Source organism: Narcine bancroftii, chromosome 3 (assembly GCF_036971445.1).
Source record: "Narcine bancroftii isolate sNarBan1 chromosome 3, sNarBan1.hap1, whole genome shotgun sequence".
NCBI classification, from domain to species: Eukaryota; Metazoa; Chordata; class Chondrichthyes; order Torpediniformes; family Narcinidae; genus Narcine; species Narcine bancroftii.
In genome coordinates, this window is record NC_091471.1 from 266,215,221 (window position 1) to 266,323,567 (window position 108,347).

The 108,347-nt window shown below is 44.0% G+C and overlaps 3 protein-coding genes across 3 annotated transcripts; all 3 read right to left on the reverse strand.

Annotated features, from left to right (window-relative positions):
* Positions 1-4,639: 4,639 nt before the first annotated feature.
* use1 (unconventional SNARE in the ER 1 homolog (S. cerevisiae)) lies at positions 4,640-42,292 on the reverse strand. The gene is made up of 8 exons (XM_069928033.1): positions 42,124-42,292; positions 20,856-20,905; positions 19,083-19,161; positions 16,981-17,133; positions 12,388-12,406; positions 8,880-8,910; positions 8,276-8,435; positions 4,640-5,433 (listed from the first exon to the last, which is right to left on the reverse strand). Exons 1-8 carry the CDS (start codon positions 42,265-42,267, stop codon positions 5,251-5,253), a joined length of 819 nt encoding a protein of 272 aa, XP_069784134.1. The 5' UTR covers positions 42,268-42,292; the 3' UTR covers positions 4,640-5,250.
* A 2,593-nt stretch (positions 42,293-44,885) lies between these two features.
* On the reverse strand, positions 44,886-85,181 carry cers1 (ceramide synthase 1). Its single transcript, XM_069928034.1, has 7 exons — positions 84,952-85,181; positions 72,926-73,085; positions 64,482-64,662; positions 60,240-60,401; positions 57,956-58,103; positions 52,811-52,950; positions 44,886-49,672 (listed from the first exon to the last, which is right to left on the reverse strand). Exons 1-7 carry the CDS (start codon positions 85,171-85,173, stop codon positions 49,630-49,632), a joined length of 1,056 nt encoding a protein of 351 aa, XP_069784135.1. The 5' UTR covers positions 85,174-85,181; the 3' UTR covers positions 44,886-49,629.
* A 2,497-nt stretch (positions 85,182-87,678) lies between these two features.
* On the reverse strand, positions 87,679-105,916 carry LOC138756480 (CTD small phosphatase-like protein 2-B). Its single transcript, XM_069922967.1, has 7 exons — positions 105,848-105,916; positions 101,727-101,838; positions 94,948-95,010; positions 92,521-92,600; positions 91,680-91,806; positions 88,565-88,660; positions 87,679-88,011 (listed from the first exon to the last, which is right to left on the reverse strand). The coding sequence occupies exons 1-7, from the start codon at positions 105,889-105,891 to the stop codon at positions 87,892-87,894; spliced, it is 642 nt and encodes a 213-aa protein (XP_069779068.1). The 5' UTR covers positions 105,892-105,916; the 3' UTR covers positions 87,679-87,891.
* Positions 105,917-108,347: the final 2,431 nt, after the last annotated feature.

Sequence of the window (108,347 nt, forward strand, 5' to 3'; positions counted from 1 at the left end):
CAAACGTCAGGACAAGAAAAATTTTTAATTCAGCCAGCGGCATCACAGGCACCAGTCTCTACTCATTTGAGGACATCTACAAGATGAGATGCCTTAAGAAAGCAGCCTCTTTCCTCAAAAGACCCACCCCCCCCCACCCCACCCTCCCCAGTGCCCAGGCCAAGCCCTCTTCACTCTACTACTGTCCGGAAAAAAGGTACAGAAGCCTGAAGACGAGCACTCAGTAGCACAAGGTCGGCTTCTTCCCTGCTGCCATCAGATTCCTGAATGAACAAAGAACCAATCACTGCCTTACTTTGTCCTTTTGCTCTTCTTGCACTATTTTGTCATGAGGTTCTTGCACTGTGAACAAATTTCGTGACATGTTGATGACAATAAATTTTGATTCTGGGGCTGTTGCAAGGGAGAAGTGGGAACTTCCTAAGGTGCCAATGGATTTTTACATACATTTCTATCCATGGGATTTATGCTAGCTTTATTTCCAGTGCTGATCCATTATTAGCCTCCGTTATCTGAATACAAAAGATGCTTGCTGGGAGAGAGACTTGCATTTCACCTCTTAAGTTATCTAGAAATGCCTCGAACCAACGAAAAGTTCAGAAAATACAGCACAAAGTTTTTGGCTGGCAAATGCAATCCCTTTTAAATGATGACCATCCATCTCCTCAAGCCTGCCCTGCCTTTCAAGTAGGTCTTGACTGATTTTAAATCATAGCCTGATTTCCCCCCCCCACCCCCCCCAGGTCTGCCCTAGGCATACTGTAACATGGGTCACGGGGATAAGCAACTTCAACAACTCCTATTTCTCCGAGGTAAGAAATGCTTCTCTTAAAATCAGTCTGCAACGGGCAACAGAGACAACCCTTTTATTCAAAGCAGTGTCCTTTGATCTTTTGTCCGTACAAGAGCAGACGAACCCTCAATCCAACAGGCAGCAACTGTAGCCGCGGAGCACAGTTTCAACAGCACACGAAGAACATTAGATTTTGTTGCCCCATTCCTTTGAAGTAAGAGTCAAACCCACAACCCAGAGGTGAGAGTGCTAAACACCAAACCACAAGTGCCAACAAAGTTGGCCACCATAACAGCGTGGGTTATAGTGAGACAATGATTTGTCTATACACACGGGGACAGTTGCAATCCACTTCATTTGTTAAAGGTTTCAGAATGGATTAATCCAGGACATTAATCTGCAAATTTTAGAATTTTTGGAACATTAAATTGCTTAACACCATTTTGATTCAATCCTTCTTCCAAACTTTAAAAAGAATGAAACCTGTAGGACTTTTCCATGAGTGCCTCAGGAAGTTTTTGGTGATAGAAGCGAACATACAAACATCTGCAGACGCTGTGATTGTAGTAAAACCACAGAAACGCTGGAGGGACTCGGCAGGTCTCGCAGCATCCATAGGAGGTAAAGATGTATGACCGTTGTAAACCTGCCGGGTTCCTCCAGCATTTCTGTGCTTCTAATACTGACAAAGGGTCCGGATCTGAAACATGGGCTGACCACGGATGCTGCTTGGCCCACTGAATTCTTCCAGCAGATCCTTGTTTGCTCAAGGTTCCATCATCTGCCATCTGTGTTTCTTCATACTAACAAAGGCTGGCAGAATTTTACTTAAAATTGAAGGAGAAAAATATTTTGATTCGTTTTGAAACAAAAAGAACATTTCCAGAATTCCCTGTATTCTTCTCCAGGGCTTTGCTGACAAATGCTGGAATCTATTAAATGGTAATGGGGCACTTAGTAATAGAGTTAATATTGATTTATGGAAGGGAAAATGTTTGACAAATCCATTAAGAGTTCTTTGAGGTTTAACACACAGAATATTAATAGCGCTGCAGAAAAGGTATTAAATGATATTAGAGCCCATGGTTTTGGGACTAATAGATCAGCATTAGATTGACAATTGGTTTACGAGCAGGAATAAACAGGTGACGTGGGGTCCTAGCTGTTCACATCTAAGTTCAATGATTTGAATGCAAGGCTCAAGCCCAATATAAGCCAGTTTTGCTGGTGATGCGAAGCTGGACGCTTCAGATAAACTGGAGGAGGGATGGACTTAGAATGAGGAGTACGCAAAAATGTGAAACCATGCATTTCGGTGCATTAAAACCGAAATGTGGAGATGGCTTTTAATTGGTGAGAGTTTGAAAGGAGTCGGTGTTCGGGGTCTCTTGTTCACAAAGTTAACATGGAGGTGCGGCAAGCAATTAGAAAGGCAAACAATATTCGGTCGTTTATTTCAGTAGGATCTGGGTACAAGGACAGAGGCAATCGTGCTCCAATTGAAAAAGGCCTATTGGTGAAAGCAGTTGGGGGGGATATTGTGTTTGGATTGGGTCTCTCCGTGCAAGGAAGTGACTGAGAAAGTACAGTAAAGATTCACAAGAAGGGCCTAATGGCCTGTTTCCGTGCTGTAAATTGTTATTATGTTATGTTAAGATCGATTCCATGGACTTTTTTTTGGAATTAGAAGAATGAGCAATCTCATTTAAATCCTCCAAATTAATTTAATTTACACATACAGCCCTTCCAGCCCGTGCCTCCCAAATACACCCAATTAACCTAGGACCCTGGTACATTTTGAAGGGTGGGAGGAAACCCATGCAGACACGAGGAGAACATACAAACTCCTTACAAGCAGTGTGGAATTCGAACCTGGGTTGCTGGCGCTGGAACAGCATTGCGCTAACCCCTATACTAACCATGCCACCCTATTCTGATTGCAATGAACATAGAATAGATGATGTTTCCCATGGCAAGGATGTCTTGGACCAGTAGTTACATCTCAAGTCACCCATTCAGGACGGATGAGAATACATTTCTTCACCCAGGGGAGAATGGAATTCTCTATCTAAGTGACGTGGTCAGTTACCCCTTGTATTCAATCAACAGATTTTTAAGTATCGTGGAAATCTAACACATGGCGTTGGTGTAGGAAAGTGGCACTAAAGTAAGAGATCAGTCATGATGTTACTGAATGCAGGGCAAGGCCAGGTGGAGAAGTCACCCACTCCTGCTGCTTGCTCTTTAGTTATTAGTTGCACCTCTGCTGGCACCAAGTGGCAGGTTCACTGTACTACAGCGTGGCATCTCCAACCGCCTCAGAACCCGCAACAGACATTTAGAACATTTTTCTCCAGCAATTGGCCAAGACGAGAACTCGGTGCAAAAGTGAAAGCAAAGTGGCTACAAATTAATAACACTTGTGTTCATCAGTTCTGAAGATACACAATTAGGTTTATTATCAAATTAAGATTAAATTCCCTAACACAGCACCTAACAGCCTGAAGACGCCTGTGGATTGTCAGATCTCGGAAACTAGAAGCTAAGCAGGCTCATGCCTGGTCAGTATTGGAGGGGAGACCGCCTAGGGACACCAGGTGCTGTAGGTTTCTGTGAGGGGCACAGGACAAAGTGGTGGTTCGGTCTACGTTACGGTAAACAAAAATTAAAGAATTTCAGGTTGGGTACATTCTAAATGTAGTGTTACATGACAATAATAGAATCTTTACATCAGCACTATTGGATATGCTTTTTTTTTGTAAAGAAATTTCAAACAAGATTATAACATTCGACGAATGACACCACAGAACTATCCAAATACTATTTAAAAACTGCAAAATATTTTACCCAAGGCCTTTTAGAAATTCAGAGAACAGTTTACAGGTGCAGTATTCTAACAGTTATATAATTTCACAATTGCCAAAGCAATTGGTTCTGGCCCTCTTTTTAATGGACAATTTTCTCTCCTGAAGATGCACAACTCCAAACCCTCGTGCATTAAAGCCATAGATGCCATCATGCACTCGTGTAATTATTTAACGTGTCCAGGCAAACAAGTCACGGTGGCCAAATCCAAAACATTCCACCAAAACACAAAATAGGTAGAGTGAACTACAGGAAATATTTTCCATTATTAGCGGTAATGAAAACTAGAAGCAAAATTGCTGACAAGAAATAATTAGAAGAAAACTTAAAACATCTCGGCATAGAAAACTGAGCTTCAGGTGTTAGAAAATAGGATGCCTACTGGTCAGGGCTAAATAGCTTGTCACTCTGTTTTATGACTCAGATGCTCGACAACTTTCCAGATCATAGGATCCCAATTGGAACCCTGTTGACTTTCCTCATTCAGGGTGAGAGTGCAACGGTGCCTGGGCATGAACCTCCATGGAATCAATCTCCTGAGCATGAACCTCTATTGTGTTGGGGACTGGAAGACCCCCAACCTCCTCCTTCCCCATCCCACCCTCAAAAAAAAGTGGCTTAGTAACCCTTGGCTGCATTGAGAGACCGCTTCATATAAGGTTTTGAAATAACCCCCAGGTGACATCCCTTTACCTCTCAACATGCTCCCCATTCCTAAACATTGAGACACTACAGCAGCCAGCTGCACATCTCCCATTTATGTGGCTAGTAACCCCAGCTGCCTGGCTTCCAAACTCCTTCCCTCAGTCCACCCCCCTCCTCCCTTCATCCCACCCACCCCTCGAGAGGTGAGAATCTACTGTCGGTTTTGGCCCACTGCGTCACTCTGCCTCTCACCTTGTTCCCCAACACTTCTGTGGGCACCCAAATACCACAGCTAGAAATCATGAAAACAGACGAACTCAAAACGCATCTGACTGATCATTTGCTGCAGCCATTTCAAAAGTGTTTTAATTATTTTTAAAAATGTGTCAGCAAATACTCGAATGTGAGCAAAGTGAAAGTCATTGAGGAGGCGCAGGAGAACTTTTGTTCTTCGGCCACCTTGCAAATATGTCATAAAACACAACCCTGGAAAAACTCGGCAGGTAAAACAGTGCTCTTAATATAGCAAGATTAAAGATACATAACAACATTTTGGGCTTGACCCTTCAACAAGGTATGAGCAAAATGTAGACATCTACACGAAGGACTCAAGTGAGGTACCTACCTACATTTTGCTCATACCTCGATGACAGTCTCAAGCCAGAAACATTCCTTATCTTTGCTGTATAAAGTGCACTGCTTTACCTCCTGAGTTTCTCCAGCATTGTGTTTTTACTTCAGTTGTGTTGTCAGCTGGTTTCAATAATTCTTGGGTTAAAGTACTCTCAGAGCATGGGGCTGAAAGGTTGCAGGGAAGATCATAGCACCCTTGGTGCTTGGGTTCTGCAAAGTCACACTCGGAGGTGAGAGAGGATGAAAACAATTCTGCTCCAGCCCCGGAATTCTAGTGCACTGCGTGGTCCACGGGAAACACGGCAACACCCTGGTCACCTCAGCTTGGGAAAGATGCGAATGAACAGGATCATACTGATGAAGATGAAGCAGACCACAACCAGCATCAACCAAAGCAGCCAGTTCACCGATTTCTTCGTGTGCTGCTCCAGCCGCTCGGATTCCACTTTCAGCTTCTCAAAGTTCTGATCGGCCATCCGCAGTGAGTAAGACAGGGTCTGCACACAAACACATGCTCAACCAGTGAATTTCACTCACCAAAATCAGTTCCTCTCCCGATCCTAACCCCAGGCCAAGAGGCTCCTCTCCCTGCCTGAGAAGTGTGGTACAAATGGGGGCAGCTGTTTCACGACTATGCCGGTAGAGGCCAATTACTTTCTGCAGAGTTGGGGAATTGCAGCCAAGAGCATTTTGGTCTTATCCAAAACTCCTTGAAAAAGAATCCCGCGGGGGGGAGGGGGGGGGGAGGAGGAGCAGGCGAGCGGGGGGGGAGGAGCAGGCGAGCGGGGGGGAGGAGCAGGCGAGCGGGGGGGAGGAGCAGGCGAGCGGGGGGGAGGAGCAGGCGAGCGGGGGGGAGGAGCAGGCGAGCGGGGGGGAGGAGCAGGCGAGCGGGGGGGAGGAGCAGGCGAGCGGGGGGGAGGAGCAGGCGAGCGGGGGGGAGGAGCAGGCGAGCGGGGGGGAGGAGCAGGCGAGCCGGGGGGAGGAGCAGGCGAGCGGGGGGGAGGAGCAGGCGAGCGGGGGGGAGGAGCAGGCGAGCGGGGGGGAGGAGCAGGCGAGCGGGGGGGAGGAGCAGGCGAGCGGGGGGGAGGAGCAGGCGAGCGGGGGGGAGGAGCAGGCGAGCGGGGGGGAGGAGCAGGCGAGCGGGGGGGAGGAGCAGGCGAGCGGGGGGGAGGAGCAGGCGAGCGGGGGGGAGGAGCAGGCGAGCGGGGGGGAGGAGCAGGCGAGCGGGGGGGAGGAGCAGGCGAGCGGGGGGGAGGAGCAGGCGAGCGGGGGGGAGGAGCAGGCGAGCGGGGGGGAGGAGCAGGCGAGCGGGGGGGAGGAGCAGGCGAGCGGGGGGGAGGAGCAGGCGAGCGGGGGGGAGGAGCAGGCGAGCGGGGGGGAGGAGCAGGCGAGCGGGGGGGAGGAGCAGGCGAGCGGGGGGGAGGAGCAGGCGAGCGGGGGGGAGGAGCAGGCGAGCGGGGGGGAGGAGCAGGCGAGCGGGGGGGAGGAGCAGGCGAGCGGGGGGGAGGAGCAGGCGAGCGGGGGGGAGGAGCAGGCGAGCGGGGGGGAGGAGCAGGCGAGCGGGGGGGAGGAGCAGGCGAGCGGGGGGGAGGAGCAGGCGAGCGGGGGGGAGGAGCAGGCGAGCGGGGGGGAGGAGCAGGCGAGCGGGGGGGAGGAGCAGGCGAGCGGGGGGGAGGAGCAGGCGAGCGGGGGGGAGGAGCAGGCGAGCGGGGGGGAGGAGCAGGCGAGCGGGGGGGAGGAGCAGGCGAGCGGGGGGGAGGAGCAGGCGAGCGGGGGGGAGGAGCAGGCGAGCGGGGGGGAGGAGCAGGCGAGCGGGGGGGAGGAGCAGGCGAGCGGGGGGGAGGAGCAGGCGAGCGGGGGGGAGGAGCAGGCGAGCGGGGGGGAGGAGCAGGCGAGCGGGGGGAGGAGCAGGCGAGCGGGGGGAGGAGCAGGCGAGCGGGGGGGAGGAGCAGGCGAGCGGGGGGAGGAGCAGGCGAGCGGGGGGAGGAGCAGGCGAGCGGGGGGAGGAGCAGGCGAGCGGGGGGAGGAGCAGGCGAGCGGGGGGAGGAGCAGGCGAGCGGGGGGAGGAGCAGGCGAGCGGGGGGAGGAGCAGGCGAGCGGGGGGAGGAGCAGGCGAGCGGGGGGAGGAGCAGGCGAGCGGGGGGAGGAGCAGGCGAGCGGGGGGAGGAGCAGGCGAGCGGGGGGAGGAGCAGGCGAGCGGGGGGAGGAGCAGGCGAGCGGGGGGAGGAGCAGGCGAGCGGGGGGAGGAGCAGGCGAGCGGGGGGAGGAGCAGGCGAGCGGGGGGAGGAGCAGGCGAGCGGGGGGAGGAGCAGGCGAGCGGGGGGAGGAGCAGGCGAGCGGGGGGAGGAGCAGGCGAGCGGGGGGAGGAGCAGGCGAGCGGGGGGAGGAGCAGGCGAGCGGGGGGAGGAGCAGGCGAGCGGGGGGAGGAGCAGGCGAGCGGGGGGAGGAGCAGGCGAGCGGGGGGAGGAGCAGGCGAGCGGGGGAGGGGGGATTGCAGAAATTGCTACTGTCCCCATTAGCACTCAGAGAACCTCCATCACAAGGGAAGCTGAAGAACACACGGAAGGAAAATATAGGGCGTAGGGATGGTGGGGTCTCATGCATCTGTAGCTACAGCCCCACGGTCCGATGATCCTCTTCACTGAAATTAGTCCAGAGTTAGGAGTTGCTAGAATGTGTACAGCCTGCCTATTTCTGGATGCAGTTCAGCACAAGCTTCACTTTCTCTGCTTGACTCGATTGTGATGTTGGCCTAGTTACTTTAACAACCCCAATTCGCGTGACGTACAAACCCCTATTTTGCTCAGGGTTGTACCTCACGTGGAAGGTCCAGTTTCAGGTATGGAAGCAGAGACGAGAACTATGTGTAATGATGTCGAATATGCAGAACCTGTCAAGAAAACAGCAGAGTCACACTCAAAGCCATTGGGCCAACATCACAATGGGGTCGAGCAGATTAAAATAGAGAGTGAATCTTGTGCAGAACTGCAACCAGAAACAGGCAGGCTGCGCACTTTCCAGTTTCTTGGTTCTACTGATTGTCATTGACAAACAAGAGAATCAGACTCCTGGTGGCCCCTCTCCCCACAATCCTCTATCCTCAACAAGGTGAAACTCCAGTTCCTGTGCATTCTACCCGAATGATCCACGAGGAGTTAACACCTCACACAAACTTCTCCTAATCGTGTACTCCCATTCCTTGTTCCTTCATCCATCAAGGTTTCCTTTCGTTAGCCTATAGTCACAGGGGAAATGGACTGGGGAACACCCCCCGTCCCATCCCCCACAGCATGCTGGGCTTGTTGCTGATACTGGGGCACTCTCAGGCATGACCCCTACCTGGTTGTCCTGCTTGATGACAGTCTGTGCCGCCAGAGTGTTGTTCTTCAGGTTGCGGGCCAGGTTCAGCATCTCCTCAGCAAGGCGCTCCTGCATGTTGTGGTGATGGTGGAGGACAGCGTCCATTTCAGAGGTAGAATGTTTCTCATCCCCCATTCCACTGCAAGTAGGTGAGACAAGAATTCAAGACGAACACAAGAATGCTTCTGCATACGAACCACAGCGGACATTTGAATGGACTTTGGGATTCCCACCCTCAGGAAATCCCCAAAGTTCCATGGACTGTAAACCCACCAGCCAATGTGCACAAAATCCCAGAGGGAAAATTGTGAAAATAGACAGGTAACATTACAGGGAAACATTAAAGCCACAGACATTGGAATTGAGATCAAATTGAGATTACTGGGGGAACTCAGCAGGTCAGTGTTCATGGTTCGAAAAGATAAGTCAACACTCAAAACATTGATCATTTCTACCCATGGATGTTGTCTGACCCACTGAATGCCTCAACAGGCCTTTCTTTGGCATAGACCATCTGACAATTGGGCGGGAACATCAGATCCAAACTAACAAATAACTGCAAATCCCATACAAACAAACCAACCTTCGTCTTCTCAATTCAGTGATGTCTGAACCTAAAAATGAACAGAAACAGACTGAGTCCACCACCTTCTGATTCGTAAATTATTTTCAGTTGATTTCCATTCTTTAACATCTTCATCAAGTTTACAAAATACACTACAAATCTGATTATCCAAAATGGTTGGGACCGGGCCCAAGTCGGATAAAAAAAACAGCCCAGTAGCAATAGCAAATCTCTTGTATCAATGTTTAAACAAAACAAACAACAAGGTTTTTTAAGCATTAAAATAATGTTTAATTCTCAGCAAACAATGTTGGCTGCCGAGTCATTGAGACCTCCCAAACACCACCGCTGATCACCGACACAAACCTAACCACCACCACCAATCCATCCAACACATCTCCACTGATCCCCAGGGGAGTTTCCTGGGCCGGTGGAACACTTACTGGAGAGTCAGTGGGCCCCTATCTCCCTGCTCACCAGAGCTCCTGACTCCAGAGTCCCAATTCTGAATCCTCCCCTAGGCCTACCACACACTAAGGTAGTAGGGTAGGGGAGGGCTCAGAGTCAGTATCCGGTGTGCTGAGGAAGGTGGGAGGGAGGAGAGGGAAGGGAAGGGTAGGGAATACCACTGAGCCTGAGGACTTGCTCCTGCTGGGAGGCTGCTCTCCTTTATGATACCAGGACAAGGGATATTTCTGACCACTTGCAGCTGGGACACAGCGACGTGCAGTTTGAGAGGGTGAGTTGGAGAGAAAAATCCATAAGAGAAGGTAAAGAAGAAATGGAACAAGAGAGGAGAGGGAGTTACCTGAAATGAGGACAATCGACGTTCTAATTTCAAGTCGAGTGAATTTTTTTCCCCAGCCTAAGGTTAGTTCGGCTCCGATAAATGAAGATTATCCGGAAAAAAATTTTTTTTTTTTTTTTTTAAATGAAGATTTTGGAGAATCCAATTTTGGATAATCGGAGTTGCATTGTAACTCAAAAAAGTAGTGCAAAAATGCATTAGTAATTTTGTAGAAGATTCCCCCACACTATTAAAGATGATCAATAAATTAATCTCACATTTCTTTTCCAAGATAGGAGGCTATTTGTTCACTCTCAGGGTGATGCCCGACAATCCCATTCCCCTACTTATTTTCTTGCAATTTAAACTCTGTCACAACCCTCCCCACTCCAATTCTTACCCCCACTCACCTGCACACTCAACCTCCTTCTGGCTACGGCCCCCTTAGAACTGCTCAAAGTTTAAAGGCCCCCTTCCCTGTGAAGCAGTCAAGTTTGGTTGATTTCTTCCAGACTCCTCCCGCTACTTAAAAAAATTTTTATGATTTCAGTGCATGCCCCCCCCCACCAAATGTGCTGTAACTCTTCCCCCCTCCCTCCCATTGAGAATAGCTGCACTAGGGCAACTTAGAGGCTAATTAACCCACCAACCAGCATGACATTGGGATGCCAGAGGAAACCACAATAACCTTGGTCATGGGGAGAACAGATAAACTTCAAAGTGACCAAGATTTAATCCCAATGGGTAGCAGAGCTGTTGTTATTGCAGTGGAAACAGAAAAGGCTGATATCCTTGAGACTGAAACAACATTAATAAGGTTTCAAGTCAACTGCTTTGCATTCTAAATAAGAGGTTAGATCAATAGGCATAAAGCAGAAACAAGGAGAAGGGTGGAAAGGAACAAATAAAAAGGATGTGGTGATGGGGTGGGAGATATAACAAACAAGACTGCAGCCAACAGTTGGGGGGTGGAGGGGTGGGAGTGAGAATCAGGATACCAGGGGAGATGAAGCAGCACATGACTGTCTGAAGGGCAACTGAGAATGGATAATTACGGCCCTCCAACACACACCTTATCTGCACAAATTTATAATACAAAAGCAGAATCAGCAGATGCTGTCTGGGAATCCATGCAATCCCTTTGAACTGCAGGATGAGGAACTTCTACCTCATCCTGCAGTTCAACACCACTCAGTTCACCCCTGAAAACGCTAAGATGCACACAGCCTCTGGTAATCAACTCCAGCTGGGACTGAACTGATCTTTGAGGGGAGTTAGCAACCAGACTGACAATTATGTTTCTGGATCAATCTAATAAATTCATTCTCTGAGTCTCATGGGAATGTGCTGAACATGATCGCATGAACCAAAACTGTCCTGTGTGGCTCAAGTGAATAAAAACACAAAATGCTGGAGAAACTGAGCAGGTCAAATAGTGTCCTTTATGTAGCAAAGGCTCAGGGGAATGTAGGAATTTTTAGGATGCTGTCTTTCATGTTGAGAGTTTGAACTGCCCTTGTTCATGTTGACATACAATTAACCTCAGGGGAATTGTGGCAACTTGAACTCCACTTGTAGATGAGCCTATAACCATCCCTCACTGCCTGCAAAACTATTCATTCATTGTTGGTGGAACCTTGCTTTGCTCAGGTCAGATACACTTGACTGTGTTTGTCAAGCAATTCATTGCAACATGAAGCCCAATACCTTGCTTAGAGATGCAAGGTACCTTAATCTGTTGCAAGCTTCCACCAAAAACGAATGAATGGCCAGTTAAATCAGTCCAAGCAGGGGCACACTAAAGAAGATGCCCTCTGTGATATGCCTACTGCATTGTTAGCCGATCAGTTTAAAGTTCACTTGGCAATGACCTACTGTCTAATCAACCCATCCCATTACCATTCCGTCCAATCAATTAATCACTAGAGTTGAAGAAGAAAGGCAAATTGATAACAGCAGGGATGCTCAACTAAATATTTTCAGTTACCAACAGACCTATTGAATTAATCTCCTCTCTCGAAGGATGTTGGTGTTGCTGGAAAAGCTGCCATTTATTGCCCACCCCCAGTTACTTTTGTAACTCCAGCAGCCTTTTCAGGTTAATTGGAGACCTGAACCTCACAGTCCACACAGTTCCAGCCACCTGGGTTCGATCCCAGCCTCTGGTGCGGTCTGAATAGAATCTGCATGTTCCCGACGTGACTGTGAGGGTTTCCTCCCACTTCCCAATAAGCTGCCTTTTTTGTAGCTTATTTCTAGCATGGGAGGTGGCAGACAAGTCAAGAGGCATGTTGAAGGGCATGTAATAAAACAGATCAGGGAAATTGCAGCAGGAGCTGGCATTATCTCGACAGGACAACTGCCCCTCTCTGTAGTAAGGAAGTATGAAAAATAAAACAAAGATTATGGCATCAGGAAAGAAAACCTCCCCTGCTTTGGCCAACAACCACTGCGTTTTAAAAATATCCATCGTCAACCTGTCCCATTATCAGATTCTCAAAATATATTAACCAAGGCTCACCAAAATGGAAACTTTGATGGTGCAAGTTCTTCAGAATAATTAGCCCCAAACCTCTCTCTGATTCCATTTCATTATCCCCAACAGTGACTCAAACTGTCGTGAAACCTGCATTATTTATTTCTCATTTAAAAGCTAAAACTCCTACAAAGTCCCCTTGCCAATGTGACAGCAAGACCTTGAAGTCAGAGCAGAAGGTCATGCGACAATTGTTCACTCACCGTCAGCAGAGAGCGATGGCTGAAAAGCAACAAAGAAAAAGAATTACAACTAAGCAAACCCACTTGTTTTTTTTAAAAAAAACAAAATAAATTCTGCAACAGTCAGAAGTAGGAAAAATCTTCAGAAATCAAACCACTCGAATGTCTCTACTTTTTTGGAAGACTAGGGAAGCTCAGCATGTCCCTCAGCACCATTACAAGTGGACATTCGCTCGGTGCATCGCGGAGCTGCTCTGCTCAAGACCAGAAGAAGCCACAGAAGGTAGAGAATGCAGCTCGGCACATCACGCAAACCTCTCCACCACACATGATTCCATATACACCTCTCATTACCCATGAAAGGGAGCCAACATTCTCAAAGAACTATCACATCCCAGACATGCACCCTCTCGCCATCGGGGAGAAGGTCCTAGAGTGTAGCAGCACACACCGAGACAATTTATTCCCTGCAGCCATCAGTATCCAGAAACAGTGCTATCATGTTACCCTTTCTTGATGCTAAATGATCTTCCTTTACATTGCAACTCTGTAAAGTTATGCTCTATATATGGCTGTATGAATAACAGATAAATTGTTAGGCTGCTTGCAGAAGAACCCTCTCATGGAACAAGGTATTTTGTGACAAATAAAACTTAGTAGGGGAAAAGGGTTGGTCAATCATCTCATGACGTGCAGGACCTTCAAAATGGCTGCATCAGGCACTACCCAATGAAGGAACAAAAGGGGAATTGGGCAGCAAGCAATGGTCAGTGGACCAATGTATCGTCACCTGAAATAACATCCATCCTTAGGTCTCTATGCACCAGAAGGGTGATTGAGCTTGGTTCACCTGCTCCTGAACAATAGTGGTTGGGGGGGAGGGGGGGGCATCCCTGTACATGGAGCGGCCTTGCAAAACTGTGCAGAATACATTTCAGGAAAATCAAATCCATTTGTTGATGGGAAACCTTATTTACAAACCAGAAGGATCGAAGGGTTCCAAAAGGATTCAAACACCTCCACTAATTCACAATTCCTGGTAAATGGTTGGAATAACAAAGTGTTGCACACAGTGAACAGATTCAGCTGTAATGAAAACAATCAGTGCTAGGGGACTCAACGGTTAGCGCTGCACACAGTGGTGGTGACCCAAGTTCAAATCCGACTCTGTCTGGAAGGAGTTAGTACCTTCTCTCCGGGTTTCCTCCGGGAGCTCCTGTTTCCTCCCACCCTCCAAAACAGGGGTTGTAGGTTAATTGGGGTGTACTTGGGCAGAATGAGTTTAAAGAGCTGGAAATGGCTTCAACTGCATTGCAAATAATTTAAAAAAAAAAAAATCCTTTTCACAATTTTGAAATACTCAGCAGATCAAGCTGCATTGGTGGAAGGAGAAACAAAGTTGACATTTTGCACCAAAGACCATTAATCAGATCCAAACAAAAGTGGATTTAAACTGCAGGCAAATCGGGGGAGAGAAGACAAAAGAGCCAAGTGCTAATTGAACTCTATGGCTGGTTATTAAGGGGACAGTCAGACACTAACAGGGATTAAAAACAAAAAGGATAAGCAAGCTGTGAAATGCAGGCCAGAGCTGATACTGGGGTCTGAAACAAAATGGAGAACATTAGAAGTGCACTTTTGTTCAGTCTGCAGAGACAAACTGATCTTCCTATTGCCCTTCACTTTTAGTTTTCCAGCCCACAACCACTCTGACCTATCTGCATGTGACCTCCGCAACGTTAGCCCGAGGAACAGTGTCTCATCCTCTGTGGGGAACATTATAATCGGGATTCAAAAATCAAGTTCAACAATTTCAGAAAACGTGTTTTCTACCAGATTTGGCCCATACCATTGTAAAATTATCCATCTGTAATAATTCCCTGGTCTTAACCTTTCCAGACATTGTTTGATTCTCTGAGCATTTCCAGCATTCTCTTCCCCATCTTTCTGCCCTTGTTTTCATTAATCTATTAGTCAGAGGGTTCAGTAAACTGCAGAACCACTGCAACCCAGATGATTCCTTTTGATCCTTCTCTCTTTTTGCAATTACACTAAATTTGTTTTCTCATGTTCCCAGTTCTCAACCGTCTCAGAGTTGAAGCATTAACCACTTCTCTTTCCACAGATGCTGTCAGAGCTGCTCAGTGGTTGCAGGATTTCCTGTTTTCTTTCCTATTACCAGCATCTGCAAGTCTTCAATTTCCTGCATGTGCAAAGTTTTGGAACAGGCACAGGCCATTCAGCCCTTCAAACCTGTGCCTGTATCATAGCTCCATTCATTCACCATCGCTTCAACAGACATTTGAGTTCTTGTGAGCAGTGATTCACATGTAAACATCAGTTGGCATCCAACCTGAAAGGAGACCCATTAAAAAGAATTGGTCAATAGTCACCAACTCTCCAGACACGTCATGGTGTGCCCAGGAACAAGAGTCAATCTTCTGTTGCTTCAAAGGTCATTAAATAAAACTGTGCCTTTGTTTTTGCTGTACTCTTTTATTGGGTGAGGTGATAGGTTCAACAGCATCTCCCAGGGACCTACCATTCACTATGTACATCCTGATGCAGTTGTAGTCTCCTCTGCATCAGAGAGAACCAGAGGTAGACTGGGAAATCGCTTCATTGAGCACCTTGGCTCCGTCTGCAGCAATAGAGGGGATCTCCAAGTGGCCACCCATTTCAATTCCCTTGCTGATATATCTGTCCGTGATCTCATGCACTGCAGACTGAGAAACACCTCATCTTCTGCCTGGGCACCATCCAACCAGATGGCACAAACATCGACTTCTCCAGTTTCGGTTAAGGCATCACCTCTTCCCCCCCCCTCCCCACCCCCAATCTTCATCCCCTGTCTCCTTTCCTCCAGTTCTCTCTTTTCCCTCTGCCCTTCACAGAGCCAAAATTAATTTTCACCTTTCCTCTTATTATATCCAATTAACATCTTTGTTTGTTGGTCTGGACTTCTCCCGCTCCCATTCTTCCCCCTTCTTCTCCCAGTCTTTATTCAGACACCTCCCTGCTATTTGCTTACACCTTGAAGAAGGGCCCAGGCCCGAAATGTCAGTATACCTCTTAACTCCTATGGACGCCACGAGACGGACTGAGTTCCTCTAATATTTCTGAGTGTTTTTACTATGTATGATCTACCTGGTTTACCTTCTCAAAATGCATCACATTGCAAATGTCCAAGTTAAATTCCATCTCCCATTTCCTTGGCCATTTTCCCAGTTGATCTGTGTCCTCTTGTAAACTTCAACAACCTGCTTCACTGTACCACCAATCAAGATCATTATCATCAGCTTGTACATACACAAACTGACCATATTTTTCCACACATACATACTACATACATGTAGCACACAATAATCACATATATACATAAAGACAACAATTAAATAAACACATATATAAAGATTTTGGAATGATTTTACTCGGTTACAGGATACTGTTCATCAGTCTCATGGCATACAGGAAAAGGTTCATATTTATTATCATCCTGATGTACAAGGGCAACCCAACAATACAGTGTTCTCCAGCCCTTGGTCCAAAACACACAGACTCAACACACATACGAACAATACATACGCAGGACAAATACAGTAAAATCCCGGTTATCCGGAATTCAAGCAACTGGCAGTCTCAAGCAGGTGGCAAAAAAGTGTAAAAAAATACACAAGTTTAAAATTGCCCCCCCACCCCACCCCCACTTTGGTTAGTTTTCCATTCACACAACGTGCAACTGGCAACTACACTTATCTGCCATCTACCAATCCCCATAGGTGCTGGATACCGGGGGTTTTACTGTACACATTTACAATAAATAAATAAGTATTGATTAGTAAATGTGAGAGACTCGGAGGGTCAGTGTGAGCAGTTCCTTTGGTCGTTCAGCATTCTCGCTGCCCGTGGGAAAAAGCTGCTCCTTAGCCTGGTGGTGCTGGCACTGAAAGCTGCCGTGTGTGGGTTGGAAGGGCTCCTCAATGATTTTGTTATTTCCCAGCCTGGTTGACCTGATTTTGTTGCTCCTGTGGCCTCCTCTTGATGGGATTGGATCAAAGATACTGGATGGAAAAGGTCTCCTACAATCCTTTGTACTGGTCACTTTGAGTTCAGGGACACATTTTGCTTCCAGATCGGGGAGGATAGCCGTGGTGGGGTGTTCCTGGCACCTGCGAGCATATGCATGGCGGAGTGGGAGGAGATGGTCTTTCGGGGTGCCGTGGATTACCCATGAAATATTTTTGGAGAGCACTTACAATTGTTACTATGAAGTGCTAATGTGGGCTCGCTTTTAACATTTAAGAAAAATTTGGACTGGTACTTGGTGGGTGGAGGGTCATGGACTGGGTCCAGGTCAGTGAGATGAGGCAGAATAACAGTTTGGTCCAGACTAGAAGGGCCGATGAGCTTGTTTTCTGGGCCGCAATTTTCGATATTTTCTTGAGCCCAACCTAAACGACTCTTCCAATAAATGTAATTTGGTGTCAACTGGAGGAGTGCACACATGCGCACACACCTATAGAGGACAACAACAGAGGTTTCAGTGCTAATCCTCCACCACCACCCACTGCACGCTGTAGGATTACAGAAACCCTTGAAAACAGGAGCACTCACCCCACCAAGGAGCTCACTCCTCATCTCTCCCGTGTATCTGGCTTTTGCCTGCAGGTGGACAGTTTTGGTGGCAGATACCCGTTCCTTACCAGTCGTTGAAGTCCACCCAGGAGCTAAAAACTGATTGGCCAGGGCCTTTTCAGCAGGGTGAGGCTGGAAACCAAAAGGAGAATGATTAGTTGTTAGAATCTAACGCTGACGAATCACTAGAGATGGAAGTGTTCATAAGGGTGTCTCTTTATGCCGATAACCTTTTGCTGTATGTAATCGAATCCTGACAGATCAATTCCATCTATTTTATCATTTATCAATCTTCAGGTTATACATTAAATTTACAGAAAAGCTAGACGTTCGTTTTGAACTCTTCAGATTCCACTATTCCTTTTAAAAGAGTTAAAAATCAATTTAACTATCAAGGTATCACCATTTTACTATTCATTTTTTTTAAATTTTATTTTATTTATTTTTTTAAACAATGGCCAAACTATTCATTTGTTTAAAGAAAACTTTCTTACCTTAATGAATAATGTGAAAAAGTCCTTGACACAGTGGTCCCCTCTTTAGAGGACATTAATTGGATGTGTCAACATTATAAAGATGAATATCCTACCTAAATGTTTATATATTTTTCAAGCTGTACCTGTTTTTGTTACCAAAACCTATTTTAATTCACTGGACTCTCTCATCTCTCTCTTTTTTTTATATAATCTGGAAAAAATGCCCCTGTCTTAAAAAAGTTTTACTTCAAAATATTAAAAAGAATGCATTACCCAACTTTAGGTTTTATTACTGGGCAGCCAATATTAGATAGGTCACTTTTTTGGATTCACCATCAGGAACATTTAGGTGCTCCAAGATGGATTAATCTAGAAATGAAATCTACTAAAAAGTATTCTCTCCTTTCGAGACTTGGAGCACCTTTACCTTTTACGGCATCCAAATTAATTGATAATTTTGTTGTCAGATGTACATTGAGAATTTGTTTTAGATTCTTATTAATTAGTCCTATTTTAAAGAATTTCTTCTTTTTACCCTTTGGTCAAATTTAGGTATCCAATCCTTTTTAGATTTCTTTATTGATGAAAATCATGCATCTTTTGAACAATTATCCACAAAATTTATAATACCTAAAGCATCACTTTTTTTTTCAATTATTTACAGGTTTGGAGCTTCTTGAATTCTTTAATTTTGAGGCTCCCTCAAGATCTGGAACATAAATACGATATGGGAGATAAATAATTTTAAACCTGATGACAAACAGACGTCATCAGTGCTTTATGAACTACTTTCGAGATCTAGGGATAGGTCCCTGGGCAGAATTTTTAAAAAACTATGGGAACAAGATTTTCAACAGCTATTTTCTGAAACTACATGGGATTCTATTCTGAAGTGAGTGCATTCATCCTCTCTTTGTGCTCGACACTCATTATTACAATTCAAGGTCGTACACCAAGCCCACTTTTCCAAGGTCCAATTGGCTAAATTCTATTCTAATCTCTCTTTTCTAAAAGAGACAAATGTATATCTGAAGAAGGTTCACTGTATCATGTGTTCTGGTTATGTCCTTCTCTTTCCAATTTTTGAAAAGGGGAATTTTGTACTTTGTCTTTAGACAGCTTCACAATCCCTTGTCATTGCCCTTATCGCTAGAAGGGCCATTTTAAAGAGATGGAAAGATGCTGTCCCTCCCACTCACACTCAATGGGCATCCGATATGATGGCATGTCTGACTTAGGAAAAAAATTTAGATGTTCCATGACTGAAATGAATTTCAACTCTGTTTCCTTATGGGGTTCTTTTCTTAATTAAGCTGTGAAAACAACTTGGCTCAGTTCAAAAACCTGCATCCTCTACCACCTGTCAAGGTTGCTTCTTGCAATCTCTCTTGCTTGATTAACAGTTAGGTCTAACTTTCAGACCATTAAATAGCAGCCTGTGACAGAAAGACTTATTGCGTTACACAAGAAGTTTGTGCCGTTCTCTCAAGCTGTGATCACCGAGCCACGCTGAGTTAACAGAATAATCGGAATTTTTTTTTTTTTTTTTGCAGGCCATGGGAGAATAATTTAAAACTATATAAAAAGCCAACAAATTATCCATACCAGTTTCTCTGCCTCCAAAAGGCCTTTCAGAAACTCCACTTTGCGACTGTATTCATTCATAACTTCGGGAACAGGTTTACTGCCGGCGACAAAGAAACATCATCAGTCTCAGAGGCGACAGGTTCCACTTACACAAGTGAAATGTGCTGCTTCACAAAGGCGCTAGCAAGAAAAATCTGGCGAGGACCTCAATATTAGGGCAGGTAACAAAAATCTTGGTCAAAGAGGCAAATAAAATGTCTCAGTGAAGGAGATGGAAATACAGAGAGGAGGGAATGAAACCTCAGGGTTACAGCAGCTAAAGGCGCAGCCTTCAAGAGTCGATAAACAATAAAACAGACTTGAAAGAACACATACATTGCAAATTGTTGAGGTTAGGAGTCAGGCAACCAAGAAGAGATTAGAAAATAAGTAAAAGTAAAAAAAAAAAAATCACTGTTGGAGGGATGAGCAGCATTGGTGGGAGAAAAAGAATTGTCGACATTTTGCATCGGATTCCTCCCTCAAGATTGTTCAGGGGAGATAACTGGTAATAGGGGATTGGAAAAGTTGAATAGGGGATTGGAAAAACAGGAAGGGATGAAGGATGACGTACAGACTGGGAGGTGGAGGATTTGATTGAATGGTCCTAAAGGAAGAGAGAAACAAGAAATTAAGTGGGGGGGAAGGGGGTCAAGGGAAGGAAGAGGAGTTTTGTGCATGGTGGAATTGGAGATGGCTGGATGGGGAAGGGGGGGGGCAAGGGTGCCATGGAGACAAAGGCAACAAGTGCAGGAACCTAAAGTAAAGATGACAATGGTGATATAGTGGAAGTTAACTATTTATAATTTTTTTCTGGTTATTATTATTTTTTTTAATTTAGACATACAGCATGGCAACAGGCCTTTTGATCCATGAGCCCATTCCCTCAAATACATCAATTGACCTACAACCCCTGTGCATTTTGAAAGGTGGTATGAAACTGGATCATCCTGGAGGAAACCCATGCAGACACAGGGAGAAAGTACAAACCCCTTACAAACAATGCGGGCTTCAAGCTTGCACTAGAATAGCTTTGCACTAACCATGGTGCCCTTAGATGTACAGCATGGAAACAGGTCCTGCCGGCCCTCGTCCATGTCCCCCAAAATCTGGGAGAGGTGAAAGACAAATGGGACGAGATGAGGAGTGGGGGAAGGCAGCAGAAAATGACATGGATGGAAGAGGATAGAACCAGAGGGGAGGGGCATGAGAATGGGCAGCAGGGTTGGATGAGGGTGTGTGCGAAGGATACAAAAAAATGGAGAGAGGGGAAATAGGGGAGAGCAGAAATAACATGGAAGAAGAGAGAGGGGATTCATCATACTGACTGTAGACTGCCCAGGTAGAGTAGGTGTTGTTCCTTTAATTTGCATTGGGCCTCACTCTGGCAGTGAAGGCAGCCCTGGACAGATAGGTTGGAGTGAGAATGGGAAAGGAAGTTGAAATGGCATCAAACCAGGGATGACCATTCTGCACAGAGCATACATGCTCTGCAAAACGTTACCCAAGTTTGCACCTGGTCTCGCCAATGTAGAGAAGGCCACATAGGGAGCACCGAATGCTGTAGATGAGGTTAGAGGAGGAGACAGTCTGCAGTCTCTTGTGCGTCACCTGTAAAATCAAGGTCTTCTGCAAACAAGAGCCAATGTCAGCTAACACGAGCACTTTAATCAGGTTCTCATCCCAACAAGGACACGAAAAGTCAAGTTATTTCTGGATCAAGAAAGGCTAGAAATGAAACAGACCTCTTACCTTATGTGCTTCTTTAATTCGGTCAACATTTCTTGGAGAGCATCGACATACTAGAGGAAATTACAAAGAGCAGCCATTAGCAACATTCAACTTTATTAACAAGTATCATTTCAAGTACTTTCCTGAAAAGATTTGACTCCTCTTAAACTAAATATAGCTCAGCATTCACAAAGAGGACTAGCTCCAAATAATTGATGCATAAAAATATCCTGGCATCTGTGAAGAGGATGTTAATGCTGACTGATTTAAACAGCATTATACAATTTTCAGGGAGCCCCAAAGTATTTCACAATCTTTGAAGATGAAATCCTGTCAAACTACAGTAATTTGACCATAGAAAACATTAGAACATAAGAACTATGAGAAGGAGTTGGTCATCTGGACTGTTGAGCCTGCTCCACCATTCAATAAGGTCATGGTCGATCAGAAAATGAACTCGGCTCCACCAACCTGCCTTTTCCTCAGAACCCTCAATTCCCCATGATGCAAACATCAATCTTACAGTGTCTTAAATATATTTAATGAGGTAGCCTCTACTGCATTCCTGGGCAGAGAATTCCAGATTCACTACTCTCTGGGAAAAGCAGTTCCTCCTAATCTACCACCCTGAACCTTGAGATTATGTCCCCTAGTTCTTGTCTCACCTTTGGTAGAGACAACTTTCCTGCCTCTATGTTATCTATCCCTTTCATAATTTATGTATTTTATGATCCCATCATTCTCTGAATTCCAGTGATTCTTGTTCCAGTCAATTCAATCTCTGCGCATAACCTAAGCCCCCTCAGGTCTGGAATTAACCTGGTGAACCTACTCTACAATGCCTTCAGAGCCAGGTATCTCTTCTTAAGGAGAATGGATCTGCACACATTACTCCAGGTGCAGCCTCACCAGTATCCTGGACAGTTGCAGCAGAACCTCCCTACTCTTGTGCAATCCCTCAAATAGTGAAGGCCAACATTCCATTTGCCTGCTTGATTACCTATTGCATCTGCAAACCAACCTTTAGCAATTCAAGCACAAGCACTCTCGAGGCTCCTCTCATCTTTCACCATTCAAATTGTAAGTGGATCTTCTATTTTTCCTTCCCACAGAGAGCAAAGAAGATGAACATCCTCTTACTGATGATGGATGAAGGATGAGAATTGATCAGGATGTCAAAAGACATAGTTCCATCTCGCGATCTATCATTCAATCTAAAAGATTGCAGCACTCCTTCAGTTCCAGATTTAACCATCAGATCTTCCTGCATACAAAAGGCTTGAACTTGAACTACAACCCTTTTATTAAGACACATCAGCTCCATTTATCAGGGTTATTATTAAGAAGCTGTTCATTTATCTAGTCTGGGTGAAATACCAATTGTTCCCATCCTTCAACAGCACAACATGCAACCCATGTAACAGATCTTCGAGAGAAGCATAAGGGAAGGAATCGAGAATTAATGTGATCACAATATGTTATAAACACCACTCTATTCTAGCATCCTGGTGAGCACTGGCCACAGAGTCATACAGTATGAAAACAGGCACTGTCCATTGAGCTTGCAGTGACCACTGAGTATCCAATTGCAACAATCCTATAATAGATCCCACTTTATTCACCCCACATCCCCATCAACTCCACCTTGGATTCCACTGTTTGCTTGCAGCCTCGAGGCAACTTATAGTTGCCAATTAACCTACCAACCTACACATTTGTAGAACATGGGAGGAAACCAATATTGGAGATTGTGCAAACTCCACATAGGCAGCACAAGATGTCAGCATTGAATCTGGGCTGCTGGAGCTCAGAAGTAGCAACTCTACTCTACTGTGCCACACAATTATTGTTCAGAACCACTAAGAGTTAATCCCAGCAAGCATAAATGAAAGTAAAGTAATGCACTGTATATTTAAATTGCACTTATAATTAATTATACTTTTTTTGTAAAAAAAAAAATCACAAGAAGCATTCCAATAAGCAAAATCTAATCAAAAATTACTGTCAAGCCTTACTCTGTGACACTCTGGCAGATGTTTTAAAAAATAGATGTTACAATGTTAAAGAAAAATAAAGAGATGGAAAAGCTGGAGAAATTTAGAGGGGAATTCCAGAACCTGGTGACATGGCCACCAACTAGAACAAAGATTGAGACATTCATCCACGTTAAAGGAATAGAATGTTTTAGAGAAAGACAATCTGTCTCACACACTTATGCAATAACATTAGCTCTTCATTTATAAAACAAATTTTAGAAAATTAACCACAATCTCTAGCCCACTATCCCACTCATCCACCTGCCAGGCTTGGATTTTCTAGGAGAAAGGAACCTCAGACACACTTTCCTTGGAGACAAATGGTGATTCAGAGCTTGCAATTACATAGTTTAAGTTTATCATCCAATTGTACATTTACAACGCAACAAAACAGCATTCTCCAGTCCTCGGATCAAAATCATGCAAGCAGATATAATGCACATACATGACAATGCACAAATGATACATATGCAGTATGTATATACGTACACAAAACTAAATAAATATTGTGAAAATTGACATGAAAAATCTCAATTTATTTCTAACAATGGTTTCAACATCTCTAAGCCTCTGTTGTCTGGCCACAAAGACATGGTTTTGGGTTTTTTTTGGAAGGAATCATATTGAACTTCTGCCGGAGCACTGGCAACATCTTAAAGTGAAACAAGAGAGTCTGCAGTCGCTGAAATTGTAGTAAAAACACACAGAAAGGCTGGAGGAACTTCGCTGGTCTCGCACATGTTACCGACGGTTCGGACCTGAGCCTTTCTTCAGGATGCAAGCAAAAATTAGGCAGTCGTCTGAATTAAAATTAAAAAACGGGGAAAGAATAGCGGGGTGGCGGGGCGTGCAGATCAAGTCCAGGCCAACAGACAAAAGGTGTTAATTGGATAAGAGGAAAGGTTGTGAGAGATGGGAAAATTGATCTAAAATTATGAACATGGAAGAAACTAAAATTCATCAGTTAATGGCTGTAACCAGTACAAACAGGATGAGCTTGGGGATTAGGATGCAGGAAAGCAGAGTCAGCACGATTAACATAAGAATCTTCTTTGTGACAAGAGCCACCATAAGACTAAGAAAAGGAATGGTAAGGTACAATAGAATGTAGGAAGTTGAGGTAGTCTGGATCAGATAAAGGTCTCCTAGCCCTAGATAGAAGTACCAAGTCCTACATATTTAATTAGCTAACCTTACACAGATTTATACATATTAAATTAGCCAACCCTAGACAGGATGAGCCAACTCTGCATACCAAGAGACTATAGCCCCGAGAATCAGGAAGGTGTGAATAAGGACAATGACATGATGGGACACCCACAGGATACCTCCTGGTCCTCCAAGTGTACTGAAACTGCACGTAGGCAGGAAGGATTGCCTATGCCAAACCCATCCAGGGGGCAGAAGAATGTAAGGGGGAGGGCACTTTGATACTGAAATTGACTGTATAAAAGTTGGGTGAGCCCCAGTATGTGTGTGTATTCCCAGGGTAAGGGGAAGCACCCAACTTTGCATTGTTGTAAAATAAATGTTCTTTGTTCTCAATTTTTGTCTCGAGCAATTTCTTTAAAGGTACTTCTGTTTCTAACAAATGGGGGATCGTCCGGGATCACACTCCCTCCACTGACAGAGTACCCCGACGACGAGAGTAGGTGCACCCCAGCTGATTCAGCTGGACTCACGGATAACGGGTGGCTGGTCAGTAGAAGAAGCATGTGATATCCGAGAAGAGGCATTGAGAACAAATGACGGGAGGAAGCGCGCTAGAGCATTGCTACTGGAACTCGGTAAGAGGAATTTTACTTGCCTATCAGTATGGGAATTATGAGTAGCAAGGAAGAGAGTCCTGGTTCAGGATGTGAACACCAGATAGCTACGTACAGCCCGCTTGGGTTGATGTTATCTGAGTGGGGCACGGGAAGGACCCGTGGGAAAGACAAACTGACAATGGTCAGGTATTGTTGTATTGAATGGGTTAAAAGCCCGGTTAAAGGGAGCTCCGTGTACTGGCCAAATTTCGGATCCGAGGATGAATGGATGTGTCAAGCTTTGAACATCTGGCTCAATCAAAACCAGAGAGAGACAATGTTGAGAGCAGGGAATATGCAGCCTGCTGGCTCAAGGGACCCATTAAACAACTGGTTTTGAGTGAGAAAGAACTCAGGGATAAGAGAGAGGAGGAACCTTTTGTCCCTGAATCACAGGGGTGGGATGTGCTACATTCCCTCCCTCCACCTTATGTTCCTATGCCGGCTCCTATCTTTCCTTCCCCTCCTATGACCTTCTGCACCTTCCCCTCCTCCCCCACAGCTAGAGAAAAGAGAAGAGAATAGGAGTGGTATGATAACTCGCTCACAAAGTGCTCGATTACCATCTCCGTTGACAGGAGAGAGAGATTGTTGTAATTTAGAACAGAGTGAGAACCTACTGGAAGAAAGGGCAGGTAAATGTGCCCTTGACCAGTACGGAGGTACGTAACCTACTGGAAGAAAGGGCAGGGTCAGAAATAATAAGCTAGAAGTTAGCTGGATGAGAGCCCTGCAGGAGGTTCCCGTGGGAGGGGGACTCGGTTTTGTAAATGTGACTGAAGTGCGTAACTTTAAGAAAGAACTGACCTCCCTGATAGAAGATCCCCAGGGATGTGCCGAACAGTTAGACCAATTTTTGGGACCAAATATATATACAATGTGGGGGTCTCGACATGGAATCCCCAGCAGGGGAACAATTGGTACTAACAGGTTTTGTTACCAACTCAGCCCCAGACATTAGAAGAAAATTACAAAAGACAGAAAATTGGCATGAGCAGGGAATAACCCAGCTTCTACAGATCACACAAAAAAGCATTTGTCCAGACATCTGAGGATAAGCAGAAAGCAAAGGCTAACATTTTGATGCAAGCAGTTAAAGGAATAGTAGATGAGTAACATGAAAAAGGCAGGGACTGTGTGCCAGCTCCTGGACGTTGGGAGAAGCGTCGGGAGTGGGAGAGTAGAGACCAGAGATAATTTCATAAATCACGACTTACCACTTCAGTCACTGACCAATATTGATTAAAATTCATGCTAAAAATTAAATGTCATAAATGATCGTTTTTCAATATTGTAGAATTAGCGAATTTAACTACCAGTTAATTCCAATTTATGAAATAAATTGTATTCAAATGTGATTTTGCACAGGGAGTACCTAAGAGTTGAGTGATGTTATAACATTTGCAGGGAGAAATGTTTGCGCAAATAGGGTGAGTTCTACACGTCTTATTTTAAGTGTATGTAAGATAAAGAAAGGATCTGATGTGTAAAGTGGCTGGATCAGCCAGTTGAAGGGGGAGTGTGCATGTCCCTTTAAGTGCACTGTGGCACTTGAAATTGAGGCTTCAGGCTCTTGTCTTGCAGTTAGAGGTATGGAGCCCTATCAATAGATTTAGTACATTTCTTCTACACATTCAGCAGTCAAGGTCCGTGAGCTTAAAGATCACCCACCTCTGGAGAATAAAGATACCTCTGGGGATTCCTATAAGTTTAATCATTCATTTCTCTGGTGCACTTTCCTCCGGAGTGAAATTAATGCCTCAGCACAATTTCTCTGTATTGCCGCTGTTATTTAATTCATGATAACTCTCCCCCTCCATTCATCAGGTTTATATTTAAATCCGGTAGTGCAGAAGTTACATTGTAAATAATCACGGAGGTAAACCCTGCGCGACTGGATTCAGCTTAATGGAGAAATAAACCTGCGAACTGGTCTATGGTGGTGTGTGAGTACTGCAATAGGTGGAATATGATTTAAATTGGTGGCATCGTTCAGAACAATTGGGCGCATAGGAATAATAATAGCATTAATTACTCATGGATCTTGTACCAGATATTATTCACTACGTCCCGGCTTCAGGACTGGGAAATTGGCATGGTACAGAGAAATTGGCATGGCACCAATATTTCTTGATTCACTAATGACTCCATAAGCTCCAGGATTCATGCAGCTAAACTTTAAGTGCAATATTATAGAAACTAGCCAGTACTTAAATGATTGTGTGTGCAATCAACATTGCAAAAATATGAAAGGTAATACAGGTGCTCCCCTACTTATGATCTTACGATGACACAATAGCATGACTGTCATTTACTTTCATATAATGTGTTAAAGGTCATCACAAGCATCGTTGATTTTTCCAATAAACTTTGATAATTCCTCTAAGGTGAATTTTTTGTAGCCTCATTGGTTAATCACATTTTCGGAAAGCTTACAGGGACTGTTGGGAGAGAGCAGGGTAGTGAGATCCGTATGGGGACTGATACAGCGCTGTCGTTAGAGAGTGGGGCAGCGGGATCAGTATGAGGACTGATACAGCGCTGTCGTTAGAGAGTGGGGCAGCGGGATCAGTATGAGGACTGATACAGTGCTGTCAATGTTAGAGAAGGTACGTCTCCAATTAAGATTTTTTTTCAACTTACGCTGGGTCTGCTGGAACGCAACCCTATCGTAAATTGAGGAGCACCTGTGATGTTCTTCTATCTAAAGCCAGCTTTAGATAAACTCTTATCATTCTGACAAATCCAGGTCTAAGTCTAATTTTCCTCCAGCCTTTGAGCAAGCGCTTCCACTGCTGCATCTTACTGATCACCTCCTCACCAATGAATCAGAAGACCATGGTGTATGGCACTCACTGCACAAGCAGTCTGAAAATGTGTACAAGCCTGTTCAACTTCATTTTACAAAATCAACAATCAGTTCCAGGCTCCCCAATGCTCTCTGTGGAGAGAAAATTGCCAGATTTTTACCCTTTTAATGCCCTTGGTTATGTTTGCCTCTTCTCAAAGATTACATGGCTGCACAGAGGAGCAAGGCTGAAAGTGCCTTGAAGTAGTCTGTTGGCTGCACTTGTGACCTTTAGTCAGAAAATGCATGGGCTCTTGTCTCACTTTGGGTAGTGTAGCGGTTAGTTCAACTATATTACAGTGGCACTGATGAGTACATCGATGTGAGGGGGTTGGAAGGTTATGGGCAGGGAGTAGGTAGGTGGAACTAGTTGGAGTTTCATGTAAATCGGTGCTGACTAGAAGGGCCAATATGGCCTGTTTCCATACTGTTATTGTTATATGGTTATTATATGGAATATGGTTGTGAGCTGTGGCACAAGGCATTTAATTTTACAATTACAATAGCGATGTTAAATAATCGTCAAATTCATTGCCGTCGGCAGTAAAAAAAGACATGTCTTATTCCCACTCGGCTATTTTAAAATAAATTCAGTTACAATACAGTTAATATCACTCGCTGAATCATTATGGCTAATTGTGTTCTTAAGGCAGAACTAAAGGTTGAATATGTTTCAAGTTCTCTTGCAGGGGCTCTTGTGCTGCAATGTCTGTTATGTACTCACTCTAACAAATTGGAGGGTTGTGCCCCATACAGACAAGCAGCTCCAACAGCTCTAACATATTCAAAACCCATGGAAATATGGTTTGTGTTTCATTTTACAATTTTTACACTAACACAAAGGAAAGTCAGATTGTTATTCATTTTATTAAAATCTAGTGATTGGTTATATGTAAAAGCATGGCAAGAGGATCAACTAAAACCTGCCTGGGATGGTCCCTACTGTGTACTTTTAATTACAGACACCGCAGTAAGAACAAGAGAGAAAGGCTGGACCCACATTCAAAGAATCAAACCAGCTTCCGAACCACAACATCACGACACACAGACTCAACCCTGGCGTGCAGTTCCTCATCCTTCAGACCTGAAACTTACACTGCGCCGTGACAAAGTGCCGTAATGTTACATTTATTGTTGTATTTTTAACTGTTTATACATTTATTGTTGTATTTTTAACTGTTTATACATTTATTGTTGTATTTTTAACTGTTTATACATTTATTGTTGTATTTTTAACTGTTTATACATTTATTGTTGTATTTTTAACTGTTTATACATTTATTGTTGTATTTTTAACTGTTTATACATTTATTGTTGTATTTTTAACTTTATACATTTATTGTTGTATTTTTAACTGTTTATACATTTATTGTTGTATTTTTAACTGTTTATACATTTATTGTTGTATTTTTAACTGTTTATACATTTATTGTTGTATTTTTAACTGTTTATACATTTATTGTTGTATTTTTAACTTTATACATTTATTGTTGTATTTTTAACTTTATACATTTATTGTTGTATTTTTAACTGTTTATACATTTATTGTTGTATTTTTAACTGTTTATACATTTATTGTTGTATTTTTAACTGTTTATACATTTATTGTTGTATTTTTAACTGTTTATACATTTATTGTTGTATTTTTAACTGTTTATACATTTATTGTTGTATTTTTAACTGTTTATACATTTATTGTTGTATTTTTAACTGTTTATACATTTATTGTTGTATTTTTAACTGTTTATACATTTATTGTTGTATTTTTAACTGTTTATACATTTATTGTTGTATTTTTAACTGTTTATACATTTATTGTTGTATTTTTAACTGTTTATTCATTTATTGGGGTATTGTTTTGTTAACTGTTTATGTCATTTCATGTTTTAAGTCCTCCTGGGATAGTGTAAGGTAAAACATCATGAGATGGGAATGTGTAGGGAGTTACCCTGTACAGGGCAGTAACAAGAAGGGGAGGTGTCCTTGTACTCCTGTTAGGTAAAACATCATGAGATGGGAATGTACAGGGCTGTAACAAGATGTAAATGCATCCTTGTACTTACAAGATAAGAGAGACATTGATGGATTGAGAGGCAGGAAGCTAGCAGGGAAAGGATAGCAACAGTTTTAGTCATTGGACAAGTAATGATATGATGATGTTCTAAGCATGTATCCAAGGGTATAAAAAAATCACCATTTTGCTGATAACGGCAGAATGCATTCTCCGACTAACTTTGTTAGTCGCAAGTGTTACAATCCGGTAATAAAGAACAAAGAACCCTGATTTCGACTCAGCCTGGTGTTTGTCTCACTCATTCATGAACAAAGCAGACCTAACAATAGGGGCAGCAGAGGTTACAATTGTGCTACTTTACAGTGTAGACAGGGCATAGATTTAAGGCATTTTCAATACGGACCAGGGGGAACACAGTAGCGATAGTCAGTTAACAGCCTACATAGTGATTAATCAATGTACATTTCGCACACAGGGAGAGACTCACAGGCAAGCTGCAAAACACAATTAAATCACGAGAAACAATCCCCCCCCAGCTTGGTCTCTTTTCATCACCCCGTGAAAGGGAGCACCAGTTACCAACAACGTGAGCTGCTTGGCACCTCAATATCAGACTCCAGACAGCCTTCGGAGATCGGTGGCCCTAGGGTTCGGGGCTGAAGAGGACATCAGATACTAGCCACAATTCAACGGAACCGCCTGACTACTGCTACTCGTTCGCTGCTGAAGGCAGCGTTTCTCACATACTTCGTCAGGACAATGCTTACAAAAGTTGGGCAGTTAAAGACACTGCTTCAAGATTTCGACGTGAATCTGCCCATGTTCAGACGTGGCAACTTCGGACTGATGTGGGATGGACTAGACTCTTTACTGAGAACTGGAATATAGGGAATCTAGGGTCAACGAGCGCTGTCACAGAGAGACATCCCCAGACCCCAAGGCATGTATTTGTCCCTACTGCCCTCTCAAGAGTGTAATGATTACAAGGGATCAGAAATGCCAACCCTGGCATGTAACCCGGATTCCTCTATCTAATAAGTTAACTGGTGGTTGGTCTCATTTTCATGAGACCAAAAGGGGGACTGTTGGAATCTAGGGGTTAAAACAGTATGAAATAAATGATTAATCAATAAGTTTATTTGGACTGCATGAGTCAGGAAAAGAGGAATGTGGCTAAGTGGCTGTCACAGCATGGAGCAAAGTTGGCTGAACAAAATTGGCTGCTCCCAAGATACAGGGAGAGGATATGCATAAAACGATTTAGGAGGAATGCTCAACTGAAGGAGGTGGGAAGTAGCACAGGAGACACAGGCCAGATCAGAACAAAGAATGGCCCGCAAGAATCAAAGGGAATGGAAAACCAGTCTAGGAGGAAGATTAAGGCACGAGGAGGTGTTAAAGAGAACAGCAGAAATTGGCCAGACAGGGACCAAATGGTGATTAGAAATATCTGGGGATGAATTAATTTCAGATCTAAACAACAGGATAGTCTGGCCTGGAGGATTAACATGGGAAGGCTACACCCCAGAAATCTGCAAAACAGGAGATGACTTGTGATAACCCTTATGCAAAAAGATCTAGCAGGGAAAACAACTTTTGTTCTGTGTGATAAGATTGACCTATATAAACTGTGCCAACTGGACAATAGGGGTCAGTCTCGGGGAGTAGCTCACTGGCAGGTGACCTATGAACTAACAGACTGACCCAGAGCTCTGTTAAGTTTTATTCTTGTGCTGTGCTGTGCTGTGTGGTGTAATAAACTGACTGTTGAACCGAATACCTTCTCCTATCACTTCATTCAACGAACGCGCTGGACTCAGCTCACACATAGACTAAATTAAGAGTAAATAAATTAAAGCCAGAGTCCAACAATTTGGTGACCCCGACGTGATGAAGATGGAGAAGTGACGGAAGAAAAGATACGAAACACCGGTCGATTGTGGGGTGATGATAACAACAAGTGACCATTCAACAGAGTGAGGTAAGCAGACGCCTGTTCAAACGAAGTTCTGCGATTGGCAAAGATAAAATTGTGTGTTGTCACTACTCTGCAAAAGACCTAGTTAAAGACAAGAATAAAACAAAAGGAGGTTGGAATCCCTCTACGGAGGTTGAGGTCCCTCTAGGAAAAGGAGGTTGGAATCCCTCTACGGAGGTTGAGGTCCCTCTAGGACAAAGGAGGTTGGAATCCCTCTACGGAGGTTGAGGTCCCTCTAGGAAAAGGAGGTTGGAATCCCTCTACGGAGGTTGAGGTCCCTCTAGGTAAAGGAGGTTGGAATCCCTCTACGGAGGTTGAGGTCCCTCTAGGAAAAGGAGGTTGGAATCCCTCTACGGAGGTTGAGGTCCCTCTAGGAAAAGGTTGGAATCCCTCTAAGGAGGTTGAGGTCCGGTTGGAATCCCTCTAAGGAGGTTGAGGTCCCTGTAGGAAAAGGAGGTTGGAATCCCTCTACGGAGGTTGAGGTCCCTCTAGGAAAAGGTTGGAATCCCTCTAAGGAGGTTGAGGTCCGGTTGGAATCCCTCTAAGGAGGTTGAGGTCCCTCTAGTAGAACGGGGTTGGAGCCCCTTGTATCAATCTCGAGAGGTAGATTTAGACACTTGGCCAAGTAGTATAAGGTGTATTGTGTTATAGTTATTTGTTTCTTTAGTGTGTAATAAGTATTTGTTTAAGAATCGTGTACCATAGTAGTGTATAATAAGTATCTGTATAAGGTGTATTGTGTTATAGTTATTTGTTTCTATAGTGTGTAATAAGTATTTGTTTAAGAATCGTGTACCATAGTAGTGTATAATAAGGATCTGTATAAGGTGTATTGTGTTATAGTTATTTGTTTCTATAGTGTGTAATAAGTATTTGTTTAAGAATCGTGTACCATAGTAGTGTATAATAAGGATCTGTATAAGGTGTATTGTGTTATAGTTATTTGTTTCTATAGTGTGTAATAAGTATTTGTTTAAGAATAGTGTACCATAGTAGTGTATAATAAGTATTTGTTTAAGAATCGTGTACCATAATAGTAATAAGTATCTGTATAAGGTGTTCGGCATTTAACTGTTTTTTCATGCACGCTGGTATTGTTGCTGTGTATATCACTGTATTACTCTCGATGTTTTAAGTACTTCTGAAAAAGGGGTAGCAGAGGTTACAGATTGTACTGTTTTACAGGGTAGAGAGGGCATAGAGGCAAGGTATTTAGAATACGGATCAGGGAAACACAGTGGGGATAGGCAGTCACACAGTGAGGCACCTGTGTACACAGACTAACCGCAAAACAAACAATGTACATTTCACACAAAGGGGGAAACTAACAAGCTAACCGCAAAACAAACAATAGACACTTCACACAACCACGAGACACATAATCCCCCACCTGGCTCTCTCTCTCTGATCATCCCTGAAGGGGAACACCTGTTTTCAGGGAGCTGCTGGTCATCTGGTGGTTATATAACGTGGAAAGGAGCGAAGTAGAGTGCAGGGTGTCAAAATCCTACCAGGAGAGAGAGCCAGGGAGTACGAGGTCTAAAGGGATAAAAAATCGGAACAGAGATGGAAGGAGTAATAAGGGAGGTAGGGCAAGAGTTCGGGGAAGACAGAGGAGTTCCCCCATCTGTAGACAGACAGTGGGAAAATACAAGGAATCAATTACTGGGAGGATTACCGAAGGGAGAGGAGGTACAGGCTATGGCACGGTACGAACAGATTTGGAAAGAGCTGCAGAGTCAGGGGAAGGTACCACGAGGGTTTGAAAAAATCCGGCTGTTACTGTACTTAGGAGAAGCAGAGAGGGAAGCAGCCAAGGAGGTACAGGAACATGAGGCAAAGAGACAAGGGTCTTTATGGAATAAAAGAAGGCTCAAACAACAGAAAGGAGTGAAGGAACAGAGAAGGGCAGATTTACACAATATGACATTGGCTTGCATGGCTGTGGAACTGAACCTTCTACATGATATTAAAAAAGGATCCCATATCACTAAGGAGAATACGGGGGAGGTTAAGCCGTCAGCCCCGCTATATCCAAAGTTACCAGAGATATGGCCACCACCTTATCCTATTTCCCAAATGCCCGTGATGCAGATAAATGAGGGAATAGTGGAGGTCACTGAATTAGCAGGTCACGAACTCCAGGAGGCGAAGGAGAGACTTAAAAGAGTTATGCAGGAAAGGGTGGAGGACATGAAGGAGTTAACAAAGGAAATACAGAATGATGTATGTAAAGTAAGGGAGACTAGTATGCGATGGGAAAAAACAAATGGGAGAGAGCAAGTACACGAAGGACAGAATGAGATAGCTGCAGTAAGGGAACATAGTAGGTGCTTAGGAAACACAGCGGGGAGAGAGCTGGGACAAGAAGAGGAGAATAGGAAGGGATATGACCCAGCGAGTGTCAGATGGGAGCGGGAGAGAGAGCAGAACGAGGAAACTGAAATAGCTAGTGTGAGTGTTGAGAGTGAAGAGGAGGAACAGCCAGTCACGATCAGGGGAAGCATGATCACACACAGAAGACAGGGTCAGGAGAACCCTTGCTCCCCTTTGGGATATGCGTTGCGGGAAAGGGGGGAAGTACGGCTTCCAGAAAGATATAGACAGATGCCGCTAATTTATGAGGGTCCGCAAATTGGGGAAAGGTATCAACCCTTCTCATTCACTGACATGAATTGTATTTTGGACAAAATGCCACCTCCGACTGAGGGAGGGGGAGCGTGGATGGGAAAGTTCTGCCAACTTACGATGGGACATAAGATAGCCATAGGGGATTGGAGAGCATTATTGGGGAAACAGCTTGGGCTGTGGGAGATTCAGCAGGTAGAAATGATCGCAGGAATCACTAGGTGCCTCGATGCTGAGCCATTTGCCAACCATGCTACGGCAATAGGAGGGGCAATGCGGGATAAGTTTCCTGTTCCCCCCGGTGTCATGCAGTCCCTGACCTTTTCCATAAAGGAGGATGAGGAGATCTCTACTTTTTTGAGTCAGTGTAAGGAGTATTGGACCAATAAAGCAGGAGTACACCCGGCCGCAGATCCCTTGCAGACTACTCTCTTTAGGGCGGCAGTAACAAGCGGACTGCCAGCTGTTGTGAGGGAGACGTTAGATAATAACCCTGATATTCCTGGCTGCTCGAATGAGCAATGGGAAAAACATTTGACCCATCACCTGAAACGTTACAGGGCTAAGCAAAAGGAGGACAAACAAACTACGGAGTCGGCACAAGTGCAACTCCTTAAGCTTCAATTAGCAGAGGCTAGGCAAAAGGCGAATGAGGAAAAAAAGATTTCCTCAAAGGGTGCGAACCAGATGATTCAGCAGCCACCGCAGCCACCACAAGGGAATGATACAAATTGGCACCCGGCCCCATATTGGGCACCGGGTCCCACCGATGGGGGCAGAATGGGAGGTCCAATGGGGGGATTCCGAGTAAGAGGGAGAGTTCGGAGTGCTCCACGAAGGCAGCCAGCCGTATGTTTTGGATGCGGTCAGCCAGGACACTTGAAGAGAGACTGTCCCCTAGTTTGGGAGCCTCGGGACCCGGGGGCAAGGGGCTATGGACCACCACAACAGGAGCCTTGGGTCCAGCCCCAGAGATCGTCAGTGCCACCCCCGGTACATCAGGCACCCTATGCGGCTCTAGCTCCGAGGAGACAATTCCCTTTGCTGACAGAGGAGGAGCAATATTGCCCACAGTGACGGAGCCCGAGTACCCACGAGCAGGCTAGGTTGGCAGACCCTTTCCTGCAGATGAAAGTCATGGACATGAAAGTATCGTTTTTAGTGGATACAGGAGCCAGGTTTTCAACACTCACTGGCGCTGAGTTTCAAGATAAAACATCATCCTCTAGCGTCCAGCTGATAGGGTTCTCGGGTACACCAGAAAATCTGCCGTTTTCTACACCACTAGTCACTTCTGTGGCAGGACAGACTTTTACACATCAGTACATTTTGTCAGCCAGGTGCCCTACCAATCTTTTGGGCAGAGACTTGTTGTTCAAGTGCGGAGCATCCATCCTTTGTGGACCCGACGGAATAGAGGTCACCTTTCCAAATGGATTTTCTATGAACTGTTCAGTAACTACACTTCATTCCGGTTCTCAAATGTTGTTGGCAGCAGCTGGAGGATCCGTGTCTGAGGGACAATGGGCTGACATTTACTGGGGGCTGCTGGAAACAGAGGACCCACAGAAGGTAGGGCTGCTAAAGTTGTATAATCAATGGAAGCCGTGGATTCAGACGTTACACCCGTATACCCCTCCCTCGGACCCTCCCCATATGACCCTCTTTTACGATAGGGATGGGGATGAAATGTATCAGCATGCCTTTTATGAAGAGGTAGAGGGCAGGCAATGGGAAATTAATTCGGACTACATAGTGATAGGAAAGGAGGGGGTGGCCGCTACGGTGGCACTGACATCTGAACAGCTGGAATGGTATGAGATGGCAGGGGAGGCCATTCCTCATGTCACCCTTGCAATTGGCACTACGCACCAGGCAAAAGATTTGGGACCGATGTGTCGGAACTTGAGGTCCCTGGGTGACTGGTCTGACACTCAAATACCGACAGTGCAGTTCTCCTCATCTGCTCAGGCATACAGAATTTGGTCCATTACATATGATCAAGTCCTCCTTGAGCATAGACAGATTGAACGATTTCATGGTAGGGAGAAGATGGATCACCCCGACTCAGCCCCTATGCTAGACTCTCTCCCTGAGAACCTGTGGTCAGTGGGATCAGCAGATGTGGGTTTTTGTCAGCAGGTTGATCCCATAACCTTCGAACTGTCAGATTACACCCCAATTTGGCAGAGGCAGTATCCCCACAAACCTGACGCTGAGGAAGGTTTGGCAAGTACCATTGATGGCCTTATACATGCAGGGGTGTTGGAACATTCGGGTTCCAGTTGGAATACACCCATCTTACCTGTTCCTAAACAAGACATGGGCAAATATCGGATGGCCCATGACTTAAGGCGCATCAATGGTATTGTGCGAACACCCACAGTTTCAGTACCTAACCCATATACTGCCATGACTGCTTTAACCCCTAACCACAAGTGGTTCTCTTGCATTGATTTAGCGAATGCTTTCTTTTGCTTGCCGCTGGCAGAACCATTAAGAGATGTGTTTTCATTCACGTATAGAGGAAGAAAGTTGCGGTATACTAGGCTTCCGCAGGGCTTTATCTTATCTCCAGGAATTTTTAATCAGGTATTGAAAGAACAGCTGGGGGGGCTAGCACTGCCAGGTGGGGTTGTTCTGATCCAGTATGTAGATGACATCCTATTAGCTGCACCTGATCCCACTTCCTCTTTGGAGGCCACCTGCCTCCTGCTGGCGCAGCTGTTCAAGGCAGGCTTTAAAGTCTCTCGCTCAAAGCTGCAATGCTGCAGACAGGTGGTCACTTTTTTAGGCAGAATGGTCTCAGCGAAAGGCACAGGGATCTCCCCGGCACATCAAACACTAATACTACATCATCCACGACCAAAGACAGTTAAGGAAATGCTTTCCTTTTTGGGTTTGTCAGGGTATAGTAGGCAGTTTATCCCATCGTATGGTGAGTTAACACATCCACTGCGAACCTTGGTGAATGAGCAGGGGATGAGAAATCTGGGAGCTACTCTTGAGTGGACTGCACAGGCTGAGAGGAATTTTATTCTATTGAAGCAAGCTCTTACAACAGCTATAGATTTGGCTATTCCAAATTATAAACTACCTTTCTTTTTGGATGTTTCTGAAAAAGCACACACAATTGATGGTGTTCTTTTTCAGAAAAAAGGGGGTGGAAGATGTGTGCTCATGTATGTGAGTATCACACTAGACCCAACGGAAGACAGACACCCACCATGTACAAGACATGCAGCAGGAGTAGCAAAGATTCTACAAAAGGTGGCACACATAGTAATGGGACATGGCCTGACAGTATTAACAACACATAGTATTGTAGCATTTGTGAGCTCCACAGCATTTACAATGACTTCGTTAAGGCAGACGAGACTAGAAAAGATCCTGAATGCTCCAAATGTTACGTTTACCCATGAAGGCATTAACATGGCAGAAAATATGGGAGAGGGAGAACCACACTGTTGTGAGAAGAGGGTAGTAAAGGATATTAAAATAAGACCTGACTTACAGGCTACACCCTTAAGAGAACCAGATGATACCTTGTTTACCGATGGGTGTTGTTACAGACACCCCACGGATGGATTGAAAGCTGCATATGCGGTGGTACGAAAAACTACAGGAGGATTTGAAGAAATCATTACAGGGACAGTGAGAGGAAAGGAGTCAGCACAACTCGCAGAACTACAGGGAATGATAGCAGCATTAGAATGGGCAGAAGGGAAGGAGGTCAATATATATACAGACTCGGCATATGTGGTAGGGACCATACAGGTTGAACTTAGTCAATGGATCAGAAGTGGGTTTTTAACAGCAGCAAGGACCCCAATTAAACACGAGAAGGACGTTAGGAAACTAGCTGAGGCCCTCCTGAAACCAAGGGCATTAGCCGTTCTTAAGTGTAAAGGACATGATAAAACAGATTCAATGGTGGCTCGGGGAAATCAGGAAGCAGACCTGGCTGCTAAAAGGGCAGCAGGATACGGCCCTCAGTTTATTATGATACTGGCAGAAAAAACAGCACATGACTTATTACCACCGTGTAGGGTAGAAGTAATAATACAGGAACAAGCAAAGGCATCACCTCAGGAAAGGATGATATGGGAAGAAAGGGGGGCACACAAGGATCAAGGACTATGGAGATCAATAGACGGAAGGCCAGTTTTACCATCTGGACTCATTAAACCCCTCCTAGAGGAGGCGCATGGGCTAACACACTGTGGGAAGAAGCAGATGATGAGATATTTGATACATTGGTGGCACCCCTTCCTGCCGGCGATGGTGGAGAACCATATTAGAGAGTGTGAGGTATGTATAACTTTTAATGTCAAGGCAACTGTAAAGCCACATGAAGGACAGTTCCCGTTACCAAAGTTACCAGGGCAGGAAATCGTACTGGATTATACGGACATGATTGAGAGGGTAAGTGGCTATCGATACCTCTTAGTAGCAGTAGATGTGTTCACAGGGTGGCCAGAGGCAATCCCTGCCAAAAGAGAAGATGCAAGAACGGTTTGTAAATTCCTGATCAACCAGTATATTCCGAGACACGGATTTCCTAGAAAAATTAGGTCCGATAATGGAAGTCACTTTAAGAATAGCGATCTACAGGAGGTAGAAGCAATGTTGGGATTGAAGCATGCCTTTGGAACGGTGTACCATCCACAATCGCAAGGAAAAGTGGAGAGGATGAACCAAACAATAAAAGGTAAGATCGGGAAAGTACAGGCACGGACCAAACTAAATTGGGTGGATGCGTTGCCTCTGGCATTAATGTCAATTAGGAGTTCGGTAAGTTCTGTGACAGGATTCACTCCATATGAACTACGAACGGGGCACCAGTTCCCGGGACCGGGAGCCGGAATTCAGACTACGAAGAATGAGGTAAGTTCAATGGGATGCAAGCTGTATTATGATAAACTAACGGCTCTGGTATCAGATTTTTCACAACAGGTCACAAGTCCCAACAGAGAAGGGGAAACACCGATACCTTCAGTCGCGGAGTGGATTCTGCTAAAGGTCATCAAGAGAAAGTGGTCGGAGCCCAGGTGGACAGGACCCTACCGAGTGGTGGAGAGGACGTCCCACGCGGTTCGACTACAGGGAAAAGGCGAGACGTGGTATCATTGGAGTCAGTGTGCAGCCACGGACCCACCAGCACGGACACTGGAACAGATTCGTACGGCGGCGACTGAGAACCTGTGAGCAACTACGGACTAAGAACTTTCTGAACGGGTCCCTTTAAAGAACATATTGGACTCCGGGGACTGTTGATGGTAGAATCTATTGTTGTTTAAAAATCGATGACAATGGGCAAGCAGTAAAGGAGATTTCTTCAGGTATTCGCAAATTAGCTCACGTCCCGGTTCAGACCTGGCGACCCTTGGGCAGCGCATGGCTGGGAAATTTGTTCTCTGGAGACTGGGGATGGATACATACTATAGTGCTAGTTGCTGGATTTGTGGTTTTGGCGTTGATTCTGATCCCATGCATCCTTCCCTGCCTCCAGTGCCTCATTCAACGAGCGCTGTCACAGAGAGACATCCCCAGACCCCAAGGCATGTATTTGTCCCTACTGCCCTCTCAAGAGTGTAATGATTACAAGGGATCAGAAATGCCAACCCTGGCATGTAACCCGGATTCCTCTATCTAATAAGTTAACTGGTGGTTGGTCTCATTTTCATGAGACCAAAAGGGGGACTGTTGGAATCTAGGGGTTAAAACAGTATGAAATAAATGATTAATCAATAAGTTTATTTGGACTGCATGAGTCAGGAAAAGAAGAATGTGGCTAAGTGGCTGTCACAGCATGGAGCAAAGTTGGCTGAACAAAATTGGCTGCTCCCAAGATACAGGGAGAGGATATGCATAAAACGATTTAGGAGGAATGCTCAACTGAAGGAGGTGGGAAGTAGCACAGGAGACACAGGCCAGATCAGAACAAAGAATGGCCCGCAAGAATCAAAGGGAATGGAAAACCAGTCTAGGAGGAAGATTAAGGCACGAGGAGGTGTTAAAGAGAACAGCAGAAATTGGCCAGACAGGGACCAAATGGTGATTAGAAATATCTGGGGATGAATTAATTTCAGATCTAAACAACAGGATAGTCTGGCCTGGAGGATTAACATGGGAAGGCTACACCCCAGAAATCTGCAAAACAGGAGATGACTTGTGATAACCCTTATGCAAAAAGATCTAGCAGGGAAAACAACTTTTGTTCTGTGTGATAAGATTGACCTATATAAACTGTGCCAACTGGACAATAGGGGTCAGTCTCGGGGAGTAGCTCACTGGCAGGTGACCTATGAACTAACAGACTGACCCAGAGCTCTGTTAAGTTTTATTCTTGTGCTGTGCTGTGCTGTGTGGTGTAATAAACTGACTGTTGAACCGAATACCTTCTCCTATCACTTCATTCAACGAACGCGCTGGACTCAGCTCACACATAGACTAAATTAAGAGTAAATAAATTAAAGCCAGAGTCCAACAATACTCGCAACCCTAATAAGCAGCTGGACTCGCTACTCTGACCTTCATGGTGCTCCCCTACCTAAAGACTTTACACAGGTATTACAATTCGGTTATTGACCAGCTGGGTAAAACAACACCTTACACTTGAAAGATCAGTATTACTGATCTAAAAGAAAAGTGAGGATGGGGGGGGATCAGTCACACTGACACCAGTAACCAAAGATCAGTAACACATCATCGTGAAAGATCAGTATTACTGATCTAAAAGAAAAGTGAGGATTGTGAGAGATGGGAAAATTGATCTAAAATTATGAACATGGAAGAAACTAAAATTCATCAGTTAATGGCTGTAACCAGTACAAACAGGATGAGCTTGGATGCAGGAAAGCAGAGTCAGCACGATTAACATAAGAATCTTCTTTGTGACAAGAGCCACCATAAGACTAAGAAAAGGAATGGTAAGGTACAATAGAATGTAGGAAGTTGAGGTAGTCTGGATCAGATAAAGGTCTCCTAGCCCTAGATAGAAGAACCAAGTCCTACATATCTAATTAGCTAACCTTACACAGATTTATACATATTAAATTAGCCAACCCTAGACAGGATGAGCCAACTCTGCATACCAAGAGACTATAGCCCCGAGAATCAGGAAGGTGTGAATAAGGACAATGACATGATGGGACACCCACAGGATACCCCCTGGTCCTCCAAGTGTACTGAAACTGCACGTAGGCAGGAAGGATTGCCTATGCCAAACCCATCCAGGGGGCAGAAGAATGTAAGGGGGAGGGCACTTTGATACTGAAATTGACTGTAGAAAAGTTGGGTTAGCCCCAGTATGTGTGTGTATTCCCAGGGTAAGGGGAAGCACCCAACTTTGCATTGTTGTAAAATAAATGTTCTTTGTTCTCAATTTTTGTCTTGAGCAATTTCTTTAAAGGTACTTCAATTTCTAACAAGGTGAATGTTAATTTTGTTTTTGTGAAAGGAGAAAGAGAGAGCTGGGGTAAAGGCGACAGGGGGAAGTTTAATGGAAACCAGATAAGTAGATGTTGACGCCGCGTGGACGGAGGTTACGGATATCGGAGAAGTTGATGTTGACGCCGCGCGGACGGAGGTTACGGATATCGGAGAAGTTGATGTTGACGCCGCGCGGTCGGAGGTTACGGATATCGGAGAAGTTGATGTTGACGCCGCGCGGTCGAAGGTTACGAATATCAGAGAAGTCGACGCCACGCGGACGGAGGGCGCCCAAGTCGGATGATGAGGGGCTATTCCTCCAACTTGCAGGTGGTGTCGGGGCATGAGACCATGGACAGACATGTCTGCCCCAGGGACTGGGACTGTTGCCATTTCATTGTTGCCGCTTTAAAGGCTCGGGGCAGGAAACTGGACCACGGTACCGGAGTGCGGGCAGCCACCCCCGGTGACGCGGCCTACACCCCGGCCCGTCCATACGCCCACCTTCCCACCGCGCACCTCCTCGCCCGCGCCCCCAGCTACCTTCTCCAAGCGCCAGTCCTTTTCATCCCTCTTCTCCGCGGCCATCGACTCGCACCTCACCAACAGCCGCAAAAAGTTCTTCTCCAGCCTGGAGGACGCCATGTTTGCGCCAACACCGGTTCGTCGCTCGCTAAAGAACATCATTTCCGGCTGGCTGTGCCGCCATATTTTATGCTGGCGAACCGATCACCGAAAGCTCCAGAAGGGTCAGAATCGGCCCTCATTTTTTTCGGCAGACAGCGCCGCCTGGAGGCCAGATGCTGCTGGTACTTGGAGATTCCAAGAAGATGCATCTGAAATGAAAATCAATATACTGAACATAATATGTTAAATTTAATATATTTTAATACATTTAAAATACATAAATGTAATATTCTGGATCTGATTAGCTGAGAACCAGTTATCAGAATCAGAATTTATTGTCATGAATAAGTCAGGAAATTCGGTTTGCAGCAGCTTTATAGACCTAACCTTCATCTTATGACGTTACTATTAAAATAAATAAATAACATTACAATAAGAATAATAATGTATGAAAAGTAAGGCAGCATCTTTGGTTCATTGATTATTCAGGAATCTGATGGCCAAGGGGAAGAAGCTGTCCTTGTGCCGCTGAGTGCTCGTTTTTAGACAACCGTGTAGCAGTATGCTTGGAGGGAGTGGGCAGAACTGGCGCTAACAGCTCCCGTCTTGTGACTGCTAGACACAACAGCCTCCTATCTACTGGAAACTACCCCCTACAGCCACGAGGCATAGTGACTCAGCAGCACGCATAGGTCCACTGAGAAGCCATGGCCTACTCAATGGAGCTACATCATGAGGTCGTTAGCACTTCAGATGTCATGACACCAGGTCACATGTTGCGTGTCTATATCAAGTCTGATAACTCTGTAATAAATGCTTCTCTCTTCGCTGGCTGACAACTTCAGGTGTGGTCTCGTTATTTCAACATGATGGCGTATGAGCACAAACATCATCCGCCACATTGGTGACCCCAACAGCATGACATCTGAAGTGCTAATGACCTCATGACATAGCTAAGTTGAGTAGGCCAGGGCTTCTCAGTAGACCTACGGGTGCTGCTGAGTCACTATGCCTCGTGGCGTTTGTGGCTAGTTGCCAGTAGATAGGAGGCTGTTGTGTCTGCCCACTCCCTCCAAGCGTACCGCTACATCTGTACCTTTTTCCCGATGGCAGCAGAGTGAAGAGGGCATTGCCTGGGTGGTGGGGGGTCTTTGAGGTTTGAGGCTGCTTTTTTAAGATGCCACGTCATGTAGATGTCCTCGATGGAGTTAAGTCTGGTCCCTGTGGTGTTTCAGGCCAAGTTAACAACACTCTTGAGTTTTTTTTTGTCTTGAGTTGATGCCTCCATACTAGACAGTAAACCAGCCAAAATGCTCTCCATGGTATCCACTTGCTTCTGTACTCATCACCTCTCTGTATAAAATGCAGAATCCCATCTACTTTTTATTAATTTTCACTACCTATTTGAAGTGCACAACTGCCTTTAGCCTTTATTGTCAGAGTACAACCCTGAGATTCTTTTTCCTGCGAGCACAGCAGAATTACCACTTATTGGTAGTGCAAATGCAAAAAAAATGGTACTCAAGAAGATATGTATACATGTAAATAAATAATGTCAACAAACTGCTGTCCAGTACAGAAAGAATAAAGATCAATAAAGTGCAAAAGTAAGAGTCCTAAATGAGTCCCTGATTGAGTTTATTGTTGAGGAGTCTGATGGTGGAGTTGGGGGAGGGGGGCAGCTGTCCTGAACCTGGTGGTGTGAGTCTTGTAGCACTTACGCCTCTTTCCTGATGGCAGCAGGGAGAACAAAGCGTGTGCTGGGTGGTGAAGACCCTTGATCATTGCTGCTGCTCTCTTAACGCCAGTGTTCCCTATAGACTTTCTTGATGATGGGTAGGGTATTGGTGTCCCCATATTGACCATGATGCAGCCAATCAGCACACTTTCACCGAAGTGAATGGAAACATGGGTCCTTGGGGTGGTACACATTTGAGAACGAACAGGGGTAGATTACAAGCCCAGACACTGCCTGTATGATATGGTCTTTTTCAGTCTTATGCAATTACAAATAGATTTTCCTCCTGGTGCACTATGATCACCATTTCCAAAACATGTTGTTTCACTCCAGAACTTTGATTGGACATTCCTGAGGCCAAGTCACTTGTGCCCTGACTTGACTTTTCCATCTCCTGATCTGCAACTCCACACTCTCCTGATCGCTCCTCAATTCCACAATCCCAGAGGCTCAAAATCCGAGACCATCCATCACCATGGACTCCTGATGTCTCTGTGCCAACACTGTCCCCCACCCCCACGCTCAACCAGTTATTGTCAGGCTCCAATGCACCCACAACCCATCCACTGATAGTTTCAATGACAACCACAGCCACAGCGCAGTGTGATTGGGAAGACATTTGCTGGCTTTCTGGGCCTTGGGAAAGGAGAACCGGGAAGGACATTTTCAAAGAGTACAATCTGTGACACACACTGTTGCCAAACAGTTTGACGCAAAGGGCCAACAACCATAATGGTCATCGGTTCCCCATCATCCAACAGATCCAAGTGAGCACTAAAGCATAGGAGCAGGCCCTTTGGTCCATCTAGTCTGTGCCAAACTTATTTTATGGCTTCCAAGAGCCAATTTCTTCGTGATTTATATTTAATTTTATTAAATGTGCATACTAAAAGACAACAATTATACAAAAATGCACAACATATGGTAACATTTCCTATTTTATTTTTAAAAACAAATTATTTACGCCCCGATAGCATACAACTTCAAGTGGTCTACTGTGGATCAGGAAGACATGCAGAAACAGGCAACACAATTGGCACACAAGTCATCTCAGTCAAGGATTTACACCCATTCTTGATGACACAGTTGCAGAGAGATTAACTGTAGGAATACACAAATTAAGAATGACCATCAACTGGTCGGCTGCCTCAGAGAGAATTTGGTCACCTTCCTGAGGATTATTGGAAATGTACCCAGTGCATGCGTGTCTCCTGGTTACTACCCACATTGTGAACATAGCTGAGGAGCATCTGCTGGATTTTCTTGGCTTGCATCTAAGGATCGAGAAAGGCCACAGCTTTAAGAGTTGTTTTGTTGGCTTGGATGATTTGACCTTGCGTAGATTTTAGGTTGCTTCAATCAGCTTCAAGACATCGAGGAGATAAAGGTGATGAGGCAAGGTAGGGAGTGAAGAAAGTCAAGATCCTTGATTGATCAGGTTCTTTGAATGAGAGGTCATCACTGAGGCCAGAGAATAAAACCCCTGGTATCCGGCACCTATGGGGACCAGTCGATGCCAGGTAAGTGAATTTGCTTGAGATTGTGTGCTGCGTGATTGGCGAACTAACAGTGAGGCGCACCGACTTTAAACTTCTGTATTTTTTGCCTATTTATTTTCCAAATATTTTCTGCTGGTTGTTAGAATTCTGGATAACAGGGGTTTTATTGTACATTTATCTTAAGAGGATTGTGAATCCTTGGAATTCTCTGCCCAAGAGACTGAGAGAAGCAGAATCAATTAATTTATTCAAGGTTGATTCAGATAAATGTTTGGATTTTAAGGGAAACAATTGTAATTAATGGTGGTCATCAGAGATTACAGCTGAAGCCAATGCTTAATGAGCCAAAGGACCTCCATCTGCTCCTATTTTTCTTGTTTCTTTATTTGGATGGTTTTTGAGAACCTTCTCATTGATTTCTACTGGTTTGTTGAAGCCCTTGGATGCATGAGAATTTTCCTCCTATTTCCTCCTCCTGGAAAATGACAAGCAACCGAATTTCCCGATGTGGATCCCAATGCTCAAACACACCATCCCAGCAGGCTGGGCCCAGCCTGTTTCGAAATGGACCGGCGGCCCATCGTGGGAAACCGGATGTACTTCACGTGGCTGAGACCTACAGTGGGGAATGGACTTCCTGAATAACCCTGGGAGCTGCTGGAAGTTCTCTATTGGTAATTAGTAGGATGAGGTGGGGGGGGGGGGGGGGGAGGGGAGGCTGACTAGTCATCTAGCTCCCATTTCTATATTAAAATTGTCTAAAGTCAAAACTAAACTCTAACAGCGCCAATTAATTCCTTGCCTTTCAAGGAGCTCTGTTTGGTGTCAATTGCTTCTCCAGCAAAAGCAGGTTTCCCCAGATGAACAAAGGCTGGGTTTGGTCAAAGGAGACTGAAGGTTCAGTGTTTTCATGTCCCAACATAGAGTTTATCACTAACTTACAGTGCCAAGGTTCCCAGCCCTTCCAATAACACACCTTCCTTGGGAAACCTAAATACTGACTTTTTGAAAGTTGGAGGCAGCATAATTAATCATATTCCTCCATGGTACCTGTGCATATATGCTAGCAACATTTGTCCTGTATACGTATTGTTTGTCTGTATGTGTGTCATGTCTGGCTGTGTGTCTGTGTGTTTTGCACAGAGGACCGGAGAACGCTGTTTTGTCTGGTTGTACGATCAGATGACAATAAATTTGACTCGAAATGAACGGGCCTCAGGTATACCTCTAACTTAGAAGCACAGATAGAAATCATAGCTGCTAATTCCCTTTACGGAGAAGCGAAAATCTGTAACCATCTTCCCGAGAAAGATGAAAGGTCAATTGAAACCTGCGATGGGCAGATTTTTGATGGGGTGGTATACTGACAATCACTGAAACAAGGTCGGGGTCAAGATCATGCAGGTCAACTGTGATTTATTAGAGCAGCTGAATGTGTTGGGAGCCGAATGGCCTCATCCTGCTTTCTGTGACAGCTGGTTTAAGTTCAGCTCGTGCTTTGAGGATAAACTGGCTCAGCACCTTCAAAGAGGGTGAAGGATGGGGGGAGGGAAATGAGGAAGTGGCAATGAATGTCACCTCTGGTCAGTGGAGATCATGAATCAAGAACAAAGTTGACCATCTCTCCATTCCCCTACCCCACCTTTTTATTCACGCACCTGTCTGCCTTTTGCTCAGTCCTTGATGAAGGGCTCAGGCCTGAAACATTGGTTATATTCCTTTGCTTCCTATAGATGTTCTGTGCCCTGCTGCGTTTCTCCAGCACTTTTGTGAATGGCAATCCAACCACAGTGTCCGCAGACTTTCCTGTTCAACAATGGAATTTGACATTGGATGGGAATATAACTTATGTTCACTTTCACAGACGTTCCCCCCCACCATGGCTTCCATCGTCTAGCTCATTACAAGCCACCTGTGTTGATTTGAGACTGGTATGATTGGGAAGAACTCTCAATTGCCTTTCCTCTTTAATGCAAAGGTGCTATGGCTTATTTGAACTCGTGTCCCATTTTCCCCAAGTGGTGTTACCCACAGGCCCTGCATTGATGGGGTCTTGTCAAGTATGGAGCTCTCCCCGGATCAGGTGAGGGGCAGGAGGAAGAGATTCATTTAACCATTGTAACAAGATTTGCTTTATAATATCCTGTGTAAGTCCGGCCCTCACTTTGGAATTGGAGATGCATCATAGAGATAAACTTACACTTAGTCCCCTTTCGAATTAGAATCTCCATGTCTCTGCACATGGACAGGGCCATAGTCGGTTATCCCTTAAGAAAGATCTTAGATGGAGATAGCAAAAGAAAGTTTTATTGGACAAATTATATATTTTTTTAGTTGTTTGAATGACATAAGCTTCCCTTGCTCATAACAAGCCACGATACACCTTCCAGCACCAGGTGTGCAGGATTTTATTATCCAGAGTCATGGGTATTAATTTTTTCTGGGTCAAAATATATATGATGTACTATCTCGGAAGATCTTTCCTGGAATCAACACACCAATGGCATCATGAAGAAAGCCTCTACTTCCTCAGGAGTTTGCGGAGGAGCTAGTGGAGTTGTTCAAGTGAACCGGTACGGACTTGAAGGGCCGACATGGCCTGTTTTCGTGCTGTAAACGGTTATATGGTTAACACTGGACAACAAAGATTTTGCTTCCTGAACACATTTAGGTGTATTTTCTGGATTTTGGGCTGCTGATCACAAAAATCACTTTAAAATGTTCATATCACGTGCCATTTTTTTTAGATATAAAGTATCACAGAAAGTCTCCTTCAAGCAGACAAAACCATGAAGTGTCACATGTCATCAAAAATTCATTTTCTGCATTCGCACTTGGATGTCTTCCCTGCTGACCTTGGTGCAGTCAGTGATGAGCACGGTGAAAGGTTTCACCAGGACATCGTAACCAGTATCAGGGCATAAACATTCCACTGAGCTTTGCGTGTAGCATACTGAAGATTTGAGATGGGTGTTCAGTGAGAAGGGGGAGAAGGATTGAGCGACAGCTGCAGAAATCCCATGTTGGTTCCAGGGCAATGTTCCACCCAAGACTTCTGAATCTGACAGGAAACCTTTGCTCAGGGAAAGAGAAGGGCAGACATTTAAAGGGCCACATTCTCAACAGGAGTGCTTGGCAAATGGAGGCAGTTCACGTTCTGAGTGACCTCTAGACCCATAATGACCATGGGAATTTGCAGGATTGGTGGGGAGCATTAAGTACAAAGACTGGGGTGACTGATGGAAAACAGGCCTTAGCAAATGGAGTAATAACAATGCTGGCAAAACACAGCAGGTCAAACAGTATACCGTATAGAACAGTGGTTCTCAACCTTTCTCTTTCCACTCACATCCCACTTTAAGTAATCCCTATGCCATCTGTGCTCTGTGATTAGTAAGGGATTACTTAAGGTGGGATATGAGTGGGAAGGGAAGGTTGAGAATCACTGCTCTAGACCCAATTATTAATGAAATATTTTGCTTGAGAAAAATTGTCTCTGGCCCATTTCCTTTGGAGTTATGAAAACGTGCACATAATGAGTCAATTAGGTACAATTAAAGTGGTTTTCAAACTTTTTATTTTCACCCACCTACCACCTTAAGCAATCCCTTACGAAACACAGAGCACCGATGGCATAGGGATTACTCAAAGTGGGATGTGAGTGGAAAGAAAAAGGTTGAGAACCACTGTTATAGAGCAAACCTGGATAAGCCTTCATCCAGGTATGGGCAAAATGTAGACAGGCGCCTGGCCTTACATTTTGCTGATACCTCGATGAAGGTCTCAAGCCTGAAACTTCAGTTATATATCTTTATTTTTGTTATATAAAGGACGCTGCTTGACCTGCTGAGTTTCTCCCGCATCGTGTCTTTACTTCAACCACGATGTCTGCAGACTTTAATGTTTTACTTCTGTCTCCAGCAAATGAAGAAATGGTTCACAGTATTTAAAGAAAAATCAAGACGTGGGAGAGCGTTGGTATTTTGAATGAGGTTGAGGGCAACCAGCAATGAAAACAGATGCTGGCTCAGCAGAACCTTGCCCCCCCCACACCCTCACCCCAGCTTCCAATCTCAATTGAGGAAACACCACAGACAAATCAGCCCTTCATTCTGACCAAATCTGGATTCAGAAGTCCTTGTAAACGTGGCGAAGGCTATGATGTCCAGTAGTCCCTGTGCTTCATTATAACCACTTGTCCTTGATGATCCCATTTCTCTGGTGCCATCTAAAGAGTAAACAAATCAAGAGGTCGATCAGTTGCAACCAGATGCCCAAAATTCTTTGCAAAGGTGTGGACTCAGGAAGGGGTTGGAAAAATCTTCATTGTCACCAGGACACAGAGTTTTCAGAAATAAATTGCTAACAGAAATAAATTAAGTTTACAGAAACATCTTAAATACAGTAAAATCCCTGGTATCCGGCACCTATGGGGATTGGTAAATGTAGGATAAGTGAATTTCCTGGTTGCTCTAAACTGTGTGTTGCACCAATGGAGAATTAACAGTGAGGAGTGCCAATTTTATCTTCCATATTTTTTACCCATTTACTTTCCACGATTTCCTTTTGCCGACTGCTTAAGGCTGCCAGTTGCTTGAATTCCTGATAATAGTGATTTTACTGTATCTCACAGAATGTGACATGCTCCCATTTTTCAGTTCATTTTCATTTGTGTGGGACTGCTACTTTAAGAGAACAGATTTAACAAAGCCTGCAGATTTTGGAAAGTGTCTGTGAACTGGCAGCAGGCTTTGAAGGCAGCATGTTCCAAGATAGATACATTTGCAGAGTTAGGAGAAGAGCCCTGGAAATCCCAGGTGCAGAGACCATGTGTCCAGCATATTGAAGAAGCAGTGCACAGCTTTGCTCGGGGGCCATTTTAAGGAGACTGCACAGGAGAAAATAGCTCTCTGAAGAAGAGTGCTGGATTGGCCTCATTCTTGGTCCTAGACCATCTGCCTGATTTCCTCCTGTTAGTTATAAAGGAATGAGTATACGGGTAGTCCCGAACTTACAACTGTAATAGGACAGAAGGATTTGATTGGAACTCAGGTTTGATCATAAGTCAGGGAACAGGGAAAGGGGACCTTGGGCTGCTGATGAGGAACAGGGACTTTGGGGTGTTGTAGGGAACAGGGAGGAGGGACTTTGGGCTGCCATGAGGAGCAGGAACCACTGTATACAGTACTTTTAATACAAATTATGTACTTGTTCAGTAGTTTTAATAAAGATTTTTTAAAAATTTTGGTCATATGTGCAGGTGGACTTAACTCAAGTCGGAAGTCAAGGACTTCCCGTGTAAGGAATCTGTCTGATTTCCTCCTGTTAGTTATAGAGGAATGAGAAGACCACTCCGTGACCAAAAAGAGTGAAGGTCACTTTTGATCAACTGATCCATGAAAAGGGTTGTACTTGAAGAAGAAGTATTGCGCTTGGATGGTGACCAGAGTGAAAGTCACTTGAGTTCGGCTGACCCACGAGAAGTGTTCTGGAAGCTTTGTGAGCATCACTTGCTTTATGTCCCCCTATGCCAGAGAATAGGGGAGTTTTGGTTGGCACTCGTCAAAAAGGACATTTCGTTGGAAGCACCTCAACAAGGGTTTCATGAGTTAATCAATATTCTGTCACCCCCAGTCTCTTTCATCCATTTCATGAACTGCTAATTTCATCTAAAGCCTGCGTATAGCATCTATTTCAAGCCTATGTGTCAACACTGGGATTTTCTGAAACTGAATTTGGAACTGCTTTTCAAAAATTGGGCCTTGAGCTGTAGCGGCACACCATTATATTCGTGCATAGTTTAGGGCTGTTAGATATGTTTAGTTAAGTTTAAATAACTGTAAATAAATTAGATTATGTGTAATATAATTGTAAATTAATAATTAAAAATATTATTTGCAATATAACACCATCTGGGCTAATTTCTATAGCTGCTGTCTTGGACCTAACACAGGAGAACAGAGAAACATTTATTGACCACAAACAAAATAAGCCTATATTCAAATTTTTAATGTAAAACATAACTGAGTAAATCGGCACTGGAGTCAACCCATTCAGCGTAGCAGGCCTGCTCCCTCGTGGACAACTCTACCTTTCTCCCTGCTACCCTCAAACTTTGACATCCCTATCATCTGATAATAAAATGTCACCTTTAAATTCACACAGCGACCCTGTCCACAATGATTTCCAGGGTATTTAGTTTGAACAATTTGAAGACCTCTCATGGAAGGAATTCCTCCTTTTAGGTTTTAGGTTCAGGGTAACACCCACTCTGTATCTCTCCTATTATGCCCTCTATATTGAAATATATGATGCCTTCCCACAATGCACCAGTTTGTGAAAAACAGGTAGCCCTATGGGCTCCAGAGTTAAACAGGAAAATTTGCAGATGCTGTGCTTGCCCAGCATTTTCGTGCAAGCTTATGACGGGTAGACTAAGTTGATCAGTCCGACCTTTCCCCGATCCTCATGACTGAACTCACACTCCCTTCCTTCTTCAGTCTATTCTTTCTCCCATTAAATCCCATGATTGCATCCTTGACTACTTCCGTTAGCCGTGGTCTAATGGGTAACTGGAACTGTGGGCTGTAACTACTAGCTGATTTCAGAATCACAGAATGGTCACAGCAGATGAAACACCTCAATCCAAGCTCACACTAGACTTTTCCAAGATCAGTCTGAATCCATCCACTCCCTCACTCATTTCCCAGAGTTTTATTTCCTTTTAAAGTGCTCCTTCTAACAGCACAGATGAACCTGCCTCCATGAACATCTCCATCAATGCATTTCAAATTAAAACTTCTTGCTGCATCAAATTCAACAATGACATCATCACCCCTATCTGACCATTCTGCCAATTGGAACTGTTTTTCTCGATCTACCATTTGGGGTTTTAAACCGGTCCCTCCATCCAGTAAGTCCCTCATCCCTGTGACAATGTCAATAAGTCACTTCCAAGAAAGCATTGCAGTGGGGCGCCACGGCCGGTGTAGCGGTTTGCACAATGCCTTTACAACGCCGGCGATCGGGACGGGGGTTTCAATCCCATGCTGTCTGTCAGGAGTTTGTACATACTCCCCGTGTCTAGGTGTGTTTTCTCTGGGGGCTCCAGTTTCCTCCCACCATTTGAAACGTACAGTGAGGGAGTGATGTAGGTTAATTGTGCGGCACAGACTCATGGACCGAAATGGCCTGTTACCATGGTGTATGTGAAAAAAATTTAAAAATTAACAAAATATTCCAATATCCATTCAGACTTCATAGAGTTTTATTTTAGCCTATCCTTAAGATTCTGTACACAATGGCTCTATGATTATATTTCCCTTCAGTTCAGTAGCACCATCCCATATATCAATTATGCTCTTACCCATCTTTGGAGGGGCTTCTCGGGTGCTCGCATTCCTTGTGCACGAATGGCTTGTGCCTGTCCTCAATGTCGTACTCTCGAACATCGTTCACCTCCATCACCTGGCCGGTCAAGACCTTCACCACAAGTAGCACGATGTACTGAAATTGGACAAATCACAGACTATGGGGCGGGGTGACTGGGTTTCTGAAATATGACGACTCTCAGCCTTTCCTTCTGTATTATTCCCATAGGATGAACATAAAAGAAATAGGAGCAGGAGTCGGCCATCCGGCCCATTGAGCCTTCTCCGCCATTCAATGAGATCACGGCTGACCTGACGCTAGGCTCATCTCCACCTACCTGCCTTTTCCCCATATCGCTTAATTCCCTAACTATTTAAAAATCTATCCAACCTTGTTTTAAAAAGAAGTATTTAAATGAGGTAGCCCCACTGCTTCAATGGGCAGCAAATTCAACAAATTGCTCACCCTCTGGGAAAAGCAGTTCCTCCTCACCTCCATCCTAAATCTACTCCCCTGGATCTTGAGGCTACATCCCCTAGTTCTGGTCTACCCCACCAATGGAAACAACTCTATCTGTCTATCTTATCTATGTCTTTCCTCCCATAACCATTGAAAGTGAAGCAAGGTCAGTGGATTGTAACAGGCCCTTCAGCCCATGATGTTGTGCTAGCTTATATATACATTTCCCCCCCTTATTGTTCCTTCATCCATGTGCCTGTCTAAAAGTCTCTTAAATGCCCCTACTGTTCCAGCCTCCACCACCATCCCTGAAAAGGCATTCCAAGCACCCACAACTCTCTGTCCATTAAAAAAAAACACCCCTTGATGTCTCCCCTAAACTTTCCTCCCCGTAGTAGGCATTCTCTGACGTCCTGCACCTTTTATTTTGCAGAAGAGACAAACTCCCCTCAAGAGACCTGCCCTCTCCTAAGGCCCTTACAGTCAGTTGGTGCCCTTTGGGTCTCTCCTCTGCTCAACCTGATTCACGTCCAGGAGGTGAAGCTGGTATTGAGGGCCGGTGTCTCACCTTTACCTTCCACTTTTGTTGTGGGAATGCGCATACACAGGTGTCACCAGGTAGGCAGTGCGTTGTGAGGAGAGATTCAGTTCTCTGGGTGGGGGGGAGGGGGGATGAAGATGGAGAAAGACACCCTCTAAGAGTCTATGTGCAGTGACTTAAAGACTTTATTCGGTACATTTCAAATGTACTATGGGGAGCAGCTAAAGACTTTGTATATTTCCAGTACTGCAGTTACCATGATTACTGTTAACCTAGTTAAATTCTCTTAGTATTAACATCATTACATTCTATGTAGTGTCAGCATCGTTAGTTTTAACTTTATACTTATTTACCAGTAAGTACAAAATATTTCTTTGGGGCGGGAAAGAGTGTTATGGGAAAGCATATGCTCCCGTGACATCAGGTACGCGGAGTGCTGTGGGAACGCAAATCCACGGATGACGTCAGGTACGTGGTGCATTGAGGGGAGAGTTTCAGTTTCGGGCCATCATTGAGATGAATTAAGACAAGTAAGGCCTCTCTCTCTCTCTCTCTCTCTCTCTCTCTCTCGTGATGCTATTTTCAAAGGGAAAATACACAACATTCACCCTTCAAACCCCTCACTTTTTGTCCTCTCCATGGCAGTGTGATGGTCCCCTCTGGGTCAGTGAGAAGGGACATTGGGACTGCCCATGACTGTGGAGCAGTGGTCGTGGGACACGTGCTGGGGCATAAACAATCCTTCACCCTCATGTGGTGACTTCAGATCAAAATTACTACTCCATTAACACCAACTTCAGGACAAAATTACCACCCCATTAACACCAACCAGGTCAAAATTTCCACCCCATTAACATCAACTTCAGGTCAAAATTACTACCCCATAACATGAACTTCAGATCAAAATTACTTCCCATTAAAACCAACTTCAGATCAAAATTACCACCCCATTAACACCAACTTCAGGTCAAAATTACTACCCCATAACATGAACTTCAGATCAAAATTACCTCCCATTAACAACAATTTCAGGTCAAGATTACCAGCCCATTAACACCAATTTCAGGTCAAGATTACCACCCCATTAACATCAATTTCAGGGCAAAATTACCACTCCATTAACACCAGCTTCGGGTCAAAATTACCACCCATTAACAACTTCAGGTCAAGTTTACCACCCCATTAACACCAACTTCAGGTTAAAATTACCACCCAATTAACACCAACTTCAGGTTAAAATTACCACCCCATTAACACCAACTTCAGGTCAAAATTACTACCCCATTAACACCAACTTCAAGTCAAAATTACCATCCCATTAACACCAATTTCAGGTCAAGATTACCACCCCATTAACACCAACCAGGTCAAAATTACCACCCCATTAACACCAACCAGGTCAAAATTACCACCCCATTAACATCAACTTCAAGTCAAAATTACCACCCCATTAACATCAACTTCAAGTCAAAATTACCATCCCATTAACACCAACTTCAGGTCAAAATTACTACCCCATTAACACCAACTTCAAGTCAAAATTACCATCCCATTAACACCAATTTCAGGTCAAAATTACCACCCCATTAACACCAACTTCAGGTTAAAATTACCACCCCATTAACACCAACCAGGTCAAAATTACCACCCCATTAACACCAACCAGGTCAAAATTACCACCCCATTAACACCAATTTCAGGTCAAAATTACCACCCCATTAACACCAACTTCAGGTTAAAATTACCACCCCATTAACACCAACCAGGTCAAAATTACCATCCCATTAACACCAATTTCAGGTCAAAATTACCACCCCATTAACACCAACTTCAGGTTAAAATTGCCACCCCATTAACACCAATTTCAGGTCAAAATTACCACCCCAATAACACCAACTTCAGGTCAAGATTACCACCCCATTAACACCAACTTCAGGTTAAAATTACCACCCCATTAACACCAACCAGGTCAAAATTACCACCCCATTAACACCAACTTCAGGTCAAGATTACCACCCCATTAACACCAACTTCAGGTTAAAATTACCACCCCATTAACACCAACCAGGTCAAAATTACCACCCCATTAACACCAATTTGAGGTCAAGATTACCACCCCATTAACACCAACTTCAGGTTAAAATTACCACCCCATTAACACCAACCAGGTCAAAATTACCACCCCATTAACACCAATTTCAGGTCAAGATTACCACCCCATTAACACCAACTTCAGGTTAAAATTACCACCCCATTAACACCAACCAGGTCAAAATTACCACCCCATTAACACCAACTTCAGGTCAAAATTATCACCCCATTAACACCAACCAGGTCAAAATTACCACCCCATTAACACCAATTTCAGATCAAAATTACCACCCCATTAACACCAACTTCAGGTCAATATTACTACCCCATAACATGAACTTCAGATCAAAATTACTTCCCATTAAAACCAACTTCAGATCAAAATTACCACCCCATTAACACCAACTTCAGGTCAAGTTTACCAGCCCATTAACACCAATTTCAGGTCAAGATTACCAGCCCATTAACACCAATTTCAGGGCAAAATTACCACCCCATTAACACCAACTTCAGGTCAAAATTACCACCCCATTAACACCAACCAGGTCAAAATTATCACCCCATTAACACCAACTTCAGGTTAAAATTACCACCCCATTAACACCAATTTCAGGTCAAGATTACCACCCCATTAACACCAACTTCGGGTCAAAATTACCACCCATTAACACCAACTTCGGGTTAAAATTACCACCCATTAACACCAACTTCAGGTCAAAACTACCACCCATTAACACCAATTTCAGGGCAAAATTACCACCCCATTAACACCAACTTCGGGTCAAAATTACCACCCCATTAACACCAATTTCAGATCAAAATTACCACCCCATTAACACCAACTTCGGGTCAAAATTACCACCCATTAACACCAACTTCAGGTCAAAATTACCACCCATTAACACCAACTTCAGGTCAAAATTACCACCCATTAACACCAATATCAGGGCAAAATTACCACCCCATTAACACCAACTTCGGGTCAAAATTACCACCCCATTAACACCAACCAGGTCAAAATTATCACCCCATTAACACCAATTTCAGATCAAAATTACCACCCATTAACAACAACTTCAGGTCAAGATTACCAGCCCATTAACACCAACCAGGTCAAGATTACCACCCCATTAACACCAATTTCAGATCAAAATTACCACCCCATTAACACCAACTTCGGGTCAAAATTACCACCCCATTAACACCAACTTCGGGTCAAAATTACCACCCCATTAACACCAACCAGGTCAAAATTACCACCCCATTCGCACAATAGCCCCAACATTTGACCTCCTCCTGTGAATAAAATGGTGCGGAAGTTTTTTAAGGGAAGCTACATATGTGAATAGAACAACCTTAGTTGCAGATTATAGAGACTAGTGTAACCATGATAAATTGAATCGACAAGCAATTGACAATTAAGAGTGATGATTTCAACTGTGCGGGTGATTCAGTTAATGTAGTGGTTTAATGCAACACCTACTACAGAACCAGTGACCAGGGTTCGAATCCAACGCTGCCTGTAAGAAGTTTGGATGCTCTCCCCATCTCTGCGTGGGCTTTCTCCGGGTGTTCCGGTTTCCTCCCACCCTTCAAAAACGCACTGGATTCATAGGTTAATTGGGGTATTTGGGCGGCATAGACTCATGGTCGAGGATGGCCTGTTACCATGCTGTATGTCTAAATTATAAGGTTAGGATGGCCACCAAGGGCTTGGAAGAAGGTGAACAGCTAAATAAAAGAGGAATAGATTCTGGCAGGATGAGAAGATGGAAGAGTTGTGTGCAAACACCAGGATTGGCAAAAAATCACTTGGGTCCAGATTGCAGCTGTAACGTTGATATAATTTCTAGGATTATCAGTACTGGTGATGCAAATCTACTCCTCCCCTCTTGCTTTTATCATCATGCCCCACTCCCTCTCCCAACCAGCAAGAACGAACCCTTTCCTCCCGCCACGGTTCTTTCCTCCCGCAGTCAACAGGGTGGGGTGAGAGAGGTCCAGGTGGAAGGTGGGCAGAGACCCACCCCCCTCAACAGAATTACTCACCAGAAACCAATAAATATTCATCAAAGTGAGGACAAGCAGCAAAATGTTGAAGAAAAAGTAAAAGGGGATATTGGGAACAGACTGAAGGCTGGAGTAACAGGTGGCGTACAGCACTTTCAGGGGAAACCAGTAAAGTCGAAACCAGAACCTATGAGAAAAAGAGAGAGAGGGTTGCAGAGAAGGAACTTCACTATCAACATCCAGCCATCTCACTGTCCCAAGACACAACACCCAGTTGTAGGTCTGAAAATATCACTGAAATGCATCAGAGAGAGACATTAAGGAGGTTGTCTATCCATAGCCTGATGTCGTTTAAAGAGCTTACAGACAGTGAAGTGATTTTTCGCAAGTGACATAGCAAAGGAGGGGTTGGGAAGCAATCTGTGCATGAGATTCCCCACCCCCCCCAAAACTATCACTGAAAGTTGCTCCAGAGTTGAACTTTGCCAGCTATTGAACACAGCACCACAGAAACAGGCCCTTTGGCCCATCGAGTCAGTGCCAAACTATTATTCTGCCTGGTCCCATTGACCTGCACCTGGACTACAGACCTCCATACCCCTCCTATCCAAATCAAGCCTGCATTCACCATTTCAGCTGGTGGCTTGTTCCACATGCTGTGTGAAGAAGTTCCTTCCACATTGCAGTGCGATCTTTTACATCGATCTGTGACAGAGCTGATGGGTCATCATGAGGCCAATTTTTAACTGTTAAACACCCTGGAATACTTCATGTGAAATGTGCAACATAAATATAGATCCTTTCTTTCCTGTAAAACAATACTCACATATTTCTCCACTTGGAACACACAAACACACAACTCCCAAGTACTTCATTTTATGAATAGCCCTTAGATTGTAACGGCTATGCACATATTAAGGAATGTTGGGTTGGATGCGTGTAATCTCAGCCAGAGAGGATAAAAAGGGGAAAGCATTTCAAAAAGGGGGCCGTGGATGTTAAAGCTGGTATATGGGCTGCTAACGCAGTGAGCCACTTTGTCCTGCATGGTGTTTGGCATTGTTCAAGTTGCACTAGCAGAATACCCAGCCTCTGACCTGCTCTTCTAGCCAGAATATTTACATGAATGGTCTGGTCGAACTTCTGGTTGATAGCTAAGATCTCTGGGATGCTGTTATGGCCAGGACCTGACCATGGTCATGTTCAGAGTGGCAGATGGGATTCTGATCGTGAGCTGGTTTATTTAGGGTGGCATGGTTAAAACAGAGGTCAGTGCAACGCTGTAACAGCGCCAATGACTCAGTTCGAATCCAGCTCTGTCTGTGTGGATTTCCTCCGGGTGCTCTGGTTTTCTCCCACCCTTTAAAAATGTACCAGCGTTGTACGTCAATTGGGTGTATTTGGGCTGGAAAGGATTGCAACCGTGCTGTATGTCTGAATTAAAAATTAAAAATTTTCTGTTATATTTCATACCATTTGAGATGCAAACCAACATCCCATTAGTCTGATTCAAGGTTCAAGGCTCCTTTAATTGTCACGTAATAATACATTAAAAATATGATACACTTTTAAACTTTTTTCTAGCGTAAGGTAAACAAAGAGTCGCCATGAGCATTGCCTGATGCCCCTAATAATTGGAGAAAGATAAGCAAAAAAGGAGAGGCTGAGTGCCCCTGGATTTGCCTCCAGCGCTCCCACGGCCTCTGCAGCCGCAGCCCAAACCTCCGACACAATTAGGAAGCCAGCGCCCGAGGCCCTTCTTGCAAGGTGCGTAAAAATCAGCCTTATGACAGAACTGCTAAATGATGACCCGTTGGCTCGGTCACAGGGTGATGTAAAAGATCACACTGCACAGTGGGAAGGCACATCTTCACCCAGAGAGTGGAGACTGTTGCTATCCATTAGCTTTCAGGTCCCTAAACATGAACACCTTCTGCTCCTTCACACCTCTCAGTCCCTCGCTGTCTTGTAAGTACAGAAGACCCCTTATACAGTACAATAAAACCCCTGGAATCCGGCACCTTTGGGGAATGATAGATGCCAGAAAAGTGTATTTTCTCGTTGCGTGTTGCGTGATTGGCGAACTAACAGTGAGGTGTGCCAATTTTAAACCTGTATTTTTAACCTATTTATTCTCCGATCTTTTTTGCCGGTTGTTTGAATTCTGGATAATATGGGTTTTACCGTATGAAATATCATGAGCAATGGTAGGAGGATTGGTCCAAAACTTTGTCCAAGGGACAAGGTGGCTCACGATCGGCAGTACCGGTTGGGGGCTACGCTGGGATCCATTTACGAGCTTCACCCAAGAACAGTAACTTACCAGCTCACTGCAAAGGCACAGCATCCAATATTGGAAGCCACGTCATTCAGTTGGTGGTGGACCCCAGCTCTGTTTTTGAAGTAAACGTTGAGCTTCGTGAACTCGAGCAAAATGTCATTGATATCATGCAGAAAGAGAACCAAGATTCCAATGTTGTGATACCTGCATCAAAAATAAATGGTTACTTTGTCCAAGTGGTTAACACATCAGCTGGAACATGTTTGAAAATAAAGGGCATGGTGCCAATTTTTCCAACAGATTACAGAGTGATAGAGAAAGGAACCACACAGAAACAGACCCTTCAGCCCATTGAATCTGCACTGACCATCAAGCACCTATTTACTCTATTCCCACATGAATCCCATTTTTAAAATTTCTCCCTACATCTCCCCAGGTTCTAACACTCATCCACATGAGGAGCAATTTACAGTGGCCAATGAACCTACCAATCGGCATATCTTTTTGGCATGGGAGGAAACCCATGCAGTCACAGGGAGAATGTACAAACTCCACACAAACTGCGCCTAAAGTCAGGATTGAACCCAGGACTCTGGTGCTGTGGCACCCCTAACAAAACAACGTTGTTCACCATGTTTAGACAACTGCGGTGACTGCACCGCCACCTTGATGAAGGGCTCAAGCCTGAAGCATTGGCGATGTATCTTTACCTTTGCTACAAAAAGGCACTGTTTGACCTGCTGAGTTTCTCCGGCATTTGTGTTTTTTTCTCACTTAACCAGTGTCAACAGAATCATGTGTTTTATGACGGCACCCTCTCCATCACTCACAGCACCACTCCATTGGCTCACGCTCTCCTGTCTCAACTACCTTGTTGCTGAAATGTTCACCCAAGCTACTCCTAATTGTTCCAATGCTCCATTGTCAGAACCTTCCATCTTTAAACCTACCCAAACAACGAGTTCATCTAAAACCCTGCTTCTTGTATCTCAACTCCTGTGTCCCAATTACCCACCACCTTTGTACTTCACTTACAATGGTTCCAATAATAGCTCAATTTCAAAATCTTTCTCTTGGTGGTCTCATCCTCCAAGTTTTCCAGCCCATAATACCTTCTGGGTCTCTGCTCTCCTCTACCCCCTGGCTCGGTTTTAGATCACAGAATTGCTGTATTTTTTTTAATTCCACTCATTTTAATCTATCAATGATTTTCCCATAGGCACTGGGGAAATATTACAAAATTATGTGCAGGATGTAACCATTGCTGACAAGACCAGTGTTGATTGCACAGTGTTAATTGCCCTTGAGAAGGGGATGGTGGAGAGGAGTCACGTGATGGAGTAGTGGCCGGACGGTGAACTCCAGCCCTCTCCAGAAAAGTCGGGAAAAACAAGAGAAAACACAAAGGCACAGAAATAAAAGTTACAGAAAAGTGAGTATAAAGGTGGAAAGAAGATGGCGACAAAAAAAGAAAAGTCGAAAGCAACGGTAAGAAGAGAGGAAGAGAAGACAAAGGAGGAAAAAGGTGAAGGCCTTACCTGTCCGAAGAGGCCCGCTGCGGAGAGAGAAACCCGCTCCCTCAGGTCGGTAAATAATGGACTACAAAAATGGCTCGCAGAGCCGAGCAAAAGTGCGCAACCGCGCATGCGCGATACTTCGCGCATGCGCGATGCGAATGAAAAAAAACACACCGACGGGAGGGGGGACCAGCTGGGGAGTCGATCTCCACAGCCGGCAACGACAGCTGCAGAACACCTGCAGCAAGAAGAGACCACAGAAGACAATAGAAACAAGAAAGAAGAGGAGGAAAGGGCAACAAAGAAACAACAGATGGTCAACCCAGAGGAAGAAGAAGAGGAAGAGTATGGTGAAATAGAAGAAGAAAAGATAGGCAAGGTAAAGGATATACTTGCTCTTATTAAAGGATACATGGAGTCATTTAAAGAATGGCAAACACAGGAATTTAAGGATTTAAGAAAAAGAATAAACAACACAGAAGAGAAAATAATTAAAATGGAGATGACCTTAACAGAAATGGGAAAAAAAATGGACAAGATGGAAGAGCGGGCAGTAGCAGCAGAAATGGAGGTAGAAGACTTAAAAAAGAAATTGGAGGAATCTAATAAAAAAACTAAAGAGACACAAGAACTACTAGCTCAAAAAATAGATACAATGGAAAACCATAACAGAAGAAATAACATAAAGATAGTGGGCCTTAAGGAAGATGAAGAAGGCAAGAATATGAGGGAGTTTATAAAAGAGTGGATCCCTAAGACCCTAGGATGTCCAGAACTACAACATGAAATGGAAATAGAAAGGGCACATAGAGTATTGGCCTCTAAACCACAACCACAACAAAAACCAAGATCTATTGTAGTAAAATTCCTAAGATATACTACAAGAGAAAAGGTACTGGAGAAGACAATGGAAAAAGTAAGAGAGGGCAACAAACCACTGGAGTATAAAGGGCAAAAAATCTTCATTTATCCAGATATAAGTTTTGAACTCCTAAAGAAGAGAAAAGAGTTCAATACAGCAAAGGCGATTTTATGGAAGAAAGGGTATAAATTTATACTAAAGCATCCAGCGGTATTGAAAATATTTATTCCAGGACAACAAAACAGACTATTCTCGGATCCAGAAGAAGCACGAAAATTTGCAGAACAATTACAAAAATAGACTGAGGGAGGAAGACGGGTAATGAGAGTTAAAATGATCACGACTGATATGTATGTGGGTAAAGACAAAAATAGACTGAGGGATGAAGACGGGTAATGAGAGTAAAAATGATCACGATTGATATGTATGCAGGTAAAGAGGTATAAGAGTGAATAGAGACAATGAGCATACATGAATGTATCTGTACTTAGAGGAAAATATAGATAGTATAGACAAGAATTAATAAGGGAAGGTAATGGAATAGAGAGAATAAGGAGGGAATTAAAAGAGGGACCTTTGTGACATATGAAAAGTGAAATCTTTTCTGGGGGAGGCGGGGTGGGGGGAAATAGCGGTCACTGCAAAATCAGTTGACGCTTGCGAGTGGATTCGCAAATCCAAATGGAGAGGGGAGATGTGGTTGTCCGACAAGGGATAAAGGACAACTCAGGAGGTGAAGGGGAGATTGGGGATAAATAAGATAGAAATAGGAGAATAAGGAAAATGTTAGATGTTGTAGGAATGTTGTCTTATAAAGAGTTGAAAATAAGAAAACAGAAATGGAAAAGGAGGAAAGGTAATGATGGAAAAACGGAAAGAGAAGATAAACAAAATATAAAAGGGCTACGCTGAACTATATGTCTTTAAATATTAATGGAATACATAACCAAATTAAAAGGAAGAAACTACCAAATTTAAATGAATAAATGTATTCCATTAGAAAAAATAACATATTGGTTAAGAAATAATATTGAAATATTCGAACAAGTATAGGAGCCTTACATTAAATACAATAGCGAAAACCTACCGGGGACAAACATTACCTAAGTTGATGGAAGGAGAAGGAAAGAAAAGAATGGACTCAGTAGAATTTCTGGTGTAATTTTGTTGAATGACAACATTGTCTGACTGGCTTAATGCAACCTAGATTGTATACCTAAAATGGATGAGAGGGGGGGGTGGGGGGGTGGTTTGGGAGGAAAGGGGGGGGGGAGAAAAAGTCACTGTATATGTGTGAAAAAGAAATAGTGTATATCATGGCTAATGTGATTTATGGTGTGAAAAATAAAAAAATTAAAAAAAAAAAAAATAAAAAAAAAAAGAGAAGGGGATGGTGAGCCACTTTCTTGAACCGTTGCAGTCCTTCAGCTGAAGGCACAGTCACAGTGCTGTTAGGGACAGACTTCCAGAGCTGTACCAAGAACCTTGATGCACTTCCAAGGGCAGGGTATTCCATCACTTTCCTGTCTCGGTAAAAAACCTTGGAAGATTAACAGGCAAAGGTTAAAAACACCGAAACATCATTCACTCACAATCAGAGGGCCATGTTAAGGGGTGAGGATTGGCATTCACTCTAATAAGAAAAACAGACTTTCTAGTTACATCCTAAGATCAGGAGTCCTGTTGCACAGTGATTCCCTCTCTTGGCATTTTTTACAGTTGACACTTGTCCAGGATTGTCCAGGAATTGAAGATTAATCCCTTAGAAGAAAAATGTACATATTTTTTAACATTACAACATTAAAAATGGGGGACAAATGATGGTTGATCAGAAGCAGGAAGTCATGAGATGAACCCTTCAGGAATCGACCAGAGTTGACAACCTCAGCGCACAACCACACCCACCTGAAGGCATAGGAGAAGGTAATCAGAGCCAGTGTGATCACATGATGGATCAGCATCACCACGGAGTCCTTTCTCCAGGCATCCATGTAGACCGTGGCATAGATGGCATGTCCGTAGAAACTGCACTGGATCAAGTAAGCAATTGCTATGTCTTTTGGGACATCGTTAGCCGCTCTCCACTCTGAAAAATTAGCACAACGGCGACTCCTTTAGTTCATATCAGGCACTCTCCATTTGAACCATTGAAGCTTCACAGCAGAGGAAGGATTTAGCACTTCGTTCTCTGGGATGATACCAGACCTCATGAAGATGGGCCCACATGGGGCAAAGCAGAATTGTAATAACAATGATTACAGAATAACAACGTTTAATCACAGGAGAAAAACAATTGGCTCCATCAGCTTCTTTGGAAAAGCTGTTCCCAGCCCCCTCTCCCCTTGGTTAGTGCTCTTTTGGAACATGTCCAATTGGCTTTTGAAAGTTCCTGTTGGATCTGATTCTTAGTATTTCAGATTGTGCATTCCTTGGGTGAAGGAACTTCCCCTCATTTCTTACCTGGTTCTTTTGCCAGTCAGTTTATGTTGACATGCTCTTGTTGAGGTCCTTCCTTTTTAATCAGAACCTTCTCTCCACTGTGTCCCCCCTCCCCACCCCATGATTTTCAACTCCTCTATGAAATCTCTTCTCGTCCTTCTCTGACCGAGGGAGGAAAATATCAGCACTTGCCTGTTACTTAAGGCTCCCAATCCTGGTAACATCCGGGATTAATGTCAACCCACATACACATTAACAACACATTGCATGAACTTCACTGACTGTCAAGCACAGAGCACAGCAGGACTGCTTTAAGCGGAGCTGATCACTTTTTTAACGGGTTGATCCCAAGTTCATATAAATGTCACATGAGTTTTTCTGGAAGTCAAGCAGAAAATGGAAATGTAGAAGGGAACCAATCAACATCTGTGGACAAAATGGCCAAGTTAAGGGGTTGTCACGGCTGGAGAAGGTTAAGAATTTGCATAGGATCAGAGCAAAGGCAGAATTTGGTCGACGGGGAGGGGAGGAGAGGGGGAAGGGGTGCCACATTGAAGATGGGAACACATCAATTAGCCACCCAGAAACATGGTCCTCAGTGCCTGGCATTCATTTCATTTTCTAATCCCAAACTGATTTATCCTCCATCTCTATTCTGCTCACTACTTTGAATTTATAATACTTCATCTTACATCATTTTACATTTCATTTCACTTACATCTCACCTATTGATTGGTTTTTCCTTTTGTTTCAATAATTCTCCAAACCCTCGGGAGGAAAAAGAGTGCAGGAAAAAGTAAATCAAGGGTGAATCCTTTGGCAGTCGGACTGCCTTTTCCTCTGGATGCTCCCGGCAATGTATAAATGGCCAGATCATGGTTTCTCAGTGGTGTTTGAGAGACTTCTCGAACGACACAGTGTGGAGAAAATGTTCCCTTTGGCAGTTTTCATCTGGCATCAGTGAAAGAACAAGGAGATATTCCCAAGCGTGAGACTTGACAGGACACCAACAGGTTGTGGTGTTACCCTTGTGTCTCTTGCCCTTACTATTCTAGAAGATACTGGTCATGGATTTGAGTGGAGACATCATGGAAGCCTTGGGATTATTGATCCATGAAAGAGTGATTAGAATAATTTTATGATCTCCAGTTTGGAAGGTGAAGCAATTACTTCAAAATGTATTAAAAAATATTGGTGGGCTTGACAGAATAGGCGCCAGCGACTTGTTTCCACGATCAGAAGGGTATGAAACGAAGAGTAACAGACTTAAAATGGGATCTGACCGCACAGCTGACGACGAGGCCCAGGCTCGAAACGTTGGCTTACCCTCGACTTCCTACAGATGCTGTGTGACCTGTTGAGTTTCTCCAGCATGGTTGTGCATTGCACCTGTGTAATGCGCGTCGAAAGAACCAAAGACTTGTTGATCCAAACCAAGGCTTTTATTAACTAAAAGACTGGAGCATATCACAAGTAGGTCGAACAGTCCAGAATGACCTGGTCTGGCTAGGAGCAATCCTTTAAGACCTGTCAGTAGGTGTGGCTACACTCTCAGCCAATCACAGTCATCCTACACTACCATCTGTACATATGTGCATATACACATTAGTGATAGAATCTGTACTATCACAACCTGACCATTTAGGCCTGAGGAGAAGTTGCTTCAACTCAAGATGAGCTGTGAATTCAGCAACCTTGGAATCTTTGCTCAGTAATTGTGTGCATTCAAGGCAGGGTCTGAACCATAAGCCCCTTTCACACTGTCGATTACACGTGAATTAACCCTCTAATTTGGTAGGTCAAATCACGTGAATCACCTGGTGTGAAATGACGTAACCAGTCAGGGCAAGTCAATGGGGGCATGTATCAAAGCCCAGTTGAGTTAACTCACCAATCACTGTGGTGCACTGTCGGTAGAAGCAAACATACAAAACTAAAAGACTGTACAACAGGCTTTATTCGACGTAAAACTCCACAGAGCCAGCTGTGAGATTGTGCTGCTGTGAGCTCTGAGAGAGACTTCGAAGAGTCGGCTCAGGCTGATATCCCGGAGGGTGAATGACACCCGACAGAGTGGGGCTTAGTCCATGCAGGTCAGCTGAATGATAGCTGGCCAGGTGTTGTCTTGTCCCCATGCTCTTCTGCAGGTACAGAGGTTTCCCCCTGTGGTGTACCACCATAATGGTCTACTCGACTTACCGGGTACCATTAATGACGTGCTTGTGTCAGTCTGGCAGTTATATTTCACAGCGCAGCCAGCCACAGTCTGACAGCTCTGGTGGCCGCGCTCTGACATCCCCACTGCCTGAGCCCCGCGGCCTGACAGGCCCACCACTTCACTCTCTTCCTCCTCCATTCTCCTCCCTCCTGCTTCCATTCCCTCTTCCTCTTGCCCCATTTCCCCCCATCAGTACCACACCGATTCCACCGCCTCGCACCATCCTGACAGCCCCATCGTCTCACTGCGTAGTTCTTCACCAAAACCCGGGAACTTTTTTAGTTGTATTGCTATTCCTGTTGCCACCATTAATACATTAATCTATACATTAATGACTGTATAGATAACCATATAATAACCATACAGCACAGAACAGGCCAGTTCGGCCCTACTAGTCCATGCCGTAACAAATCCCCACCCTCCTAGTCCCACTGACCAGCACCCGGTCCATACCCCTCCAGTCCTCTCCACTCCATGTAACGATCCAGTCTTTCCTTAAATGTAACCAATGATCCCGCCTCGACCACGTCTGCCGGAAGCTCATTCCACATCCCCACCACCCTTTGCATAAAGAAATTTCCCCTCATGTTCCCCTTATAATTTTCCCCCTTCAATCTTAAACCATGCCCTCTAGTTTGAATCTCCCCCTTTCTTAATTGAAAAAGCCTATCCACGTTTACTCTGTCTGTCTCTTTTAAAATCTTAAACCCCTCTACCAAGTCCCCCCTCAATCTAGTGACTGTAGAATTCTTGGAATTGGGACCACAGCTGCATAACAAGGGACACTACTGCACAGACAGGACCCCAGCCTGCTGAGGGAACACATGGTTAAAACAGCCCCCATCTTTCCCACCCTATCCAAGCATGACCTGAGCTCCCCTCCACGGTTTAAGTCCCCCAAAAGCAGCCACCACTTTCTCTTCGAATAACAGTCATGTTACCGGGATGGGCGTTCCTTGGCCACTCTCTCTGCTCTGGACCCACTCTTTTTGCACCCTTTCAGGTCGAACTGAACAAATGTAGAACTACATGGAGTTCGGTTTCAAAATGAAAGCGACCGTCTCCTAGACCACACTGTGGCAAAGTTGGGCATCTCTGAAAGATTGTTTCTTGCCCTTGAAAAGTGTTAAGTGAGGTGCTATTATCCAGTGGCCAAACAAAAAACAACATAACGGGCTCTAACTCAGTGCAGCTCCCAGCTGATTTACACGCAAATGGGGGAAAAAAACCTATGTTGTCGGTCTAATTATGGAAGGCTCAATTACATCAATTAGAAGATACAGAGGCCTACAACGTTATGGCAACACGTTAGCGAAAGAAAAGCGAATGTTCTCACTGGAGAGGGAATCGAAGGGGTGTTTATCGTTTTATACTAATCTGGGAAGGGGATTTACACTTTGGTGTTGATTTGGTGTTTGAAAAAAAATTATTAATGGCCATGAATCCATTGGCGGGGCTGTCAGAGTGCGGCTGGCTGCCCTCTGACTACTGTGAAATGTGCCATCAGCTGGGCTATCAGAGCTTTGTACGTAATACGTCACTTGTGACATCATCGCTGGAGGCTGAACCCCCCCCCCCACCCTTAAAATCCCGAGTTGCAGAATTACCTGCAAATTATGGTGCAGTGTGAAAGGCTCCCGGGTTCAGCTTGCCTGCAATTTTTCCCATTTCCTAGGAGGGGTGGCATTTTGAAAGGTGTTCTAGATGTAGGGGTGGGACAGAACCTGGGGAAAGAGGCAACCGGTCAGCTGCAACATTGAAAAGCAGAGCAAGCCGGAAGGGTCCAGATAGACGGATGGCAGGAAAAGCAACACATCTTTCCTGCTATCTGTTGGTGTGGGTTTCTCTGTAGGCCCTTTCAAACTGCCGTGTAGAACAGGCAATTTGCCCGATTAGCACCCCAGTTACACGTCAGTTTGAAAGGGTCTGACCCAGTCAACCCTGTCAGAACCCAACCGGGCCCCTGACCCACCTCAGAGGTAGTCAGAGAACCCAGTTAAACTTACCTAGGTCATGTCCACAGGGCATTTGAACAGGAAAATGGCCGACCCGCTTATTCCGGTGACGTCAGCGCTTGCATGCGTGCGTCACCGGGCAGCCAGCATCTGAACATCCGGCGGTACTTGCGGGGGTGGGCGGGATCTCCCCATTAAATCGCCGGGTTGACGATTTAATGGGTCGATCCCCCTGCGATTTAAAAGGTGCTTCCAGCACCTTTTCCCCAGTAATCGGAATGGAAGCAGGAAGCCCCCTTGACAAGGAGCTCCTTCTGCCGGGGACTGACTCATGTCGCAGTACCGTTGCAGTATCAGACAGACCCTGCAACCAAAGACCTGGGTTTTGGCCCTTGGTTAAAAGTACAAACTTTTGATACCCAAGCCACAAACAGCAATTTGTTATACTCTGTGTTTGCAACTTAATCCTTCGTAAGCAGGCACCTTCCCAAAAATATCAGGAATGTTTTTACCAAAATATTGAACAGGTAGAGAGGGACAGCGACAAAATAAATGAGTTCCTACCAGCAGGAGAGTCAATGACCATAAGACACACACTTGTGATCATTGGTTAAAAAAAATAAAATACTGGCAATTTGTTGCTTATCTGATCAAGATAAGTTTTTGTACTGGCCTGACTTCAAATATATCACTGTTCCTTCATCGCCAGTGTCTCTAAAGTAAAATGAATAATTTTAATTAAATTACAGCAGGTTCATTGTGCCCTGCTGAAATTTGGAATCAAATCAAATTCAACAACTCCTTTCAAAAATGGCTCAACAGATATTTTCAGGGGAGGGAAGTTTGCCAAAATTGGATAGCAATGAACAAATGTGCTGGAGAAACTCAGCACAGCATGTACAGGAAGCCAAAGGTATCCATCACTTCGGGCCTGAGCCCCTTCACCAAGGTCTCCTCTTGATGCTGAGCTCTTCTGGCCTTTTTGTGCTTTGCACTCGCTGGACATAGGAAGAAGAGGGGGAGGCCTCGTAGAGACATTTTGAATGCTGAAAGGCCTAGATGTTTCCCAGGGTAGGGGAGTCTGGAACGAGTGGCCACAACTTCAGGAGAAAAGGTCAATTTAAAGTAGAGAGGCAGAATTTTTTCTTTAGCCAGTGGGTCTGTGGAAGCGAGGCTGTTGGGTGAATTTAAGGCAGAGATTGACAGGTATTTGATTGGACAGGGCATCGAGGGGGAAGGCCGGGGAGTGGGGTTGAGCGGGAGGATGGATCAGCTCACGATAGAATGGCAGAGCAGGCTCGACAGTCGACTTCTGCTCCTATACACAGAAAGATCTTCCACAAGACAGTAAAGTGAACACCAAGTTCATCTGCCCTTCCTTTTGTTAGCGGTATTGTTTCTGGGAGGACTGCTGATCAGGACACTGGTGTAAGTCTTCATTCACATCTTTAATGGGACAGTCATAGTTCAGCATTCCATCTGAATCTTCAGAAATTTTGTGTCAACCTCATGTGTCAGCCTGGATCCCCAACCCCACGGACTTCTGACTCACAGCTAAATATATTATCATAAGAAATAGGAGCAGGAGTCGGCCATCCGGCCTGTCGAGCCCACTCCGCCATTCCATGAGATTGGGGCTGATCTGATAATCGGCTCATCTCCACCCACCTGCCTTTTCCACTTATCCCTTAATTCCCCTCCTTTGTACAATCTATCCAATCTATTCAGTAAATATATTTACTGAAGTCCCCTCCACTGCTTCAATGGGCAGTGAATTCCACAGATTAACCACCCTCTGGGAAAAGCAGTTCCTCCTCATCTTCCTAAACATACCACCCTGAATTTTGAGGTTATGTCCCCTAGTTCTGGTCTCCCCCACCAATGGAATCAACTTACCTACCTCCATCATATCCATGCCTTTCATAATTTTATATGTTTCTATAAGATCCCCTCTCATTCTTCTAAATTCCAGAGAGTACAATCCCAGACAACTCAATCTCCTCATAAGCTAACCGCTTCATCTCTGGAATGAACCTGGTGAAACTCCTCTGTACCGCCTTCAAAGCCAGTCCATCCATCCTTCTGGTAAGGAGACCAGAACTGCACACTGTGCTCCAGATGTGGCCTCACCAGTACCTTGTACAGTTGCCATATAACCTCCCTGCTCCTACATTCAATTCCTCCAGCAATGGAGGGCCAACATTCTATTTGACACCTGTAAACCAACCTTTAGCAATTCAGCACATGTACTCCCAAGTCCTTCTGCGTGGCAGCATGCTGCAATCACTTGCTATTTAAATAATATTCTGATCTTCCACTTTTTCTTCCAAAGTGGATAACCTCACATTTGCCAACATCGTACCCCACCTCCCAGACTCTTGCCCACTCATTTGGCTCCGTATCAGTGGAGTCAGCTGATTTTCAAGCTACCAGAAAATGAAAAGCATCATGCCCACTCTAACTAATTTTCCCCCCCTTTCTTCTGTGCACCTCACATGTAACGAGAGTCCAAGATGCTTCCCAGAAGTATTATGCAACAGGAATGTGATACCCAACCACAAAATGAGGAACTGGAACTGGTGTCAGTTAAGTAGCTTTTAAGAAGACTTTAATGAGAGGTGAAAGGGTTTAGGCAGGGTCGTGCTGAGGCACTGAGAGTGCAGTGGTGTGAGGCATTAAGTCCTATCTTCAGATTTTTCATTGTCGACATACAGCATGGTAACAGGTCCTTCCAGCCCACAAGACTGTGCCACCCAAATTTGCCAATTAACCTACGTCCCCATATGCTTTGAAGGGTGAAAGGAAACAAACCCATCCTGATGTGTACGCACTTGTGTATTTTATATTGTTTGTTGATTCAGAATAAAGAGACTGGGCTACACAAAACCAAGCAGTTTCTGGCAGTAGATTCTACTCCTTTGCCCCAAATTCACAGCACAGAATATGTTAATGTAAACCAGACACAATCCACCAAATATACACGTGTAATAGTCACATTTTGTGGAATCAATTTTTTGAGTAAAATTTAGGGAGTCAACTATTACATGTGATAGTTTTGACTGTGGTAAGTGCCTGCATCATTTGAGGCATCAGGAGCTCAGATCAGCAGGCGAGCCTAGTTGAGAGTCTGCAAACGGGGTGCTTGGAGCTTGAATGGGCATGGGGCCAGGGCCTAGGCGAGAGTCCACAGTCGGGCTGATGGGAGCTTGGACAGGCGAGGGGCCAGGGCCTAGGTGAGAGTCCGCAGTCGGGCTGATTGGAGCCTGAATGGACATGGGTTCAGGGCCTAGGCGAGAGTCTGAAGTTAGGGTAAATGGAAGCTTGAATGGGCATGGGGCCAGGGCCTAGGTGAGAGTCCACAGTCGGAGTGATGGGGGCTTGGATGGGCGTGGGACCAGGGTCTAGGCAAGAGTCCGCAGTCTGGGTCATAAGAGCTTGGAAGGACGTGGGGCTAGGGCCGAAGCAAGAGTCCACAGTCAAGGCATCGAGAGCTCGGATGGGTGGGCGGCTGAGGCAAGGGTCTGTGGTTGGAGCGTCAGGAGCTTGGATGGGTGGGCAGCCGGAGGCTAGGCGAGAGTCTAGTGGACAGGTGGTAGGGGTCAAAAATAGGGGAGGGGATCAACTTTTACATGGTATAAACTATTATTCACATATATACAGGGATCAATTTTCATAAACTGGGGATAACTCAGAATACCTCTTCTGTCATGGATGAAACAAGTTATTGTATTGCTTACCATAAAAGACAGATGGTGGGTCATGGAAGAAGGGATAGTCTGTGAGGAAGAGCAGGTAGGTGCTGTAAGACCAGGAGGCAGTGTAGAACATCAGCTTCCATGCACTCTCTGGCATCTTGGCTGCATCCCTGGGGTGTAGATCACACCAGTGAGCTAGTGGCTGGAAAAGAAGGAAAGAGAGAGAAAGGAATAAGGGCAATTGTCATCATTCCAGGCCAGAAACACTTTCAAAAACTGGTTAAAAAAGACTTGGCTTTTTATAGCACCTTTTTCCTCCTTTTCTGAGTCTACAGGTAAAGCAGAACTTTGAAAACAGACCTAAAGAAACACCAGCCAAGTTATGCCGAGCGAAGTCCCACACACATCAGTCACGACCAAGTAATCTGCTTTACAAATGTGGTTTGAAGGAACGATATTAACCAAGACGTCAGGAGGACCTTCCCGTTCAGATATTGCCCTTGGAAATTTCCCACCCACTTGTAAGCGGTGACAACGCCAATCACACAACGGTCCCTCAACACTACTCAAGAGGATCAGCTTTCATTCTCGAGCTTCCAGAATGCTCACTGATAATGAATAATGTGGAAATGGGCAGTATGTGGTTCATAGAGACCTTATTTTGTCAATTTTGTCGGAAAATGGTCAATTTTAAAAAGAGAAAGTGACTGCGTCGTCTTCCAATAAAAGCATGATTTCTCCAGGGAGAAAATTTTGAGCAGGGGATTGCTAAAAATAAGTTCTGGATAAATCGTCAGCCTTTTAGCAGCATGAAGGACAGAATCATCTACCAGTCGGTAGTCCCAAATTTATGTTTAATTTATTGATTTTTTTTTGTATGACGCAGTCATCGTTAGCAAGGCCACCCTTTATCGGTCATTCCTGATTACTCTGGAGAAAGTGGGATGAGCCACTAACTTGCTTTGCTGCAGACCTATTCGAGTACCAGCATGAGCCTGCATGGCTACAAAGGAACGCTGACATGCATTGGAATCAATCAGGCCTACACATCAGAAGGGAGCCTGCCTGCAGGTGGTGGAACCATCTGCTGCTTTGTTTGGGAAATAGAGTTCATTAGGCCAGCTAAGTAACTCTAAAATGCATTTTTTAGTCACAGCACCCTGGAGCTGAAAGGGATGGTGGATGAGATGTCAATCCTGGATGGCGCCAGGATTCACAAGTGTTGTTTGCACTGATCCAGGCCACAGGAAGTCTTCGCCTTCTGATGGGCAAGTAATTTGGGAGTTTCCATGAAGTATCAGAACATGAACATCGACAGAGAGTTTACCCGGCCCTTTGATCACATTAAGGAGCCATCAATGACGAGCCTGGTTCTCAATTAACTGGAAGTGTACATGAACCTTCTTTCTGAATAGAGAGAAAATCCCAGCACACCTTCCCCAAGCATGGCCCAGCACACTGAATTCCATCCACTGAGATCAAGCATGAAGGAAGCCATGCCTTTTCTTTTCATCATTATTATCTGGAACCCCCTGCTTCCAGCACTGACACGTTTCCCTTGGAGAGAGGCCATTTAAGCCCTCCTGCGTGTCTGCTCATCAGATGAGTTCGCATCCCAGCTTTCTTTCTATAGATGTACTACTTCTCTTCCATGTGTTCATTTTGAAGAAATTGTTTGTAGGATTTACTTTGTAAACCCGATGGATCTCAGTCGAATTTTAACAAAATTTTAAAAAAAATACAAGATTACAAGTGAAATAATTTGGCAAAAGTTCAAGTAGCTTTTATTTGTCTTTCTTAAACCAAACTGCAAATGCAATGCACAGTTAAAAAAAAAATTTCTCCAAACCATGATGCTACATTAAATAACAGGAGACTACATAAAAAGTGTAAAACAACATGATCTTATGGGCCCAGAGGACCCCAAAATCAAGCAGCAATAAAAATTCACCAAGACAAATGGTTACTTAAATAAAAGTTGCTTTTAATTATCTTTAAACATAAAAAGAGGAACAATCTTTAAAACTTATTACTATTAACTTAATCCCCTTCTAATTCTAAGTGCACATGTATGTAATGTGTATTTAAGTTCAGAAAAGTTATTTGATTCACAGTCCAATCTCACTGCTCACTCCTCCAAGTTCACTAGTATCGGGCAATTCTTGTACTGTGCACAGAATTTAACATTTATGAATCTTGAAAGGTAAATGGTTACCATTCAGGAAGGTTCTTGTCAGTTTTCAGAGAGAGATTTGTTGCTTGTTGGACACCCACAACTGATCCCTTTCGATCAGCCACTTCAGTGCTTGCTGAAGAAACTTGTCACATCAGGGTTTTCCAGATGATAACCTCTTTCTTTCAGGTCACCACAGAATTCCTTTTTGTTTCCCTTATTTGAAATGAAACATTATGCAGCCAGTCCTCTCCTCTTGTATGGACCACAAGGGCTTTGACCAGGCTGAACTAAGAACTCACGACCTGTATTGAAAATGGGTTTTTTCCACAAGCTTGCCACACACACACACACACACACACGCACACACACACTCATCTTTTACTTTCCAAAACAATTATCCATCACTCCACAGCATGTCCAATTAAAACCTACTTGTGAAGTCCTTATAGGGATCCTTCAAAGATTTTGCAAAGGCACCTGGAGCCTGGACTGTCTGGCTTGAGCAGAGCTCTGGCATTTTAAATGAGATCTGTTTTGAAGAATTTGTATGTGACCAACACTAAAAAAACTACCACAATTTATCTCCTTTAAAACATATCTATATACAATATAAAATATAATCTGTCACAACAAGTCTACTCCATTACGATGCAAGAAAAAAACAAAAAACTACACTAGACCACAACCTACACAAAGCAACATAAAGTGAGTGAGAAGGGAAGGTTGAGAACCACTGCTCTCGACCCAATTGTTACTGAAATATTTTGCTTGAGAAAAATTGTCATTGACCCATTTCCTTTGGAGTTCTGAAACCATGAACATAACGAGTCAATGAGGTACGATTAAAACAGTGGTTTTCAAACATTTTTTTTCCACCTACCTACCACCTTAAACAAACCCTTACTAATCACAGAGCACCGATGGCACAGGGAATACTTAAAGTGGTATGTGAATGGAAAGAAAAAGGTTGAGGACCACTGCGCTAAACACTCATTATTCCAGTTTAAGGTAGTACACTGGACCCACTGTTCCAAATTTCAATTGGCCAAATGTTATTCTAATCTCTCTTCTAAATGAATAACTGAAGAAGGTTTGACTGTATCATATGTTCTGGTTGTGTCCTTCTCTTTCCAATTGTTTGGGAAGGAGTATTTCGTTCCTTGTTGTTAATTCTTAACATTACTTTGACTCCAAATCCTTTTCTTACTCTCTTTGGAATAAGTGGGCCATCGGGTTTAATTCTGACTGCTTCACAATCCAACGTAGTTGCCCCCTCCTCCCTCGTCGCTGAGATGGAAAGATGCTGTCCCTTCACCTCGTATACAATGGTTGTCTGATATGATGGCATGTCTGATTTTGGGGAAAAAAAATTAGACATTCTACTACTGAAATGAATCTTAACTTTGTTTCTTCATGGGGTTCTTAATTATTTTTAAAATTTGTAAGATTAACTAGTTTTTGGTTTTTGAACCCAATATTTACTTTCCTTTTTTTATTATTAGCAGTGGACTGTTTGTGTTAGACGCTCATCTCCGAAGGGAAGGGATTGAATTAAGATGTTTAGTATAGTGTTTCTCCTTTTATCTTTCTTTTTAATGTAACATAGGGTTCAGTACTATTTGTATTGTTGTACGAGATTTGCTAATACTTTATTTTATTGTTATATAGCTATGGAACATTTATTTGATAAAATCAATAAAAAATATTGAAGAAGAAAAAAATGTTTTCACCCAGTCTTTGAATTCTCCATGCAATGGTCATGGAAGCTCAGTTGCAGAGTTTCTTCAAGGCAAAAAAATCAACATTTACGTTGAGTGAATAAATGGATAGAGAGTTAGTGCAGCAATGTAATTCTGCGCCAAGTGGTTAGTCGTGATCTCCTTGAATGGTAGAACAGGCATGAGGGGCCAAATGGCCTAATCTGCTTCTATTTCTATTGTTGTTAACCATATAACCACTTACAGCATAAAACAGGCCAGTTCGGCCTTACTAGTCCATGCCATAACAAATTCCCACCCTCCTAGTCCCACTGACCAGCACCCGGTCCATACCCCTCCAGTCCTTTCCTATCCATGTAACTATCCAGTCTTTCCTTAAATGTAACCAATGATCCCGCCTCAACCATGTCTACCGGAAGTTCATTCCACATCCCGACCACCCTTTGGGTAAAGAAATTTCCCCTCATGTTCCCCTTATAATTTTCCCCCTTCATTCTTAAACCATGCCCTCTAGTTTGAATCTCCCCCACTCTTAATTGAAAAAGCCTATCCACATTTACTCTGTCTGTCCCTTTTAAAATCTTAAACACCTCTATCAAGTCCCCCCTCAATCTTCTACGCTCCAGAGAAAAAAGCCCTAGTCTGCACAACCGTTCCCTGTAACTCAAACCTTGAAATCCTGTCAACATTCTCGTGAACCTTCTCTGTACTCTCTCTATTTTGTTTATATCTTTCCTATAATTTGATGATCAAAACTGTACACAGTACTCCAAATTTGGCCTCACCAATGCCTTGTACAATTTCATCATAACCTCCCTACTCTTGAATTCAATACTCTGATTTATGAAGGCCAACATTCCAAATGCCTTCTTCACCACACCATCTACCTGAATATCAGCCTTGAGGGTACTATTTACCATCACTCCTAAATCCCTTTGTTGCTCTGCACATCTCAATAGCATTTAATGCATATGACCTATTTAGATTTGCCTTTCCAAAATGTAACACCTCACACTTATCTGTATTAAATTCCATCAGCCATTTCTCAGCCCACACCTCCAGCCTTCCCAAATCACCTTTTAATCTACAGTAATCTTCCTCATTGTCCACAACACCACCAATCTTGGTATCATCCGCAAACTTGCTTATCCAATTCTCCACCCCTACTTCCAGATCGTTAATATATATATGTTTTATGAGAACTTAAACCTCAGCAAAACAATGACCCAAATAGCAAATGAAAATGAGAATAGATAGGAACAAAGAATTAAGGAAGTGCGTGGCTCAAATGCTGGTGCACAAGACACATGGGATATTGTCTCTTGTGAAAGGGAACTAATGTGTTGGAGAAAGGTTCAACAAAAACTAGGATGGGACCAGTGTCCTAACCAATTATATGCCTCGGATCGTCAATATAGAGTTTTAAGCTAAGAGAGAAGGGTGTACAGTCAAGTGACAATTCTAAATCCAAGAAGAAACCTCAAATCCATAATTGTAAATTAGGAATGTGGGTTATTATAATCAGACCGTGGTAGAGAGCAACACCAAGTTCAAAGGCAAAAAAATCAAAACTGGCAATAAATTCAGAACTTTATAACCAGATAGATGAATTAATGATGCGTTAGAGATAAGTGGGTTTTGATCTGTGAATGATTAAAAAGATGGCTTGGGTTGGAAATCAAATATTCCAAAGTATCGATGTTTACAGATGGTGAACTAAGAACCAGAGGATTGGAGTGCACCTGAGAATAAAGGAGAACAAACCAATAGCCATAATGAATGATCCCCGTGCAGAAGGTCATGCAGTCAGGCAGCATAGAGGAGGTCCTTCAGCCCATCACATCCATGCTAACCATCTCGTACCCATCAACACAACTCCCCAGGGCTCACCATGTCTTTCTCTTTCAAATGCTTGTCCAGTAAATGTTATGAGGCAATCCCCAAGCATTGGGGATTGGGGGGGAATGTATTAGACCAATTTTGAAGAGGATTGGGCCCAGGCAGGTCATGTAAAAATGATGTAAACAAAGTTTGGGCAAGATAATTAGCCTCAGAACAAGTAATAGCATGTTTTTTGGACATAAACAGACTCTGACTTACATAAACTCGAACTTAACTTTACAGTGCATCTGTGTAAATGCAAAAAGTGTATTCAAAATGGCAGGTAAATTAACCACAAGATTATGCTGCTGTGGCAAAAACAAAGACCTGGCTGAAGAAAAGGTAGGAATTGGTTGTAAATATTCATGTGCACAAGAATTGGAAAGCAAAGAAAGACAGAGGAGTGCGGTATCGATGAAAAAGAATATTGCAGTGTTGGAGGCAGAAAATCACCTGGAATGATCAAGGTCAGAATCCATCTGTTTGGCAGAAAGAAAAAGAGGCTCCATTAGACCACACAAATGAGACTAATATAGTCGCCATCAATTACTCAGAAGGACACTGGAAAGCATACTTGCAAGAAATTGCAGAACTGTGCAAAATCCATGGAGTAATTTAGAATGAGAAACTTTTAACTCTCCAGATATCGACCAGGATATCAATCACACAAGGGCAAAAGAAGGGTAGGAGTTTCATGACATAATTCAGCTGTCAATATGGGAAATACTGATTGATAAATCCAATCAGCATTTTTTGAGGAGGTGATAAGCAATGTAGACCAAAAGGTTTGGGAGGGGGTGGTGGGGGAATAAAATTGATGGGGATGCAGTCTGTTTTGATTCTTAAATGCCACATAAAACATTGGTAATGGATTCACAAGGTTGGGGGTAACATTATGGTTTGAGTCAAGGATTAATTAAAGTACAGAAAATAGTTAAGGAGAATATACTGATCATTTTACAATGAGCAGGTTACTTCTTTCCAAATACAGTATACAGGATCACAACACAAATTAAGAGTGGTTGTGGATAAAGATGGGGATATCTCCTAAAGTGCCCTGACCCAGAAAAAATTAATACCCATGACTCTGGATAATAAAATCCTGGACACCTGGTGCTGGAAGGTGTATCGTGGCTTGTTATGAGCAAGGGAAGCTTATGTCATTCAAACAACTAAAAAAAATATAATTTGTCCAATAAAACTTTCTTTTGCTATCTCCAGCTAAGATCTTTCTTAAGGGATAACCGACTATGGCCCTGTCCATATGCAGAGACGTGGAGATTCTAATTCGAAAGGGGACTAAGTGTAAGTTTATCTCTATGATGTATCTCCAATTCCAAAGTGAGGGCCCAAAGCCGAACTTACACAGGATAGGGAAAGGTGGGAGTTGGACTTGGGCACAACAATCCATGAGCGTGCTGGTCGGACCGGTGTCTGGGCAGCATGACAGCAGTTATTAATGCCAGGTCCACATTGGTGCAATACTGCATCCACTGTACCTCACACTGCAAAAATTACATAAATCTAAACCAGAAATCTCGGAAATGTGCTTTAGGTATGGTGTGGAGATTGGAACCTTTAACCACTCAATCTGGCTGTGTACAAAGGTGAGATCCTTCAGGCAGGAAAGGTTTTAGGGGGTTTTCGAGATCAGCAAATCCACAAAATATACCCAAACGTGTTTAGGAATCAAAATCTTCGTGCCTAGTGTATGGCTCCTCTATGTTTTTAGCTCTGCTGCTCACGATTGATTGTGGCAAAAACAACTTCTTCAGTGATGCCACAACTCTGATCTGCCCTCAGGAGTGGCATGCTGTTTGAAAGTTTGCTTTGGAATCAGTGCGGCTTCAAGGCTTACTTCAGACCGAAGCAGGAACCTTGGTCAGCCTCTCAGTTGGAGCACTGAGGGCAAACTGCAGTTTAAATTGCCTACAAATTTATCAGGAGACCCAAAAAAATAGCCACAGAAATCCCAAAGGTCAGGAAAGCTCTCACCATTGTCTTGAGAGAACATTTGGCCTTTGATATGCATTGGCATAAATTATGGGACCTTTATCACATTATTGTTTGTGGGAAATTTCTGAGCACTTATTTGGCTGCCACATTCCCTACATTAATGACATCAAAAGGCACTTCATTGGAATTAAAGCAATATGGAAATCCATAAAGCTGAAGATATGAAAATAACTTCTAAGGTTACATTTAGCTTCCTGTGATTTGAGAATGTGGTTTAGCAGCTTGTCATCTTCTTCACCCCATCACTGCCAAGTTTTCACAAGGTGGAAAAAATCCATCTCACTGATCTAAGCGAGAGAGAACTGAAGACACTAAACAGAGAGTTAGAACCATGTGTTACCGCAAGTGGAGGTGATGGTGAAAAATATTAGTTAATCTTATTCTGTGAAGAGGCTGTCACAAGAAGTCACCTTGGTAACTAACGACACTGTACTCTCAAGATCACACATACCATAACCACAGTACATGGCTGATGCTACTTCCATACCCCAAGAACATTTACAAAGAAAATTGTGTCTGTAGCTTCTTGTCTGTTCCAATTATCTCACATCTTATTTTCCTTCCCCAATACCTTTATCTTTCTCACATTCAACAATTTAAAAATATTTTTTCCATTGCTGATTCTGGCTGTACTCCAAATGCACTCGGTAAAAACAAAATCTTTGCCCGCCCTCACCCTTTGACCTTTATTCCTTCTCATTGCATGCTCTAGCAATCAACCACCCTGCAACCAATACAATTATTGAGAATCCAGATGAAGCTTGTGTTTGCACATGCTCTGATGCCAAACTTCAAATTTTTCAGTGAAGCGCGGCCAACATCTGCCAGAGGAAAGGAGAACATGTGGTGATGCAGACAGGTTGAGTCAATGGAGGGGGTTGCTGTAGAACAGCTGAGCCCAATGACTGATCATTTTACAACAGCAAAATGTCGAAAATGCTCAGCAGGGCAGTCTGCATCTGTGGGAAGAGAAGCAAAGCCGAATGTTCAGGTCAAAGGCAAAAGAAGCTGGTTAAGCTGTCTCAAGGGTGGAGTGGTGGGGGGGGGGGGGGGGGGGGTGTTCGTCATTCACCCTGGTATAACCTTGCCAGGCACATCTACCTGTCTGTATTTCACAACTCCTACATCCTTTTGTCTATGTTCTTATTCTTTAAATGTCCCCGTTCATTCATTGTCTGGATAACTCTCCCTACAACTTGAAGCTTCCTTTCTCTTCTTCCGGTCTTGACTGTGATCTTTAATTTTTAAGATTTTAAATTTAGACATACCTGGATGATTAATGAAAGGGAATCAAGGAAATGCGTGTCTACCAAGGTGATAATGCATGAGGCCAAGACATTAGAAGAACAAAAGCATCGGGATTTTGCTGGAATAGAAGGTTAGTGTTACTGGTTCATGAAATGGCATCAATGTATACAAAAACTTCCATTACGCAGCAAATGCCAGCGGATTCTGAAGACAAATGATTAGAATTTCATAAGTTTGTAACAAATGCATGAAAAGCAACTTGTTTTGAGCCGAGCCAAATAGGGAACATGGATGAAGTCTCAGTAAAATTTGATGTACCATCCAACAAAACTGTGAGTGTTAAAGGAGCTAAAACCATTGTAGTTAAAATCACTGGTCATGAAAAGGCACACTCTACAGTCATTCTGGCCTTGTTGTGCTGATGGCACAAAATATTTAAAAGAAAGACTCACCCCAAAGAAAAAAAAGTGTTCATTCACATTCATCCAAAAGGATGGATGGACAAAGCTGGAATCAATTTATGATGGCAGAAAATACGGCGAAGACGTCCTGCTGGACTCTTTTAAAAAACCCTGCACTTCCGGTCTGGGATCAGTTCAAGGCACACAGAACTGAAGCCATTAAAAAAAAGTGCGAGATCTGAAAACCCAGACGGCTGTTATTCCTGGTGGTCTGAACAGCCGATTGCAGCCTTTATAAACAAGCCATTTAAAAACAGCATGAGGGTTCGCGGGAACAAATGGATGGGGGAACAAGGACATGCACCTAACACGAGCATGAAGAGTGAAACGTCCCAGGTGTGTGAGTGGGTGAAGACTTCTTGGGAAACTGGAAGAGCTGGAATTATTGTTAAAGCTTTTAAGAAGTGTGGAATTAGTAATGCCCTTGATGGCACTGAGGACGGGCACTATTTGAAGGTTTAGATAGTGGATACTGCTCAGGTATTGAAGATGATTGAAGGTTTTGTTACCCAACACTGATGTTTTATTGTGTATTTGTTGATGATTGTTTTAACCTTATAAAAGGTTTTCTCTTGTTAATTACAGCAGTATTATTATTATTAAAATGATTTTTACCATTCCCCTAGTGGCAAGTTCTACTTGTAAAAAAACAAAAACTAAATTTTCCCAGTTTCCTGCTAAAATGAGGTGGGGGGGGGGAGTGGATCCTTTATGCCATCAAACACAGGCCCTTTTAGCCCACAAGCCTGTGCCACCCAATACCCCCAATTGACCTACAACCCCGGTTACGTTTTTGAACAGTGGGAGGAGACCAGGGCCCCTGGGGGAAGACCACTCAGACACAGGGAGAGCATATGCACTCCTTATGGACAACGTGGGATTTGGACCCCAGTCCCAATTGCTGGCACTGCTACAGCATTGAATTAACTGTGCCACCCCTGATGTTTCTCTTCCCGCAGATGTGATCTTACCTGTGGTGGAAAATGGCAACATGCTGTTGTGCAGAGAGGTCTCGGAATGCTTGTGCATGAATCTTAAAGTTTCAGTTTGCAGGTGCAACAGATAATCAAGGTGGCAAAAAGGAGAGAGCGGGATTGAATTTAAGAGGGAGGCTCAGCTGAGAGAGTAAATTGAATAACCTTGATTCTGGAGTGCAGTCACTGTTGGCTTAATAGCATTTGTTAAACTTGGCCTATTTAAGATTTATATTGTCATAGATATCTTGTGTACTTCAATTTTTTTTTCTCAAATCTCAGCCATCATCTGGCTGCAGATGAAGCTTGTGTTTCCACACTCTCAGACACCAAACTTCAAGCCATTATCAAAATTTTCAGTAAAGCATACAAGTCTCACGGCCAACATCTGCCAGCAATAGTCCTCTACCACACTGCTCTTGCTGCACTCCCCTGTTTCCAACCCTACTGCTGCACAGCAAGGCACTGGGAAAAATGTGACCCAGTGCCCACACCTCGGTAGCCACACCAGGTTTTTTTTTAATGCCTTCCTTATTAGGTTACAAATGTTGATTTATTTCCCATCCTTATTTGCCCTGAACTGAGGAAGCCCTGGTTCTGGATTTGCAAATTAACCAGACTGGGTAGGAAAGATTTCTTTCCCTCAAGGCCAGACTGGTTTTGACAACAATTCAATCGATTTGTATTACTGTCACTGAAGCTCCATACATTTGCAGATATATTTAATTACTAGAATTTAAATCTCCCAGGGGTGAAACATGAAAGTCTGCAGATGCTGGGATTGTTTTCGTTTATGCCTTGAAGAAGGGATCAGACATGAAACGTTGGGAATACATCTCTCCCTCCTGTGGACTCTGCGAGGCCGGCTGAATTCCTCTGTCTGATTTGAAATCTCCCAGGTACCATGGTGGGATTTGAAGCCAGCAGACAATTGTCCTGGACTCTGGCCGAGAGTCCACTATACTTAATGCTGGAAGATAGTTCCGTGAAAGTTGTGATTTCATAGATGTAGTCATTGTGAAAGGGAGGCAGGTACAATCCCAATGTAACTCATGGACCTTGGGACAAAGGGTGTTTTTACTTGCTAAAAGGAAGTGAAGGAATATCATTCCTTTAGGGCATCCTAACCCAATAGACTGGATCTTCAGCCTCTGTGATGACAAGCAGTCCACTGTTCATTAACAGACCATCAAAATCACTCAAACGCTGGCCTGTTATAATAATTAGTCTAGTGATTATAAGGAGTTGGAAATATTTTGATGCGATGATGCAAGTTTTCTACATATCAGACGCACAAAAAAAAAGATCAGAACCCGCATCTCTTTCTCCACTCGCTGCCAAATTTCAGGGAGAAATGAATAAACTGGCCTTAAAACAAAAGAAACATCGTGAAATAAAAGAGAAACGGTTGTAAATGCTCAGTGAGAAATAACATTTTAGGACGTAATCCCCCCCCCCCCCACAACTGTACTTTCGACCCGCAGTTTTCGCTTTATTTCTGAACTAGACTATTTTTCTTTAGTGTGTTTTAAAATCCGTTCTCCTTGGTACCGGTCTCACATCAGAGCCACGAAGTGCTCCTTCCCTCACCGACCTGGAAAAGATAGCGAGTGGCTGCCTTCCGCAGGAGGGTCCATCCCACCGCACAGACCAGGAACAAGACCCCCTCGGCCGGCCAGAGGGAAGCGTTTTCCACCAGAGTCCGCCTGGAAAGCTCCAAGCCGCAGTCCGTGCACTCTGCAATCGCGGTCTTCATGCAAGAGAAGCTTCTCAGCAGCATCTCGCCGTAACTCGGCATCGGCTCCACCGTTCTCATCGTCCGCTCTCGGGGGCCCCCCTCCTCCCGCTTCCGTTTAGCGATCAATGACAAACGAGCCAGGAACCCGGAGAGTGAGGCTTGTCCCTGTATATTCTTTATTCGCTACAAATTCGTCCCCGGGGACGCTTCCGTCCGGGCCCCTCGTTAACTGTCCCGGGAATCAGGTCCTCCCGACGATCTGAACCCTCATCCTGACGAGCTTCAACCAGGGCCGAGAAGTCATCCGGGGGGTGGGGTATCGCTGGGGTGGATGTGCAGCGCCGAGTTCGGAGCCGCCCTCCTTTGCCGGGATCACCTGCTCCTCGGGCTCCGGTTCTGCCCGATCTCCCCTCCTGCAACTCCCTGGCTGCAGGGTCGAGGGGAACGGGCGGAAACCTCGTGTTGACAGGCTGGTCACGATTTTTGGTGAATGAAAAGACAACAGATCCACTCGTCTCTGCAGTCTGGTCACGTTCAGACCCTCCCACAGTGGGAAGGAGCGATCCATGTGATGGGAGCCATCAGTATACAGCCTTTGTCCTGCCGACCCCTGCACGGGATACAGACCATGATCTGGGGATCTGGCCATGGCGAGGCCATCTCCGGTTTGCATGGACCGAGGCAATGCACCGTTCACGGAAGCCCTGAACGCATGGGGAGTCTGGAAACTGCCCAGGGAGCTCCTGCGCCGCCGGCGAAGACGCGCAGGCGCCCGACCCTGCGGCAACTGCGGCGGGGAGATCGGAGGGCCGGGACCAGCAAAGAGCTCCCCAGCTTTGCGGTTGAAATAAAGATATTGTAATTCTTCCGGCAGCCACCGGCACTCTGCAGCTTGCGAGCCGAAAGAGCGCAGACGCCAGCTTGCCCCTTGACCCGCTCCTTTCAAGGACCAGCACCCCATCGTCAGAATGGGCGCTTCACCACCTTCCAGCGTCAACAATACATTCAACAACCCCGATATCTGGCCGCTGCAGCCTCTCTCTCTCTCTCTCACATGCCCAGTATTCCAGCTTTACCCCCTTATTCCAGATTGCGTTTCTTCGGATTTCACCCCCTCCTTGCTCTTCGCTTTAATTCAGCGAACTCCACCCTATCACGTATGATTCTGTTGATGCACCCCGCTTATCTGGATTGATTTCTTGCTTTTTCCAGTAAGATCAACAGGAATTGTTTTTTTCTCCACAGATGATAACCTGTTCTTAAATATTCTGATAATGCTATTAAATACAGTTGAAAACAGAACACTACAGAACACCCCTCAAAGTTGTGCTGACAAAATACTTGACCCTCTATTTTTCTTTCATCCATGTGCCTGTCTAAGTCTCTTAAATCCCCCTGATGTTTTAGCCTCCACAGCCATGCATGGCAACTGTCTGCGTAAAAAAATACCCCTGATGTCTCAGAGTCCTCATCTTGAAACATTGACCATTTCCAGCTTCACAGATGCTGCATGTTCTGCCCATCATTTCTGTTTTTAAACTGCATTATTCAACTTGGTCTAGACCTTGGGCATCCTTTGTGCCCTTCAACCAATCTAATTAATTCCTCATAATACAAAATGACTGAAAACATTAGATACAGCCAAGGCTAAAACCCCCAGCCCTGATCCAGCAGAGTTGAAAAATTGTTATCTATCTGCCAATGTGGAAAATTGCCCAGATGTATCCTTTCCATACACAAGGCAAATTCAAGTTAAATTTCTTGATTAGCCAGGACATAAGGGAGGAGGGTTGGGCAGTGGAGCAGAGTGGGAAAATGGTCAGCTCATGAGTAAATAGCAACATCGATGGGCTGAAACCTCTATTTTGCTCCCAAGTCTTATGGTCTTAAATAATTACTCCCCTAACAGTGTACTCTCAATCAACTTCAACATTGTTTTCAGTTCTATAGCCCTCGCTCACCAAACATGCATTTCCCAGAACTGAAAAAAAAAGGTTGGTTACAAAGATACATTTGTTGGGAATTGAATTCTTTTTCTCAGAAGTCCTGACTGTGGCAAATACCAGTTTCCAGGTCAGTCAGAATTGACTCCTTGTCGTTTTTGGTCCTTTTTCTTTTGGCCAGAGCTTAAACCAACTTCAAATTCCACCAGTCTTTACTCCATGAAGAACATCTACAACAGTGTCTTAAGGACCCCCATCACCCAGGCCACTCTGCTCCCATCAGGAAAAAGATACAGGAGCCTGAAAACAAGCACTCAGTGGCACAAGGACAGCTTCTTCCCCTCCGCCATCAGATTCCTGAATGAACCACAGATACTGGCTCACTTTGACTTTTTCTTGCACTGTTATTAATTATTTTGCAAGGTGACGTACAAATGTTTACACTGTGAGGCTGCCACAAAACAAGGAATTTCAAGACAATAAATTCTGATTCTGATTTGCCTGCAAAGTAGTTCTGAGGGTCAATTCTAATCCACCGTGTGGGGCAAATAGAAAGTTATCAGCAACTTAAAGTTTCACTTCATCTAAACCGAACTACTTTCAGATTCAAACTGACCATTTAACAATCTAGTAAGAAACATTCTTTTGTGATATCTTTTATTTGTAAATTATGGAACAGCCAATTGTGATTTGGCATTTACAGTTTTTTAAAAAAGCAAAGTTTCTCCAACAATCAGAAAGAAAAACAAGGCATTGTAATTTGCAGCTTTTAAGTATGCATAATGTTCCAGGTGGAGGATTTTAAATCGGCATTCTAAAATGAGGCACAGTTTTTGGTGCTCATTATGCATCTTCAGTTGAGGGGCACAAGGCCACTGGTTTTATTTGAGTCCACCTTCCCTTCAAAGGCAAGCCCTCCTGTTTTGGCCTCTCTGGGTTGACAAGTCCTCTGAATCACAGGCCTGACATCATCCTCCAAAAACAAAAGTAGTTCATAGTTAGCACATCACCCAAAACAGAGGGCAAATTTGACAAATTCAATGGGAGAAAAAAAAAATCTTTCAGTAGCCCAATTCATTAGCTAAGGGTCTGTAAATATATTTATGTCAAGGATGGATAGATTTTTACATAGTTGGGGAAAAAAGGCAGGTAGTTGATGAGTCTCTCATCAATTCTTGTTGAATTTTGGAACAGGCTCGATGGGCAGGATGGCCAACTCCTGCTCCTATCTCTTATGTTCTTTTGATTAATGGAGAAAACTATTTGCACTCAGTTTGTTCCTTCGACACAGTAAGATGACCCACAATTGTTTATCATACGCATTAGAAAAAAAATGACTTCAAGCTATAGAAATACCAGGGCAGAATGAATCAAAGACATTGGTTTAAAAAGGGATTTAGAAGAGAATCCCAGAGAGTGGGGCATTGCAGTGAAGACAGCCATCTGCAGTGCAGCAATTACATTTTCGGGCACACCAAAGGCTAACAAAGCAGAGCTGTCGATCTTGGATTCTCATCCACACTTACCAATTCTGCCAGCTTTTTCAGAAACGGGACGAGTTTGCACAGCTCCTGGTCTCTTGGATTTTTGAACCAGCTTTTGATCAGAATTGCATTTGCATTCTTGGAGGAGAAAATAGAAATGTTTCTAAAAGCACACCCTTATATTGAGAAGCTTACTTCAAGAGTAGAATTACTCCAAAGTGTGGAGACTGCACCACTAAGTTAGATGACAGGACCCACCATGGTCCCTGCTTCAATATTGTGCATACCACATATTGCCCGAGATTTTCATGGACCACATAATAATTTCAGTTGGTTCGCAGAAACACACCCAATTCTTTGAAAATGTGTGTCCAGTTTCATCCTTAAAGTTCCTTTCTTTCCCTTGTCCCACCCACCCTATTCCCAGTCCCTAACCTGTAGTTCAGATCCAGCACAACTTCTAATGCAATGTTACTCATCTCGGATCAATGGAGCAATACTTCAACCGGCCAAGAGTGGAAGGATTTCATGAATCAAAAAAATATCAGAATAATCAGGAAATCACTTTAATGATTAAACCAGAATTAAGCTTAGATTCTAATTCAATTAGGTAGGAATGCATTAACATGGCACAATATGAAGAAGCAAAGATGGTCAGTGTTAAAAGACCAATGTCAATTGTAGAGAATGACTGAGATGGAATTGTATTGAAAACTTACACATTCTGAAGGTCTGGACATGTTCAGACAGGTCATATATTGAAAGCAGCCAGGATTAGAACATATACCTTATATCTACCAGGGATACACTAATGAGGACTGGGGCACAAACCAAAACCCCAATTAAAAAAAAAATACTATTCCTGAACTCAATCATGGGCAGAGATTACCAAGTCGATAAAAAAAAGATTCAAAGTTGTTTCCAAAGCCTCCTTGAAGAAATGCAGCATCGTTGAACTCCAGGGAAGCTCTTTCTCAAAAGAATCGGCGTGGATTTGAGAAGTTTCGAGTTCACACATTGGAAACAAAGAGACTGAAGAAGGAATGTACCCCCTCAACCTAATCTCTTGATGACCCAGCAGCCACTTCTACCCCATCTGTGGAAATGCCCTCATTTTACCCTTACTGGTAACTTCAGAACCCACAAAATCAGGACAGAATTGATCCTTGATCCTCAGGGTCTGCACTAGAAGAGCAAAAAATAACCAAAGAAGGGATTTAAATAGCCAAAGGACCATGTCTCTGAAATGACAGGATGTGATACAATTAATGCGAGGGTCCTAGTCAAGGAGCAGTTCAATCTGCAAAGCAAGCAAGGCTGAGGAATCTGCAAAAGCCACATAGCTGGTAACAAGGAATTAAAAAAAAAGATCAGGTGCAAGTTACATTGGAATTCAAGATCAAAAAGAAAACATGCACACACAAGCATAACCACAAGGAAAAGCCAACAGGACAGGTAAAGAGGCCTATGCCAAGTCACAAAGAGGTCAAGCCTCCAAGATATTAAGAGGTTAGGACAATAGTTGTGACATAAGACACTAAAACCCCAGAGGATGAAACCCTGCAAAAGGTAGTGGACACAGCCCACAGGCAAAACCCTCCCCACCACAGCTATAGGGAACGCTGCTGTTGGAGAGCAGTAGCAATCACCAAGGATCCACACCACCCAGCACATACTCTGTTCTCGTTGTTACTCAGGGATGGCACCGGGAGGATGAGGGAATCCTCAGGTATTGCTCCCCCCCCCCCCCAATGGTCACAGTCATCCCTAGCCATCAGACCCATCCCACTCCCTCCTGTGTCATTGGCGTATAGGTTGATGTATGCTAGTGACTCTCCACCCGCCCCCGGCTGCACGACTAGCATGTGTCAAGCATCAGCAGCGTCTAGTGATGCTTCATACAATAAAAAAACAGTGCCCTCCTGTCCCATGTTGGAAGGATGGTCTCAAGGAGAGGTAGGCTCCTGCCAGCACCCCCCCCCCCATCCCTATCGAAACCTGCCAGCAAACCCCCCCCCCCCCCCATTCACTGGAGTCAGTCTTTCCTCACCAACTCATTAATGCCCCTCTCTAACATACGTTCTGACACCGACACCGTAGATACCATCAGGAAAGAGGTACAGGTGCCACAAGACACACACCACCAGGTTCAGGTTCACCATCAGACTCGTTATCAACAAACTCTATCAGGGATTTATTTAAGGACACTTATTTTTGCACTTTATTGAGATTTTTTTCTCTCTGTATTGCAGTTTATTCACATTTCTTTATTTCTTTACATGTGTCTGTTGTGCACAGTATGTTTTGAACTACCAATAAGTGGTAATTCTGTTGAGCCCACAGGAAAAAGAATCTCAGGGTTGTATGCGAGGTCATGAATCTACTCTAACATAAATCTGAATCCATTAGAGCAGTGGTTCTCAACCTTCTCTCTCACATCCCACCTTAAGCAATCCCTTACAATCACAGAGCCCCGACAGCATAGGGATTACTTAAAGTGGGATGTGAGTGGAAAGTAAAAGGTTGGGAGTCACTGCATTAGAGAAACTCAGCAGGTCACGCAGCATTTATAGGAAGTAAATGGTAATCAACATTTTGGACCTGAGCCCTTCATCAAGGTATGGTCAAAAAAATAGGCAGGAACCGGAATAAATAGGAGGAGGGGGATAGGAGAACAGGGTTAACAGGTTAGAGGTTATAGGTGAGAGGGTAGAAGAGGAAAAAAAAGCTACAGTGATAGGGAGGGGCTAGCTTTCTGAATGGAGAGGGAAGGGAAGAGTGTAGGCATCGGAAGAGAGGAAGACAGTGGCAACTGTAAATGGTGATATCTTCAGTGTGCCTACTGCCAGTTTATGATTCAGCGCAACACCAGGAAGACAGAACTTGCTGTTGCTCTCCCCTAAGTGGGCTTCAGAAATGGCCCAGGGTTAACTTTCACACCCACGGCTGGATCAATTTTATGAATGTCTCGAAATCAACTAATTTGTGATGCCTCTCATTTTTGAAGCCAAACTTGCCAATTTAAAAATATGAAAATCCATCTTGTGCATCATCAACACGGACCCCCTACAGTGCTCAACACAGCAAATAATTGGCAATTTTTAAAATCAAGCCCCCAATAGATCATGATCAAAAAGTAACAAATTCTCTATCGCACCTGGTCTGCAAAACCTTCAGAAGAACGGTCTACAAAAACCGTCCTTGCCAGATTCCTTCCTAAGACCCTCAGTTCCCTGATGTAGTTCCCCTTGACACAGGTGCAGTGTTTCCGATACAGTCGATGCCTGGAACAAATTCAATTTCACGGATTAGGGATTTAGTCTAAAAAGGAAAGCAGTGGTGAGGGAGGGGGGAGGAGAAGAGGGAAGGAAACACTTCTAAATAATTTTTCTCCTAAAACACTTTGAACCCAACTTGTAAAGCAGTCAGATTTGAGGGCAGAAATAAAGCTGCCAATTTGTCCAAATTATGGCGTGGGAGTGCCCACGTAATCCGACTCTACGATACTGAGCAAGAGAACACTGTCGGGAGTGGGGGTGGGGGGGCTTCCTTCTTTCTGCCCTTTCAGGGAATATTTCCATTTCCATGGGCCCTTTTACATCCATCTGCAATGCAGGCAATGACAAGGTTGAAGCCCTAAACGGGAGCCAAATCATTCATTACGTATGTTCTGTATACAACAGTCTATGCCAAGCTATTATTCTGCCGAGTCCCACTGATCCATAAGCATCCTGTAGCCCTCTATACCCATCCCATCCACGTATCTGTCCAAATCTTTCTTAAATGTTAAAATTGAGCCTGCATTCAGTACTTTAGCTGACAGCTCGTTCCACACTCCCACCACTCTCTGTGTGAAGAAATTCCCCCTCCAATTCTCTGGCTCCACACCTGTGGATATTTTAAATATTTCTCCTCAAATACACAAGCACTCAAGATTGCAAGTAGCTCAATTCAGCAAGAGTTAGCCAAGGTTTCCTGTACAAATAAAAGCAACTTGCTTGATGATCTGCCTTTGTGGGTCCAATATGTCCATCAATTTGTCAGTGTAATCCTTGGTAGCAGAGGAGAAGAGGATAACCTAAAAGCAAAAGCAGCATTTGATTAAGATGGATACAGAGTATTGGCCAACAAGAATTCCACCAATAATCAAGAGTTGTTCAAAATCCTGAGCTCACACCCTTACCTCTGGAATTGTTCTTTATTATGGTGTAGCAGAGGCAGAAAGATTGGTGTTGTGGTTAGCGCAATGCCTTTAAAGCGCCAACGATCTGGACCGGACTGGGATTCAAAACCTGCATTGTCTGCAAGGAGTTTTCACGTTATCCCAGTGTCTGAGTGGTGTTTCAAAACTACCAGGCGTGCAGGTTAATGGGGTGTAAATTGGGTGGCACGGACTCGTGAGCCAAAATGGCCCATTACCATGCTGTATGTCTAAAAAATTTAAATCTATTACGAGGAGAACAAAAGCATTAGTCATCAGAAAGGGGGTGCAAGGCCAGAGTTGGAACCCAATGTTATTTTTGACTTCTTCATTCCCAGTAATGTAGTGAACTGGGCAAATGAGCAAGGTGCCAAGTTAAATCTGCTTCATTCTTTCAGCCTCACTCCTACCCTGATGGATCCGCAAGTGAAGATCATTTACATTCTCCACATCTTTATCCAGTACAAAGCACATAAACATCAGCACCCAATGGGATAAAGTTGAGCTGGGAAGCCATTGGTCACTGGTGAAGTATAACACAGCCTCACGTCAAAAGGCAAATAACCCTGCTCCAAAGAGACGGTCACTCACTAGCTTAATGAATAGAAGCAAAATAGATCCTTAGGGTAAATTTAAAAAGATAACAGTCAACCTCTTACATCCTCCACTGGTCTAATCTTTCCTCAACAAATGGTGCTAATGTGACTCTTGACAGGTTTGCAGAATTGAGTGCTCTGGACTTCATAATTATAAGGCACCCATTCCACCTCGATGTACCAAATAACTAAGGACATTTCAGAAATTTCTGCAAGAGGCCCTTCAACTTCTACACTAACCCCCCCCCCCACTCAAGGTCTGAAGGAATATATTACCAGGCCCTGGGGATTTATCCACCCTTATTTGCTTTAAGACAGCAAGCACTTCCTCCTCTTCAATCTGTGTAGGTTCCATATCCTCACTAATGGTTTTCTTTACTTCCCAAAACTCCTGAGTGAATACTGATGAAAGTGAAACCATTTAAGGTCTTCCCATCTCCTTTGGCTCCATACAAAGCCAACCAATCTGACAACAAATCTAACTTAGAACTTTTTCCCCCTCCCACAAGTGTTTTTAAAATTAAAATTTTTAGATTTTACATTTAAAATTTAAATTAAAAAAAAAAATTTCAGCCCATGACCCTGTGCTGCTCAATTACTGTACAACCCCCAGTACATTATGAACATAGGAGGAAACCAGAGGCCCTGGATTAACCCCACGCAGAGACGGGGAGCACGTACAAACTCCTTATCGGGATTCGAACCAGAGTCCAGGTAGCTGGCACTGTAACAGCGCTGGGCTAACCACTACGCTAACTGTTTCTGCCCTTTTTAATTTGTCAATTAAACAAAATGTAACTGAGGGAATGTAATGGTATCACTTCTGGTTATCCCTATATCCTTAACAAAAGTTGCCCCATTGTACCATGGAGAGCATTCTGGCTGGTATGGAGACACCAACAATCAGGCAAGAAAAACTCCAGACTGTTAACTCAGCCTGCGACATCACAGACAGCAGACTTCACTCCCTCGAGGACATTGACATAAGGCGGTGTTAAAAGAGCAGCCTCTATCCTCAAAGACCCCCACCACCCAGGCCATGCCCTCTTCACTCTGCTACCATCGGGGAAAAGGTACAAGACCCTAAAGATGAGCACTCAACGGCACAAGGTCAGCTTCTTCCCCGCTGCCATCAGATTCCTGAATAATCAATGAACCAAAGACACTGCCTTACTTTTCGTGCACTATTATTATTATTATTTTTTTAATCGTATTATCGAAAGAACAGGACTTGCTCACGTCAATAAATTCTGATTCTGAAAACGAGCACATCCCCTTAGAAACATGAATAAAGTAAGAGCTCAAATTCAAAAATAAAATCAAGGCAAGTAAAATAAAATTGTATGTTACTTAAATGAGAAGGAATTGCAGAGCCATGGAATAGATTAGATAGGTCATTGACATGGCCAGCATCATGTGAATGAGCTGATGGGCCTGTCTTAATGTTGTATTGTTCCATGCTATTAACTCACTTGTTTGGATTCGTGCAAAATCTGTGGCCACAAGATTACAAACCACCTTAAAAGCATAATGCAAGTTAAGAAGCTACAGGGCATCAGGCTGACAACTAATGGAATCCCAACTCTGGGGCATTGCAAGATGAGGCAGGTTCTGTTCAGAATTTTTACCTCATAGAACTGGGAGACGCTTTCAAGGAATTCTCTGCAGTAAGGCCTCAGCCTCACATGGACCTGAAAAACAGAAAGAAAAGCAGTGAGAATGCTGAACGACCAAAGGAACTGCTCATGCTAACCATTGGACACTCTCATATGTACAAAACAATATTGTAGAGCGCATTGAAAGAATCAAAAGGCTTGTTGATCCAAACCAAGGGTCTTATTAACTAGAAGATTGGAGCATATCATATGTAGGACGACCAGTCCAGAATGACCTGGTCTGGCAAGGAGCAACCCTTTAAGACCTGCCAGTAGGCGTGGCTACGCTCTCAGCCAATCACAGTCATCCCACACTACAATCTGTACATTTACACATTGGTGATAGAATCTGTATTATCACAAATATTTATTAATTTGTATAGATGAAATACTTGTCCTGTATATGTATTATTTGTCTGCATGTGTGTTATGACTGGTTGAGTGTGTGTGTTTTGCACCAAGGACATTGTTTTGTTGGGTTGTATTTGTACAATCAGATGACAATAAATTTGACTTGATAGTCATTAACTCAAGGCCCCATCTCTTCTCTTGGATGGATGCTAAAGTTTCCATTGCACAACTTCAAGGAGCAAAGGAGTTACCCCTTAACCCTCACTAAAGCAGATGATTCATCATCATAATGGTGTCTGTTCAAACTTGTGGCACATAAATCAGCTGACGCTTCCTGCATCACTGCAAAGATTAGGCATCAAAAGCAATTGAATGAAAATACCTTTAAACAAAATTATTTTTAATTGTGAAAGCAATACGATAGAATCAAATTTTTTTTCAAATTGACACAACCGGTAATTTTCTGATAAATTTCTGCACCACTAGGCCTTTGTAGAAATACAAGAATGCAAGTAGTTTCATTTTATTTGTGTGTGTCACAATACTACTGTCCAACTAGGCTGCAAGATGACCAAATCCAGGATCCAATTAATATTCTACTGCTAGATTGTTTTAAGCAATGTTTGCACCATCCCATCTTACAACTTCTTCTTCGTCCCTCCATCATCTTTTCTTTTGCCCCACTTCTCCTTGGTGCCTTCCTGCAGCACGAGCATTGAGAATGCGCGACTGAGTAGAGGCCGACAATGTTTTGGAGAATCTTAGCCTTGGGTGATTAGCCTCCATTACTGAGGATGTGCTTTTGGGCAAAAAAGTATCATGCCATTATACACTCACAGATGCATTGACTGCAGACAAAAGCTGTGCTACAGGTGTTCAATCAGCAGCATGTGGGATGTGGGGACATCCCGAGCAGTTTCCAGATAATGAACTCCGCTATTCCACCCAACATGAGACTCAATGGTCCATTATCAGGGTCATTGAGGAAGCATTAAATGAATCCCATTGTTCTGCAGTTCTGGAGGAGGGCTGAACAAGGAGGACTAAAGACTGTCTCAGTGAAACCAGCGACAGCCACTGAATAGTTCACAGCATTCAATTAAACATCAGCTGTAGTCAATCTGCACAGCATTAAAATTACATTCATACAATATTCATGTTGTATAATTGCATGATAAAGAGGCATGTGGGCAGCATTCCGAGCAAGGATGGTCATTAATTGTGAGAAAGATAATCTGCAGGCCTCACTGTTATGCAAGTTGGGAAAGATATTGGGAATGGGGATATAATAAAACTCAACTCTGTGGGGAGCGGAGGGACATTATACAGTTGGACACCAATCAAATCTGCAGGAACACAGACCAGATTGTTTCGCAGTATTGCCTCATAATGGAGCCTCATAAACTAAGCCTCATTTGGTTCTGCAGGGCAGACCTGAAGCAACAATGATGTTAAATTATTTACATACAATGAATAATCAATCCCACGCCCAGTCAACTCAGACCTCCAATTTAAACAAAGAACCTGGGAACTGATAAATAAACTTCATTATAGAACATAGCATTGAGTACTGCAGCACAGTACAGGCCCTTCCGCCCTTGATGTTGTGCCAACCTATATATTCCTACCAAAAAAACAACTCTCTTCTTACCTCATCATCTGCTTTAATTTCACTCAAAGAGTCTCTTAAATTCCCCTAATGTTTCAGTCTCCACCACCACCCCGCCAAGGCATTCCAAGCACCCACAACTCTCAAAAAAACAGCCCTGGTATCTCCCCTCACTTTGTACAGATGTCCTCAGGTGTTTGCTACTCCCACCCTAAGATAGAGATGCTGGCTGTCCACCTTACCTATGCCTCTCAATCTTGTAGACCTCTTAAGTCACCTCTCATTCTTCTTCACTCCAAAGAGAAAAGTCCTTGCTCTGCTAACCTTGCCTGAGGACTTGTTTTCCAATCCAGGCAACATCCTGGTAAATCTCTTCTGCACTCTCTCCACATCCTTCCTAAAACGAGGTGATCAGGGGTTTATAGAGTTGGAACATGGCCTCTCGACTCTTGAACTCAATTCCATGACTAATGAAGCCCAGCATCACATAGGCCTTCTTAACTATCCTTTCAACCTGGGCAGAAACCTTGAGAGATGGATGGTTTGGGACTCTGTTCCTCCTCACTGTTAAGTATCCGACTATTCAGCTTTCAGGTTTGACCTTCCAAAATATTGCATAGAAACAGGCCCTTTCAGCTCTTCTATGTGCCAAATTATTTTTCTGTCTAGTCCCATTGACCTGCACCCAGTCCATAAGCCACCCCCCCCCATACCTCTCCCATTATCTTAATTTCTCCCAAATTCTTCTTAAATGTTAAAATTGGGCCCACATTCACCATTTCAGTTGGCAACACATTCCACTCTCTGTGTGAACAAGTTCCCCCTAAATTTTTCCCCTTTCACTTAACCCATGTCTTCTGGTTTGTATCTCACTTCCCCTCAGTGGAAAAAGCTGATCAATATTTACTCTGTCTATCCCCCTCAATTTTAAATATCTCTAGCAAATCTTCTTTTATTCTTTCTACGTTCCAGGGAATAAAGTCCTAACCTGGTTAACCTTTCCCTTGTAGCTCATTTCCTGAAGTCCGAGCCACATCCTAGTAAATCTTCTCTACACTCTTTCTACCCTATTGATATTTTTCCTGTAATTAGGTGACCAAAACTCCACACAATACTCCAAATTTGGCCTCATCAATATACAACCAGGGCCAGCACAATAACAAGTATTAAAGGGGGGTATTAGGGTAACGGTAGGGGGGCACAGTCCAATACTCGTAACCTCACTGATCAAGGGGTGGGGGGGATGCTGGTGGATGCTGGTACCTGCCGAATGAACATTAACCTCTACGTCTGTCCAACAAAGCAGCTGAAAGCCCTGCTTTTATTGTGTGGAGAGTCACAAGCGTACATCAGGCTAGACACTAGTAAAGCTTGACACACGTTAATGACATGGGTGGGGGAAGTGTGGGTCTGACGGTGAGCAATGGCTGCTAGCCCATGGGTATACAACTTTACCATAACATCCCAACTCCTGTACTCAACCCTTTGATTTATGAAGGCCAATAATCCAAAAGTTTTCTTTACAACCCTATCCACCTGTGACATCACTTTCAGGGAATCATGTATCTGTATTCCCAGATCCTTCTGTTCTTTTGCCCTCCTCGGTGCCTGACCATTTACTGGGCATGTCTTTTCTTGGTTTGTCCTTCCAAAATACAATACCTCACATTTTTCTGCATTAAATTTCATCTGCCATTTTTCCAGTTGGTCCAGATCCCTCTGCAAGCTTTGAAAACCTTTTTCGCTGTCCACAACACCTCCAATCTTGGTGTCATCTGCAAACTTGCCACATTATCACCTAGATCACTGATATAGATGACAAATAACAATGATCCCAGCACCGATCCCGGAGGCACACAACTAGTCACAGGCAACCAGTATTGCACTCTCTCTACTTGGTACCTCTATATATTGATTTAGAAAACTTACCTGAACACATTTGACAAACTTCAAGACATCCAGCATTTTCACAGTATGGGAGTCCCAGTCAATATGTAGAAAGTTAAAATCTCCTATTATCACAACCTTATGTTTCCTGCAGCTGTCTGCTATTTCTCTACAGACTTGCTCCTCCAATTCTCATTGACTATTGGGTGGTTTATAACACAACCCATGAATGTTCCTCAGCTCCACCCATATAGCCTCATTAGACGAGCCCTCTGGTCTGGTCTGCCTGAGCACAACTGTGATATTTTTCCTGACAAGCAATGCCACTCCTCCCCCTTCCATCATGTCTGAAGCAATGGAAGCCCTGAAGATCAAGCTGCCAGTCTTGACCCTCCTGCAACCAAGTTACAGTAATGGCCATTATGTCATAATTCCACATGCCAATCCACACTCTAAGCTTGTCTGCCTTTCCTACAATACTCCTTGCATTGAAATAGATGCACCTGACAACATTTCCACCACATTCAACCCGTTGACTTGGAATGGTACATGCAACTTTCACATCATCTTCTCCCTCCTCCACTCCTCTATCTGCTCTAAAACTCTGCAAATCTAGTTTTAACCATCCAGAGCAGTACTAGCAAACCTTCCCACAATATTATTAGTCCCCCCCACAATATTATTAGTCCCCCTCCAGTTCAGAATCAAACCGCCCCCTCAGAACAGGTCCCACCTTCCCTGGAAGAGAGCCCAATGATCCAGAAACCTGAAGCCCTTCCTTTAAGATGTATTATCCTCCTATTTCTAACCTCACTAACACATGGCACAGTTAGCAATCCTGAACTCACAACCCTGGAGGTCCTGTCTTTCAACCTAGCGCCCAACTCCCTGAACTCCTTGCAGGAACTCCTCACCCTTCCTATCCACATCATTGGTCCCTACATGGACCACAACATCTAGCTGCTCACCCCTTCCACCTTAGAATGCTGTGAACTAGATATGAGATTATCTCGGACCCTGGCAGCAGGAAGACAACATACAATCTGGGATACTCGATCCCTTCCACAGAACCTCTTATCTGTCTCCCTAACTATGAATCCTACAGCTAATCTCTTCTCCTCCCTTCCCTTCTTAGCCACAGGACCAGACTCCGTGCCAGAGACCTGATCGCTGTGGCTTGTCTGTAGTAGGTCATTCCCCGCCAACAGTATCCAAAATGGTATACTTGTTATTGAGGGGAATGGCCTGCCTGTTCCCTTTCCTTCTCTTGACTGTCACCCATCTACCCTTCTCCTGCCTCCTTGGTGTGATAGTGACCCTGTAACTCCTGTCTATCACCCCCTCTGCCTCCCAAATGATCCAGAGTTCATGCAACTCCAGCTCCAATTCCTTAACTCAGTTTGGCAGGAGCTGCAGCTGGATGCACTTAAAAAAAAATTAGACATACAGCATTGTAACAGGCCATTTCAGCCCACGAGTCTGGACTGCCCAATTTATCCCAATTAACCTATAACCCCAGTATTTTATTGAACAGTGGGAGGAAACCGAAGCCCTCAGAGAAAACCCACACAGACATGGGGAGAACATATAAACTCCTTAAAGAGAGCGCAGGATTTGAATCCTGGTCTGGTCACTATCACTTGCGTTGCAAAGGTGTTGCATTAACCACTGCACCACTTCTCACAGATGAAGTTATCAGGGATACTGCTGACTTCCCTGCCGACCCACATTCTGCAAGTGGAGCATTTCCCTGCATTACCTGCCATTCCCATTGGTCTATGACTAGAGGAAAAAAAAACCTGTGCCTACCCGCTGAATTCTTTTTGTCCTTCAAATAGGGTGGCCCTTACTTACTTCAATTCCTGCACCACCACCTCAGCCTATTCCTGTCAAAGCCTTACCCCTCTGACTCGGCCCACTCACACTTTTATAGTGATGTTTGGGTCGCCTGACCTCGAAAAAGCCTTGTTGCTTTTCCACCTCGCGTAACTCAAATGTGTGGTTGGAAGGAGAGAAGTACGGAAGGAACCAAAACTTGACTGTTTCATAGGGAAGGGGGGACCATAAGTGTTAAGCAGAGTCCTACGAGGGCCATAGCTAAAAAAAAAATGTTGGAAATGGCTGGAGGTAGAGGATGCTACAACACTGTTCCAGGGTACAAACCACTTATTCTGCAACACTACCTTTCTTCATGGAGAGGACCAAGTGCAAAAAAAAATAAAAGAGGATTCCTTGTCTAAATTTAAATGAGAAAGAAACCATTCAGTGAAATCCACGTTTAACAAGGACCTTCAAGAGGAGAGACAGAGCGAGACACTCCCTCGGCCACACCCCCATGTGGGCTCTGGGTAGGGCCGGTCACCACTGGTGACATAACAGAGCTTGCATGGGCTGTCAACGGGCAGCGACACAGTCACCTGCAAGGAAGGAGTGAATTGGGTGGCGTGGGGGGGTGAGGCAGAGCAGGGCAGGCTGGCGGGGGGGGGGGGGGGGGGTGGAGTGGTGAGGATTATGGTGAAAAAAGAGAATAAAGGTTGTTTTCCTAAACAAACAGTGTGAATTCTCTTTGTGCGGCGAGCATTTAGCAATTGGTGACCAGTAATCACCTGTCCTGGCTCCCACCACAAACCTGATTCTGTGCTCAAGTCTTTTCAGTGGAATTTGAACCCACATTCAACCTGGATCTGTGACTGAAATCTTGACATTGCACCAAGAAGGGGATATTCTGTTCAAAAAGGGACATGGCTCATTCTCACTTTTCATTCATTCACTGATCCAACATTGACCTCCACTCATCTGCACAATACTTTATTCATAGTGGGACCTCAGTGCAAAGATTCCTCTCATTGGGTGGGATTACTTTGGGTATTGCTGGTTACTTGTTGAAATGTATCAGGAAACTTACCAGCCCCAAAACAAGGGAATAATCGGGTACACTGCGGGTTTTCTGAGGAAGAATCGATATTTGAGATGTCTTTTCTGTGGAGCAGTTTTGCAATTCCTTGCAGAATTTGTATCTAAGAGGGGGGAAAAAAATTAGTATTTTGAATTATGAAGTGGTTGGGTACTGGAATACATAGCAGAGGATAAGGGTGTTGATAGATTCAATTGCAGCATTGGAGGGAGAACAAAGAAAGTAAACACAAAGGTCTGTGGACATGTGGTTGAAGTAAAAATACAATGCTGGAGAAACTCAGCAGATCAAACAGTCTCCAGCATTGTGTATTTACTTGGAAAAGAAAAAATTTGCACGGCAATGGGGAGAAATCAAGGGATCGGAACCAGCTCAATTGCTCACGAAGACCTGGTCTGGACTGAATGGTCTGAATATCAGACTTCTGCCCTGTAGCCATTCTGTGACTGTAGAGAAAGTGCTTCAGAGTCTTTCAGAATGATACAAAGTACCGGGCATCTTTATCCACAGTGCAGACCCTGACCCAATAACGTTGCTTAACCATCACGTGAATATTTCCAGCAATTATGACATGTTTGGGAAGTTTACGTAATCTGGAGACAATTCTATAAAATTTAAAAATAGACAAGGTAACAGGCCATTTCGGCCCTCGAGCTTGTGCCGCCCAATTACACCCGACTGACCTACAACCCCTGGTTCGTTTAGAAGGGTGGGAGGAAAGCAGAACACCTGGAGAAAATCCATGTAGACTCAGGAAGAACGTACAAACTTATTACAGACAGCGCAGGGTTCTAACCCAGGCCTTGATTTCTGGTGCTGTAACAGTGTGGCACTAACCACTATGCTAACTATATGCCATCCTAATCCTCCTCCTTCTGAATATGCATTTGAATTCATGCCAGACGTCCTCACCAAGCTGATTGTGACGTTTACAAACACCAAGGTAGTCAGTGTTCCCAGTGTTTAATTAAAATTCTACTGGCTTCCAATACACTCCCACATGCTCTCCATTCGTCATGGCAAACTTTTCTTCATTTAGAACTCAAACAATTCCTCAAAGTAAATCCCCCAGCTCCAGACTAACATCTTTGTTTTTAAAAAAAAGGCAGCCCTGCCACTGGAGAGGACCGGCTGAGCGGAGACACAGCACTTCTCCGCAGGGTTCTACCACCCAGTACAATCACCGATGGCTCTGTACAGGCTTTTAATAACCTGTAAAAGGAGCTAACAGTGGTTTATTTTTAAAATCCTGCAACCACGGGGCCTGGGCCCAGAATGGCAGTGCCTATATTCAGCAGTGGCCTTGAAGGGTTGCAGACTCCAAGGAAGTAGAGGACTGGCACAGAGCATCAGAATACAGGGGGACCACCCCCCCCTCTTCCAGTTGAGAAGGAGAAGCAGAGGAGGCGACCCTGCAGGATGGCAGCGACCAGTGAGGTTCCAGTGAGGGGCTCCGAGGCTGGATAGGTGGCGGACTGTTGGTGATTCGAAGCAAGGAACCCACGCAAGCTGCAGGCGACTGGCTAAAGAGGTGCTATGCATTAGAACCAAGATGAGAGAGGGAGAGGGAGCTCTGAGGGCTTCCTGATTGTGGCAGAGGTTTGGATCTGAAGCTCAAGTTGCTGATGGTTTGGACTGAAAGCCGTGTGGCTGCAGGAACACTGGAGGCGAATCCACGGACACTCAGCGATTCCGTGGTGGTGGGGGGTGGGGGGGGGAGACGGGAGGGACTTTCTTTTGCTTCTCTTTCTCCAATTGTAAGGGGTGCCGGGCAATTTCTGCTGATGGTGAACATTGCCTGACTTACAATAGACTAAATATTTTCTGTTTTATTACATGACAATAAACAAATCTTGATACCTCGATCAAGATTGAAGATTCTAGCTGGAACCAACAAATTACTAAAAATCATTATTCGGTGCCTGTACATCAAACAGTACAAGCACAAGATCTGGCCCTTTGGGTTCCATGTCTGTGTCAAACGCTACACTCAAATTTGGATGGCACAGTTAACACAACACTTACAGCACCATGGGTTCAAACTGGTGCTGTCTGTAAGGAGTTTGTTCCTTCTCCCTGTGTCTGCGTGGGTTTCCTCCCACCCTGTATGCCAATTGGGGTATTCGGATGGCATGTGTTTATGATCTGGAAGGCCCTGTTACCATGCTGTATATTTAAATTTTAAACTATTAACTAAAACTTTTCTCTTGCATTTGACAGATTTCCCTCCCATTATATTCAGGAGTCTGTCTAAAAGCTGCTTGCATTGTTTCATCTTCCACCAATGCCCCTGACAGTTCATTCCAGGCACCCACACCTCACTTGAATTTCCCATCCTCACCTTAAACACATCTTCCAGACTGTGATACTTTTACCCTGGGGAAACATTGACTATCCATGCCTCATATTTTTATCAATTTCTATCAGGTCATCCACCCCAGTGCCTTTGTTAACATTTAAAATAAAAACTCTTTACACTTTATTTTGGAGACAGAGAATCAAAGTGCATTAATTAAGCAATCATGATCAAACTGTGCATCAGATCAGATTTCAGGGACTCCATGATCAATGTTGTTCATTTTCTACCCTGAGAACATCCCTCCTTTGGAGTCAGTATCCTCTTTTTCACTGGAACCTTGTCGCAGGAATTGATGGCCAATTTACTAGTTAAGGGTCCAGTGGGAAAGTGAATTGACACACCAGCATCAAATCACACCAGGATTGACGGCCTCGACCTCTCCTCGCATCCCCAGCGCAAGTGCCGATTAACCCAGTGTGAAAAGGACAAGTTGCATCTTGGGACAAAAATGTTGAAGGTAGACTCTCCTATCCCCGGGGATGACTTGTAGTCAGTAGCCTCTTTTAAACTGCAGCACCTGGGTCGCCCTCCTGGGACCTGGGTGCAGTTACTGGGGCAAAGGTGCTGGAAGTACCTTTCAAATTGCAGGGGACAATCGACCCATTAAATCGCCATCCCCTGCAGTGACTCACTGGAAATACTGCTGGATGTTCAGATGCTGGCTACCCGGTGACGCACGCACTCAAGCGCTGATGTCACCGGAATAAGCGGGTCGGCCATTTTTGTTCTCAAATCACCTGTGGACGTGACCTAGGTAAGTTTAACTGGGTTCCCTGACTACCTTGAGGTAGGTCAGGGACCTGATTGGATTCCAAAAGGGATGACCGGGTCAGACCATTTCTAACTGCTGCTTAACTGGGGCGCTAACCAGGCAATTTGTCTGGTTAACCCCATTTTATACGGCAATTTGAAAGGGCTTTGTGTGAAAGCAGGTAACGTCCCAGTTAAAAGTGGCCCAGTGGGAATAGCAAAAGTGACTTCTCTAAACAGGCCAATTAACTGGGATGCCAGTAGAAAAAAAAGGCTAGTGATGTATTGCATGGAATCAGGCCCTTTCATCAAACAAAAATTTACCTTCACGTTAACACCACTTCATTCTTCGTTCATTGTAAAGAAATTACTTTAAAATTAATTCTCAAATATTTGTGAAAATAAGCAATGCAATTATTAAAAACAGAAAAACACTGTTGGATACGTTCAGGTCAGGCGTCATTATCTGCTGTTATTCCAGTTCCTCTAGTTTGTTTTAAACTATAATTTTATTAAAAACATTGTCGATCGATCAATTAAATTTTTCTTCTTCCCTAAAAGACACATTTCTCTACAGATGAAACATTCACTCATTTACAGTAAAAGTCCAAAAATTCCAGATGGCAGAAATCTGGACCACCAGAGAATCCGGACTTTTCAAAAACTCTCACAGTTTTTACAGTTAGCGAGCTTTTTGTGCGCATGCGTAATTGCCACAGACGCACAGCGGCAAAAAGCGACCATGCGGAATCATGGAAATGTAAGGAAAAAAGTTTTTCTTCTTTGTTTTTCATATAAAACATTTTTATATGAAAAAATGTTTCGTTAATAAACGTATCCGTTTGTCTCTTCTTCATTCTCCTTAAATTTGAGTTTTGAAAGCACAGCCTGAGAATCCAGAAAATTTGTTCTGACTCACTCCCTGACCAGTCCAGATTTTAAACTTTTACTCTACGTCTGACCAGGTCTTTCGGGCTGCAAAAGAAACTCTGCCTGAACTCACTGATTAAAGATTTCTTTCTCATCATTCAAAGAGGTTGCAGCCATTGCAAAATTGATGGGGAAAATCAACTCTAGGGGCTGGGGCACCAAGTTTCTGTCCAAATTTCCATTGGTCTCCTTGCCTGTTGGGGCAGAGAAAACTTTATTAAAACTTGGTAAAATAATTAGCATCAAAAACACTGATTCCACCATATGATTGGACTACAGAGACAGGCCATGAATCAGCCCTTCCTTAGAAATTCTTGTCCTGTTAATTTTCTTTCAGTGAAAATGGATAAATATTTAAAACAAATTAAGATCTGCGATGACAGGAAGAAGACTATAGTAAAAAGGAAACTGTCCCAGCAACCGCTCAGTGGATGATTAGGTAATACCTCTGCTTGCTGAATTAATTTTATCTCCAAAACAACATTTAGTCACACAGTCCAACCTTGAACATCCTGAACTCACCATGAGATGCTGAAGGAGAGATCGGAAACAAGGGCAGGGTTTGGTGATGATTCCTAGTTACGGGTCCATGGTGTTCATCCCAGAACCTCACCCGTCTCTTGGATTTTATTGCAAGGGAAGAGGTTTCAAACCCTGGAAGTAATAAACTTCAATGTAAAACAAAACAGGTCAGATTGAGTTAAAAGTAGAGACAAAAGAAATGTTGCCTGAAATAAAAATATTGAAATCGATTTGTCACAAAATACTCTGTAGCAAGAAGGATTCTCTAACATTCATACAGGAGCAATATTACATAGTACAAAATTGCAATAAAGATTATTTGGTTCCAAGTGAAGGCTGCTTGCTGTTGTAGGAGTAAAAACACAAAATGCTGGAGAAACTCAGCAGGTCAAACAGTGTCCTTTATATAGCAAAGGTAAAGATACATCACCAATGTTTCCGGCATGAGCCCTTCATCAAGGTATGAAGTATGTTGGCAGGCGCCCAAACAAAATAGTGGATTGGCAGGGGAAGGAGCCCAGTCCTAAAGGCAAGAGGTAATACGTGGATAAGGGAAGCAAGCAGGGGGAGGAGAGATAGCCCTGTGAATGCGGAAGGAATGAGGTGGAGGGTTGGAGAAAAGGAGACAAAAAAGTTCATTCAGGTATCTGACAGCTTCAAGGAAAAAAAAAACCGGTTAAGCCTATTGTTGCACTCTATCACACACTTGAGCCTTACGCCTGATGGGGCAAGAGAGTGTGTCCAAGGTGTGATGAACCCTTCAATATATTGGCTACCTTTCCTTGATGGCAGGAGATGTAGATTAAAAAACTTAATGTTCCTGTGCAGGATTGAAGGAAATATGTGACCCCAAAACGCTATTGGCTCATCAGTGCCAATTGGAAGAGCTATCCAACCTCATCCCACCTTATTTTTTAAAAACTGTTTGTTTTGATAAATGAAGCATGCTGTATTTGTTAATGAATAAACTATCAAAAGGTACCTGTTTATCTCTTCTTTATTCCTTCTTAAATTTGATTTTTAAAAGTCCTGCCTGAAAATCCGGACCAACCCAAATCCTGAGCTGTCTGGATTTTCGGACTTCTACTGTACCCACTGAAACTATGGCAACAGTTGGATACTTACAAATGAAGACAATTCTACAAAATGTACACTCATTACACGCGCTGCCCTACCTCTCTTGAGCTCTGCCTTCTGCCAGTGCTTTCTTGGCAATCTTGTGGCTCTGGGTGTGATTGTGAAGGAATCAGGTGGATTGTCAAATGTCAGAGCTGGTTTGGTCTGGTCCAGAAAGAAAAGAAATGGGAATTAAGGGATCAAGTCAGTAAAAGCATTTCACTTTTGGCACCTCTTGTCAGGATATGCCCCAGATGAAAAAAAAAATTGAGATAATCAGCAAGGTCATCTCCAAAATAAAGTCTAAACATCTTGCTGTTTGTGGCTCAACTGGTGTCACTCTCAGCTGGCAGTCAGGGTTGTGGATTCAAGACCTACTCCAGAGACTTGGATCAAAAATGTGGGATGACGCTGTCAGTACATTATGGAGAGTGTTTCACTATCAGCGTCCTGTACCTTCAGAGGAAATATTAAACAGAAACCACTACGAAAATTGCTATACAACATTAATAACATTAAACCATCTCATCATGTCATAAGCACCAAAAATCTGTGTTAAATTTTAAATTTAGACTTACAGCCTGGTTACAGGCCCTTCCATCCCACGAGTCCGTGCCGCCTGATTGACCTACAACCCCGGTATGTTTTGAAGGGTAGGAGGAAACGAAAAAGCCACCGTGCTCTTTGATCTACATTGACTCAGGTTTTGCTAAACCACAATTTTAAAGTCCTTGTGTTTGTTTTAAAATCCCTTCACTATTTCATTGCCCTTTAGCTCCTTAATCCCCTCTTGCTCTTTACCCCTCCAAAAATATTGCACCCCTACTATTTTTAGACTCTTGTACATCCCTAAATTCCAGTCTTTTGTAATCATCAAATCTAACGGGTCCGCGCTTGGTGAACTTGTCTTGGTGATAATCACATCCTCAAGCTTA

Coding starts and splice junctions, on each gene's coding strand:
- use1 (XM_069928033.1), bottom strand. CDS start 42,267: ATGATGTTCTTTAGCGAGCGACGAACCGGTGTTGGCGCAAACATGGCG. Junction 20,906..42,123: donor AGGACTGGCGCTTGGAGAAG/GTAGCTGGGGGC, acceptor AATTTCCTCTAG/TATGTCGATGCTCTCCAAGA. Junction 5,434..8,275: donor TCATCAAGCAGGACAACCAG/GTAGGGGTCATG, acceptor GTTTGTGTGCAG/ACCCTGTCTTACTCACTGCG.
- cers1 (XM_069928034.1), bottom strand. CDS start 85,173: ATGAGAACGGTGGAGCCGATGCCGAGTTACGGCGAGATGCTGCTGAGA. Junction 64,663..72,925: donor CCCACCATCTGTCTTTTATG/GTAAGCAATACA, acceptor CTAATTTTTCAG/AGTGGAGAGCGGCTAACGAT. Junction 49,673..52,810: donor AGAAGCCCCTCCAAAGATGG/GTAAGAGCATAA, acceptor TTTACTCTTTAG/ATGGCACCAGAGAAATGGGA.
- LOC138756480 (XM_069922967.1), bottom strand. CDS start 105,891: ATGGCTGCAACCTCTTTGAATGATGAGAAAGAAATCTTTAATCA. Junction 101,839..105,847: donor GAGAAAGAAATCTTTAATCA/GTGAGTTCAGGC, acceptor CCCCCCTCTTAG/ATACAAATTCTGCAAGGAAT. Junction 88,012..88,564: donor TGAAAAAGCTGGCAGAATTG/GTAAGTGTGGAT, acceptor TTGTTTTTGGAG/GATGATGTCAGGCCTGTGAT.